The 112,549-nt window shown below is 29.2% G+C and overlaps 8 protein-coding genes and 2 long non-coding RNA genes across 11 annotated transcripts; 4 read left to right on the top strand and 6 right to left on the bottom strand.

The window, feature by feature from the left end:
• The first annotated feature begins 10,747 nt into the window (after positions 1 to 10,747).
• On the top strand, positions 10,748 to 69,082 carry LOC109594204 (orexin receptor type 2-like). Its single transcript, XM_020009410.2, has 7 exons — positions 10,748 to 10,886; positions 22,448 to 22,628; positions 30,428 to 30,570; positions 44,041 to 44,346; positions 44,416 to 44,513; positions 51,743 to 52,039; positions 68,715 to 69,082. Exons 2-7 carry the CDS (start codon positions 22,459 to 22,461, stop codon positions 68,850 to 68,852), a joined length of 1,152 nt encoding a protein of 383 aa, XP_019864969.2. The 5' UTR covers positions 10,748 to 10,886; positions 22,448 to 22,458; the 3' UTR covers positions 68,853 to 69,082.
• LOC109594480 (uncharacterized) lies at positions 23,754 to 24,752 on the bottom strand. The gene is made up of 3 exons (XR_002191218.2): positions 24,630 to 24,752; positions 24,286 to 24,499; positions 23,754 to 23,997 (listed from the first exon to the last, which is right to left on the bottom strand). It is a non-coding gene; the product is annotated as an uncharacterized LOC109594480 (long non-coding RNA).
• Positions 69,083 to 72,912: 3,830 nt separating the features above from the next.
• LOC109594387 (vesicular inhibitory amino acid transporter) lies at positions 72,913 to 77,374 on the bottom strand. The gene is made up of 3 exons (XM_020009613.2): positions 76,713 to 77,374; positions 76,022 to 76,388; positions 72,913 to 75,740 (listed from the first exon to the last, which is right to left on the bottom strand). Exons 1-3 carry the CDS (start codon positions 77,112 to 77,114, stop codon positions 74,923 to 74,925), a joined length of 1,587 nt encoding a protein of 528 aa, XP_019865172.1. The 5' UTR covers positions 77,115 to 77,374; the 3' UTR covers positions 72,913 to 74,922.
• A 2,121-nt stretch (positions 77,375 to 79,495) lies between these two features.
• On the top strand, positions 79,496 to 80,823 carry LOC109594241 (PSME3-interacting protein). Its single transcript, XM_020009451.2, has 3 exons — positions 79,496 to 79,661; positions 79,714 to 79,812; positions 79,867 to 80,823. Exons 1-3 carry the CDS (start codon positions 79,565 to 79,567, stop codon positions 80,421 to 80,423), a joined length of 753 nt encoding a protein of 250 aa, XP_019865010.1. The 5' UTR covers positions 79,496 to 79,564; the 3' UTR covers positions 80,424 to 80,823.
• On the bottom strand, positions 80,813 to 83,027 carry LOC109594251 (probable glucosamine 6-phosphate N-acetyltransferase). Its single transcript, XM_020009462.2, has 4 exons — positions 82,774 to 83,027; positions 82,148 to 82,367; positions 81,569 to 81,758; positions 80,813 to 81,385 (listed from the first exon to the last, which is right to left on the bottom strand). Exons 1-4 carry the CDS (start codon positions 82,789 to 82,791, stop codon positions 81,211 to 81,213), a joined length of 603 nt encoding a protein of 200 aa, XP_019865021.1. The 5' UTR covers positions 82,792 to 83,027; the 3' UTR covers positions 80,813 to 81,210.
• A 177-nt stretch (positions 83,028 to 83,204) lies between these two features.
• Positions 83,205 to 86,775, top strand: LOC109594749 (protein transport protein Sec23A). Of its 2 annotated transcripts, XM_020009993.2 has the most exons (11): positions 83,205 to 83,364; positions 83,445 to 83,723; positions 83,778 to 84,457; positions 84,518 to 84,688; positions 84,741 to 84,883; positions 84,935 to 85,146; positions 85,202 to 85,402; positions 85,461 to 85,787; positions 85,844 to 86,065; positions 86,205 to 86,231; positions 86,581 to 86,775. In XM_020009993.2, the coding sequence occupies exons 2-11, from the start codon at positions 83,445 to 83,447 to the stop codon at positions 86,668 to 86,670; spliced, it is 2,352 nt and encodes a 783-aa protein (XP_019865552.2). In that variant the 5' UTR covers positions 83,205 to 83,364; the 3' UTR covers positions 86,671 to 86,775. The 2 variants fall into 2 exon arrangements, with proteins under 2 accessions (XP_019865552.2, XP_049818088.1); XM_049962131.1 differs by lacking the exon at positions 86,205 to 86,231 and having other exon boundaries at positions 83,206 to 83,364.
• A 168-nt stretch (positions 86,776 to 86,943) lies between these two features.
• LOC109594761 (calcineurin B homologous protein 1) lies at positions 86,944 to 87,875 on the bottom strand. Its single transcript, XM_020010005.2, has 3 exons — positions 87,715 to 87,875; positions 87,397 to 87,663; positions 86,944 to 87,342 (listed from the first exon to the last, which is right to left on the bottom strand). Exons 1-3 carry the CDS (start codon positions 87,779 to 87,781, stop codon positions 87,104 to 87,106), a joined length of 573 nt encoding a protein of 190 aa, XP_019865564.1. The 5' UTR covers positions 87,782 to 87,875; the 3' UTR covers positions 86,944 to 87,103.
• Positions 87,876 to 88,023: 148 nt separating this feature from the next.
• Positions 88,024 to 88,587, top strand: LOC126264388 (uncharacterized). Its single transcript, XR_007547101.1, has 2 exons — positions 88,024 to 88,212; positions 88,384 to 88,587. It is a non-coding gene; the product is annotated as an uncharacterized LOC126264388 (long non-coding RNA).
• Positions 88,588 to 91,271: 2,684 nt separating this feature from the next.
• LOC109594771 (molybdopterin synthase catalytic subunit 1) lies at positions 91,272 to 92,052 on the bottom strand. The gene is made up of 2 exons (XM_020010014.2): positions 91,665 to 92,052; positions 91,272 to 91,580 (listed from the first exon to the last, which is right to left on the bottom strand). Exons 1-2 carry the CDS (start codon positions 91,907 to 91,909, stop codon positions 91,373 to 91,375), a joined length of 453 nt encoding a protein of 150 aa, XP_019865573.1. The 5' UTR covers positions 91,910 to 92,052; the 3' UTR covers positions 91,272 to 91,372.
• LOC109594783 (molybdopterin synthase sulfur carrier subunit) lies at positions 91,926 to 92,898 on the bottom strand. Its single transcript, XM_020010024.2, has one exon. It carries the CDS (start codon positions 92,178 to 92,180, stop codon positions 91,926 to 91,928), a length of 255 nt encoding a protein of 84 aa, XP_019865583.1. The 5' UTR covers positions 92,181 to 92,898.
• Positions 92,899 to 112,549: the final 19,651 nt, after the last annotated feature.

Raw genomic sequence — 112,549 nt, 5'->3', positions numbered from 1 at the left:
TCTCTAATAGTCGCAACAGGTATACATATTAATTATTGACGAATTTAATTATTAATGAAACTTTAATGAGTCGTTACTAAATTACCCCATCAAACTTTGAATTTTAATTTGATTTGTTACGAAATCAATTTGGTTTTTAATCATAGAATAATCCCGCACGAATTAATTTACTTAATAACTTCTCGATGGCATAATTCACAATTTTTTCACATTTACGAAATTAAAATTGATTAATGCCGTCGGAATCTAATTAAGCTTGAATGCGGCACAAACCGGATATTTATTCAGCACCAATTAAAAACTTATCATACGTCACACAATAGATGTAATAACGAGGTACGAAAAAAAAAAATATGAAAACACAATTTATCTAAGCACACAACACATAAATTCGTATTGAGGTGCACATCAACAATCAAAAATGATCGGTTTAATAACGCTCAACTGTTCAAATATACAATCCAAATGATGAAATGTTTAAGAAGGTGACATCGACCATAAAATGTTATTTGTAATAAACATTCCGTATTGTATTACCAAACATATTTCGATCATAATATTTGCCTAACGTTTATTAAAATATTGATTGCTAATATAGTTGCTCAAATACGGTAACAAACTTGCGTCACGTTCTCTTGCAGCTTTGACCGCCTCCTACACATCGACAACATTGTAATAAAAAGCTCTTTAGTTTGATTCGCTTATATAAAATTGTGGTTTGTACGACCCCAATAGTTAAGTGTAATAATGGTATATCTTTTTGATTTATAGCTCGGCTGTAAAATACAATACGTAAACACGAAAGTAAACAGCTGGGACACTGCTATAGAGCGATTTAATAAATACTTCGTGCAAACACACCGTAGTGTTGAACGTGGAAACCCGCCGCAGCGAGTAAATAATACGTGTTCGAATAGTTATTGTTAATATTAATTCTCCGTAGGTCGAAAGTTTAACATTCGAAATTACCTTTCGAGGTTTTATGTCGAAAAAAAAAAATTGTACACCTACATTGTATATAATGGCAAATATTTCCCACAGAAGGTCTGGAACAATTACATCTTAAGGCGCACTCCTGCTGATTAAACACACATTTCGAAATGTATTTAGGCGCATATGCTACATTAATAACAAACACTTTTCTAAAATTACAAACATGTGTGCTTATTAAATCGACAACAGCATCGTATTTTAAGAAGGCTACTTGGTTTATGAAATGGTAGTGACATTCTAATACTTATCGTTAGGCAAGGGATAATTAAATCGAAATTGAACACAAAAGGTGGTAACAATGGTATACTTTCTAAAGAGCAAATTATCAAGTACTCCTGAAAGCAAAATAAGCAGTCTTCATAATTGGACTGTTCATAATGGGATATTATGCTTTTCATGATTTAAAATGGAGAAAGTTTTACAGAATCTATACCTGGATATGGATGGCAAAAATGTACATGAAATCTACTACAATAATATAATTTCAGAACAAACGTTTATAAAGCCGTAAACATTCAATTGTGAATTGAGTATTTGTATGTATTATTTATATTGTTAATTCCAGCACAATTATTTCGTAAATTCAGTAGTATTCTTGACAATTATAAACTTTATCCATGAAGGAATTGTCGTATTCTTTCTTGTTTAGGAAATAGACAATTTCCTAAATGAAAACTTTGGTTATTACTGATTTAAATATTTTATTGTTTAAAATAAATATCTATCAGTATAAACACTTCAAAAAGGATATAATTTCTTGTAAAATAATAATAAAAAAAATATTTAGAAGGATATATGCAACTTAATAAATTTAACAACATCAATTTTTATTTTTTTAATTTAAATTTGAATTTATATATTTTATGGCAGGATTGATGATTCGAAAACCACCATAGCATTTCCCATGTATGGTAAATAGAATTTAGGTCAGGTGACCTCGGGGGAAATTTGGTCATTCAAACATTGGATATTCAACCCAGTATTTCAAGCCGTCCGAGTACAATTCCTAAGCCATTCCATTAACAGTATCACTTGCCCACCTGATCTGGACTTTCATCTGTGAAAAGTACGTTTTCTAGCTGACCAGCCAGTTGAGGACTCTGTTTCTCTGTCCATAGTGGCTCTCAATTGCAAATATCGTCCTTCATTTGTGATAGTTTCCCTTGTCTACCATTAATTGGTTTTTCTGAAGTATGGCCAATTCGATAAGATGGAGTACACAAGTGAGAAAAAACACTTTATGCAATTGAATCTATCTACGATTCTAGATTCCAACATTCCGATTGCTCTATCTTTCTCATCTGTACTTAATTTAGGTCTCGGCATAATTATTTGAACAAATTTCGACAAATACCCGTACAAACACTTCCGCAATAATTTGTAAAGAAAATAAATCTTTTTATGTCGAATTTCACAAAAATTGATAAAATAAACACTCCCCATATATACAATCAAGTACAACTAAAATGGACCCATCTTAATTCATAATGGTTTAATATCTCTAACCTTTGGACATATTTTTACTTTTGTCACACACATTTCAATGTATGTTCTATTGTTGCTTACAAAGGCATTTATTTTTAATATAAATTTTATAGTCTGCCTTCTGTAGTAATCAACTATGGACTTTACTCAAGAATTTTCAGGAGACGGAAACTATTAATCTTTTTCTTATCTCTACGTATTTAACTTGCATAAGTTTAATTAATTTTTCTTCAACTTTTCATAACTTCCACCGGTTATTGGATTTTGCTTTATGTGGTGTAACTGTAGGTCTATTAAACTCAACTGATTACATACAGAGAGCCGGATGGAATGTCTTTTAACTTTCTGTATTAATTACTGGGACGGTGGTTACACAAAATTTTAATAATTTTCGAATTCATAATAAAACGTATCCGACTGAATTTATACCTAGATATTACTATCACATATTACCAGCACAGGCGCTTTTCACCGTGTCTACCGCATGAAGTTACAAATTGAGCCAAACTCGGTAAATGGTAAAATGAGCCAACTAAATCAAAACTTCGCAGACAATAAATCAGTTTGCAAATAAGTTAGATGCTTCATTAGTGTTTGTGTCAGTAGACATTTCCTGTATCTAGTTAACCTTTTAACACTAGATAATGCCGTTAAATATCGACTGAATGAGGTAAATTAATTAAGTCGTTAGTCCGTTCTTTATGATTCTCTCGACAACACATGATATAAGAGTAAGATGTTTGAAGTACCTCGTAATTAAATATATCAGTCAATCTTGTAGGGTCATCGAAACCCATCAGTAATGCGCTGGAATTGAACGAAATCGCAGTGAACACCAGTTTTATTTTAAATTAATGTAAACGCGAAGAAAATTAATCTTATTTTCATTGATACAAATTAATTGACGGGCCGCACAATGAATAGGTAAACAGTTTTTTCCCAATAAATATTTACATAAATATTTTTCAATGCTGCAGATGATAAAAAGCACATGTTCGCCTTTTACACAACATAAACTGTTATTGTTTTAAATGAGCTATTTTAAGAAGCCTTTAACACAATGTATAAAACAAATATACATACGTGTGTGCAACCTTAGTTTTGCCATTATTTTAATTTAAGTGGCTTGTTTGCCGTTCGGGTCAAATTTTATCTGACCCTTGGGCATTTTAAACGTTTAATAATGCATTTCATTTTATCGTAGCCCTCAGTGAAGCACTATATTAAAATTTTTATTAAAATAAGAGCCACAATATATATTTTTTTAAGGGCAATGGGCTTCGGATTGTTTTACAAAGAAAGAGGGAATCGAAACAGGGTGGGCGTACGTGAACTTTCTCAAGTAATAAAACACTACAAAACAAAGGCAAGATTCACTAACAATAAGTGGTTTCGAAAAAGTCAAGTAATAAGATAATGTAAAAATCGATAGAGCAAACGCTTTTTATTTACTAATAATAAAGTTTCAACAAAGGGTGCTTTATTTAATGGAGCTCAAATTACTGGTAAATGATCAAAAGTCTGACAGTGAATCAACAAAATGTTACTTAGTTGTTTTCTTACCTAAACCGATTTATATTATTTATTTTTTCCCTCAAGTTTAATTATGGCTGTCCTTTTGCGATAATACGTAAACGCTTTCGTTCTCACGCAATTTTTTTCCGATATTTAATTCGATTGAGCAAACGTAGAAAAACGCTTACTGTTTGCACTCTTGTTTTGCAGACGCCTATAAATACAACATTTTGTCCGCTCAACATTAATATAAAGACCAAAAATCTGTTGTTAAAAAATTTATTTAACCTCTTTAAAATAATTAAAGCTTAATTCTGAGTGGAATCGAAAGCTCATTAATTCATCGGCAACATTGTCAATTCTGCAACAAGTCTGCGATATTTGAGTATTTCAATTTTAAACGGATAGTGCAGTCAATTGCATCTGAAAGATGATGACTTCGATTTGTGATGAAACCGGATGCTAAGATCAAATTTAGATCAAACTTTACATGTAACTCGCATGGCCCGGTTTCAAGATGCAGTTCCAGTTTTGAATTATGCTATAGAATACAATTACAGGAAATTTGAATGAACGGAATGATTTTAAAAATGGAATATTTGTATAAATTTCTTTAAAGAAATCGTATTTTAATTTTACTTTTGGATTTTATATTGTACACGACAAAAATTTATTGTTGTTGTAATATCATTTTACAGCACAAAAAATTTATTTCTCTTCGTAAAACCAAACAGTTAAGGTGCCCCGTGGAATTAACAGTTTGGTTAAGTCAGTGTGATTGATATTTATAAAAGTGGTGTAAAGAAAATTGATATAACTTGCAGGTTGCCTGTTTCAAAATCTGTTAGATCAAGAACAGTTCAACTGTTTCCAATTCGTTGCAGAGTTGTGAATATCAGACAAGGTGGGTACCATAGAATAACGTCAGACATAATCGATAAAGAATATTTTCCATCAAAATCCAATCCATTTTTGAGTTCTTATACGATATAAGCTGAAATTCTGAAGGTCAGTAAGAACCGTTCGTCGACGTTTGGCTAACCCTTTCGTAAGCACTGAAAGGTATTCTTCCCACATTTTAATTTTTTGTGAGCACCGATCAGAAGTTATCCTCTAACTTTATAGAACGCTAATCTAATCTAAAGTTAAATTTCAAAATAAAATTACAATAAAGTAGGTGACCTAACTCTCACTCCTAAGTCCTGTGCAAATTCCTGCCAGAAAACCTTAAACGTACAATGTAAGAGACCTTGCGCGCAAATAACTTTATTGTTCACCGCAAGATTGAAATCAAATTCTATTTAGATTTAATTCTAATTAATTTAATTTTTCTCTTTAATTATGTGTACACAAAAATTAACTTTAAATTTACTGTCTAATTTCTAAATTGATTAGAATTGTTGACAATCATATGAATCTAACAATTAATTGTCTTTATTTTCAAATATTTATTTATTAACATTAACAATAATTTTCTTTTCTGTGTAGTGAACATTTATCTACAAAATTCTTACCCTTCTTACCTTGTATTTTTCTCTTAAATGGTGAACTGAAAAATTTTATAACATTCTTACTTAAATTTCTATATTATTATGTATTATTGTTATTTTTTATATAAATAAATATGGGACAGTTAATAATAAAATAAAATAAGAACAATTGATTGTCAGAATCATGTTAAAACCAATAAAAATTTTACTAAATTAAACTGATCAAAAATTTTAAAAAGCTTCAAGCTTTTTATAATACTATTAATTTTACTGAATTATTATTTCTATCAAAAAACATCAATGTTTCCAATTCAGTCATGTATAAAAAGAGTTTTTATCAATTTCAAGGGCGAGTGGGAACAAAATAGTTTGTTAGTTTGACACAGTGAAATATGTCTTTAAAAATTTCTTTCTCAACGCGATAATGACCCAAAACACACTGCAAAATTAGTTAAGGAATGGTTAAAAAATACAAAACCCTATCGAAAAGGCCCGTGAAACAGAAGACTCTTGGCAAACAATTCAAAAATCATGATGATCTATTTCATAAGGTTCAAATTGTTTTTTAATTTGTCTTTTTAATTATGTTCACACAAAAATTAACTCTTAACATTAAATTTATTGTCTAAATTAGTTAGAATTGTAAACAATCATATGATTCTAACAATTAATTATTTTTATTTTCAAATATTTATTTTTTAACATTAACAAAAATTCTCTTTTGTGTGACGTGAACATTCATTCATCTGCAAAATTTTTGCCTTTCTTATCGTGTGATTTTCGGTTAAATGGTGAAATTAAAATTACTTACTTAAAAATCTATATTAATAATAAATAAAATAAAAACAATTAATTGTCAGAACCATATAAATATGAAATATTAGAACCAATATAAAAATTTTAAAAATCTCCAAGCTTTTGACAATACGATAGATTTTACCGAATTTTTATTTCCAATTTGTGTATGTAAAAAAAGAATTTTTTGTCAGTTTCAAGAGAATGCAAACAAGTGGGAACAAAATGTTTAAAATCTGTGTACATGCAATAACAGATTTTTTGTTAGTTTTAGCATTAAATTTCATGAATAAACTTTTTATGTAGCTTTCATAATAAACCAGATACAAATTATAAAAAATTTGACACATTTTCAATATTTCCAGTCCAACGGACAAGGCAGATTATATATCTGAACTTGACTTAAATAGAATGTAACCGATCAAAAACACAACAAATCATTTTTCGGAAGAAAAAGTTTCGGAAAGTTTCGTTCCCAACATCTCAGTGACCAAGATATTTCTATGCGTAATAATTAAAATATTGAGATCCTTTTTGATTAAATCCTGTTAGACGACTGCATTAAACAGCACACGATGTAACGTTTCATAATTTCACCCAACGAAACCTGTCTATTTCAGAAACCCCTTTTGTTCCTACATGAACCTTCCAGAAATCATTGCGCCCTTTTGTCCCGTTTTGACTCCTCGCTATTACGATAAGCTTGTGTAAATGAAATTTTACGAAATATTTTCGCACAAAGCCTAATCGATTACAATTTAAATTAAGGAACGAATAAATACATTTGGGGTTGGCAAACAAAATATAATATATTACTTAACCTTTATCAGTATTACACGATTGCAGTTTTTCGCACAACAATAGAATGCGCATTTTGACATGGAAAATTAATGCCAATTTTTATAATCGCATTAAAACATCCGTTCTCGGTTTCCCTTGAAAGAAATGAAAAAATAGAAAAGTAGGGTAAAAGAATAAAACATAAACCGCGTCGCATTGACACTATACTTGGGATTTATATTCATGAATTCCTCCATGCATTCCTGTTGAATTGAATTAATTTGCATGCCGCAAAGCTGCCTAGAAAATTGCTTTATACCTATGGCAGAAATCGGCATGAAAGCTTCACATAAACATCCAATGGAACTTATCGTCTTATCCCGTGATTTGTAAAAAATTGTATTTTTATGCGTCGACGATTGTTTCGTGCCACGCGGTCTGCTTGTTTCGTGTCAATTTTGCACGCATCTTCGCCGACAACAACTTGGTAGTGTGTGTCGAGTGCGTACCTGAAATTAATTAATAGTCGTTGCCTACTATACGGAGTGTTCGTCGATGTGAAGTGTAGCTATAATCATGCCTGTTACACACAAATGCGATATTCACGGATCCCATAGATATTCTGAGCGGCGGCGTTTCGTTAACGTGGCTTCCGCTAATAAAACAAACTTCTGCGGAGATAATCAGGTTTCAGATTGTCGTAATCATCAACACATTAATTTGGCTTTTGACATTGAATTAGATTTGCACGTTGTCCGCGATAAATAAACAGGTTACTCAATTACACATCTATAACTTGAACAACGCAATACACAGGGTGTTCTATAACTAACGTCTTATTTGAATACTAGAATTATGATTAAAAACCATAATCAAAAGATAGCTTTAATTTTATCAAATATCTATCGTTTTTCAGCAAAATTTAATGAGAGCTTTTTTAACACTAGAAATTAATTTTTTGATGGTTATTTTGTGTTAGGTTTAAGGAAATGTTATATAACACTTAGTGCCCTTAAAAATTATTATTAACTAGTGAGCTTTTAGACATATCTTAATTTTTTATAAAATTATTGTTTAATGATTTTCGTGAGACAAAAGTTCACCCGATAAATATCTCTTCGACAGACCGTTTTTGATATGTAAGATTGCAAGTAATATTTCCATTTATTTAGAACTGATGATTAGATATTTAGCAAAAACCGAAACGAAAAATTTTAATCCTAAATTAAATTTAAAACGGGTAAAAATCATAAATTCAAATAAGATTTAAAGATTTATATAAATTACACGTTTTTGGTATGTTAAATGTTTCAAAATTTCCATGTTTAGCTAAAGTTTTCCAGTCGACTTGTTTAAAAAGTTAATTGAGCATTATAATTTTTCAACTTATCTTAAAAATGAACATGAAGTCTTTTTCTGGAATAATTTAATTGCGAACTACAGTAATTCTTTGGAGATTTAAAATAATCTATGCGAAAATGAATATTTTTTATATTTGTCGAAATTGTATAAGCCAATTTATATAATTGTCGTTTTACCTGTCATGGAAAAGAGTTTTTTCGATTTTAAAATTAATTAAAACCTATATTAGAAACAGTATTTTTCATAATCGTGAATTTTAAACGACGAATTCAATTAATGTTTCAAATGTCTAAATGAGTTTCAGGGACATTTTATTTTTCAGATCGTTATTTATTTTCTTTTTATTAGAATATTGTTTTATTTTCAAATTAGATAGATTATAACTTAAATTTTTATCCTATATTTATATACACCTTTAAGGCAATATTTCTCTACAATTAGATGTTGATTCTCATGAGAAATTTATTTAATTGTTTATTATATTTAAATGACTGAGGATAGATTTTCTTTTGCTTCATGTATGCAATTGTCACTTCTAACACTATCAAAAACAACTCTAAATAATCTTCTAGGTAAAGTCAAACTTTTATTTTCAAAGAATTTTTATTTATTTTATAGAATTATTATTTATTTTATATTATATAGTTTTAGTTAGAGTTTATTTTTATATTTTACATTTATTGTAACCATCTAAATATTCCCTGACTGAAAATTTGTATAAATATCTTATATTTAAATAATTAAGTAGATCCTTTGTTTCATTTATACTATTGTCATTTCTTACACTATCAAAAATAATTCTAAATATCTCTTAGGTTAAGTCATTCTATTGTATTAGACTGTTATTTTATTTTCAAAGAATTTTTATTTATAGATTATTTATTTTATATTTGATAGTTTTAGTTAGAGTTAATTTTTATATTTTTATTATTTATTTATTATCCACCTATTAGACGTTGGTTATTATTGGAAATTTGTTCAACTATATTTAAACAACTAAGTAGTAACTAAGTAGAGATTTTTCTTTGCTTCATTTATACTCTCGTCATTTCTAACACTATGAAAAATAACTCTAAATAATCTCTTAGGCTGAGTAATTCTATTGTATTAGACTATTGTTTTATTTTCAAAAAATTTTTATTTTACAGAATTATTATTTATTTTATAGTTGATAGTTTTAGTTAGAGTTTATTTTTATATTTTTATCTTATATTTACATTAGCTACCTTACTATTCCCTGACTAGGTTCCTTCGAAGCAAGAATTCTCTACAATTATAAGTTGGTTCTTAACGGAAATTTGTTTGAATATATTAAGGCGACGATATCAAGAGGTATTATATAAAGGTTAGCTTCCCGCTTATGTTTATACAAAAGTCTTCAAGGCGTCCAAGACTCTCAGCTGCAGTAAGATGACTCTCAACATCGTATTATTCTTGTTTCACTGGGACGTTTAGAACTTGATCATTTTAAGATTTTGCCTTGGCTACCCCACAAGTAGCCTTTTTACTTGTAAAAACTAAAACACAGTTAACATTTTAATTATCTCCAGGTTTTGTTGTTGTAAAAGTTGGAAGGACCAAGCGAAATAACAGAAGGGACGCTTAATGAAACTTTTCAGATTGCTTATCTATATAAAAGTAAATAAACATTAAAAAATCGAATTCAAGGAATTTTATGATAAAGCGGACAATCTGATAAGTGGTGTAAATAATGGATTTAGGTGTGGTAGGCGTTTCTTGCACTGCCGGTTTCTAATTTATGGCGGTTGTTTTTCTACAAAAAATTGCTTTCCCATTATCATAACTTTTCTTGAAAATAAAAAAACTTTGCAAGCTGCCACTGGCTGGTAGTTAACGTCGAAGAAAAATGAAATCCTTTTCGGATTTGAATTTATGATCCGCAGTTAATTACATATAATCATTTTTAGATTTGAGGACGTGTTATAATTTATATTTAATGTAAGTTTTGAAACATTAATTTCGCACTTCGTGTTGACGTTTCATTTCTGTTTTAATTATGATCCTGTCCCTGTGATAGGCACTGTTTTGCTTCATCAATATTTCCATTCCGTATCAAGCTGACTGAAAATTGGTCGATGGTTAAGATATCTTTTTAAAATAATTAAATTTTAATTTAATTTAAAAATATTGAAAAAAACAAGAGGACATACCCAAGTACAGAGAAAATTAACAAATGTGGTGGCGCGAGCGCAAAGCAGCTTTTAACCTGACTGTCAAATTTAACGCATAGATTGGCATTTACTTTCAGTGTTACTGCGTCCTGGCTCGGGGTCTGAAAGCTCGGCCGAATAAACGCGCGAGACTCAGTTCGACGCGCTTTTCCGTGACCGACAATTATTACATTATAACATCGTCATGACTGTGACGAATCGCCTTTAAGCATGTAACGAGTGGCATTTATTAGAAGGAATTGCGATTTGAAGTGTGCACGTCGAAAAGTTACAGGTAAATCGAGTGACATGTTTCCGAAACACGCGTCTCCGCAAATTTAACTGCGTTACGATATTTTTTTCGTTAAATTTGATTTGTTCGGCGTCTCGACGGGGGGAGGCCAGTGATTAATAGAAATACGCAACGTAGTAGATTTTTTGGTTGAAACGTTATTAATACTTTAACAACACGCACGTTCGAGATGATTTTATTCGATAAGACCATAAATGTTATGGCAGTGTACTAAATTACAACAACTTCCATTACATATTTTCACCATAACTTCTTTTCCATTTTTTTTTTTATTTTATTGTTTGTAATACACAATCAGAAGTTATTTTTAAAAATTCGATTCAATTCAACTCCCATTATACACTATCAGCATAAATTATTTTTATTTTTAATTAAAACACACGTTTTTATTGTAATAAAAATCCACAAGATATTTTTAAAAATTCATTAATAAAAAAAAAGAGTGCAGTTTGTATAAATGTTTAAAAATAGCACGGAACCTAAAGAATTCCGTAAATAAGATTTTGGAATAGTTTGAGTGTAAGTCTATTTTTATTTAAAACATTTGATCATGAAATTTATCATTCGGATTTTTTTTTAATAATAAATTAATATTGCTAACACAAGTTACTTCGTGTCTGTTCGTTGCACAATACTAAAAGTTTTTTTTTTTTTAACTTGAGACAAGGAGTGTTTTTTATAAATCCATGACCCAACAATCTTGTAAGGCGTGCAATAAAACAAAAAAAATTCCTTAACACCGACCATGCGTTCCTCAATAACCCTTAAGAAGTTTTCTCTCGAGATTTTCATCAGTATTGAACGTTCATTGTGGACTATGTCGTCTGTGAATCAGTTTCACATCTCGAATTCATTCGGTCGGAAATTGATTTAATAAACTAGAAATATTTCCGACGGACATATTTGTATTTGTTCAATTTTTCATGTACATATCCTGATTAAGTAGTGTTTATTGTTAAAAAGGACAATTTGATACTTTCCCGCGGGGTGATATTCCAATTTTTCACTTCGAAGCGAAGCAATAAGTCTCCAACTTTCTCGTAAAATAACAATATTTCATGGGTTACATGTGTAATGTTTGCTGCAGGATGTAGTTTTTGAATTGTACTTGCAGATTATCACCTTGAACGAAGCAGCGACATGTTAATGGGCATCCTTACATGCTTTTGTGTTGTCTTATGTCGAGAGCAAATATTTGCTAATGATAATAAACTTTCAATCAGCCAGTCTATTGTTAGACTCGCAAATATGTTTGTGTTGTTTCATTAAGCAAATGAAGATACAAAAATTGGACACCGATTAAAAAATAAAATCGACAATTACGCATTCGAGTATGGTGATTATAGTCGCAACTAATGTTCAGAAATTAACTTTGTTAATTATATAATATGTTACGGTAGAAAGGTTTAATCGTTAACATTACAAATTGGATGAACTTTATTTAGATGCACATTTGTAACGTGATTAATTAATTTTAATACTATTATGATGCGATACCAATAAATCACATGGCGAATAAGCTGCATGTAGCATGACAATTTCAATTGCCCCCCGGTCTTTCCAGTTTATTTCATCAATTGACAATAATAATATCATTAAACATGTACTAAATTAGTGTTAATGTCAATTAAAATGCATGTACTTAATTAGCACCCACTTAATTTCGAACGTGTAAATATCTATTTAATAACGTTCAAGCTCATGTTTAAAGGAGCATCGTCGGGCTGGAGTTGAAAAAGTAATTTATGAAAATTGGATCCCGTGTATCATTTATCTATAGTCACTTCAAAGTCCCACAGCATAAACACCCCGCAATTTCATTAGATACTCTCCATCTATACACGAGCATTTGGGAATAGGCTGTGATATAAATAGAATCGGAATTAATTTATCAAATATATATTTTTTTATAGAGGTGTTAGTTACTAAAATTAAACTGCGGACAACTGCACGCGTAAATTATGGCAATCCGACCAATAAATGTTTCATTGTTCACCATTAAAAAGAAAAAAACCTAATTCATATTGGATCACGTACAAAATGTTTAGGCGAATTTTTGCTCGTATATTTTGACTGAACTCATAAATAAACGCAAACATAGCGTTAAGTTATTTTGTTTCGCATTCATCACACCTAAACGTAATTTTAAATTTCGAAGGCACGCAAAATGTGTTTATAAAATCGCATTAGATCATTAACGGGAATGCAATTAGGCGACGAATTACCAAACAAACTCCGGTCGGAGTGAGTGAGGTTTTTGTCGTTTGCAGTACAGGAAACCGGTAAAATTAACTTTCTCATTCGCCGGTTGAAATTCATCTCCCTTTATCTCTGGTTTCTTGGGTTTTGCGTAAATTCGACTTAATTATCTTTTTAAGAGAATTGAAAAAGAACCGTTAACTGGACTAGCTAAAATTAGTCCCGGCGCTGAAATGTTTGCGTTTAATTCGTTATAAGTGGATTTGGCCAATCAAAATAATGCGGTTTCTGGTATTTTAAGAAACGCATTTTTGTATTGGTAATTAGCGGCTTTTAAAATATCGTAAAATAAATTATTTTTTTTTTTTTGACGTAATCAAGATAAAAAATTAAAAATTTTAATCACGTTAAACGTCACAGGTAGTCACAAATTCAAGAGATGGTCAAAGTAGCAAATAGATCATGTCCAACAATGAAAAAATCTAAAGTTTTTCCCAAGAAAATACAGCAATAATTTATCTATTTTAGGATCTGGCGTCGGTTTAAATATTAATATGTGGTAACAAAATATTATCCTTTCTCCTTTAAGGCGCAACATTGATTCAAGGTAATTATTTAGTGATTTTAAATTATTCAGATATTTTGTACTATTTTTAACCACATATTTTAACATTTTTTTTTAATTTTATCAGGTTTTTCGTATTGATTACAATTGTTAAAATTATTATTAACATTTAAATTAGAAAGTTATTGAATAATTAATTGTATAATTAAGTTTAAATAGTTGATTTTCATTTTTTATTTGTTATTTCAGGTGTTTCTAAAACGAATAGTTAAAATTTTGGATCTAGTAACACCCTAAAACATGCCCTCCAAGAGGAAGTCCAATATGATGTGTGTTTTCTTGGGGAGTATTTTGGGCCACAATAAATTTAGCTATAAAATTACCTAAAAAAATGTTAATCTATGTAAATTGAATGTGACTTATTATGAAGTTTTAGTAACGTACCAACAAATGGAGTGATATAAGTAGAAGATATGTAATTAGATCTGAACGCTCTCTCTCAGTCAACATGAATAATATATAATCACCTCGTCGATCATGTTTTTTATGCCATTTTCGTCTGTGATTCTCTATGAATTCGTGTATGATGAATTTTACTGGGTTTATCATATTTAAAGGGCTTTTATAATCTAATTTAACATCAGATAGTTCTTGTAAAAAGTTAAAACGTCATATCCTCCTGATTGACTTCATGTGGTCTTATTTGAAAAGTATGTCCTCCTAATTGTACTAAGTCATCAAATGTTAAATGTTTTATATCGTCCTGATGGCGTAAAATATTAAAAAAGTCGTAGATCTGTTAAGAAATTATATTAAAAATTACCAAATTTTATTATAAGTTATGTTAAAAGACAGACATATTAAAATTCATCGTTTTTAGTAAAGGCAGAATTGATGTAGAACAATTGAGACAATATATAAAACTTTTTAATACCATAATAATACATTTTTGAAATAATTTAGATAATTTATGACAACGAATTAAACTATTTTGTGTAATTTAATTTCTGCGAATTGTTTTGTTTTTATAGTGCATGTTTATAAAATGTAATAAATAATTTAACCTTGTACAAAATCAAAAAGTTTTTGGAATTACAATATAATACGTACAATGTAACTTTTAAAAATCTAAAAGCAGAAGGTGGAACACATCCAACAATAAAGAAAATATAAATAATTTCTTTTTTTTCTTCTGAATTCTGCTGAAAAAATTCAATGAAACAAACTTTTTCCATAATGATGCAGTAGCGTAGATTCTGGGGGTTTTCCCCTTTTTCCCGTCCTATTTTCTACACCACTGAATATTGTTTTATTGCACAATTTAGAAAAAAAAAGTACTACTGATTATTTTTCATTATCACAGTCGTTTTTAAAATATTTCAGATAAAGTTAAAATGATTTTCATATATTCTATTTGCATTAATGCATAAATTTATTCCTTTTGAATCGATAATACCATTTGGTTCAGTGCAATTAACATTCTTCAACATCAAAACTGAAATGTCTCAAAAAGAACTGTGATAACCAAAATGAAGAGTACCTTTTTTCTTCTAAATTTTGAAGAGAAAAGGAGGAAAACACCTCAAGAATCTACGCTACCGTATCATTATGGCAACAGTTTATCACAATGAATTGTGGACATAAGAAAAAAAAAGAAAACAATTTGAAACTTATATTTGGTGGAGTGTGTTGATTCAGGAAACACTTTTTGTAGTATTACAACAGTATTTTATCTGTTCCGAAATTTTGACCACTTATTTTATAAATAATTTGTATATTGTATATGTAATTTAATCTAGTAACACCCTAAAACATGCCCTCCAAGAGGAAGTCCAATATGATGTGTGTTTTCTTGGGGAGTATTTTGGGCCACAATAAATTTAGCTATAAAATTACCTAAAAAAATTATTTTTCATTATCACAGCCGTTTTCAAAATATTTTGTTTTTAATAATTTGTATATTGTATATGTAATTTAATTGTTTAACTAGCATACATTAGATTCTCAATCAATGAACAGAATTAAAATAATGTAAAAATCTAGTTGTGCTTAAAATAGCACAAAAGATCTAAATTAATTTAAATCACTAAATAATTACCTTGAATCAATAATCAAACCATAAAAAACCAAACATCTTGTGTCAGAAAGGAGAAGGGATAATTTTTTGTTACCACGCGTTAATATTTAAACCGTCGATGGATCTCAAAATAGATAAATTATCCGCAATACATAAAACATTCGCCGTATTAATTTCATTAGGACGCTCATCGGTTCTAATTAAAAACATGCAAGCGTAATCACCACTTGCCAAACGACTGGATTTTTTTAAGCAAACATTTAGTCATGTCAAAAAATACACAGAAGAATAAAACATCGGCATTTTTACGACTTATTTGATGTAAATATTTAAAAGGTCTGTGCGGCGAAACAGCTGTAAATCCGATGCGAATTCCTGCTGTTTTGTTATTCCTGCGAATTTTATTCACACTTTCATCATTGATAAGTGTACGGTGTTTACGACATAAACTACGCCAATTATCCATCAAACGTTGTTATTCAAAGGAAGGTGTCCACGTGAATTTCCCAGAATATTTTCCCCCGCTGGAACAGATTTATTGTTGCTTGCGTAATCGGCTTTCGGTTACCGCGAAAACATTCGGAATTAAAATTGTAAAAATTTATGGGTCGCGCCCGCGGGTGATGAAAATAACAATCGCGTTACTGAAAATTATATTGATACATACCTATGTAAGTGTGTCATACATTTTTCAGCCAGTCTAAATGAAAAATCGGACGCGGATTAAATAAGCAAAGCTTTTGCTCGGGACGTGTTGAATAAAGCTTTTGGAGGGATTCGTTTTCTCGAACTAAATGATGAATTGTCGGTAGCCTTGTTTACATTGGGATGTTGGTGCTGTAGGTGCATACGTAAAAGAACGCTTTAAGCATTTGAATTTGCTGACGAACATGTTCCTAGTTGGTCTATTATACTAATTATTTAAATAAAATTTAAATCTCATAAAATAATGAACTTGAATGTCGCTAAAAGTTATCAATCATATTTGAATATGATTATACATAAGCTATTCAAATATTTACTTTTGAAAAAATGAATCAAGCAATGGGACTGGTGGCTTAAGGAAAATTGAGTTCTTGAGGGCTTTAGTGTTTCCTAAAGTATCATTAATAAGTTCTGGAGGCGCTTTAGAGTAACTGGCAGTCCGGATATTTAACTGCTCGACAACTTTTTCTTACAATACCTGGGTCGGACTACTGAAAAAAAAAAACAGATTACATGAAGTCAATCTACATACTAAGACCTAAGACCTCTTATTAGAGGCAATAGTGGGGCAAGATTGGAAATTGGAATGGTATGAAGATTATCAAAACTTATCCCGATTTAGTTTTCAACCATTTCTCTTAAAACAAGTGTTTGGAAAGGAGATTTAGGATGTCTTAGATACGCCCAGAAAGTTTTTACTCATAGAGGTGGCACAATAATGATTTGGGGTTATATTAGTGGTGATAGAACTGATCTTGATTTTTCAAACAAGTTTTAACTAATTGTTTTTCCATTTACAAGAGCTATTGGTTAAAATATATACCTTATGCATGAGAATACTCGCTCACATGTCTCTTGAGTGGTTTCAAATTGGTTGACCAATGAAGGAATTGAGGTTTTACCATAACCTACACAATCACCAGACTTATATCCAATAGGACAGCTGTGGGAGATGCTTCAAAGAATAATTTCTCCACAAATGAGGAATTTTCACCACGTATTTAGATTTAGAGAGGTCTTGCATGCAGAATGGATTCAAACACCGCACCACCTTTTATCAATGCAGATGTAGAGCAATCATGGAAGACATATTCTTCTTAAAATTATTTTTGGATAATTTAAATTATTTCTTGTTATGTTAAAAACTACTGAGATGTGAATTAACTCTTTTATGTTTATACTTTGTATTTAATAAATACACTGCCCCCAAAAATTATGAAATACTTTTAAAAAAGTATGTTACTTTTCTTATATTATTCTTCTAAAATAAATTAAGGATACAGTTTTAAGGAAAATCTATGAATGCATATTGAAAAAGAAATACAATAGAATACTGTCCAGGTCTTCTTTCGTTGGTACCAGTTTTGTAAAATTGTCACCTCACAATTTTCTTTTGAAATGTTACGATTATTTGTACTGTTGTTCATTATAAAGATATTAAAAAGTAATCGTAAACTCTAAAATACTGTTACAATTGCAAAACTAGTTGTCTTAAAATTACAAGAAATGTCGATGTTTAGTTTTTTTCTGTTTAACGGACAAAAATAAATATTTTGGCGAAAATTTTAGGATACCTTATAGCTAAAGTGCCAAAGCTAATAATTTCATATACAGATCGTTTAAAATTTTATGTTAGAAAAAGATACAAAATTAAAGGTTTACAAATATATCCTTAGATTTTTCTTGTATGTATATGTATTTCAAATTTCGTTAATATATTTTATTTTTTTATTTTATTAAAAAAATCGACTTTAGATGTCTGAGCACCACTTAATAATTGTTTACTTAAGACAGTTTTATATTTGCGCAAGGGTCAATTACTTATATAAACAGTTGACAGTGTTCAGGTCTTAGATATGCTTTAATTAAACTCCCGTCTTTTGATCAACCTGCGTTTGTGACAATATCAAATATTGATATTGGAACAATCGACTGCACATCCACGTCAATACTGTCAAATACCTACACCGAGGACGGTTTTGTTTATGTCTTTCAAGTGTAACCACCGCAATTAACACGGGCTGTTTGAGACCGGGACTCGGAAGGAACATTAGTACACTGAACACACATACTATACGTTTCGGGATTATGATGCCGTTTTGGTTTATTTAAATTTCCTCACCGGTCGTTTCGTGAGGCACGTCGGAAATCTTGAAACTGTCGTTTTGTCCGTATCTGAACGGTGGAAACGCCGTTCAAGACAAGCTGCGAATATCCCTAGTCTTCTGACTGAATTAATTAGATAAAACATCCGCAATTCGGTTCACTTTTATTCCCGGTCGGCAATTAAATATTTGATGGTTGTTTTTATTAATGTCTTCGGAGGGAAACCGGATTGGTGCGGAAGCTCTAGAATAAACTGTCATAAAGTGATATGGGATGTTATTAACGTAGTAATTAATAAACCAGTTCATAATTATTGAGGTTAGCCAGGAGGGGCGTTCCACGGTCAAGGGTTAGAAAGTATCTACTTCACCGACAGTGATTGTTCGATTAAAGCAGTTGATACGTACAGGCAATAGGCGGTAAAAGCTTTGTAAATTTAAACAGGTGCCTAAAAGGTTTTACAATATAGAGTAAGTGCTTGTTAGTGATGTTGACATTCTCATATTTCCGAATTTTCATAGATGGGCTGCAATTTCAGCAAAGTTCTTTTTATTAGAGATATTGCTTATTTTTGACAGCGAGTAAACACTTAATAGGAAGTTAAATAAATAGCTCATAAAGATGTATCATTTTACGTAACCATCGATTTTGTAACGTACATATTATAAGTACACACAATATAGAGACGTTCTAAAGCTGTTAATTTATTGACATAGCTTAAAAGTTTTAGTTTAGATTTATAATTTTTTGCCAAATAAATTCAAGTACAAATTAAGGATAGTGAAAAAAGTATTAATTTTAAAATTAGTAGTATTTAATTTTTTTAATTAAAAATAAGTTCTCGTGAAAAATAACTTTATTCAGTAAAAATATACACTACTATGTAATTTTTCTTTTTGTTCAAATTTACGCATGCAATTCTATGGGCATCGATGACTGTTTGACACCTTGGAAGGTCCTCGTCATCTTAGTTTTCCATTTTTTCTTCAGTTACATATGGCAAAATCCATACCTCGTAATTACATCGCACAGAAAATTTCTATTTATATTTCTTATAGGAATCTGAGCGCTCTACAAAAAAAAGTATACTACAATTTTTTCATAACTCTTTTCCTTTAGATGATATCGGAGGTCAAAGAAGAACTTAATTAAAATTATTGTTTTACTTCTAAATTTTATAACTCGTAGACAAATAAATATTATAAAATGTGCAACATATATCTTTGTAGGACATTGAAGGCTCTATAGAAGAGATATCTGTTTTTGTTTTTATAACTCTTATCATTTAAAAGATATCAAGGTTTGCAAATGCAAAACTGAGATAAGGAGGACCTTCCTATTAAAATTATGAGCTCATCTATATATATATATATATATATATATATATATATATATATAAACATAAATGGATTGGAAAAAAATAAAATTTGCATAACAATAAACACCTTTTGTAAATATGCGTGGTCATTTTCATTCCCAAACAATTTTCAAACCCTATTACTATTGTTTCATGTATATCAACGCATTTCCATCCCACAATTTCCTATGTTTCACATTAATATGTAATATTTCGTGTGATTATTTGGCAAATACGGTTTTCGGTGTCACATTAACCCAGGTGAGAACTTTTATCTTAACATTTTGTCAGTGATTGATTATCGTCGACTGTAACCTCAAATTATCTTTCCTGAAACTTTTGTAATTACCTTTTTATTTACTTTGACAACAATCATATTGCAGTCTATTTGTGCTTTACTAAATCATTATACAAATTATTGAACAAAAGTCCTGTCGTTTCAGTAAATGTCATATAAATTATACTATACGATGTGGAAAGTTGTTAAAATTATTGGGTATACTTATAAAAAAAAAATCAGAAACTCAGCAATTTTAGATTGAGTGATGTGATATTCTCCCACGAAAAAAATTTCGTCGCAACATTTTAACCCCCTTCGATATTTCCCACCCCACATTTTCAAATGGGAAACAGGAGTTTGTGATAAATCATTTATAAGTTCCCTTCAAGCTCTCTAAGAGAATGTTATTTTTTTTTTAAATATACTGCAAAAATAAATATATAAATGAAAATAAATAAAGTCACTATCGGTGATTGGGTGTCATTTAAAAATATTGATCATGATTTTATTTCATTTTTATTACTGATTTTTGCTATTAATTTTAAAACAACAACAATTATGATCAGAGAATGAATAGACTGTTTAAATAATGTATCACAAGCTCTTTACAAATTTTCGGAATTACTACCAGAACTAGAAGTGGGTTCAGTGTAGGGGTGAAATTTTAACGATGTACTGTTTGTCCGTTACGATATTTTTTATAAATATGCTCAATAGGTTCCACTGAAAATAATACGAGAATTAAAATAAAATAATGCACTGATACTGGAACTCACAATTAGTTGATAAATAAAATAATCAAGTAGTGTATCTTGCAGAATTAATTATCGTGAACGAGATACAACATGCTAGTCCACCAGGATCACACTGCAGGGAGAGTTTATAATCCGTGTTGAATACTGTTATTCATATTAATTCATAAATTATTCTTAATAAAGCACTTCATGTTAGTGTCTGTTTAATCAGTAATCGTTTAAGGCAACGTGAAAAGTTTGGTAATGGATAATGGAGCTGATATATGAAACAGTTCTCGAATCCTTTCAGCATTTATAGTTCCAGAAAACTTCAAGCTAGCTAAAAGTGTCCGAAACTTGCAGTTTCAAACTAAAAGAATGGCTTTATACAATATTCGCACGTACTGTAGAGCATTTCATTGATATAGTAACAGGTTTTATGATATATCCAAAAAGATTTGATATATCCAAGAATTGCTTAAGTTAACACATAAACAAATATCTGAATAATAACAATCCTGTTGTGGAAGTTGGTTCAAGAATAAAATTTTATTTTATCATTATATTTAATGGGTGGCATGAATAATATATACTTTAACAACGTGAGATATTCGATAATTTACTTACATTAAAGTAAACAATTATTCATGTAAAACGTCGTTATTAGCAACGTTTCCGAATGAATTCGACTTAATATCGTTTAAATGTAATTCTGTTAAAATGGTGCGAATACCAACTTTAATTTCTTAATTAATTAGGTTCTTAATTTCAGTTTGTTTGAACTAAAAGGGAATTGTGATTAAGGCTAATACTTTTTAATTGGAAACGTGATTTGATGTATTTGAACAAGTGAACTATAATCATTATGAAGAAAAAGCATTTTGTATTTGATCTAAATAAGCGTGTCAAAAAAGGGTCTATTTCAATAAATGAAGACACGTGGAGACTCTTAAATGTGGATGCAGTTATGAATATTTGCTAGTCTGTACCTTTCACATTTGTGCTGGATATTTGAATAAAATATTTATTGCGTCTTCCTTTTCATTATGTACGGTCCTTTAATTTTTGACATGTGTAATTTGTATTCCGGTCATCTCTTGGGGAAAAATATCTAAAGGAATTTTCTTCGTCTTATTAGATTAATTGAACATAAAAGCAAACTTCCTGTGACTTCCTGTTCACTATTCATAAGAATCCATTCACGTAACATAAAGATTTATGTGACTGGAAAGTTTCTCCCCACAACTTTTCGTTTTACGTTAATATCTGACCACAGATTCGGTGAGAAGAGACGAAACTGTAATAATTTTAATATAATAGACAAGGGGGAAAGTTCACGAACCTGAAAATATTTATGTTGGCGAGATAAAAGCCAATTAGTTAGTTGCTGTATTAATCTTTTCTTCTGTGACGTTTGTAATTTTATACTTTGCATGTAATTCGGGTGTTGTGTAATAAATATATTTGCGTAATCGGTATTTAGGATTAGAAACTAATTAAAATGTTGTATGTTGTTACAGAAACGGTCAGAATGAATGTAAGTGCAGATTTTGATAATGTGACCGATGTGGAGGATCTTGGAAATAGTATGGTAAAGGTGGATTATCCTCTAACCATACTGTATGTGATTGTGTTTGTATGGGCATTGGTGTCAAACATTTTGGTCATAATAATCGTCTGGAAGTATGAGTATATGAGGAAGTAAGTATTAATTTATCTTTGCTTCTATTTAACTTTAAATTACAATTAATTAATTCTAGTTTTTTAAAGAAATACCTTTAATTATGTTATTTCACACTATTCTGTGAAAACTATTGTGCGGATTTCGAAACTGAAATGTCGGTTACCGAATAAATAAATCATTAACCAAGACTAAAAATGTATACCCTGTTATAACCGATCAAGTAGTAAATCATTTGTATTGCGCCTTTTGAGACAGGAAATATTTATTGACACAATTTTTTTAGAATTGAGATTGATAAGAAGTATACGTTTTACGAAAAATGCAATTTTATTTATGCCCTTTCTTAAAGCCGTGAGAAGTGAAATGTGTTGAGATAAAGCCTGTTGGACCCTTGTGTTTTTTAGAAGCGTGTTCATTCATACTAAGACTAATTGGTTTCCTTTTTCTTTACACCAGTGTTGTCAAACACTCGTTAGATAGACTTCCTTATAAAAATACGTTGAAGTTTTCGTAAATATTTTCGACATAAATAACTACGAAAGTTTGTTCCTCTTATGTATAATAAGATAATTAGACTGTAATGAACAGATTTGCTTTGAAGTTTATATTAGCAAAATTCACGTTCGTTGAATTTATTAATTTAATTTTTAATGAGTATCTCAATTAATTATATAACAAAACTTTTTAATAGGTATTTTAATAAGAGCTGTTTTGTTTTAACAAACATTTTATGAAAATCATAATAAGGTATCAAATTTGATTGAACCTTATATATAAAAATCTGTTCCATTAATACTAGATTTTAGTCAATTAATTAATTATCGAGGAACAAAGGAGCTAAGTGCTAATTTACCGGAAGTTAATTCCCATAGAAAGCTTCCTCTTATTGTCTCACATTGATTCTTTCATCTTTGTTTGTACTGTAGCAAATTCCGGAGGAGGGGAACAATAAATTTCGCTAATTTTCGAGACATACAAGTTGTCACTTAGTTTCTTCGTATCAATTACAATTAATTAACTACATCTTCTATAAGTAATTAAGTCAGAATTCTTTTTCTGAATCAACTTGTTTAAATCAAGTATATTTAATTGTACAATTATATTTTTAACTTTCTAAGCGGTTTTATTAAAAGACATTGTCAAATTCAACCAACCGTCTTTTATTTGTGTTAGATACATTTAAAAATTGACAAGAGTGTTAAACTAAAAGCACACGTTTTAACAAAATTAGTAATATAGTAAGGTCACTGATAATTAACTCCACAAAGTCATCGTTCAAAAATGGAATCAATTTTATAAAAAATCTAACAACAGGAAATGCCGCTACATTAAACCTCTGAATGGTATTTACTAAGATGAGAGCAGCATTAAGAGTGATTGAACCAGCTAAAAAAATAAAAAAATAAATAAAAAAACACATTTTGGTTAGTCGTCTGAACAATTGCTCCACATTTTCGTTCAGTTTCTGTTTAATTAAACATCAAATTAACTTTGTTAACTTAGCAAAACTGTTTTATTTATTCGCCATTGATTTTATAGTAAAAATAAATAAATTACAACTTGAGTTCAGGGAAAATTCCGATTTAATTAATTTACTCGAATTTACAGGTTAAAATGTTGTTGTTACAATTGGAAAACATTGTTTCATTAACTATGTATTTATTACAGTAATACCTATTTATCCGATTTGCTTAACATATTTTTATTTATAACATATTGTATACGGAGATTGCGAGTTGTGATGTAGACAATATTGCTGTTATGAAGTCAGTTATTTGCATTACAAGAACATTAACAATTGGAATTGGCATTGTCAAAAATCTCATAAATGGAAATGTCACTCCATTGAATCTTTGAACTGTAGTTAGAATGCCATTTATTGATGAACCTGAATCATAACATAGTTTACATTAGAAAATATTTTTCACTCAGTGTTCAGTGATCATATTCTAATGAATTTGTAGAAATTTCCACATTTATGAAACAACAGGCAAACAAAGGATAAAAACAATTCTTACCTAAAACGGTACCCATCATTGAAAGGAATAATATAAAAAAAGTGACTGTCTTCATTTTGTAAAACAAAATATGTGTTTATTACTTAAATGAAGTTGTGACTAGTTTCAAATGTTTGAAATAATAACAACTAATTAGCCTAAAGATAGTAATGCTACTAATTACCCAAATGACAATCGATAACTTATAAGTATTCCAACTAACAAATGGTAATGGTAATGCATGATAACCTACAACTTTGAATTTTTTGTATACACATTTCAATTGTCCACTCCGTGAATATTTGTAAACTGGTGTACTTTACACTGAAACTTTTTTTTTACATTAGATATATTGAAATAATTAGTTTCAAAATTTCAAAGTTATTTTTATATATAATTTTAAAAATTTAAATACATATTATAATTTGCAAAAAAAAACATTCGTAATGTTGTAAAAATATTTTTATTCCAAACTATTGATACATAAATCATTAAGCACTCAACGTTAAATGGACATAAAATTCAAAATAAAACATGGTATATTTTATAAAAAACTTATTTTTATAACAATTATATTTTTCCAACGATTTAGAGTGTTCAGATATGTTTTAGCCACATTAAAGGGTGGTGATGGAAAAGAGTTAAAGTAAAGTGGCTTTGTTTTCAAATGAGAAATCGTTGTTCTGTCAACAGAGTTGATGAAAAATACGTTGACAGTTCTACATTCACCTCAAAAAAATCTCCATTTCGATTGATCAACTTTCTCCAGCTCTCCTACTATTGAAGCTACAATTTTTGAAGCTTTACATATACAGTACTGGACAGAATTCGAGGGACATTTTTTTATTTAAATACACATTTAAAACATTCATATATAAATTATGTTATTTATGGACGAAACGTTAATAATGTCATAAAATGAACAATTTTTATCGCGAGAAAACTAGAGCGATTCTTCACAAAAATTAAAAAACTAAATCCAACGTAAATGGCCCAATATTTAATATTTCGTTTAGTATCCCTTATTGACTATAACATCCTCACGTCTTTTTGGCATAAACGAGATTAGATTGGAAATTATATCCTCGTCTATATTCTTCCAAAAATTTTTGATTCGTTCAAGCAAATTTGATTTATTTGTGCTGCAATTTGCTCTGACCTTATTATCCACAAGCTCCCACAAGTTTTCTATTAGATTAAGATCGGGAGATTGAGCTGGCTACTGACATTGATTTTTTGTTGAACAAACCATTCTTTAACAAGCTTCGCAGTGTGTTTGAGATCATTGTCATGCTGAAATATAAATTTTAATGGCATTTCCCATTCACAGTAGGGTAGCATGACATCTAATATGTTACGATACACAAAATGATCCATTTTGTCTTCTATTTTGTGAGTTGCGGACATCCTTGGATTATTTCTAATAAGCATTTTTATACCATGATCTAATGCTTGTGAGATGAGATTTTTCTCATTCGCCCACCTCGAACTCAAAAACTTTATAATTGTTTTTAATATCACTTGTTTTGATACAAGAATCTGTTCTGTATTTATTTTTTAAATCAGCCATCAAATGTTGACCACGAGGCATTGTTTTTAATGTAAATACAATATTCATGTATGAAATATATAAATACGACTAAAAAATACTCGAGTCGCTTTAATTTTGTCGCGTACATTTTACAAAACAGTTTCCTTCTGAACGTGAAAAATATGTAGGACGTAAATGGCCTAAGAGAAATGTTTTATAATTTATCTTAATATATAAGATACCTTAATTTAGTCCGATACTGTATATCTATTTTTGTATCAGGAATATGTCCCTTCAGTGTGGTGAGCGCATATCCGAACACCCTGTACATCATCAATTTTACCATTTTTAAGAAACTTCAGAATTGTTAATTTGAACCCAACAACAGCTATGAACGTCCCACAACGAAAGTAAAAACATTGCTGAAAATATTTTTAAGGACTAATAAAAATCTACTACAATTTTCTTCCTCCTCCATTAAAACCTAATTTTTTATTTAATGAATTTAAAATGAAATGAAAGAACGTACGAAGTCCGGAACAAACATACTCTAACCCTTTATGGGGAACAGGAAACGTGTAAAAAATGATGTGTAAAATCATTTAAAAAGTCTATTACAACGAGGAAATGATTTCTGATGAGTGGAGAACGTTCTAAAGTAAATAGGCATATTGGATTTGTAAAGGGTCGTATGTTCCAGACAGGCATTTTCATGAAAAATGCGGATATAAACGGTATTATGTTTGAATCTTCATTTTACGAAGTGAAGGGTAAGTTTATTAAAAAGATCAACACTACGTTTCTCAGATCATCGATTCATTCAAACAACTTTTTTTTTATATATATATTGGATGTGATATCCTTTTTGCTCCTCGTTTCTCCGTTAATTTAACCATTATTAGTTTCAACGATATACTCGTCGGAATTTTATAATAATCCTTAAACGATTTGTCCGTTCTCTGAAGTTTTTAAAAATAAAAACGTTTACGGGGAAAAATGTTAATTTCTGCGGTCTTAAAAGTTTGACGGATTTATGTTTTGTACTCTCTGAGGTTCTTTTATCTTGACTTGTATTAAATTTCGGGCATCTGAAATATGTACGACAAAAACCGCAAGCAAGTTTTACTACATTATAAAAAGTACATTCAAAAGCTCCTTACAGATTCAACTTTTAACATTTTTCAAGTTTCTTCCATCTAATAAAGAATCGGCAGAATGATTTCTTATTCAGTAATAAATTTACATATATTTACGTGCTTTGTACTAAAATTACATTTGCAACTATTTTAAATGCATATGCAGAATATTTTAATTTAAATTTTTATCATGGTAAACACAAAATTTCATAATTCGGAGTAATATATAATTATCAATTATAATAATAATTGTATAATTATAATAGTAATGATATCTGTAAGTTTAAAAATCTGCCAGAAAATTTAAAATGAAGTATTTTGTGTCCAATAAGTGAAGTATCGGACAAAATTAGAACGACTTTCTTTTTGTTTAAACACTGAACAATATATACTTACGAGACTGATTTTTGTTCCATTAAATAATAATAGACACATATATAAATTATGTTATTTATTGACGAAACATATCACGTTAATCATGACATAAAAAATAAAACAATTTTGCCGCGACAAAATTGGAGCGACTCTTCACAAAAAATAAAAAAATAAAACCAATATTTCTCGATTGTTTTTTTTTTTAAAGAAACGGTTTTTTTGCTGGACGTCTTCCTGGCACTAACCGACGCTGAATTTAAAATTTGAGCGGACATCCTTGGATTATTTCTAATAAGCATTTTTATTGGACGATCTAATGCTCTAGACGTTTTTTTCATTCGCCCACCTCGTTTTCTGTTCTCCGCCCTTCCATGAACTTGAAACCTTTTAATTGTTTTTTATACCACTCGTTTTAACACAAGAAACTCAAATTTTTGCGATCTTCATGAATTATAGGCCACAATAAAAGATATAAATATGACTGAAAAATTCTCGACTCGTTTTAATTTTGTCGTGTACATTTTTTAATTTTTAGAAACAATTGAATAAAATATTGTACTGAACGTGAAAAATGTGTGTGAATATGTGAACTAAAAGAAATAAATTAGCGGACATAATTAAATATTTTATAATTTAATTTTTAAACATTTTATTTAATATTTAAGTAAGTCGCTCTAATTTTATTCGATACTGTATATATTACATATTCTGTGTTTTGTTAAATTAGAAAATGAAACACATAAATCCAGTGGTCCAATTTTAACAAAATTTCGTGTGTACACTTTGCCAATATTGAGAACAAAATATCATTAGAGTTTGAAGGTTGTTCGTCGAAAAGTTTTTATTCTATATTTTTTTTGTACAATTGTGTTTAAATTCCTATATTACAGACATAGTTCAGTATTCATTTCACTTTTGTTGTGTTTAAAGGATTCTTTCATTCATTTAAAATGCCGTTGGAATGAAGCCGTGCAAATTTAAGTGATCTAAGTGAGATTGATAGAGGGAGAATTATTGGCTTAAAAGAGGCAGGAGTTTCGTTTGTGGAAATTGCCAATCGGATGAACCGTAGTCGAAGCACTGTCACGAGTTGTTGGAGAGAGTGTTCCGATATGGCTTTGTGAATGAAATGAGGTCGTCTTCAGTGATGATTTTGTTTCCGATTTTGTTTGACGGTGACGACACCGTTGAGAAAGACTATGGTTTGGGGTGCCATCACGTATGGCAGTTTGTCACTTTAGTTTTCATTAGAGGTAATTTGACCGCTCAGCGCTACATTCGGAAAATTGTGGAACCCCATTTGCAGCGTTGGGGCCCTTCAAAATCCAACGAGACAATGTCCGACTTCATATTGTGGGGGTTACTTTGATTGTGAAGCGTTCCGATGTATATTCGTTGCCATGGTCAGCAAAATCTTGGGACTTATCACCGATTAAAGATGTGTAGAACATCATAGACACGGGCACGAAATTCAGCCCCCACATACTTCGGTTCACCCTCAGCGTCAAGTGGAAGTGGCGGGAAATGAGCTATCTCGGGATGTAATTGACCACCTCATTAGACCAATGTCAAGTCGAGTCAACGAGTGTCTTGGTCATCATGGAAACCTAACTTATTATTTTTTATTTCTCCAAAAATCAATAAAATCTGACCACTGGATCTATGTGTTCTATTTTCTAACATATTTCACTAAGGGTACCTATCATAATTCTAATATTCTCAGATATTTTTTACATTTTATCAGACGATTTAGTTAGTTAGTTAGTTAGTTGATAAGAGAACATTTTTTATTAAATTTATTATTTATTTGTTAGTTTCAATGAAGAATTTAACTATGGGTAATAAAGATAGGATCCAAAGAACTTCCTGGAGTTTCCATCTTGAAGGGCTATTTAAATAATACAAAATACTCCCATACGAAAAAAAATCAGCTGAAGTTGGTAAATTAGATTTTCGTTCCTTCTACATCTGTCTGCATGTCCGCTTCCCAAATAATAACCATTAATCAAAACAATTTAGTGGTGGATTTACAGATAAGCTAAAAAAGCGATTGAAATAAATAATTGGTCTTTGTCTGTTGTGTCTCGTGCCTTTCTAATTGGACACATAATATCTCTTGGCAGGGTCAGATCGAAGCCGTGTCACAAGAAATTGACTGGCTCTAATTAAATCAAAACACTTTAAATCCAAATTCACTGGGTCGACTTATCGCAACTCCACATGATGTCGCGACAAATATGAACAGAAAAAAAAAATATTATTTAACTGGCGATTTCGGGAGACACGTCCGAATTTGGATCGGGTAATTTTCAGCGTTTATATTCCATTTAAATCGACCTCGCATTATTTTTCTATCGGCTTTGATACAATAATATTTATTGTGTGATTTGCAATAATTCACTCGGACCGATCAGAGTCAAGACATTTATTTACATAACATGTGAATGCTGTTTGGTCGTACATCATTTGTAAAATAGATTTCTGTGAAATATTCATGAATAAATGGAAAACATGTTGTAAGTAGTGTATACAAAGACGCCCACACGCTCATAGAAATTTATCTTCGCTGCAATTTAACACCAAGGAAATGAATGTTTTCTTTGACAGTCATTTGTGGATGTTTAAAACAGTAAAAACAACTGAAAAAATACATAATACTAAGCAAACAATTTTTTGTCTCGCACAACTTCCGTTTCATTTCGAAAGGGATAAGACAAATAAAACGGGATACACACAAAATTCGCCTTTTGTTTTAATAAAACTTTTCTCCTTTACAGCGTGACCAACTATTTTCTGGTGAACTTATCGGTGGCTGATCTTCTGGTGACATTGGTATGCATGCCCAACGCGGTGTACAGAGCGTACACGTTTTTGTACAGCTTCGGGAAACTTTGGTGTAAAATATCTGCGTACTTAGAATGTAAGTAGACTTTGTTCTTTTTGTGCTTGCTGTTTATTATTTTATCTGGGTTTAACGCTCCTTTATATTATAATATCTCGGATAAAAATATTTTAGAATTTTAATTAAGTACCTATCTGTATTATAATTCGGTAAGATTATATGTAAAGATTGGTCACGTTCCAATAAAAATATGATTTCTCCACAATGGTTTTATCATTTTTAAAGCTTTCGCATGTTGAGGTCTCATAAATATGTAATTTCGTTGGAACATTATTGTACATTGTAGAATAAATAAAAATAAATTTATGCAACGAACTGCTTCAAAACCTAACAATTAACTGTCAAAAAGTAGCTAAACATATTTCACATCAATCATTTTATAAACTCATGTTTAAAAGTTAGGGATATTGAAAAAAGTTATGAAAATAACGAAGTCATTGACTTTTCATGAAAAAATAAAGAATAAAAATTTATTTAGTTAAAATATACACGACTTAATTAATTTCACATAAATAAATAAATAAATAAATAAAGTAGTTTCTGTTTTTAATATATTCAATACATACATAAAATTTATTACATTTGATATCATCCAACAATATCGATGACTGCTTGACACCCTCTCTGCATGCCTTCTATAAGGTTATTCAAATCTTCTTGGGATAAACTCTAGTATAAAGTTCACGCCACTATAAACTGATTTATTTTAGAACTAAATGATAATTTATTAAAAATTAAAATTGTAATAGTAAAATTTAATAAAAGAAGTAAATATTAATAAAAAATTAAACGCAACTTAAGATTTATTATACAAAATGAATAAACAATTTTGTTCTCACATATGAAATGAAAAATACACAATTTTTTTAATATCGAGTAATTTCGCCTCTGCTTCTTATTACACCTTGTACCTACCCTACGTGACATACTTCTTATCAGGTCATCCAGATGATTTTGATCCAATGCGTCCCATAATCCTGAAAGAAGTTGTCTTAATTCTCTGGCAGCATGAGCACGGGGTTGGTGAACAATTAATGATCTGCCAAGCATATCCCAGGCATGTTCTATGCAATTCACATCAGGCAACAAGGCTGGTCATGGCAGACGCTCAATTTGGGCATTTTCTAAGTGGTTGAGGACAACCCTAGCTTTGCGTTTTTTCTTCTGTATCTTTTTGTGTCGAATTCCATAAAAATTGATAAAGTAATCACTGCTAAGTATACAATCAAATATAATTGATTAAGTACATTTTTATGTATTTATAACTTTAATTTTTTTAGTAGGCGTTTAACAAGAAGAGTAAGATAATATGTAACTTATAACTAAGTAGATCAAAGTGCATCCTCGTGGAACGTAAACTAGATTGTGATAATATTCGAGCACTATAAATCAATAGATAAATTGGAAGTGTCATTTGAAATTCCTTATTAAGCGAATTTGTGAGATTAATGGCGGAAAATTTATAAAAAAACTGACTAATTATATTATTTGGATCTATCAAATGGGAAATTCAATTGGTAATTTCACTAATTGGCAGTGAATTTATTCTTCAGGATTTATTCCTATAATTTCATAATTGAAAATTGTTTCCTTTATTCAACGTTAACAACAAGTAAAGTTTACTTTCAGGTCGCCGGGTCATTTACATTACTTATCGCAAATTTTACACACAATCAATAGAATTTCCATTTAGGCAAATATATAAAGACACTTTAGATTCAGGTAAATATAAAGTAAATAACTGAAAGACCGCAAAGACAAAGGTATCAAATAGATGCGAGCCCGCCGGAAAGTTTTTGCACCCCACAAATATCCCCTTTGAAACATGCCAACAATACACGATTTTAACTCGAATATTACGTATCACAGTTTGTAATGTTTGATTAATTGAGTGTTTTCCGAAGGGATGATGGAAATATGGCTAAAGGTAATTTTGAATTTGGATAATCGAAAATGTTTGCATTCCATTATCTTTCGGGGGCGGATTAACCAACTTCCTTTAAACTTTAAATGGCTTTGTATTGCGTTCAATTTACGAACGCAATTACAAACAAATTAAAAAAGAAACAAAACATTTGACCCAGGCAATAAGGAAATCGAATTACTCTTCGATATTAGACGTAATATGAAATAAGAGTCGGTTATACGACTTCTAAATTTTACACAGCTGCAAAACTCGTGGGATATTGAAAGAAGTAATGGACACTACCAGATCATATACCACTTAAAAAAATATACGTCCTAAATAAAATTAGCCCACATCCATGCTATTTTCGACGATTTTACTGCATCGTTAAAACTCCCTTCTTGGATATTGTTATATTTTCATTAACGGTTTTAATGTACCGGGACAATGCAATGTACGCACATTTTGTTAATTGAGGAAAACTCAATAAGTATAAATCAGTGAATTCCCCAAACATTAATTGGGTCCTTTTTACTTAATTGCTCGACATAGCAACGTGACCTATACAAATGTCGTTTTGGTAAACCTTTAATGGAAAAACAGCTTTTTCGACAGTCATTAAATACATGTAATAACATCTTTAGTTTTGGCTTATTTATTTAATTGAATTGGGAATTATCATTAAAATTAGTCTCTAAGTGTACCAATAATATTCTGATCTCCGTTTTAAATTAGTCTTCTGAAAGTTAATTAGTTTAGAAATATTTTCTTAAACTAGTTTACTACCCAGTTGTGTTATTTATAACGCTAGAAGAAAAATTAAATGTAAGTTACTAAGTTATCTTCTTGTTGAAAACTTCTTACGTCTTTATGGTAACTTAGAATTAATTAATTTGAAAATTTTAATGATACAATAATAAACCGAAATTAATTTCATAAATGCATGCTTCCTTCATATTTTCATTAATGTTGCTACTTGACATTAACATAATAAAATATTGACGGTATCCCTGAAATATTTGTACGGAATTCTATCAGAAATTGTCAAGTGAAAGACTTGTTTAACGTGATTTTGCATAATTAATAAAAATCACATTTTTTTTTTTAATTTTATGTGTCCCTTTAATTGCTTTTTTCTTTCTAGCGACATTAACGAGCCTGTTTCAAACACAACCCGTAGACGAATAAAATATTGCCATTCCCGAACTTGTACAGTGACTGTCAAACAAGTTACGATGGTTTACAAATGCTCTATACATTGTATGTGGTTTCCTTTCCATTATATCATATTTCTTATTTGAATTATTCACCACAAAAAATCCTCGATACCAAGTTTTATAACGTTGACATGTTTCTATCAAATTAAGGGAATTGTAAATAAATTATTAACTTTGAGACCTTGTGTCTCTGTAATTGTCAACTTTTTATGTTAGGATATGGCAACTCGATTTATTTTTACCTCTAAAAGACCTTTCGGGGACCCTGTACAATTGAAAAAAGTAATTTACATTTTCATGTTTAACTTTAAAGTAAAAAACCTTTTTTAAAACAACATTTATTCAACAAAATTATCATTATAATCAACAATTTATTACTCAGATAATACATAATACGAGAAAAAATCTGGGTTCTTGGCACTGAAGAAAATGTCAACTTCACTCTTGATCTCTTCAGAATTAAACCATTTATTACATAAAACACTGAAACATTGATAAATGTAAATAATAGTAACATGGAAAAATATATATATGATGGCTAAAATAGAACTGTCCATTTATTATTCTGACGCTTCATTTGAATGTTCAATGCGACATGTGATCTTGCGTTGTCATGAAGAAATACAACGTCTATTTTTTTGATTAAGGTGGCTCCTTTTAGAGCAGGATTTTCGTGAACGGTAGACAGCTGCACTGATCGTTTGACCTTTTACTTCGTTGGAATTAGCCCTTTTTAGGTAATATTCTACCAGGTTTACCAGCTTCATCCCGTTATCCGGCATTGCCATAATCAACAAATCTTTGGTCGCATGCAATAATACAATCAATAAAAGGCTCATTTTTTATGTGAAATCCATTTGTCCATCTTTTTTGATGATATTCATCGCGTGGAACCCCTTTCAAATGGTTGATACATTTCAGTTCAATGACGGGTCTATTTCCAAACCTGTTGCATGAGTATTTTACATGAATTATTGCTTAATTTTTTCGTTTGGAACGACCGTAACGTTGTCCACCATCAATGTATTCATCACCATTTATAAATCGACGAAACTAAAATTGTGCGACTTCATGAATTACAAAATATTCTCTAAATGCATCACAAATGCGACATACCACTTCTGTCGCTTTAAGCCGAAATTTGGACCAATTATAGCACTAGAATACACTATTTTTAACATCAAAAACGATTTTGTAAAAACATGAATAGCGTTGTTAAAAAGAGCATAAAAAAGCTTTCAAATAATATATACTGTTTAATAAAAAAATGATAAAATATAAGCGACAATTTTATACAAGCAAATCGTGAACCAAAAACGTAAATTACTTTTTCCGGTACATAATATAAACGCTATAAATTTCGTTTCCCCATATAATAAGTTTTTGAAGTTTTTTAATTTTTTAATTGTCGAAACGAATGTAACTTTGTACTAACACGTGTGGTTTACCTTTGATGTTTTAACATTAATGTATCGTGAACTCATGTGTTTAATATAAATTAGTAGAAACTAGAAACTGGAAAGTTTTGCTTGGTGGAAAACTACATTAAATATTTTTATACACAAACCTGAGTGGAAATAAATACAAAGCTACATACGCTACAATATAGTTTACTCTTCGATAAAACAAACAAAGACGATGAATGAAATTGGGTAACTGAGTTTTGCGGGTATAAGGTTGAAATGAATTTCGTCTATGGGTAGTGCCTGATTATTTATATCCCCGGGGAATATTCCGAGTTTATGTATAAATTGGGGTTTAAAGCTTTACTGTCATGTCATTTAAAACGTTGTTTCTCCGGATTGTGTCAATACCTATATAAATGATCGTTTATTGTGAGTTAAAGTTTCGAGGCGTTGATGGAACGAAAGGAGACGTTTTAGCCATAACACAGATGATATTTTAAAATTAAATTAATATTAATATTGAATTATGAAACGACCAAAAGTTGTTGAGCAAAGCAAATTAAAACTTTTATGGGTTAAACGTTCAAACTTGGACGCTTTTTAACTATCAAAAAAATCGATTCAATTATTTTTTAATATTATCGTTAAGCAACAACTTATTTTCATTTTCTTTTCTGAAGTTTGCGGATCAAAGCAGAAATTTGGAGAATTTTAATTTTGCTTTTTTTTGACAAACTGCCTTATTTGTATTTTGTTAACATTTTAATAAGCGACAAAAAATTTAATATATTTTAATTCTTTTGTGAAATTAAAATACTTGGGGATATTGGACACGAAATTTTAAAATACAACTTTATAACTATTTACTCTCACTTTTATTTCTATTACCAGTTTTACGCCACTGCGGACAACATTTTTATTTTTAGATTAAATTATTTTATTATACAAGGTGTTTATGAAATAGGCGGTCGAAATTTGGAAACATATAAAATAGGTGCAATAATGAAGAAAATTTTCTGACGTAGAGTCCCTCAAATTTAAATTTCAATTTTTTTTTCATATTTCCGTAATTTAAAAAAAAATCTAACTACACCACTGGGTTAAGAACCTTCTAAAATAGATACATACCAAATTTCATAAAATAATTATGTATATTCATAATTCTATGGAAAAATTTCTTTTTTTATTTTAGACAGTTTATTCCATATACTACAAGATTAATTTCATGCCCAAAATATTACCCACTTGGTTTTGAATTTGAAATAAAAAATGTGACATTTTTTATATAAATAATAAATTTTACGAGGGTATTATTCCATTTTCAAATAAGCCACACTGTATATAATATGTACAGTATATGTTGAATATTGAAATAGTTTTGGTAGTATATCTAGATATGTGCGAAACTATCGTACCATTTTATTATTTTTGCTTCAATTATTTTTTTATATTATTTTAAAAATATATAGCTGGACAAAATACTTATTTTATATATTATTATTATTTTGTAACAAATAAAATCTTATGTTATTATCATATCATATTAATATTTTGTTTGATGCTTTTATAACTTCTTCACATCTCTCAATCATGGATTCAATCAATTTAACAATTTGCCTCTGTTCTATTGAATTCCAACCCCCACAGAATTTTTCAAGAATTTCCCATAGATTCTCAATAGGGTTAAGGTCGGGATTTCATACCGACCACTTCATTACTTTGACCTTTTCAATTAAAAGTCAATCCTTAACCAACAAATACGGCTCTAAAACATTACTAAGGTTATTCTCTATAAACGAATCGATCCATTATGCCCTTTATACGGTGAATTGGACCAACACCGTACGAAGAAAAACACCCTCGTACAATCACAGATCCCCCTCCATGTTTAACAGTTTGTTTTTTGTATTTTTTATTCAATCGTTCACCTTTCAGACATCGAACGTGAATAATATCATCACCGTTAACAGATTAAATTCGGATTCGTCACTCCAAACAATTCTTTTCCAGTCGTTCACTGTCCACCCAATGTGCTCTTGGGCAAATTTTAGGTTAGGTGCGAAGTGGTTTCTTTGCTGGCCTACAATTTTTTAAGTCAGAATCCAAAACTCTCCGATGTAGAGTCCTAGTAGAAATCCCAGATGGCCGACATTGATCCATAACAGCGAAAATTTAGGCCGATGATAAGAATGGGTCGGCCTTGGCAATACGCATCATTTATTTATCCTGACGTAGTGTGGTTTTTCGTGGACTGTCTGAAGATTTACTAGGTGTTAATATGCCTCTGACTTTATATTTTTGAATTATACGCGAAATAGTGTTAACTCCAAACGCTTCAAAATTTCCACTTGCTTAACACCTCTTTTATAAAAATCTAATATTTTGTTACATAACAAATTTGCCTTTACCCATTTTAATGAGGTAATTAACACTTTCAGGTGTATAAAGGAAAGCTTAAACCACTTACTCCGCTTCGCTTTTGTCCAACCAAAAAATTTAAATTTCATACAATTCTTGGTGTGCTATACAGAGTGGGCAAAATACCTAATCATTATAGTATACAATATATCTATTATATTTTAGAACATTAATAATATTGATTACTGTACAAACTTTCAAAACATAGAAAATTAAGAAATTCCAGGTATTATGACCAAAAGTGTATATGATTGCAAAAAAAATTTGCTTAGAAGTTGACAGTATAATACCAAACGTGACAAGAAAATTGGCAAAAAATAGAGCTTGTTCTATCGACCGTCAATTTATTAACCAATTAAATTGATGAAATTACACGTAGCAATAAATTAAAGGCCTCAAAAATGGCACAATTAATTGATGTGTATAAAACAGCCATTAAATTAATGAAATAAGAAGTTGTTAAATTTGATTAAACAATCATCTTATGAGAATATAAATGTAATTGGAGACAAGAATATGTTTATGCTATTGGCTTTATTGTCTTAGCAAAGCAAAATGATCAACTGGTATTTATTTTCTCGTGTCGAATGGAATTTCGTGAATCACGCAGATGCATAGTCGTATAAAAACATAATCGGTGTTATAAATCCTTGGGGTATATTGGCGAAGGCTAAATAGAGCCGGGGTCGGATTTGCATTTCAATTAATCGTCGGCATGCAAATGTATGCAAATAAATGAAGCCAAGGGATTTTAAAATTAACAAATATTTAATATTAGTTACCGCGAACTTCACCAATAATTGGATGTAGAGAATATGCTCTAAGATATTTTACAATAATTTAATAATCATGATCAAATTTTATTATTCTTTTTCATATCGAGATATGTTTTATAAAAAATATATATATGTATGGCGTATATTAAAGTGGGGAATTCATATTGAACGTTTACAAAAGATATTGCTTATATTTGTGATGCACATGACCTTTTCATTTACAACTTTATAGATGTATAACAAAAAAATATATATTTTCTTCCCTCCGGGAACACATCTATTATAAGATTTTTTATAGTCAAACAATAGGAGAAAATGATAAGGACATGGTTTTTATGAACAAATTAAATATGTCATTGAATTTTGTATTCTTCAAAATTGGTGTAAATCAAATGTCCCTATTGCCCATTAATAAGTATGGGTCAGAATTAAAATGAAAACATTTTTAAATGGATTTAAGATATTTAAGAATATCAGACTCTGAAATAATAAATAATCTCTTCCTTCTTTCTGTTCCTTTGAATTTGTATGTGAAGATTTTTGATTATTCGAATAATAACAATAATAATAATATGAATTTTCATTCAACTTGATATACACTATCGGACAAAATTAAAGTGACTATCTCAAATATTAAATAAAATGTTTAACATTAAATTTTATTGCTTAGTCAATTATTTCTAAACAACCAAAAAATGTGCACGACAAAATTAAAGCCACTCGAGTATTTTCTAGTCGTACTTATATCTTTCATATATGAATATTGTTTTTACATTACATACAATGTCTTATGGTCAACAATTGTCGGTGGAATTAAAAAATAAGTTTATTATGGTCTATAATTCAGTAAACTCGCAAAAAGTTATAAAAGATCAGTTTCTTATACCAAAACAAGTGGTATAAAAAACATTTAAGAGCTATGAAGTTCATTAAACTGTGGAGAATAGAAAACTAGGTGGACAAAACAGAAAAACCTCCAGAGCATTTGATCGTCTCATAAATGCTTATTAGGAATAATCCAAAGATGTCCTCAACTCAAATTTTAAGAGATTAGGAGATAAACCAATTATTTCCAGGACAATTCAGTGTCGGTTAGAGGAGACAGGACTGTCAGGAAGACTTCCATTAAAAAAAAAACTCCGCCTTTTCAAAAAAGAATTTAGAAGCGAGACTTCTTTTCGCTCATAGGCATCGGAACTGGACAGCAAGAGATTTGATAAACTAATATTTTCGGACGAATCAAATTTTAATATTTTAATTTAGTAATGGTGAACAGTTTGTTCATCGCCCTATAAATAGTAGACTTCATCGAAAATATGTTATAACTATTAAATATGAAGGTGCGAGTGTTATGGTTTGAAAATGTGTTGCCGCTTACGGTATGGGCCCGATTCACAAAATAGAAGACAAAATAGATTTTGTGTATCGTAACATATTAGATGTGATGCTATCCTATTGTGAATGAGAAATGCCGTTAAAATTTATATTTCAGCATGAAAATGACCCCAAACACACTGCCGAGCTTATTAAAGAATCAATATCTTAAGTGGCCAGCTCAATCTCCCGATCTTAATCCAGTAGGAAACTTGTGGGAGATTGTGGATAAGAAGAATATTAGAGAAAATTGCATCACAAATAAAGCAAATTTGTTCGAACAAATCAAAAATGCTTGGAACAATAATAACAAAAAGATATGAGGACGCCAATAGGAGATACTGTATGAAATATTGAATATTAGGCAATTTACATAGAATTTATTTATTATTTTTTTAATTTTTATGAAGGGTCGCTCTTATTTTGTTGCGATAAAAATTTTCTGGTTTTATTTTTTTATATCATCGTTAACCTAACATTTTTCGTCAATAAATAACATAATTTATATATGTGTATTTTATTATTTAATGGAACAAAAATCAGTCTGGTAAGTATATGTATATTGTTTAGTATTTAAACTAAAAGAAAGTAGCTAATTTTGTCCGATACTGTAGTTTCATTTTTACCTAGCATTAAAAAATAGCCTAAAATTATAAAACTACAACTTAAAATACACACAAATGGTTTTCTTGTTGAAACCCAAAAGAATTCGCAGTTTTTAAAAATTTTAAATACATTTATTTTAAAGATAAATAACTGAAAACTTTATTAAAAGTCAATTAATTTACACGCCTCTAATTTTCAAAAAAAAAAAAACAAAAAAAATACAAAACTGTATTAGTAATGTAGATCTGTTTGTTTGTACATCTAACAGGAATAAATTCGAAAACCTACTCACCGTACGTATAATTAAAAACCAGCCACTGTAACATATTTGAACTGTGAAATAAATTTTCTGCGGTCCGATGAATTTAACAAAAAAAATTGGAACCACTCTTTTATTGAATCTCTCGAAAGTAAATTAATTTCTTTTAATTAAATAATCAGAATATAATTCATTTTCGGATAGAACCATAGATATACAGGGTGTTCAGATGTTTGAGCCCTAATTTGTTATCATGTTGAAACAAAGCTCTCCAATATATTGGAAGCAAGTTATTGTTTAATATATCTATGTACATAATAAATAAATCGTACCCTGCATCCTAGGGGGCCTACGTCAGAAGTAGGGAAGCATCCACTTACCATAATTGAAGCACCACCGTGTTTCACAGCGGATATAATAAACTTTTTATGTAATCTCGTCCCTGTGAGACATATAACATAAGGAGGGTCCTCATTTTTAATAAAATTAAATCTAGGCTCATCACTAAAGACTATCATCAGTCTCCACTTTCCTGTGGCCTGCTCGACGTGGTCCTGAACAAATCGAAATGTGATATTCACATTCTTAGTAGAAAGCAAAGATTTCTTTGCAGGACTGGGGCCAAACAAACCCCCACGCATTAAGCATTTACTGACAGTCCTTGAGCTAATTTTAGTCCCCCAGGTTGGCTTTAATTTGAGTTAACGATAAGAATTGATTTTTTTGACATTCGAATTATCCAGTTATCAATTTTCTTTGAAGTTTCTCCAATTAGCCTGGTATTTTTCCATCCACCACTTGCTCGGTTTCTTTAAATTTTTTAATAATACGGAAAACGATTGACTTATTTCGCAGTAAACTCTTAGCAATTTCTACTGGTTTGTCTCTGACAACGCATCTAAATATTTCAAATACTACAATTATTTTTTATTATTATTCTAATAATAACCATAACAGGTATTAAATATAAAATACTGTGCTAATAAAAATAATGTTACTTCAATTACAGGCGAGTTAGAGGTAATAATAATCATGACAAGTATTAAATATAATATACTGTGCTAATAAAAAAAGTTACTTCAATTATTGATGAGTTAAAGGTTGTTAAAGTGGTCCAAGAAGAATATTTAGATAATGTCCAATTAAATAAAGTAGGCTAAGTAGAAATTTTAAAAAATGAGAGAGTAACCTTAAAATCTGTCAGTGGGACTAGAAGATCCGAATACGATGTTAAGTGATTTATAAAAAACAATTAAAATAGTAGTAAAATTCGAAAAACTCTAAACAAAAATGTTCCAGAAACATCTTTGCTTGACCGGAATTTACATATTTTCATACACTCGCATCGTGATAGATCTCTGTCTACATATCGCTCGTCAATTCTAATATATCAAACAAAAATATTTCTGCAGCGTGGTCCGACTGTTATAGTGGTTGGCGTTCGGAAAATGGAAATGAAAATTCTCCTTTTAGTAATATTCACGCGTTTGAATATTTCCTGCGGATAATATACGACAGTCGAACGTCACCGGGAGTTTTAGGTCGAGATAAGTTGAAATATACGAAAAAAATATATTTTTTTTTCTTTCTGCGAGAAAGTGTTGGAGAATGCGGTTCTTCTATCGGAGTGTAAGTAATAAAAGTTAATGGTCTCAAATAAACCTCGGCTGGAGTGCGGCTGAAATGGAAAATTGCCGCTGTACCTAATATTCGTACTACGTATACGTGATACAGTTTGGAGTTAACTAGTGCTGAGATGATTCATTTAAGCATGAAATAAATATTTTTAAATCCTTTTTTTTTATTTTTATTGAAATGGCACATGATTTTAAACAATTTTAATTAACGAATTTTTATAAAAACTTTAAATTAATGTTTTCATAAAGCTGTACACAAATATTAATAATTGTTTGTTTCAATTAAAATTTAGGTAATAAATAGACGTTTAATTTGCTTTAAATGACAATAATTATTCGTTACTGTAAATAGTATTATTATGAGTGTATGCTAAAATTAATAAATATATACAATGGAATAAAATAATTGTTTTGTAATTATTTTACTATTGATAAACAAAACAAAATAACAATTAGATTTATCAATTCGATGAAATTAATAATAAACTAATGAATGAATTCTGACTAATAATTACGCAACTTTTAACAGTAATTAACAGTTCTAGGAAAATAAGAGAAATGCCACAAGTTATTTATTGGATGTTATATAATGATTTTCATCAATAATTTTGCAATTTTAACGTAAAAAATTGTATAAAAACCAATTTACACAATTTTTACAAGAAATACTTTTACACATTTTGTTATAATAAACATGATACTGTTCCAAAATTACATGGCAAGTTGTGGATTATTTTACTTTCCTAGATTAAATAGATTTAAAAATATTTTTAATATATATTATTTTAACAGTTTTATTATTTGTATATTTGCAGCTTTCTTTTAATTTTTATATATTTATTGGATACAAAAATAAACAACATACAATTTCTTGTAAAATTTTTATTTCGAAAAAAGGCATTTTGTGGATGTGAATATATTTTATTCGGCACCATAAAATATCTCAATAATATATTTGCAATTTTGGAACATGGCAATCTGAGTCAACATTAAGTAGCCCAAATGTATATGCCTCACAAGATGTAGTAATATGATAAATCGCGTTTGGAATAGTTATAGCCATTACCAGGTAACACCATTTTCTGATTATTTCTACTATATGAAATCACTCATCTTCTACATTCAGGTTTTCATGCAGACGTTAGAATCACTGTAAGTCATCAGAAGAAGGTTGTGTGAACCTCGTCTTAGATTCAGAAGTCGTTTTCGACACTCTTTATTAAACTTGACTCTAACTGTGTGGGGTGAAATTTCTTTAGAGACACCCACGGAGTTGGTAGTTGAATCAATTACTATTTCATTTACCAAAGAATTTGGACCATATTTAGTGTCTGTAGGCGACACATAAATAAAAAAAAAGCAAAATCATGAATTACTTCCTTCATGAATTCAGTAACCTCTTTGTTCATCAAACTGCAATACAATTGAACAAATATGGGACTGTCTTCAAAAACAAATTTACGCTCGAAACCACCAGCCTAAAAATTTAGAGGAGTTTGCTAATGACGAGCTACGGATCAAGAATTTATTCGTTTACTAATTTTGAAGAGAGTGGAACAAGGGACTACCGAGCAAGTACTCATTAGAAAAAAGTAGAGGTTAATTTTCTGCTTTTTGTTCATTTTAATTAATTTTGTTTTATTAATGTTCCCAGAAATTTGGTGATATTAGTTTTATCACTGATGCAACTTTGTTTAATTTATACAGAAGATTACAAAAATTATTTTAATTATATACTTGTTGCAATATAATACTGGTATTCTGGCTTTTGAAATATTTCAAATTATCCACTTCTAAAGAGTATATTTATCCAATATTTGTTTATAGTTTGCTTAAGATACCAAATATAATATTAAATTTTATAAATAAAAATAAACATTCTCTTTCAGGTATATCAGTTGCTTCAAGTATATTCACGATAACAGCGATGGCTATTGATCGTTACCTTGCTATAACAAGACCTTTTGGTTTCTTCCATCGCTCCTTCAACAAAACCACCACCATAGTAGTCATCGTTTTAATATGGTTCTCGTCCATGGCACTATTTTACCCATTCATCGACATGGTTGTTTACGAGTCAATAGAAATACCCAACATCACTTACGTCACTTACACCATTTGCGTCGAAGCTGAGAACAGTCCGCACAAACAAACAATGGGCATCATATGGTTTGTGTTTATGTTTGTCATCCCAGGTAACTAAAAGATTTTTTTTTATTTATTTATTTTTTGGAAATAACACGTTGTTGGGGGTTTTGTTTCAGGTCTTATAATGACTTTCGCATATTCAATGATGGGAAGGACTTTATGCTCAGTCACACCCCTATTCGACAACAATGAAAGCATGTCAAGTACCCAACAGGTAATTACTTTTCAGGAGCCATTATTGCGTACAATGCCGCCGTTTCTTAAGAGCAATATTGTTTTCGGAACGGTTTAATTGTAATTAAAAGACATAAGCTAAACGAAACCCATTCATCAATTTTCCCACAAAAGACCCATTCATTCCAAGACACGGAACAAAATCATAAATCTTCCTAAGATCACACGTAAAAACGGTGAAATAATTTACAAAAAAAAAGTGCCCTGGAATGACAACTGGAGGCAGGGAAAATGATATTTTATATTCGGGATACATTGTCGCATGCGTCTGCCGTTCAACTTTGCGTTTTACAAGTCTGAAATAAATTTGGTATTGACCTAAAAAAGAATCTTTTTTTTTAATTCATAAAAACTCCATATCAATTCAATTGTGAAGAACTTGTAAGCGTTTTGAAGCCGAACGAGATTGAAAGTCGTTCGAAGTCTGTTAGCGCTGCGGAATGTTTAAAACTGTCTCATTTACGTATTGGAAACCGCACTTCGCAAGTATTTGACTGTCGCCGCAGTTTTACGCGAAGCATAAAACTGCTTTTCATGTGTATTGAATTTTTTTTTTTTTTTTTGCTTCGGTGTAGGTAAACTTGATTTCCAGTTTGGTTAACTTTATTTATTTGCAACACAAACATACGACAGTGATTTTTTGCAAGGACATTTTGATTCTTTAAAAATTAATGGGATTTCGCCGATCATTGAATGATCAAACGGTATTTTAATAACATGCGCCTGTTTGTTAAAAGTATTCAAACATCTGTGCAAATCTAATAATTTTCAGTCTACGAATTGACGACAATTTAGATTAAAACCCAGACCAATTTGTACCCCTTTAATCGATTTTCGCTTTGTATAAGAGGTACATAAAAAATGTTATTGCTGGATACGTGTGTATTTGTTTCGTTTTCCGTTGGAAATTTAAAATTTCCGCAGGAGAGCTTTCACGAAAGCGTCGACAATAAAAGTCAATGTGTATTTAGAAATTTTAAAACAGTGGTCTCTTAATTAAATTCATTTTTAGTTTACTTTCATGTGTGCGTGATAATTTTGTTTACGACAATGGGTGAGTAAACATGAAAATATATATCATCAATTCTAAAACGTGCCAACGCGAATATCCATCGACCATGCGTTACAGAATTAATGTACGGTAAAACACTGCTCGATGAATTTAATAGCATGCCGATGTTGCATTTCGTATCAGTAATAAATTATCAGTTTTCGAGTAAAAATAGTATATGGCAGGTACCGATAACACTGATAACTATAAAATATTCCCAAGTAAATAGTGTGAATCGACGTGATAAAATATTTCTTTTAAAGTTCCATAAACCTCCATATTCCTAAAAAGTTTTCTGCCGGGGAATGGTTGTCCGTCGAAGTCTGATTTACATTAAACTTTTAATAGGATCCGTACCGTAAGTTTAGTCCATTAAAACCCATGAAATCATAGACGCCCTTTTATAAACACTGGGGAGATGCCGGGCGAATTTTCACAATATAATTATTTTCGCTTAATTAAGTTTGAGAATTTTTTTTCGCCACAAAACTGTTTACAGTTAGAACGGTTTTTTATGCATCCGAAATAATGAAGACAAAACAAGAGGGATCTTCACGAAAATATTGTTCTGGCTTAATTGAGATTAGCACGGTTCAATTTCAATCGAGTTTCAAATTTAATTTTAGTTCGTCTTCTGGTTTTTATGATGTAAAGTGTTGTAAATTTATTCTCAAGAAACAGGTGCACGTCCTTAATTTTTAATTAAATACATAATTCAATGACAGACAATTCTGTGGCTTAACTTAACCAGCAAATATCGACAAAAAATCTTTACTACAATAATGTTCAAGTAAACACTTCCAAATTTGTTTCGTGTAATGTGAAATGTACACATTTACACCTTCGCATTGGCCATGATTTCGGAATTTTTTGCATACCATCATGAAAATTAAAGTATCACAAATTACGTGAAATTAAAATAGGGACACGTACCATCAAATTTTTATTTAAAATTGAAAAAGCAAAGTCGTGTACTTTTTGTATATATTTTAACTAATAAAATATCTAAATAGTGCTCCCATTTAATCCTGTCGTTAATTGACATTTTCATTTTTTTATACTGCGTCTAAAAATTATTAATAGTCGTAAAAAATATTTTTTGGTATACATACATAAATATTCATACTCATTTTTCTCGTTTAGCCAAACCACAGGAATAATGTTTTTAGGCCTTTTGGTTGGCTGAATGCAATTTATTGTGACATGTATTCATATTATGTCGTATAGTTGGGTATTATATTGTTGAACTATATAGGTTAGGTTAGGTATTCTAATATATCATAATTATTATTATTATTAAATTTAATAAAATAACACATAATATAAGCAAAAAATTTGTAAAAAAAATATAAATTAATCCATGTTAATTGCCGTAAAAAAATAAAATATTTAGTAAAAATATATATTGCGCAATAAATTTAACATAAATCAGCAATTATTATTTTTGATCAAATTTATACATACAGTAATGGCCATAATTATAGCAACTTATTAAAATATATTTAAAAAATGAAATACTACTTGAATTGGATGCCAGTACCAATATTGTTTTTTTGTTTATTATTACTGGTCAATCTAATTACATTCTTTTAAAAATTGCCTAATTTTTAATTTTTCAATGGATAAAAATTATAGCAAATTTTTACTTTATGGTCTTTCATAGATATCTATAAAGTTTAATCGATTATTTATTAGTGATCTTTCAGATCTTATAATTATTTAATCATTGGTCGAAGTGAAACTGTAAGAAACATTACAATCCAGCGTTACCAAAACCGAGAAAAACAGGAATATATGACTAAGAGTTTACGGCCAAATAAGTCAATTGTTTTCTATGCTACGAAAAACCTGGAAAAAATTATCGAATTTTGAATAATTCGAATGTCAAAAAACAATACAATCTTCCAGCCAGCTGAAATTAAAGTCAACTTGGAGGAAATTGAACTTACTGAAGTTAGTTCAAAGACTGTGAGAAGACGGTTAGTGGATGGTTCTGCTTACTCTAAACATCCTACAGGGAAAAAACTACATAAAAAATATTTTATACCCACTGGATCAAAAAAATCGACTATTTTTCTTCCAACACTGAAAAATTGGTTTCTAGGCACCTTTAAAAAATGCTTTCCAAAAATGAGCCCTTAATTTTAATAAGAAGGTTCTCCTCATATCTGTTTTCCATTTTTTCCGTTTAGAAAATATCGGAGGACAAACATTGAAGAATTGAACACTATGATATATGTTGCGTTTATAATATTTAGAAATTTTATAAAATTTAGAAGTGAAAAAGAAATTTTTGTTAAATTCTTAAAACTTTGATCACCGAAATCTTCTAAACTGTAAGAGTTATGAAAAAATTGTAAAAGGTATTTTTGCATAGCGTTCAATTTCCCTCAAAAAATGTAAATGGAAATTTTCTATACAACCAAATAATAGTGAGATATGGATTTTGCCATATGGGACTGAAGAAGAAATGGAACACAGATGAGGAGGACCGTCCTATTAAATTTAAGAGCACATCTTTGGCGAGCATTTTAGATTTTTCAGTGTCGGAAGTTAAAAAAAATAGTCAATTTTTTTAGATGGCCTTTCAATTATGCTACAATTCATCTGACCAATTTATATACAGAGATATGTTATATTTGTTTATATATATATTGAAGAAGTAATACTCTTAAAGATCCCAATTGTAAATAAAAAATTGTGACGTATTGATTAAAAGACCAAAGCATCGATGTTTCATCTTGCCCGTCTCAATGTCTAGATATCAACTGAATAGAAAACAGGAGGATTACGTTTATACCAAATTCGGCATTGTATAGAATAGAAATATTGTTAGTAAATTAGTTTTGTTTTAACAGTTTACATTAGATAAAAGAATTATAGTTAAAATTTTGAAAAAATGTTGAAGCTGCTATAATAATGACCACTATTGTACCAAAAAGTTAGTACATTGTGTGTCCAACTTTTCCTGCATATCTTCTTGTGGTATATTGACCTATAGAGTATTAGAGATTGATTGGTTCAAAGTTGATGTTTCAGCGTATCCTCTGCATGTTCTATCGGAATTATTACTTTTTCCCATAACTAATATATTGTCTGTAAATTTTAGTTCAAAAATGAAATAAATTATATTAAAAATACTTTGTAACAGATTTGAATACTCGACAGTTAAAAAAAAATTGAACGATAAAAATAAATTTAACTGTGAAAAGGCACAGGTAAAATTGAACATCAAAAAAATTAATTGATGAGGTGATTTTTATGAGTTGATATTCTGCATAATGGTGTGTCATAATCAAACCTTTGTTTTTAATCGACGTGGTTGCTAGGATTTACTGCAGAAAAAGTGAACAGTAAACTAATGGTCTGTCCAACCCATTGTTCCGCAAAATGTGTTAGTGCTGTCGCTGACATCCCTAAATTATTTATGTAATAAAATAAATTTCCACTTAATAATTTTCAAATCGTGGCGATTTTTTAAAAATGAAATCTAAAGTCGTTACATCCGAGGCATTTCGTAAACATACATATGCATTTTACGGGAGATCGACGGAAGGGTTTACGCCAATTCGATGAGATTGAATCAGTTAACATGATCCCCGAATTTTTTGTGTCATTTGAGTCGGAAAGCCTGTCATCTAAATGCTTATTGAAAAATATTACGTCGATGGATAACAGGGATTTCAAACCTGTTACAGTAAAAAATGTAATCGATCTTGCAATTAGAATTAATTTTAGCGCCATGCTGAAACGGCACTTTAAAGTAAGGAAGGGTTGATTTCATTTAAAATTATTAATAAACTTAACACTTTTATTAATTAATAATCGATTTAAAACCACATGCAAGACTTAAAATTTTTGTTTGCGTAACTTTTGTGAGAGGAACGTTCGATGGTATTACAAGGAAGGAAGGGATGTTGAGAGTTATAACATAATCCGTTCATTCGTATTAGTATAATCAGTTTATACAAGTTATAATAAATCACTTAGATTAATCCTAATACACGTGAATATTAATGTCTTTCTCAAATCGCATTTAATTCGGACACGAATTTCTTTTTGCAAAACCAAGTAAATCTAAAAAGTTTCTAGATTAGTGTACCATATTAAATAGTTTTCTATCTGAGAGTTTTCGTATATCTCATGGACCCTCATTAATCTTAAGTTGCGGGGCAATGGTGCGAATACAATCAAGTTCTTCACTTGGAAAGGAGTTAACTCAAATAATTAATTTATCTAAAACTAAATACACGGCAAGGGAAAAAAATCTACGTAATTGAAATCAAACGTACATTCTCGTGTCCAAGATTTGAAAATATTTTATTATTTCCTTGTAAATTAGCAAATCAAGAGTACATTTATTTTATGTATTGGCACTTCTAACACAAATAAAACAGTGAAATTTAAACAGCAATACGTGTGCAAATTTCAGATGTAATACAATTTAGTTCATAAAATTCACTTTAAAATTTTTCATATATATATACTTACGTGAATAAAAATTTTTCTTATAAAATACAATACTACTGTGATTTTCCGTATCGAAATGTTGAACTAGTCGTCTCTATTTTGACTTTATTGGTTCCAATTCTAGGAATATATATAGGTATTGTGATGAGGAATAAATTGGAAATTGAATGTTTATAAAGAAAAATGCAATTTTCAAATCTATAGATTATTTTCTCAAACGAATTTATCATTCCAAAAATATTAGTAAAATGTACAATTGAATTCGATGACTCGAAGTTTTGATAACTCGAATGAAATTGGTTGGTCACATTGTTAAGGGTGAGAATTATGTTGAGGCTCTGAACTGATAATTTAGAAAATCTTTGAAAGGACTCTGAAAGATAACAAAATTTGTCAATTTTATAGAGTGCTCAAAAACATAGAAGATAGAACAAAAAAACCTTTTGATGAAGTTTATCGATTTCTGTTAAGCCAAATTGAAGTTAAAGAGTTTTATATTTTACACTTCACCACTTTACTTTCAGAAATACTACAAGAATATGATAAAACATATGGTAAATATTTTCACGAAAAATAATGAAATATCTTAAATGTGTATCTTAGGTAAATTAAAAAGAAAAATTGATTTCTTTGATACATCTTAGAACCTATAAAATATACATAGGGAACACCTAGAAAAATTGAATAAAATTACACCATCTAACTGACAAACAAAAATTAAGATCAATTTGGATGATAGAGGGTGGATCATCACAACGTGAAGTGGTTCGTCAAATGAACACATCTGTGGAGACGTTACAATGAATATAATGACATAAAAGAAAGACATCTAGGCCACAGTAGGATAACTACATCAGTACAAGAGAGCTTTTTGCTTTTGCAAGCTCGGAGACACCCGGAAATAACAGCTTGGACACAAGTACATCTTAATTGGGATCCTGATGATTGGAGCTGCATTCTCTTTTCTGATGAATCAAGACGTTGTTACCACCTAGATTGTGGAAGGATAAGTATCTGGAGAGAACCTGGAAATCAAGGCACGGCTATAACATGCTCGTGGGGTGGTGAATTTTGGATGAGGTTCATTGATGTTTTTGGGATAAATTAATATTGGTGGAAAAACCGAGCACTTTTTAATGGAAACCACTTTGAATGCAGTTCGATATCGTAACAACATAGTCTTACCCATTGTGTATTTTAATTTTTGAAGCGTTTTGTAACATCATTTTACTTTTTTTATTTAATTAGTAAAAAAATATTTGTTTTTATTAATTGATTATATTTTCAGATTGCAATAATTTAACTGTGTTTGTTTCCCACTTTTTTGATATCATTTATTAATAATATTTCTTTCTATTCCTATTCGATTAGTAGTTTGTGAAACTATACGGTCGACCACCAGTATTTGGCCATCCATCATACTTATTTTGAAGTTTATTTGATAATAAGTCATGTTCGAGTTATCGATTGTATTCCGATAATAATAATAATCATAAATAATGGTCATTTCAAATTTGACCAGTTTAGGTGTTAAATAATTAAACTTTTGAACATGAGTTTATTTAATTATTACTTAAAAAGATGTACTAAAAATACTTTTTCATTCACCTTTTAACTAACATGACTGTTACGACCAACCGTCCAAATTAGACGCAACATCTGTTAACAAATTGTGCACATTTTTCCAGAGGAATCGTGTAATAAGAGGACGCAAACGGGTTGCCATAATACTGTTACTGCTCGCCTTCGTTTTTACTTTGTGCTGGCTGCCCATTCACATAATCAACCTGCTGGAGGACATCGGTGAATTGAAACGCAATTCGCTCAGCACGAAGACGGCAAAGAAGTACCTATTGCTGTTGGGACACGCGAACTCGGCCCTAAATCCAGTCATTTACTGCGCGCTGTCCAGAAAATTTAGGGACTCCATCAAAGACCTGTGCCTCGTCAAGATCAACTTCAGGAGGCGGCGGCCGTTGATGCACGTGAGTATTGACGACAACTGTGTCTGATGCTTTTATCAATCGCCAGTTCCACATACACACGTAACAAATTACACCGTTACATTATACTAATTGGAAAAGACATACTTTATTTTCCTATATTTTAAAGTATTTTACGTTTTTTCATTTTATTCGGTCTGCACGGTGACTGTGAACAAGTGAAGTGAAGACGATTTCAATACTTCGTTCGTGTCTGTTTCGCCTTTTAGGTCGATCCTTTTTTGATAATTTCGCATAATAAAAGTCGAACATTTTACACGGATTGATACTTAAGTATTCAATATACAATAGAGAACGATCTGATTTCTGTAGCTTTGAATAATTTGAATAATGCAAAAAATTTTCCCCGAATAGTTTCAATTGTTAATGAATCTATTTTATGAAAATTGTGCGGATGAACGTGTTGAGCAACATTTTGCTTAAACTTATTGGATTTTCGTGACCCCTATTTTCAATGTAACCTCTATTGTTTACAAACATAAAATTAAATTACAAAAATTTGGATTTTATATAACACAATGTGTTTATTAAACGACTTTCTATTTTAAACTTAATACCAAAATGCCATGATAAAATAACTTTAAATATAATAGTTAAGACGTCAAGGATTATTTAACAATGTCCATGGATTTAAAGAGCTATCTTAAGTTTTATCGTAATTAGTTTAGAAGTAGTTGATATTGGTTAAAACATTTTACACGAAATAACTAATGAGGCATGCGTTTGTACGTGATATTTATCTCGTAATTGTGTATGTCTAAACTATTTGAAATCACGTTCTTTAAAACTATGATCACGTTAGGAGTCGCTGACAGTTATATAGTAATTTCAAAAATAGATATATAAAAATAAAATAAAAAATTATAATCTCCTACACCTATCGTTTTGACATTTCTTTTAAATGTGCTGTTCAATAGTCATTGTGACTTAAATTCGAATCCATTTTTAGGAAGCATGTTAAAAGTTTGTATCAAATCCAATAAAATGTTGTCAAATATATATGCATATATTAGAAATTGGCCACCAAAGAATTAATTTTTATATAATGGACATTTTGGTATTAAGATTTAAGATGGTACCAAACTAAATTCATTCAAAATTTCAAATTGATGACACTCGTTTTCATTAAACGATTAAACGTGATTAATATGAAATTTAATATAATTATAATATTTTTTTCGAGAAATTCAAAATCATAAATTTAAAAAGGTCGAACTGAACAGTACCAGCAAAATTAGAGAAACAAATACAAAATATTTAAAATATTATCTGATTTAAAATTTTTAACTGATTAGTAATGTTATTATTTTTACACATAACACGTTTTATTTGTTCATCTGGCTGTATTAATTTACATATATTTGATTTACAAGATGTTTCGTGGTGTTTATTTAAGTGTATAACATAAAATTTGGAGTTTCTAAAACCATCAAACGTTTTCTACAGAGAGAATCTGTAGTTAATTTCCCTAGAGGAGGTAAACATAGAAAAACCTCGAGCAATGACAACAAAGAAATTATACCACTCTCCATGCGGAACCCCCTTAGAGCAGCAGTTGAAATTGTGAAGTAACTAGAAGGCATATCTGTACATACCGCTTGTCATCGACTGAAGCAGAGCAACTTGAGTATTCGAAACCCCTTCATTTTCATGAAGAACGACTGATCAGCCTTGAGTTCTCCCATATGTAAGTAAACTGCACCATTAAGAAGTGGAATAAAGTGCTGTTTCCTTATGAAAGCAAGTTTAACTTACATAATTCAGATGGTATTGGCTGGGTGAGACGTCCAGAGAACAAGAGGTTTGATCCAAAGTACCTACTGGATACAATTAAACATGGTGCTGGAAACGGTTGTGGGTTCTTTAAAAATTAATGGTATAATGGATAGATATCTGGACAACCTCAGCAACACAATGCAGAAGAAAGTAGAAGAAAACAGCCAGTTATAGGGTGCTTTCAGAATAATAATGATTCCAAGCATACAGCAAAAGTTGTAGCAATGGTTTCAAGACGAGTAGGTGACAGTTTTGAAATGTGCAGCGCAGAGTCCAGATCTTAACTCCATTTGGAGATAAGGAAATTCAACACAAAAAAATTTTAAAAATTCTGAAAAATTTTATGGTACTATTGTTGGATCATGGAATTGAGTTCCAAAACAATGTATTTATAATCTTCTATGAGAAATGTCTAGAAGTTATAAAAAACAAGGGATATGCTACAAAATATTAATTTAATTATGCAAAAATATGAAAATAATATGTTTCTTTAATTTTGCTGGCTTTTTTATATGTATTTTCATTAAAATTTATATTAGTTTATTATAAAATAAAATTGGTTTTTTAATTTTGCTCGATACTAAATAAATAAATTAACAAAATTATATTTCTAATTTATTTACAAATCCTGTTTGCCACAAAACAAACAAAATTATTCCTATTTACACAATCGCACGTGTCACGTTTAGTAAAAGTATTACTGTTACAACGCCCCAAATTGGCTTCAAAAGTAATTCTTATAAAATATCACGACTTTAATAAGCTCATTTATAAAATTCTAAAGTTTCAACATCTCCATAAACTGGTACAAGGAATATTTAACCAGGTTGGATGATATCATGTGTCAACTAATTTCAGGCATAATTTCGCACAACTTTAAATTGTTATTGAGTACACAACGAGTCATTTGGGCTTCATAAAATCGACGATTTATAAGCGAAAATGCATTCAGTTTGCCACTGTTTGCTTTTTTTATGACTTTTCATCGCTTTATTAATTTTTTATAGTTAAACACACGGTTTGAATAATCGTTTCCGTAACTGAAAGCTATATAAAAATTGAATAGGCCATCACAATTGTGCGTAACTTGAGCGTCTTTCTGCACGTCCATTCGTAGGATTTTCTCTCATGCCATCATCAGTTGAATAGATTTTCATTTTGAGCATGGAGCATTTTAATTTCTATCTAGGTAAGAAATTCTTTGTTTTGCAGATTAAAATGGCCGTCCCATACCACCCGCCTAGTCAGAATGACCAATACATGATTTAAGACTAGTGAAAGGTAGAATTAATTAAGTATTTCACTGTAAATTTTTAAGATTTCATGCCATTTTTATCTTATTTTATATTATAATTATGCGGAAATAGATACATAACATTGTTTTAAATAAATGCATGTATGAGAAACTAACATTATTATACTATATCAGTTTCAATAAATAACTCAATCACTGCACTGACTTACCTTCTTACTTACTACTAATAGTTTGGTATAATTGTTTAATGTACTAAAGGAAATAGATCTTGTTAAAGAAAAACCTGAAGCTCTACAAATTTGTCAAATTTAAAAAAAAAAAAAATATTAATCCGGAAACTTCACCTTCCTAGGCATGGGTGTCATCCCCCCATTTTTTTCGACTTGTAAGCAATTCAGTTTTCACACGAACCAGTTTACATATATTTTTTAAATTGGGCTTATTTTTTTCACTTTCTACAATGGTGGTCAAAAGAATTGAATAAATTTTATTTTATTTTTCATTTCATTTAATTTAGTTGCATATTTTTTATTAAATAGAAACAACCATAATGGTTGTATTAAGATACATTTGCATAAAAAATGGTTATGGACATACATATGGAATAATACCATATACACGAAATAAATTTGGAAATAGTTTATGTATTTAATATTTGGTAGCATAACCATTTTGTTTAATAACTTCTCGACATCGCCTGTTTAATGAGTGAACCAAGATTGCGATATCTTTATAGACAAAACGACCCATTTTGTCTTCAACTTATACCATAGGACCAGTACTAGATGTCGAAAGACATACCCATACCATAATGTTTCCACCTCCATGTTTAACTGTGGGTTTTTGATATTTAAAATCGGATTTCGTTCCAACTGGTTTCCTTACACATTGCCTACCATCTGATCCAAACAACTTATACTTGGTTTCATCGCTCCATACTATTGCAACTAGTCCATATGATTTCTGGCAAACTCCATTCGGATTTTACAGTTTCTTTGAATATGTAAGGTTTTTTTCACAATTATACGCCCAAATTGTCCCACTTCACATAACCGACATCCCACAGTTCGATTAGAAATATCTGCATCGAAATTTCTCGAGATGTTTCTCGAGTTTAATTTGCCTTCATGATTTTATTGAATTTTGAACCGATATCCGTCTGATGCGTTTATAGACTTTTATTTTTGGAGAACGCCCAATCTTTATACATGTTTTCACATTATCTTGGCGAAATTTTCTCAAAAACTTTTGAGCTCTAATTTGACTAATTCTTAAATTTTGCAATATATGGCGTTGATTCAGTCCATCACTATGAAAATTTACGATTCGTTTTTTTAGTCTTCTGATAATTAGTTGTTTTTACCCATCTTTACACACTGAAGGCTTCAAATTTTAACGAAAACTGAATTCATTTTTTGTAAGCTTAAAAAAAATTATTTGTTCAACGTATAAAATGTGAACGCAAATACATTACCTGATAAAAATATTAACCATTTTCTAAACAACAGATCTATTATGATATATTAAAAGGAGACTGACAAATTAATCAATTTCTTAAAATTATTTCGTACTTTTAACCATCACTCCGAACTTTAAGAATTGGTAATAATTGTAGTAAACAATAGTAAATTTCAACCGTAAACAATAATGATATTTAAATTTTTGCATGTACAAATAAATGGCAAATGGATAAACACTGACCCTGTCCTTTTATATGACCCCAACGAAATTAATCACATTAATGATTGGCGGGGGAAAAGTGCTGAATCACAGCGTCTATACATTGGGATCTTTCACATCCTTCCCAGAAACTAGTTTAATGAAAAGCGTGGCAACACAAGAAATTTGACGTCACTGGGACATTTGTGGGTGCTTTTAACCGGACTAAGAACGATGACATTAAACGCGATAAATTTTATCCAAGTTGTAATTTTAGAACGACATTGACTGACACTTTTAACAAATATAGAACTTATATTTGTAACGACTTGTACTAGTTTGAAGAAAACAAAATATGAAATTGTATTTGTTTTAGTTTTTTGAAATGCTTGTTTCCCTAAATAAACATTCTAAGACGGCCCTAAATAAACTTTTCGAGTATGCTTTGATCAAGGAATAGTGGAGAATTTAGATTTTCTCCATCGAATAAACCGAAGGTAAGCTTAAAATATACGAAATCAACTACCCATGAATATGTCATTATCTATTTTTTATTCGTTGCTCGCGTTTTTCACATAAAACTGTATTTGATATTACAAAAGAATTTTAAAATCAATTTTGATACAGAATAATATTAGCCTTAACTTTATTCTCTTGGCTTTTGTGCAATGGACATATCGTTTTACTGCCTTTGTACACTTATCGGGATATACACAACGCACTATAACATTAAGCAATGGAAATTGAAACCAAATATTAGTAAATACATATTGTTGAAATCAATTTCTAAATTTTATCAAATAACAATAGAAAATATGAAACTGTTAGGAAGTTTCGTTGTTATGAGTTAGTTGATTCTGTTGGTATTTTGTTTATCCAGTTGTTTCAATACCGTGTATGAAAAATAACGGTTTTGATTAAACCGTGACATGTACACATATAAACAAACTCCTTTTGTGAATGTTTTTATTAGGACAAAAATATAATATTTATAATAAATTTTAATAAAAATTTTTATCAACGACCGTTACGAATATTCATTATATGCGTTCATATAATTGAAATTTAAAAATTCACAAGACTGCATTTTTACTGATTATTTCTCTCGGAATTAGTTCTTTATTCTAGAGTGGTAATTTTAGTAACTTTGCATTTGTCGGCTTCCATATATCGGCTAAAAGTCTTATAGTAAATAAAAAACTAAAGTTTATATAAACTTGTATAATTTATTTATTTAACACTGGGCTTCATTCTGTAAAAGTACCTTACTATCTTCACCAAGGCGGCAGTCTTACCAACCAAGCCCAGGAAATTTGGAATAACGGCCAGGAAAGATAAAATTTCGAATTTCGATGAATATTTGATTCCATTTAAGACATCCGCAAACCCAACCATTTGACTGCAGCAAATGGTGTACGTCATAAACATCAACCACGGAATCACCAACCACCTTATTTTCCGTTTAATACCCACCACCAATATATTAGTTGCAAGAACCATTCCAAAGAGATCCATCAAACGACAAGTCAGTGTGATTTTACCATAATTCGTAGCCACACCACTATGGGTGACTGACAAAATACATATTATTAGCCACAAAATGAATGCGGTGCAGAGGCTGTGGTTCTTTTTTATCAATTTCACATTTCCGCTTGACATTTTTCGACTCTTTGAAAGGACAAATAAATTTCTGACTTGATATTCGTTTGACTCGCGTTTTCATAACAACGAGATTACGAGACGTTAGTCGGCTGCATTCAAATTGTTTCCTACTTGATATGGCGAACAAAGCGGATTTATTTAATTGTGAAACTTTTGAGTATTTTTAATGTATGTTCGCACGGTATTGTGCCGTATTGTGGATGTTCGTTAACAACCATTGAACAATAGTCGTACAATGTTCAATGTTCAAAAGTTAGGCACACTGAAACAACCATGTAAAAATCGCATTGTTATTTTATCTTTTATAATTGTTTACCTAAAAGTAGGTTCTCGTGAAAAAATAGTGAATTAAATTTGTTTTGTAAATACAAGACTAGATAAATTTAACATCAATCAGCAATTTTTATTTTTGATCAAATTTATACGTACATAATGTTTAGTACATCTTTTGTCCTTCATGCGCATCGATTACTGCTCGACACCTTCTACGAGGTTATTCAATTCTCCTTGGTCCATATCGGCGAAATTATGGCTCGAAGCTCTGGGGGAGTATTAGGATTGATTTTTCGAAAGCCGCCTCTTTAGCATATATACTGCGTTAAAAAACGCAACATCTACAAATAATTTATTCTAATTTTTTTTTAGTAAAATATTAACCTTTTACAGAATAATAATTGATTAAAAAATTAAACAAAAATCTTAAAGCCAAAATTGTCAGAAGCTAATAATGGATCGGACCCCCTCTTTGATTAAGACAGTCGTTGACGTGACGTGGCATCGATGTAATCAGATTATCGACATTTCCTTGTGGTATCTCATCCCACACAAACTGAATCTGACGTCTTAGTTCATTAAGAGTCCGTGGAGGACACTCCAAATTCCTTAACCGTCGCCTCATCATATCCCACACATGTTCTATTGGGGAAAGGTCTGAAGATCTGGGTGGTCAAAACAGCATATTCACATGGGCGGCTTCTAAGAAGTGTAATATATTTCTGAGAATATGTAGACGGCCGTTGTCTACGTCATATTGCCACTAATGAAAACTGAAGGTGATCTTCTACCATAAGCAAAAGAACCCCAACACAAGACCATCGTACAGGCTCCAACAAAAGCGTGATTTATCACAAAACACAACTCCCCCCATTGTTAATGTTTCATACACCAGACACTACGTTGGCGCCTATGGTTTGCCGGTAGAAGTAAGTCCAAAAAAGGGAGATAAATCCGTAAGCCAAAAGACCTTATGCAGAGATAAACAGATCGAATACCAATTGACCTCGGCAAAAAATTCATCGGCAATCATCCGGTCTTGCGGCTCTGTGGTAGGTCTTGGTCTTCCGGAACTTCCTGCTCTACCTCTTCTGCCCTCTTCACTCCATGAGTACCAACATCATATTACAATTTATCACATTTCTGCTATTTTTCGAAACAAAATTTCTGCTTCATCCAGACCCACTATCCGATCTCTGTCAAACTCGCTTAATTGACTAAAATTATATCTTCTCCGTACTCTCTAAATGTTAAACATTTAGTATAAATTACTAAATAAAACAAATTGTGACAAAACCTAAGTACACGTTTGATTGAAGATATAAAGAAAAAAGAACAAAATCCAACAATAACTTTTTCCGATTGACTTCAAATTTTAATTATTTTTTATTTCAATAGGGACCTAGTTGCAAAGAAAATATCTGAATGCGTTCTGGGTGTTGCGTTTTTTTTTTCTTACAGTTAGTATAGTATGCTTGATAGGACACCAATTAGTACTATACAATTAACAATGTCATCGTGTCTTGATATATATATACAATTCTATTCGGTCATTATAACAAACTCCCCCCATACCATAATGAATTCTTGACCTTTTAGACGATTTGGTGGAATATCTCATCTAAACCAGATGCGAACTTGATGAACGATCATCATTGTACTACTTCAACTTTATTCTGTGAAAAATAAAGGTTTCCGTTATTCCATTAGAATTAGTCCACTCCAATCGTTGTTGTGTATGGTCGTGGGTCAAATCGTATTTAAAATGTGAACACTAGCTCAAAATAACACTCACAAATACCTAAAACGTCAATATGTTATTACCCATTTGCAGACGCATATTATTCTTCTCTTTACTGCCGTGTCAGGCTATGTGAAATCAATCGTCTGGCACAAAAATCTTTAGTATTTTTTATATTATTAAATAAATGTAGCTGTGTAAACCTGTAATTTATCTATTAACGAATGTTTTTGTGATGTATAATGTTTGAAAAACATATCGTGTTCCACTCATTTAATACTTTTTGTTTTTCTTATACAAGTAGACTAGGGTGTCCGTTATTTCCCAAATTGATTTTAAACTCTGCAGCGCCCCCTATATTTTTAGTAAATAGCCTAAAAAAAATTATCCAATCCATATAAGCTCTTAATTTTGATAATAAACCGTGCCACAAAGACGATTTATTTCCCATTTAAATAACATGGGGTTTTTGTACTTTTTGGAATTAATTTTTTCTTTGTGAAGCCAGTTCATACATTGCTGCGGCATCAAATTATTTTTGTATGAAATTGAACGCTCTACAAAAAGTTTCTCTTAACATTTTTCGGAAAAATCACTTGCTTCAAAGTTATTCAAGGTCAAAGTTGAACTCAAAATAATTTTTCATTTCTTTTTCATTTTAAACAACAAATTACTATTATTTATATCAAAATTTATAATTTACTGCTGAAATATCTTATTTCAACTGTTTCATAACAAAAATTAGTGATAAATATCCCGATAACCTGAAAATGTAAATTACGATGCAAGTTAAACTTCAAATATTCAAGTTATTGGTAAAATGGGACTAATTAAATAAATTTTTCAACACATCAATGAACACAATTTATTTTGTTAAACATTCTTTGGTGGCATTTGGAAATTTTTTTGTATATTCACTTACAATTTGAATAACATATTGTTTTTGATCTTCATGCTTAGCTAAAGTATTAATATATTCTTCAGTTAGTTTAACAGCTCGTTCTGCAGAATCATTGACCGCTTTTAGATGCTTAACAATTTCCAAACCTTTTAAATAATCTGGGTGATCTGACCATGTACTATTATCTAATAGAAGAAAGTCTGTGTTGATATCAAATCTTTCAAAAAATTTGACGGAACTAGAATTAATGAAATAATCAACGTTTTTGTCAACAAACCAATCAAACTCTTCTGAATTGAAAATAAAACGTTTAGGAAGGTCAAACTGATCGTCTTCGCTTGATGTCAAAGCCGCTACCATTTTTCGCCTGACGTCAGCAGAAACTGCTTCGGATAATTTTTTATCAATTGATCGATAATTATAAACTACTCTAATAAATTTAAGATCTTGATTTGGAGCGGTTGCTGCTAATGGTGCCGTATACCAAAATGGAACATATACAAACACAATAAATAAACAAATTTCTAGTAAACTCTTTTCGTCTTCCTTCGTTAATTTAAAACAGTTTCGGAAAATATAAATTTTTTAGCAATAAATCGCTTTGGACATCCATCGAGCGTGATGGAATGCTCCAGGTTTATAAAATTTTATATTTTCAGAGTTTATTGAGCCTAGAAAGATTTTACTTAACTCCAATTTTGTGGTATCAATAGAATTCCATTCATTTTGAAATTTTTTAAATAATGGTACATTTGGTCCGGTCGTGCCTGGCATTTTCATCGAGTGTACGCAGGATAATACTAACTCATATATGTGGTGTCTACAGGGGAGAACAAATCTCTCCCAAGTTTGCGTTCCAAAATCACTGCAGCTCCGTTTCTCCAACCAAGATTAGACGCAGTTGTATCACAACAAAGTGCTTTAACGGAAAGATTTAAACCCCACTCACAAATAATATTGAAAATTTCTTCAGCTTGAGTAGACCCACATCCATCAGGTAATGCAGGTACTCCAAGGATTTTCTCTTGTCCATTACAAGTAATCAAAATTGGTAATCTTTCAATACGTTCACAACTTCACTTTCATTGAACAGTAGTTTAATTTTTTCAGCCATTTTTTTTTCGTAAATTAGATCGTATTTCATGAAAAGAAGACTTATTTAAAACAAGATCACATGGGTCAACTCCCATAGCTGGAGCCATAGCTGAGGTAAGACGAACTGATTGTCTGTAAGAAATATTACAGCTGTCAAGCACCGCAACTACGTCTTCTGTGAGGATGTTAATAGTCCCTCTAAGGTGTTTTGATTCATAATTTCCCCCATTGCTTCGAATTCAGATACAGAAGTTGATTGCGAGTTACTAATAGTTTCTCCACTAGATTTTATTTCACTAACAGAACGCGAAGTACTTGGCAGATCCGTATCTGTTGAAACAAAGTATTATTAAAGAACAATAAAATTACGAAAATGTTATAAAATAAAAGCTCTTAATATTACCAGACATTTTTTCTGGACTCGTCATGGTGTGATCGACTACTGTAAGTGATCGAGTCAAAGGCACATTTTTGGGGGACTCGTTGTTTTTTACCTGATTCTCAGAAATGAGTATTTCTGTAATTATATCATTTAGTATTAACAAATTTCAATAAAATATTTACTTGTACTCATTTATTATTTTAACATTACCAGATTTCGGCGACAATTCAATATTTCTTGCGACGCAATTCAAATGTAAAACTCTCAGAGTTCGCTGATCAATCAAAAACTGTTGTGCTTCATTATCTATCATGTCAAAAGTCTTACTATGAGCGATATCGAATAATTTGTCAAGAATATTGGATAGTTCTTGCTCTTTTGTTTTATTTTTCCTATTAGCAATTTTTTGCACGTGTCGGTAGTCTGTATGAAGCTGTTTTAATTTTTCAACACATCGTGCATTATCTTGAGTTGGGATTTCTGCCATATCTGCTATTGACTGTTTTAAATCTCTTGTGTGATGAAACAATAGTTGCAAGGCTTCTTTATTTGTAGCTAATTTTTTATCATTTATAGTATCTATTGTTTTACCAATTAAAAAAATATTTTTTCTCAAATCCATCTGTTGATTGTCACTCATCGTAAATAAAAACAAAATTAAAATTTTAGGTTAAGACTGTTCAGAAAAGTGTAATTAAGATCCGTGATACACTATACAAGCTCTATTTACACGTTTATAATAAAAATCACGTCAGTAATGATGTAGTAATACACCATTAAACCCAAATAATAATATAAGTCACATGTAATAACAAAGTAATAATAATAATAGCAATACCGACAATATTTGACAACATAAAATTTTAGACAACAACTGACAATACCTGACACACGAAGCCGGCTAGTCACGGTTCTACATTTCTCTTCAATGCGCATGCGTCAGTTATGAATATCATTTTTTCATAATAAAGTAATTGTGAATCCCGAATTTTTAATTTATCGTAATATCTTTTCGATAATTTTCGACTCTCCTCTCTTCAATCATTTCAATAGATTCAACAAAATAGCTAAAATAGAATATTTTCAGCAATTAACAATAAATTTTAATATAAATAATAGTAATTTGTTGTTTAAAATGAAAAAAAAAAATGAAAAATTATTTTGAGTTCAACTTTGACCTTGAATAACTTTGAAGCAAGTGATTTTTTCGAAAAATGTTAAGAGAAACTTTTTGTAGAGCGTTCAATTTCCTACAAAAATAATTCAGTGCCGCAGCAATGTATGAACTGGCTTCACAGAGAAAAAATTAATTCCAAAAAGTACAAAAACCCCATGTTATTTAAATGGGAAATAAATCGTCTTTGTGGCACGGTTTATTATCAAAATTAAGAGCTTATATGGATTGGATAATTTTTTTTAGGCCATTTACTAAAAATATAGGGGGCGCTGCAGAGTTTAAAATCAATTTGGGAAATAACGGACACCCTAATGTAGACGAGGGTTGTCAAAAACTACCAATATAAACTATTACTATCCGCCCACTTCTCAAGTGAAAAAATAACCAACACTAAAACTTCAAAAAAGTGATTTATTTAGAGAATAAAATCTTAATAACTTTAAGTGTTCTCATGGCTGTTAGATGAACCAACTATTGTTGTTTTTTAATTTTAAATCAATTTACTACATTTGTATGATTCCTGGTCTAAAGTGTCAAACGTTTCACTTCAAGTTTCATTTCATTTCGTTTCAAATATCAAATACTTATTATTACATACCAAATATCACGAGCTTTATTCATTATTTAAATCGAATTACAAATAAAATAGTTGCGGGGGTGTTTCCAATTTAAATGACTCGTGTCGTACAAATAAATATAATAAATTTTTGTGTTACAGGAAACCTACACAACTACTTTTTATTGATTCTAGACCGATTGCCTTTCAAATTTAACCCATCCGTCTGTTATTTTTAATTTTATGTAAATTCCTCAGTACCTCAGTATACATTGGTGATCACAAGTGTGGAAAAAATTTTAATTTATTTTTTATTTCACTTGATTTATTTGTGTTTTTTCTTATTGTATACGTTTTCTTGTTAAATAGAAACAACTATGGTGGTTATAAATTTGATGATAATTTGCAATAAACAATTTTTCCATTAAAATACATAATAAATAAAAAATAAACTTGGAAATAGTTTATATATTTAATATTTGGTAGCATAACCATTTTGCTTAATAACTTCTCGACATTGTTCATTGGGTAGACAAACTTGCGACACACGTCCACAGAAATGTGTGCCCATTCTTTTTGCCACGAATATTCTTTGTTGGTGATGTTTTTTGTCGGATTTTTAATTCCAGATGCTGCTAAAAAAATCATTTGGATTTAAGTCCGGGCTCTGTCAGTGCTGGTAGAACTGATGACCGAGCTGATCCAAAAATCAATTTTTTACAAGCCTGGATATGTTGTGGATCATTATCTTATTGAAACTTCCAAACTACAGACAGATTATTTTCAGCAAAGGGTGACATATAATTTTCCAAGATATTTTTATATACAAAACGATAAATGATGTTTCCACCTCCATGTTTAACTGTTGGTTTTCGGTACTTAAAATTGTGCCAACTGACCTCCTTACACATTGCCTACCATCTGATCCAAACAACTTATACTTGATTTCATAAATCCGTAATATTAAATTTTACAGTTTCCTTTGAATATATAAGGTTTTTTCTCAGCTATGCGTCTAAGTTACCCCCTTTTCACATAACCGACGTTTAACAATTAGATTAGAAACAGCTGCACCGAAATCTTGGGATATTTCCTGGATAATTTGCCTTGATCATCCGTGTGATGCCTTCATCGATATATGTATAGATTTATTTTCCAAGGATCTTTATACGCGCTTACACATTGCCCTGCATGCGATTTTTGTTTCAAAATATTTGAAACAGTACCTTGACTAATTCTTAAATTTTGCGAAATCCGGCATTGATTCATTCCATCACTATGAAAATCTACAATTCGTTTTTTTCTCTGATAAAAATTTGTTTTTACCCATCTTTACACACTGTTTGACGAAAATATATGTAAATTCTTCAATACCAAAAAGTTAAATTGGTATATAGTGGTGGTCAAAAGTTTGAAATAAATTTGAATTCATTTTTTATTTCATTAAATTTATTTGTATATGTCTTCTTGTTACATAGAAACAAAATAACATATAACGAATTTATAATAAAAGGAGATTAACAAAAATGATTAATTTCTTAAAATTATTCCATACTTTTGACCACTGCTGTACTTACAAGACAAAAAATATGTTGCTATATAATACTATAATGCTCCTAAATACATTGAAAAGAACTATTAACGTAATCTAATTAAATGCGCTTTTTTCCACGTTCCTAATTAAGCGACAAAATTTGGCCTTTTGTCCGACCCGAACGATAAAAACACCACTTGTAACAAGATAAGAACGACAGAAAAAATAAATTTTGCTAAGAAGGACGTAAATAGTATTTATTTCGGTGCGGCACAAAGAAGGAAGATAACGCGAAAGCGGTCTCGGGTGCCCACGACTGCTGACCTAATGAATGTAGACAGAAATTATGTGCACGGAATTGGAAACGCCGCCGTAACCACCTAAACCGTGAACATCGACGTTTGTATCTGTTATGTTGGAGGGGGTGCCGAGGAATAGACGACGGCAGTTTGGATAACGGCACTCGCCCCGGCGGATTAATGCCAGATTAAAATCACACGCACACTTTTTATTCGGATTGAGCTGAGTGATTTTTTGTATTTTTCTGAGGGCCGCAATCCAGAAGTTATAATTAGTATTTGTCTTTTGCATTTACGTGTGCGGCGCCTTTTGTATAATTTAAGCAGAATATGCGGATACGTTGTTTGGGCTCGTTTGTTCAACAACTGCACTGCCGCTTAATTAAATTAAATGTTAAATGCCAGAAACAACGAGAACTTTGTTTAAAGGTCATTTTAATAATTCCTAATTGCCGTGTTTCAGTAATCTATTGAAGCTTTAAAATTTCGGATTGAATTAAAAAAAAAAATTTAATTTAACATGTCAGTGTTCACAGAGAACAATTAAGAGATGCTTTTAACGTAATTGAGTGGCACCCAATGTTCTCCTTGCCAATTATATCTACATTATTGTTATCGTTAAGTGAAATTGGAACAGGGATGTTGTGCTAAATGGTATCTAACAAATACTATCAGTGACTACAGTATTTTTCTTGAAACTGGCATTGTTTAGTATAACTGTACTCGTTTCTTTATTCATTCCAAGCAAGCAACCCCTTTAAAATAATGAGGTCAATATATTATTTCATTCATGTCTAAATAGTTCCTTCGCCCTTCACAAAGTAATTATACTGAAGAATTATTTTAGATGTAGCTGTTCTAGACGACCTATACAGACAGAATAGAAGTTCATTTAATTACTTAAAGTTAAACCGGCGCATTTCGAAACTACCCTTAGACGAGACTCGGTTCTTGGATTAACGAAGTAAGTTAGGTAGTTTAGTAATTCATTTAAATATTTCAGTTTACGTAACTGTGCAAATGTTTCACACGTGTGTGTTTATTGAAAATAATATGACATGTCTGTTTGTTTGCATGATTCTTTTTAGTGTATTTTGTTTAATTCTCAATAATTCGGATTTTAAATGGCACGAACAGTTTATTTTATCAAATCTACTAAAATTATAAAATCCTTGTTAATTTAAACTTAATCTAAAATTTTTATTTGATTTTCACATGTAGGTACAATTTACTAAAAAAAAATATGATGAATCCCTAATGAAATTTAATATTCTAGAAATTATATTTACAAAGAAAACAATTTTTAAAATGAGCTTTTGTAGATTAATGTATGTAAAGAAAATGAAAAAAATTCTAAAATTCTACAAAAACTGTAAAACTGTTCTATATTTTATCAGTTAATCATAATCTAAATTTTTTATTTAGTTTTTTAAATACTGTAAAATAAAAATTGTTACATTTTTTAAAAAATTATACTATTATTTAAAAATTAACAAATATTAAATATATTTTATAAAATTTAAACTTTTTTTTTTAAATCAAAAAGAACCGTAGTAATGTTAAAGCCCTAATGAAATTTAATATTGTAAAAAAATGTATGTACAAAGAAAACAATTATTAAAATTAACTTTTATATATTCATTTATATAAAATAAATAATAAAAATTCTGAAACTACAAGAAATTATAGATAGAGATTTCTAAAAGTATTCCATATTTTATCATTTAATCATCCAAATTTTTATTTAGTTTTTTTTTTTAAATACATATGCTATATATTAATAAATAAAATAGAATAAAAATTATATTAAATTTTTGAAAAAAATATTCTAATATTTAAAAGTCTAAATTTTATAAAATTTAGACTTTTTAAATAAAATTATTATGGTTTTCTATATCATTATATATCATAATAAAACACATACGTAGAAAATAAACATTTATACATTAAATAATCCTCTTTATTTGTATACTATAATAAATTTGAATGTACAATAAAAATTTTGAATGAACTACACTATTAGTAGATCCACTAAAAAATAAATTGTTTTTTCGATTATGAACATGACAAGTTTGTCACGCCAAAACCTCGATTTATTATCAAATGTGGTATATCGATTGTATAAATTAATGGACAATATTCCTTAGATAGTGAAAACTACCCCGAGGCATTTATGAACAACGTGATTGGATTATCATTGACACGTTTGTCAGTTCCCTTAACAAATACACTGCGACATTTTCCGTACGAAACACAGCCATTATATAAAGGGCCCTCATTAAATCAACCGACTTAAGCCGGTCGCCGTGTCCATTTAATTAATCGTTGGCCCCTTCTCTGCGTTTAGGTCGACAGTTCTGGATCGGCCACTCAACTCCACTACTTAACCAGGCTCAAGTCGGTGCCGACAGTGAACAACCAGTTCCACTTTGGGATAACCCGCATGCAGTCCAGCCAGAAGACTACGAAGACGTGTGCCGTCTGAGGACGGCTGACAATGAGACGGGCGGGACCGAGGGGCCGATGTGGCAGATCCCCCGCGGTCGATTTTGCATGGACGCCGACTTGAAAGACACAATCGGATAGTCGGACAAATGATTTGCACTGTCTTGTGGGTAATATCGATATTAAAATTGATTTATAAACATTAAAATAATCTAGTAAGTTTGTGTGGCCAAAATTAGTTTGGCGTTAAATAATCCGGTATACAGGGTGATTTTTTAACAGAAGCATTCAAATAATCCTCGGTTATAGCAATATATAAACTCATGAATTGAACAAAATGTTTAGACGTATTTTTATACTGAAAATCTGAATTATTTGTTCCTATTTTAGGTTTTGAAAGAGTGTTGGCATCGTCCCCACTTGAGGAAATGAGGAGGAATATTAATATTGACAATAGTGTATTCCTCCTAGAATAATTAAATTTTAGATATTTAAATGTAGAGCTTATAACTCGAGATATTTGAAAATTTCAGGTTAAAAAATCACCCAATCAACAAAAATATCTATTATATGTATATAAAAAAATAAGGAGAGATCCGGTGAATGCATCGTTTAAAACTTTGGCGAATGCACAGACATTTTTTTTCCAAACGCTAATAACTTCATCAAATACATATTGCATACGAGATTGCCTAAATTATTTAATTTTTTACTTACAAATATAAATAGTAAAAAAATCATAGTTTAGTTTATGAAAATGTGATTTCTTACTTGTTAAAGAATTGGCGAATGCGAAGTAATACGAGAGTTGTCTCCCTAATTATTTTATTTAAACACTAAATTTAAAAAAAAAAAAACTTACATTTAATGTAATATGCTTCCTTAAAATGTATTCTAAAGTAAGTCAATTAAAAAATCATGACTATAATTTCAAGATATTAAGTTAATGTTTACTGTGTAAATTTAATTACATTTTTTATTTCTTGATAGTACTTTGTGGAGACTCTCGCCTTGAATTAAGATTGAATAATTATTTTAAATTAACTTCACTCATTTAAGATCAGACATTAGGGAAAATGGAACTATAAAGTCGCAGAGATTACTTTTTGTACTGCAGTTACTTTTGCACAACGGGTTTGAATTTCATGAAATTTGACTGCTTTAATTCACAAAGATCTTTATAATTCACATTCAAGCAATAAACATCACATTTAAACGTTTACATTTACATGAAAGTGTATTAGAACTTAGATTTCAATAATGGTTTTGTTTAACCGAAGAATAGGAATCTATATAAACTGTTGAAATGCTCAAATAAATTGAGAAACTATTAAGCCAATTATTTCTCCAATGTCGCCGCTGGGTTAAAGATAATGGAATCATGATTAATTAAAGTTTCCTGACTGTACTTCATTCATTTGTCTCCGAAATCAATATTAATAATAAACGTAGCTCTATATTGAACTTGACATTTCTAAAGAACATTAATTAAATATTAGGTAATTTTTTAAATTATTGTTGTACTTTAACGGATAATAACGACTTAATTAAATTTTAGCGTAACTATTTCTTGAAAACGAATTATGGAAATTGATATAAACAAGCATTTCGATTTAAAAAGACATCAAATTCGATTTTAAAACTACCTTAATGATAACGGTGGCATTAAATTATCCGTGCATGGAGCACTTAAATTTAAATTTTGTGAAATATAAACTACATCGTATCGTTCGTCTAAGGAGCTTAAGATGCATAATTAATTAAGTTTCGCTGAGATTGTTGCCTGTTCATTTATCACTGCTGAAAAAGACGTCCACAAAGTGACGAGCCAAAAACCTTTCCTTTAATATAACTTAGTAGTAGTGCATTTGCACACGGTTTACTGTCATTCATTTTCCAAATTCGGCGAATGCTTCCATAAATCTTGCAAACGTTCTCGACCCACGCGTGGGCGACCACGCTTCCAATTTAATAGATACAACATAGTTTTACGTAATTCGAATCGAATTAAACTCGGTTAATTATTTAATAGATTAAACCGCAAATTTACGCTCATTTGGTCGCCCATTCCATTCATACTGAATTCTCGAAACGTAGTACCTCATCCACTTCACTAAACTAAGATCTTTAATTTCGTGTGATCCCATGGATTTGTGAGAACCAAAGCAAACGGCCCGATCTGACTGTAATTTGCGTCTCTAGTATTGTACCTGAAAGCGAAAGCGTCGTTAGTGTTGTTATCGACATTGAGTGTGTGGAATTTGTTTAGCATTAACATGTGTGTTTATAACTGTATTGATGTTTTTAAGATTCCAGCAACGATTCTTATCTGACTGTTTGTTAAATGTGATCTAGTCAAACATTTCAATAGTGTAAATCGGTTTGAACGATTTAGAAAATATACATACTATATATTTGTCGACCGTTTTTCTAGTTAATTTTGTATATAAATGTGACGCTTCTGCGAACAGATATTTTATAAGATTATAGATTTACTGTACAAGTTTTATTGACAATTTTGTATATAACTGTACTATAGAAAAGCAAAAGGCGCTTTAAAGATATATGTAATCTCGATTCAATCGATGATTAAAATTTAATTATTTATAAATGTACCTACATAATATAGTAGTATATGTATATGTTTGTATCTCCATATTCTATTGTACATTATAATCAATCACATGTATTTTATACTGTATATTTGTTCGATGAGATTGCAACCCTGAATATTATGTTGCAGGATAATTCCTGTTACTTACTAATGTAACAACGGTTCGTCAAATTAAATTTAAGATTAAGGTGTTTAGAAATGTTTAGAAAATGCAATTGTAAAATAGAACACATATTTAGATTATTGTATTTTTAATAAATATAATTTAATAAAGCAATCATTGTTTTATTTGACGTCCAAATACTTCATTACTGACCTTGATATAAATGTCCACAAATATCTATCTAAAAAGTACCACCAGACATTACATGCTGGAAAGAACCCTTCGTAAAATTTGTTTATTTGATGCAAAAAGCATAGAAAAACCTTCAAACCACTAAATGAGGGTGTCGTGCTCCAAATTTGTTCAAATTGGAATGGAGGTCAAATAGTAACTAATTAAAAAAAAATAAAAGTCTTTTAATTCCACTATATATTGCTGCTTTCGTTTTTGGATATGGATCCACTCGTTTAGAAAATTATGGAGCTTTTGAAATACTAACAATACATTTGATAAAAAAATTCAAAAATCAATTTAATTTTACTTAAAAACTTACCGTATTAGTCCAAAAATACTCAAACTGTTGTCTACCAACGTGCATACAGTGACGTAGGTTATATTCATATCGTTGCTGGAGCACTTCTGGTATCACTTCCCACATGCGTTAATGATTCGTCATCCCAAATCTCCCAATTTTTCAGTGGAGTGTTGTAAACTGTAAAAATAATAGACTTAAGTCGAGTGACCAAGGGCGCCATTAAATTTCACTTCCTCGTCCTGGAAACGTGACATTTAAATAATTGTACACATTTTGCGAGTAATGTGAAGAAGTTTCATGTTGTTAGGAAATCAGATGGTGTTCATTCTATACAAAGTCATCCACTATGATATGTTTTAAAGCTGGGTTGATGGCATTTTACCATGGTATAGTAAATTCATATAAAAAAGAACTTTCCATAAATACCAGTCCTCACATATCCCTGGGTCGTGTGTGCCGCGTATCAAATTCTTGAAATGTGTTCAACCTAGTAACGGCAATTGTGACGATTCATTAAACCATTCAGGAACAAAGTACCTTTACCCGAAAAACACGAAAAACAATCAATTTTTGAATTTTTCCTCAAACATATTGTGGGTATGAGTGAGTGGATCGATGAGTGAGTGGATCGATTTTCAAAAACTAAGCAGCATTTTATAGGAAATTAAAAGCCTTTGTTAATCATTGGACATCCTTTCCTACGTTAAAAAATTTGCAGGATGCTACAGTTTCTGTATCAAAAGTTGTTCCTCTGATGAATTTTTGGATTTTGTCGAAAAGTACTTTCCCAGTCTGTAATGACACGCGGTACGTGTTAGATGGGCCACCTCGTATAATAAATACATCAATTATTAAAGTGACTACATTTTATTAATTTTACACATTTTATACAATCTCCAACAACTATGTGTGTTTCACATAACAATTTTACAATTACACTATCATGTTTACAATACAATGATATGTATAAAATTTCTAATGATTTTAAAATATGAGGCCCTACTAACATTCGCTAAACAATCAAACGTGAATTTTTATAATATATAACAATTGGATGTATTTATATTTACTTATGAAATAAAGTCAATTGTAAAATATCACAGTACATAAATTGAATAAACAAATTTTGGTTTTTACTAATCCGTTATATTTATTATACTCTTGGCTGTAAAATATTGTATATATCATATTGTATTATATAAAAATGTACCTATAAACACAGATACATCCAACACAATGTAAAAAAATCACACTTCAATAATGTATAACAGTACTCTAACTATAATATAAATAGCAAAGAATAGAAATAAATTTCACATTTATCTTATAGATTACAGTTACAAACAGCAAATAGTTGGAAGACATTTTACCTCAGACTAAATGGAAGACATCGTTTATTACAAGACTTGAAACAGTACCATCTGGAAAATATTCAAGTATACTTCCATCAATGGTACATCATCAATTTACAACTATAACATTTTTAGGCGCAAGCCAAAACTGTGAAATAATTGGTACACGAAAATAAATTATTTAAAATAATAATTCACATATATTCTGGCTGACGTCCGTTTTAAATTTAGACTTTCCAGAAGTACAATATTATATATATAACTTGTCGAAAAAGGTTTTTTAGTATATACATTATAATTTCTTCTGAAAACAGACCACGAAATATTTTTAATGGTCGGTACCTAATTTGATATTTTATAAACAAGAACTGCCAATAAAAAGAAGAGGCAAATATTTTTATGTGTTTTTTGATATGACATCAAACGCTTGGATTGATATGTGGGGTTGAAAATTCTGCACTTAATGGTTTTCATCAAAAGGGAAAAGAATTTACCAATATGTTTTCTATTGGCAGTGTGTATGAACAAAATTTCAATTTTACTTCTAAAATTTGTACGTATTTTTAACAGTTTATTGCTTGATATAATTATATTGTTATTATTTTGATAGTGATTGGAAAATAGACAGAATTGTGTGTTATTGCCATCAAATTAAATTTAAAACAGTTAATAATTGATTTTGAATTTTTTAAATATAATTGACATATTCGGTTTTTATATTTCATTCTTAAAATTATCTGTATTTAATATTGTATAATCATTATTTCACCAATCATTATCAAAATTCCATACGTACAAAAGTACATGGTGGAAATTTGGAAGCTCTAGATTCACAACGAATTTTAATAAATAATTCAATCTTTATAAAATAGAATAACTACTTTTCTTATCTTTCTAATGTGGAAGACTTAATTCACATTTTCCAGTTTTTGTTCATTTAAAAGGCAAAATTTCAACAATGGGAAGACTTCGTTGACCTTTCCGAATAATATTACACAGTATACAATTTTTCAAATTTTAAGATAAATTGCATCTTATTGTCATTTACACTAACTTACGATGAATCGAATTATTCAGTGGAGATAATTTATTGATAAGTTCGGCGAATATTCTAACCGAATTTTATAAAATATATCGCAGATTTTTATCTGCATCTGTTTATGTTCTATTTTAAACTTGGAACCTACTTGTTTGTTAAATCAATTGAACTTGAAAAGTTCTTTTCAAATGTTGTATAAATATCGTACTATTGTAAAAATTATGAATGCATGTGCATATAAATATATTTTATACACAAATGTATAACAAAATTCAAAAAGTTTGGTTGTAGCACCATTAGGCATTTACTTTTTTTATTTGTTACTTGCAATATTCTCAAATATTTGTTCAAAAATATTTTAATGTATAATTATCTCAACTGAACAAGTCCTAATATAAACACTTAAAATATCTTGAGGGACACTTACATTAAGGATTTGTATATTAACAATATTCGTATTCACATATTTAAAATGGAAGACCGATAGCAAAAGCTTTGGCTAATGCATTACCTGAATCGTAAATTCCGATTATACCAAATAAAAATCCCAAAGATATAATAAAATAGTCGAAAGCTATGCCTCTTGTATCCATCGTTTCTCGCTTCAACTTCAAATGGAAGTAGCAGGGCCATATGAAGCTCAACATGGTACCAGTAAAACTGCCAATAAAACCCATCAGAATTGAAAAGTGGGGAATGAAACAGGCCATGAGTATTGTAAAGACAACAATTCCAACCCGCCAAGCCAAGCCCCAAACTTTCAATTCACCATCCAGGGCCCAAATCGTGGGAAACGGGGTCTTGGGACGTCCACGGAAAAATGATCGTTCCAGTAGTTCACATGCTGCATAATATGGTAGAGGATAACTGAGCAAGGCCTTGACCACCAAACAAACATTGACCAATCCTTTGAATCCCGCAGAAGGTAAATTGTTGGTGATAACTTGTTGAGTGTCATTTTGGAACGTTAAGAAGCAAATGTAGCCGAATAATGCCTTAAAAACGGCCGCCCATACATGTGACCAGTCCAACATCCACTGGAACTTCGACGGGTCCTCCATGTTGCCCTCCAGAGTGGGCAGGAAGATTTGCGACGTGTAGGAGAACACGATGACTCCCAAACTAATAGGGAAGTTTTCTGTGTCAAAAGACCATTTCACTTTCGACCAGCCCCAGTCACCGATGTACAAAACACAGTAACCGATGATAATAGCGTTGATGAAGATGTGAGACATGGTGCACCAGAACGATAATATACTGACACTCTTCAGAGATTTTAGGAAACCTGGAAAATATGCAATGGAAAATATTTAAATTTATGTGTGCAACAGCAAATAAAGCTTCATATTACATGTATATGTATTATACACAATCAAGTTATAAATACATGATTTACTAAAACTTATAACAAACAATACGAAACACAAAATCAATATGTTACAATTTTCAATGTAGATCAAGATATGTTTAGGAAATTTAATTTCCGCTGAGTACAATTTACATATTCATTACAAGGGATTTATTACTGTTATATAAAAAATTAATAATACTTAATTGTTTTCTCACCTAGAGGAATCAAGAGTATTCCAACCAACATCATCCAGGATCTGGTGTCAATAGCTCCTTCGGGAAAAGTTCCAATCATCAAATCGCCGCAGACAACAACATACAAAATGCATGTCATCAAAAGCTCAATGATTTGAGCAACGTTTACTACTTTCGATCCGTACTTTTTTCCAAAACATTCTTTAGCTATGGATACGTAGGAATCTCTGACTCGAACTTGTTTACCAGTTTGAACGTCGAACTCGTACAAACATTCAACAAGGATTTTTCCGGTGTAGCAACAGATGTAGGCAATGCCCACCATTGCAGCTATGGCCCAATATCCTCCTCGTAGCACGGCAAATGGGAGAGACACTATAAACATTCCCTAAAAAATACCAGCATTATTTAACAGCAGGAGCATTTTTAAACAGGAGACTCTTTCAATTTGTATCTTATATATCTATTTACTAGTACAATATTTGATAATTTTATAAATTGAGGTGGCCAATTTGAACTTCTAGAACTCATTTTTACAAAAATAAAATCAATAATCTTATTGGAATCAATAATCTTATTAGAGCCAATAAGTTATTATTTTTTAGGATAAGAATCGTAAAATGTAACGCAGATAAAATGTGTTTTTACTGTTATTCACATGCCAATTATTTATGACGTCTAAAAAATTAATTACAGCTGATGATATATTTACCTGAATGGCATTGGTGACATTCCAAGCAGCCTGATACTCGTTGATCTTGATGTCGCATTTGCCCTCGACGAAATCGGAGCCTTCAGAAAAATCCACTGAGGACATCCTGCTGGGGCCCGTGACCGTCTGATACCCGCCGCCTTCGTTGAAGCTGTCTTCGGCCGGCATACCCTCCTGATTCATACTCAGGAACGGATTCGTGCTCGTTCTCATGTTGCTCATTTCGTGGTGCTCATCGGTTCCCCCATGTGAAGTGTGATTTTGATTTAATTGCGCGAAGTGTACACGTTCCCTGCCTTCTTCTTGCTGTCCCCTGCTGGGTATGATCTGATTCTTCAACTGACTGGCGACGTTCACCGCCGCGGATAATGGGGGTAGTTTGATCTGCCCCAGGCGATTCATTTTGCACCGATCGTAAAACGAAACAAGCACTTGGACCACAACTATCGACTTAAGGAAACCAACCGCACCGCCAAGATGGAATAAGTGAAAGGTCTTATTTTAACACGGGGAAAATCAATATATGGAAATTCTAAGGATTTGCGTAACTTCTAACTCGTCCACGACACCAATAATCCTATCACAACGATTCTCTAATTCATTCGCGGCACACGGCAATCCGATTGAGCATGTTAAATAATGAATGCGACGGAAAAATTAAATCTTCATCGGCTCCATCTTGGCGGCAGCGGACCTTCGGGAAATTGGTACATTCGCAGCATCCCCTGCAGGGCGCATGCCAGAGATGTATTAAAATTATTTCCGCGGAAAATCAATAATTTTATTAGAGGCCGCCTGATCGGTCGCAACAGTTGGTACAGGAGACACGTTCCAGTTCAGATTGCTATTTGATTGATTTCTTGATTTTTTCAAATGTGTACCATAAATAACAATGGGTGTTTTCCTACGAAAGTATAATGAAAATTATAAATAGATTAAAACAATTAATCTAACAGTACGCAATTCTACTAAGTAAAAAATATTTTAACATTTACTCGTGAAATAAATAAAATTAAATTATTATAGTATATAAATATAACACTTTATTGGTTCCTTTGGTAAAATACCACTTATATTCATTTTTATGTTCAAATTTCCCTCGGATTAGTAGCCATCCGGGCCAATAAATATAATCCCTATTTCGAACAGGTTTTTTACAAATTAATTATAATATATCAGTCATAATATATAATATTTTTCATTTCTCTTTAAAATTCATCGATAAAATTACAAAATACGCCACAGCTGGGACAGAATAGATTTTGAAAATCATGTTATTGGTAAACTTATAATTAGTCAATTAGTTTATGAGCATGACGCTGCATTTAAAAGAAAAATAATTAGTAAATACAAGTTTACCTAATTGATTTAGTAAGTCTTGCTCTGACTATCTGAAACATTGAAACGGATAAATTTGAGATCCATGGCTCAAACATTCTTCTCTCAAAATATTAGAAAACTACTCCAAATTTTAAGTCTGGTACTTTAGAGTGAAAATTTTTCCCATTCGTATTAAATTGGAAGTCTGGTAAACGCTGGGAAACTTCAACAAAATAATGTTATAAGTTTGTAACTTAAAATTTATCTCACATAGTAGAGTCGAGCACTGTCATTTTCAAAAACAAAATCTGAAAAAATTTTGAACAAATGATATAGTCGAACATAGTATCCAGGTTTAATATGAACAACTCCGTGCGTGTCTCTAAAGAAATTCTATCCCACACAGTTACAGAACTACAGCAGCAACAGTTGAAGCCATGTTTTGTTCATGATATGTCTCATCACTTTCACACCATGTCTGAATACGGCTATTGGAGTAATAAAATGTGTACATAGACTCATCTGTGAACAAATAATTACACCATTCTACTACAGTCTATAGACGGAGGCTTCTTTGGTCCATGTTTTGAGGGTATTTTGGTGCTTCCTGTTTAACAGAGGGTGTCGAAAACATCTTCTGGCTTCCAGACCAGCTTCATACAATCTTTTTCTGATAACAGAGAGACTTACAGTGATTCTAAAGCCTCCACGAATCTTGAGCGTATAGAATATGCGATTTCGTAACAAAAATAATCATCTTGTTCTGTCTTCTGGTCGTAGCCCTTTGTCCACCATCATATCGTATACTGCCATTATCAATTTGACGATAATGATTCCAAGTGATACACCACATTATGCATTGGGACTATTTATTGTTAACTCATATTGTTATGAACAATTACAATTAAAGCGCCAAAATCTTCAAGAGGAAGTCTTCTTTGAGGCATTCTACAGAAATACAATATTTACAAGAAATGGAATGTTGTGTATTTTAATGTCAAATATATCTCAAGTTAACCAATTTTTTGGTCAACAATAACGAAGAATTTAAATTTTATATATGAATTTGCATTTTAAGATTGTATAATATAACAAAAGTATAAACAATATTTAAAATAATATTATGTTAGAGTACCGATTAAAATTAAAAAATAATTAAATGTAAGCATATATATACATTTTAATATTTCTAATATTCATCCATTGAGGTAAATGAATGGTACATGTTTAGGTATAACTCATTTTATCCATATCAAAACTATTACCTTGCCAACTAGTAATATACAGCATGTTTTTGAATAAACTATTTATCATTAAAACCAGTAATAATTAATTGTAAATTATTTTCTAAAACATTACGACAATAATCCAACAATTCTTTGATGTCAACAAATATTTAATCAATTGCGCCGAATATTTCTAATATTCAGTGCTACCAACATTATTCAAATTAAATCCCCACTCACTTTCACAGACACACTCGATGAAAACATTGACATAAATCTGACAAATTAAATGTTTAATTTTTAATTATGAGTTCCGGGTTTATTACCGAAGCTGAAGCAGCAGAAGTAAGGAAACGGAGGCAGGAAGAATGGGAAAGAGTCCGTAAAGCTGACGATCCTATAGGTAATGAAACGCATACAATTTTTATGACCTATGAACACATTTATTTATATAGAACGACCCGAGGAACCCTACGACAACCGCAGTTTATTTGAGAGATTACAAGAACAGAAACAAAAGAAGGACCTAGAATATGAAGAAGCTCACAAACTAAGTAAGTGTCATTTCTCTGGTTTTCAAACAAAATTATCAACGTTTTAATTTGCAGAAAATATGATAAAAGGTCTGGATGACGACGAAATACAATTTTTGGATTTAGTTGACAGGACAAGAATAGAAGCAGATCGCAAAAAGGAAATCGAGGAGGAACAGGAACTCAATGATTACAGAAATCGTGTAGCAATACTTCAGGAAAAATCAGTTGAAGACAGGCTGCAAGCTGAAATATCTGTGAACAAACCAAAACCAGCAGTCAGAAACCATACATCTCAACAAAAACTTCTGAAAGGTGTGGTAGTCAAAAAGAGGAAGATTAGTGAACCAGACTCCACAAGTGAAGCCAAACAAGTGAAAACTGAAAATGGTAATGGAACAGCGACAGCTCCAGAATCCACTCAAGGAGAAGAGGTACCAAATGTTACTAGTGATAATTCAGAAGTTCCTCAACCTTCTGCCTTAAAAACTGTTGCAATATTGCCTGGTCTGGGGAACTATGATGATTCAACTAGTGATGAAGAAACCAGCTCCGATTCTAGTATTGATTCAGACGCGCAGCCGAAACTGGATCTTTTGGGACGAAAGATATGTAAAAAGGAACAGTCTTAGTCTAATGCTTTTTGATGTTTAAGTACTATTTATTTTATGTATTACATTGCATTTATATTCTAATTTTCACTAAGTGACCGAATTGCTGTGAAAATAATACAAATAAAGGCAATGGAAGCATGTAATGTAGTATTTAATAACGAAACAAGATTGCCTTTCTTCATGCTTTTAGATATACGCATCTATATAATACATGTTGGTTTAATTTTTATAGATTTCTGTTGAGTTTTAAATTAGAGATATAAAATTGTACGGTGTCTTACATTAGTTTAGTTCATTTATGGTTAAGATTTTGAGGCATTGCCAAAGTTTTAACCACACCCTAAAATTTTATATTTGTATATCCATTTATGTTCTCTGGATTTTTTACTTGAAGTAAAAATAAAAAACAATTTTCTAATTTTTATTTTATTTCGATTAAAACAAATGGACGGGTCCGAAGCGTCACCAAACATCAGCCAATACATCAACATAAATCCAAACAACAATAATTTCGCATTTAAACAAACACAAAATTATGATACACCCTTTGAGTCTTATTCAGTATATTCATGTGTACACAAAACAACATAATTTGGTGGCATTTCAGAAAATCTCAAACAAGATGATTAGTTCCAATTATTTTTAATAAAACGCAAAGGGGTGTAAGACTTCTTGACTAATTTGTATTGAACAGGTACTGTAATTTTATAGTCTCAAAAAGCAAAATTTATATGTTCAATACAAATTAATGGGGGAATTAAGAAGCTTACAATTTGGATTTAGTAGATGTATTAGCGGCTAATTGTCAGGATGGATTCTCAGTTTTTGGCGTGTCGTAACGCAACATCATTGAATTTGAGTTGCCAGGTTCCAATTTGTAGCCAATTGATTTATAAAACGGTATTAAGTTGTCTTTACAATCTAACGACATTTTATAGCAAGACAACTTTTTTGCCAGCAGGGTAACAGTCAACACAATCCTAGAAGAAAAAATTACTATAACAAAAAATGGAAGTTGATAATGATATAAGTTATGATGATATGACATGATTAAATTATCAGGAAAATTTACGTCTGTAGTAATTGATTGATTTGATGACAAATTTCAATAAAGGATGATCAATCAAGATTAGAGTTAGACATGTAATTTAAATAATTCTTACAATTTGCCAAGCTGTTTTCCACGGTAGGTGTTGTTGACCACGACATCTTCGAGGCGAGCGCGGAGGGCGCACCCGTGGATAAATTTAAATTCGGTGATCAAGGTCGAGGCGCCGATTACCCTGTTGTTTCTGGTGTCGACGATTACTGTCACGTAGTAGCCTCCGGCCTGGTGCATATTCCAATATTGTTCTGCAAAAAAGAAATATAATTCAAGTATAACCAGAATCTAAAAGTTAAATGTTCAACATGATAAATTTCTTTATTTTTTTATACTTCATTCTAATTATAATAGTTGGCGGTGTGGTAATATTAATTAATAAAAAATAAAATTTGCCCTACAGTAATTTATTCATAAAATTAATCTACCAAATTTTAATTTTAATTGAGCTTCCAGAAATAACAGAAATAGGCGAGATAAAAAAATATATCATAAGAATTTTGTATTTTAAATTTAATTGTCCTTGACAATATCAGGAAGGAACCAAATATTTGCAAGTAAAATTAACATGTTCAAACCAATATCTGTGAAGAGGGATTTCACTTCTAATCAACTATTTAATACAAATAAAAATACTTACTTTCAAATTGGGTTCTAGTAATGTTACCCACAGATGTAAGTTGGGAAAGTAATTCCAAATAACCCTTGTCATAATCCTCAATTTTTAAAGGTCTGACTAATAGCCAAGGCTCACCAGGAGCTTCATTTGTGATAAATGGACTTAAGGCATAACTCACAGATTTCCAATCTAAATTTTTTAGTAGCTCTGGGTCAAACAGGAATTCGCCACTGCCAGGTGCCTAAAATCATATTCAATTTAATGTCATTAAATAAAAGTTATTTTATAAAATTAAAATTTATTCTAAAATTGGTTGGTTGATTTTAAGGAATGAGTTTTATTACCATTATAAAATATTTTGTAACAGATAGGCACCACAGATTGAAAATATTTGTTTAATTAATGAAATACAAGCACATTTTCTATTTTATAGTAGCTTTACTTAAACCCAGCAAAGTATGATTTATATGATAAGATCAGATAAAAATATGGAATTAGGCAATTACCTTACTAAATATTATAATTTTAACATATGTTTCTTATACAAAACGTAAATATTAGAAAAAAAATATTGATTTTAAAATGTATACAATGTAATGAAACAATTTTTGCTAACAAATAAATAAATATTATAATCGAGTACTTACTCTTGCAGTGGCACCCATGATAAACGAAAGGTGATTGATATCTAATTTTTAAAATAGTTGAGAACACGACGCAAAAATTCAAGGATATTTGCTTTCACTGAGAACTGACATTTCTCCACCGCCACTTGCACTATGCAAATACCTGTTACCCCTTTACTGGGTTATATATAGAATAAATCTTTATGGATTATTAATTGCTTGAGTAATTAAATAAATAATTAAAATTGTTCAATTGAAATTTGTCGATTTTAAATTTGAAGGTTATATTTTATTAAAAAAGGACAGCTCATCAACCTTGTAGCTTTCTATAATTGAAAATTAAATAAATAAAACTTTATTATTAAAATCATTTCAATCAGAAATAGTGATTCACAATAATAAGCATATTAATACAAATTTAATATATATTTAATTAGAAAATATACTTCGTACAAAACCATAAACATATTCGTCAATAGATGGCACTCTTCTGACAGCTGACGTGGAGTCCGGTTATGTGTACGAAATACCCCAAATTTTTCTAATAGCTGCTGTATTTTAATTGTGCTTTGAAAATTCAACCGAAAGTATATTAAGAAGTCATCCGTCAAGGTATGTTTTACATTTTTTAATTTAGTGTAAATTGTTTTATCGCTTAAATTCACTAAAACCGAACAAATATGTGGAATTAGATGGCTACTTATGATGAGTACATTCAACAAAATGAGGATAGGGACGGTATTAGATTTACTTGGAACGTATGGCCAAGCAGCAGACTTGAAGCCACCAGATTAGTAGTGCCTGTAGGATGTTTGTATCAGCCCATAAAGGAGCGACCTGATTTGCCACCCATCCAATATGACCCAGTATTATGTACAAGAAACAATTGTCGAGCTATTCTGAACCCTCTGTGTCAAGTAGATTACAGGGCAAAACTGTGGGTGTGCAATTTCTGTTTCCAGAGGAACCCTGTAAGTGCTTAATTATAATTTTTTTTTCAATAATTAATTATCGATTAATTTTAGTTTCCTCCACAATATGCAGCTATTTCTGAGCAACACCAACCAGCAGAAATTATGCCAATGTTCTCAACAATTGAGTATACAATTACAAGAGCTCAATGTTTACCACCAATTTATTTATTGGTTGTTGATACTTGCATGGATGAGGAAGAGCTAGGAGCTCTTAAGGACTCCCTACAAATGTCCTTGAGTTTGTTACCACCTAATGCTTTAATTGGTTTGATTACATTTGGAAAAATGGTGCAAGTTCATGAACTGGGTACCGAGGGCTGCAGCAAATCTTATGTATTCCGTGGAACTAAAGATTTATCATCCAAGCAGGTGCAAGAAATGTTGGGAATTGGAAAAGTGGCTGTTGGTCCTCAACAACAACCACAACAAATGGGGCAACCAATGAGACCGCAGCCGCAACAGCCTCAGTCGCCCGGAAGCAGATTTTTACAGCCAATTTCTAAGTGTGACATGAACTTAACTGATTTGATTGGTGAGCTCCAAAGGGATCCATGGCCTGTACCAACAGGGAAGAGATCTTTGAGGTCAACAGGTACTGCTTTGTCCATTGCTATTGGTCTTCTGGAGTGCACATATCCCAACACTGGCGCTAGAGTAATGCTGTTCTGTGGAGGACCCTGCTCACAAGGACCTGGTCAAGTTGTCAATGATGATTTGAAACAGCCCATTAGGTAAGTTTGTAATTTATTCTCCAAATAGTTCTGTATATTGAGAAAATATTTAATGTTTAGGTCTCATCATGATATCCAAAAGGATAATGCTAAATATATGAAAAAAGCAATAAAACATTATGAAAATTTGGCAATGAGGGCTGCAACCAGTGGCCACAGTGTTGACATTTACTCTTGTGCATTGGATCAAACAGGTTTAATGGAAATGAAACAGTGCTGCAATTCCACAGGGTAGATCAATACAAATATATTTATTATGTAAAACTAATAATTATTTTTACAGTGGACATATGGTAATGGGTGATTCTTTCAATTCTTCATTGTTTAAACAAACATTCCAGAGAGTATTTGCCAAGGATCAAAAGAATGATCTGAAGATGGCATTTAATGGAACACTAGAGGTAAAATGTTCAAGGGAATTAAAGGGTGAGTTTACATTCACATAACATAATCAAGTCTTATGTATACTGCTTACAGTTCAGGGTGGTATTGGTTCATGTGTGTCATTAAATGTGAAAAGTCCTTCTGTATCAGACACAGAAATTGGTATGGGTAATACTGTGCAATGGAAAATGTGTACCTTAACTCCAAGTTCAACAATATCTCTATTCTTTGAGGTTGTTAATCAGCATTCAGCTCCAATTCCTCAAGGTGGTAGAGGTTGTATACAATTTATTACCCAATATCAGGTTAGTTGTTAAAATATTGTAAAGCTAGTTATTTTATAGTAAAGTTCTTATTTAGCATGCAAGTGGTCAAAGAAGAATACGAGTGACGACTGTGGCTAGAAACTGGGCGGACGCCACAGCAAATATCCATCACATAAGTGCTGGATTCGACCAAGAGGCCGCAGCTGTTCTTATGGCAAGAATGGCAGTGTACAGAGCTGAAACTGATGACAGTCCAGATGTTTTAAGATGGGTTGATAGAATGTTAATCAGACTAGTAAGTAGAAAAAAATAATATTTAAATAGCGTATTGCTCATTATTTGTTTGTTCTTAGTGTCAAAAATTCGGGGAATATAACAAAGACGATCCTAACTCTTTCCGGTTGAATGAGAACTTCAGTTTGTATCCGCAATTCATGTATCATCTGCGTCGTTCGCAATTTTTACAAGTGTTTAATAATTCCCCCGACGAGACATCATTCTACAGGCATATGCTAATGAGGGAAGATCTAACCCAATCATTAATCATGATACAGCCAATTCTTTACAGTTATAGCTTCAATGGTCCTCCTGAACCTGTCCTACTGGATACCAGTTCTATTCAGCCAGACAGAATCTTACTCATGGACACGTTTTTCCAAATACTCATTTTCCATGGAGAGGTGAATATATGAGTGCAATTAGATTAATTTGACTGGTTATTTGTTGATCTTTTTAGACTATTGCTCAATGGCGTAATTTGAAATATCAAGACATGCCAGAGTATGAGAATTTCAGACAACTACTGCAAGCTCCTGTGGATGATGCACAAGAAATTCTTCAGACGAGATTCCCCATGCCCAGATACATTGACACAGAACAAGGCGGTTCGCAAGCACGATTCTTGCTTTCAAAAGTAAATCCAAGTCAGACTCACAACAACATGTATGCATATGGCGGGGTAAGTATTTGTTTTATATATTACAGTTAAATTAAATGAGTTGGTATCTGCATGAATAATTTGTTGTACCATTACACGCAAATGATTTTTTGTGACTATAATAGTTTACGTTTTATTTTTTGTGTTCCATGTGGTTCAGGCCATCATGACTGGTGCGGCAAGTCCGGTACAGTAATTTTTACAAAATATTTTGGAGTCGGGTCGGCGCTTTTTTACTAACACGGGTTGCGGTACTACTATTCTTAACACTCATCTTCAGATATTTTTAACACTTCTTTTCCGTTTAAAAATCACGCGACTTTGAATTAATTAACTTTTATATTCGTATGTAATTTTAATCATTGTGTAATCACATGTATATCCACTCCATATTTTTAATTAATTTATAATTTTCCGTCATTCTAGATCAGTTTAATTTAATTTTCATTATATATACTCTTTAATTTTTATTTGTTCTTGATTTATAACTTTTGTAAATATGTCCTTTCTAATTGTTATTACTGATTATTTTTTAGGATGGTGGTGCTCCTGTGCTGACTGATGACGTTTCCCTACAAGTTTTTATGGATCATTTAAAGAAATTGGCGGTTTCCTCCACAGCATAACAAAAATAATAAAGATTTTATTTTTAAAAGTTTTATATAATTTATATTATCCATGTATGTATTTGAATAAAAACGTTATAACTCAATATATCATCTATACATTTACATGTCGTTTTTCTATGCCTTTGGACTTATTATTAAAATAATTAATTTTTTCTGAAAACTAGTTTGACCAAGATTATTCAAAACAAAATTATACAATTTGTTTAAAATGTAGTACAAAATCACCACTTAATTGATAACATAAAATTTAGAATATAAAATTAAACAAGCTTTACTTAATACATACATATTTACTATCTAATTTATATTTCACCTCAGCCATATAATTTTAATTTAATTTAAAAAACTAAAATATCACAATATCTAAACCTATTAGTGGGTATTCACAGTGGAAAACTTGCTAGAATATTTCAATGTTTGAATGAAACAGTTAATTTAAAAAGCGAATGCTCATTTTTTGTTGAACATCTGTTCTTTGTAGAGCTTTACAAAATTCTTCGAATGAAATCATTTGATCACCGTCTTCATCAGCTTCCAAAATTGTCCTTTCTGCTATGCTAGTTAATTGTTCTTCACTAATATGTGTACCAACCATCATGTGCAAAATGGCTAATAATTCATCCTTTGATATTAAATCATCATTGTCCAAATCATACATCTTAAATGCAACTGCAAATACAATAAGTAATTTAAATATACAAGATTTAATTATAAAAAACTTACATCTTAATTTATCTTCCCTGGAGTTCAATTTGTTTTCTTTATTCTTTTTAATAGGCCTGAAGTGTGCCAGAACTTGCATAAACTGTCTAAAGTTCACCCTATCACTAAATTCATCTCCTTGGAAAAATGAATTAACAATTCTCTCTCCCAATGGATTAATGGCTAGTTCTGGGATTCTTAGAAAATCATTTCGGCTTAACGTGCCACAATCGCCCCTGTCTAGGGCGGTAAATCTTGAGTAAAGACGTTCAATTTGGTTCGAAGTAACTAAAACAATAGGAATAAAATTTCTGTGGAAAATTACACTGACCTACTTACATCCTGTTTCTTGTTGTATTTGTGCAATTTCTTCTTGCCTCAAAAGAAGCGATGATCTGTTACCCATTTTACTGAAATTTTGGTATGATAATGAACAAAAAGGACTTTGTGACAAATGTCAGGCCGTAACTGACAGTTCAAGTTTCAAAGGTAACAAATTGATAGTTCGCGTCACGGACACCTATTCCGAGTATTAACATTAGAGCTACGCGTGGTAGGTCCAATGTCTTCGAGAGTTAATAAATTAAAATAATTAACAAAAATTTAGTTTTTTTTTGTTTATTTAGTTTTATTCAACAATTTTTGGGTCCATATCGTTCGCTTAAATCTCGACTTCAAACGAATAAATGCGAAGGCATCCGAAAGCCGACCGCGCCATGCCTCCGGGCGTTCAGCGGCTCGAGGGATTTGGACCGGGGCTGTCGACTAAAAACTGCGTCTCCAGTATAGCAAACCGTAGAATATACAAATTTATCTTGGTAACTCTGGTGGAAATGAGTAGGTATTTTGTAATATGCGAAGTAGATATAAATCTGTTTTGGAGTAGGTGCAGGGTTATTAATTTAGGTAACCTAAAATTAATTTCTAAAATAGATATGATAAACAATTTTATAATCTAATTACATTCATTAAATTATTTGAATGTATATGATTTTACATTTGTTACAGGACTTATAGTCATCTTCGAGTACATAACAAAAATTAAGTATTGTTTATGTCAACAAAGGAAGAATCTTCGTTAAATTGATGACACGGTTTATGAAGTTTTTTAAATAATAATAATAATTTTAATAAAGAGATATTGAACTGGAATACTTTTAAAACATTATCTACAAACTGTGATATTTTATAAATAAATTTGTCTTTATAATAGCAAGTGTTTTATTTTTCAAATTTTGAAACAAATTAGTTAATAACAACACAACGTAACCAAGTAATTTTTTGTCACAATTTCTTTGAATAATTTTATTTATTATATATATATATATATATATATATATATATATATATATATATATATATATATATATATATATATAATTATATTATATATATATAATTATATTATTAATATATAATTATATTATATAATATTGTGAATTTTTCTCTATTATTTTGTTTATATCTTATTTATATCCACATATTATCAATTTTCAAATCTATCAAATTAATCAAAATTAATATTCTGTTTACTATGCAACTATGCAATTATTTATGTCCACATTTTAAATTCGAACATTAAAATATAATATTAAAAATTACACACAGGCCTGTAAATATATGTGATACAAAAAACGTATATAAAATTAAAATATATGACTATTATTATCGTATATTCAGGATATATTAAATTAAAAAGTTAATTGATATTTGTTACCTGTTTTACAATTATCCAAAAATGTGGAACATTTTGGATTATGTTCTTTGTTTTTAACGGAAAATCGGAGCAGTTTAACCTTTTTAATTATGGATAGAAACATTCTTTATATTATGGATTGTACCATTAATCCATTACAATTAGCATTGTAATAAATATTTTATTTTATATACATAAAAAAACTATGTCAACTAATAACTACTAACACAAATCTCAAAAACCTTGCAATCAATCTATTTCACATTTTGGGTGTGCATTAATAAGTGTTTGATCTATGACATGACATAGTTTTGAAGTCATAATATTCTTTAATAACAACAATACTGGTCAAACTTAGGTCATTTTCTACCATGTTTGTACAACAAATTCTAACCTAACCTAACCTAACCTAACCTAACCTAACCTAACCTAACCTAACCTAACCTAACCTAACCTAACCTAACCTAACCTAACCTAACCTAACCTAACACATACATCTGTGACATCGAGATTAATTTCTATTTATATTTGATTATGTACTAATGATTAATCAAAACTACTATTGTGTATCGTATTTATTATATTTGTTTATATGATAAAATGTGATTGGTTAACAATAAACTATATGACATAAATAAAAAGTTTAAACTGTATACATTATTGTATTTTTAATATATATTACTGTATTATACGAATTTTTGGGTGGTATTTAAACTTTTAAACAATATATCAAATATACTATTTGAATTATTTATTACATTAATTAATTTACAATATATTTCATGTATCTTGATGAACAAAAATAAACAATATAAAATAAAGAATATAAAAAAATATTACTAAACCAATGAAAAATCAACATTACTTATTCCAAAATATTTTCAAAACATCTATGGCTTATGAGACTGTAGTTTTTTAATTCAAAATAGTTTATTTTTATTGGAACATTTTATTTAGTGAATCCAACATCCAACCTCACTAAAATGTAAGATTCCTCCTTTTTAATACAATAGCAATTATATTTTATAATTTTGTATTTATATATATTGTTTCATTTTAGTTGTTATTTATAGAATTATTTTGTATTATGTTACATTTAAGTTGTTATTTATATGTATTTTACAATATATTTTGTTCAAAAACACATTTAATATTAATATTTTATTTTGTTTAATATATTATTATTTTTGAATTTATCTGTTTATTTTAATTATACATTTAACTTTTAATACGAATACGATATGGTAAAAACTATCGTATGATAGTGTATAATTCTTAATTACCAACATATAATATGATAATGGAGTAAAATACCTTTAGAATAAATATATTAGAATTAGGACAACAATTATTATACGAATTAAACAATAAGAACTGTAACTATAAAAAAGTTTTTGATATTAATATTCGATTCAAAATACATAACGTGAACAAGCAATATTCTTAATTTGTCAAATTTAATGATGCGAATCTGTTGCAATAACACACTCGCCGCAAGCGAATATAGCCTTTGAAGGATGCAGATCTGACGCCGACCGTATATACATGAGATCTCAAATGCGGTCCGGTTCCATACAAAAAAATTTGCGCACGAACTGAATGTTTATTTGATTTTGTGGCGGAAGCGCACAAAGTGCGATTCCTTTTCTAGTAACTGCCGCTCTTAAAAACATTTTAAGTTGCGCATATAATTCATTGACAACTATTGTCAAACAGTTTGTTCAAAGTAGTACTTACAATCCCTTAAATATATACCGTCAAAATTAATCTCTATTTATATTTGTTTATTAAATTTAGGTCAAGTTGCATTACGAATGATTTCAGAACTACTATTGACTAGAATCCACATGATTAATAGTTGGCAACACTTAATTACTAGCAACCGGGCTCCCGAAATATAAACCTTAAATAACGGGGCGCTCTACCTTTCGCGCGTTAATTTTGAATGGGAACACGAGAACTTCGGGCGCGTACGGGTACACTTCGCCTTTACTCGGATGATACTTTATTCGAATGATATGACACCCAATTTTTTTACACTTAAAGCATAACAAAATTCATTCATAGATTCATACTATAATACAATACAGTTCTGTATCCCATAGCTAGGTAAAATATATTTAATATATTTAAATTTAAAAGAGTAATTAAATTCCTTCTTAATCCAATTGGACAAGGAAAATAGGATTAACAAAAAAAAAAAAAAAAACAAGTTTTAATTTAACAAATGTAGAATATAATCTATTCACTTTCATAATAACAATCAAAATCACAGCTGCACTAAATTCCTTATTTTACATTTTAATGTTCTCTATTATGATTAGACCACATACATTCTTTATTCTCCTTCCATTCTCCTTTTGTGTCCTCATAGATTTCTTTTTTCCAAATAGGTACTAATTTTTTGACACTATTTATGCACCATTCTGTAGCTTTCATTGCATCAAACCGATGAGGTGAAGAAATTGCAATTACAATACTTGCTTCTTTCACAGGCACTAAACCCAATCTAAAAATAATTTTTAATTCATACAATCAACCATAATTATAATATATAAAAAATAAAGCAAATGTATTAGAAGTATTTAATCACCTGTGATAAATAGCAATGTTCTCCACATCCTTCCACTGTTCTCTAATTTGGTCACAAATTTTATTTAAAGATTTTAATGCCATGGATTCATAGGCTTCATATTCCAGTGTAACAACTTTCTTGTCCTCAAAGTTATCCCTTGTTGTCCCAATAAATATGGAAACTGCACCACAAGATGCTGCTGTAACCATTTCACTAATTTTTTCTACAGAGAGCTTTTCTTTGGACAAGCTCAAGAAATTCATTTTTAAATTGTAATTTTTAACCGCCACTTAAAGGAGGAATGACTGCGATTTCGTCGCCAGTTTTCAACGTGTACGTCTTATTTGTATCGCAGTAATCTTCATTGAGAGCTAATATTATGGTGTCCTTTATGTTGTCTAATCCAAATTTCTTAACAATTATGTTAAGAAGAAGTTGGTATGATATATTACAATCGATTTCTAAATTATCGTGCGTCCTACCGGCGATTTCCCTGGCTTTTGCGAAAAATATTATTTTTATGTTTACTGTCATATTACAGTAATACACACATTCTAAATAAAACTGTACATATTAACAGATTACACAGAGCACCATGTTGACCTTTAACTTTAATTTAAAGAATTATGTTGCGCAACATGTTGTTAGTGAGGTTATCAACGATAATAAGTCACGCAATTTTAGTACAAGATCATGTCATTAGTGGGCTTTGAGTGGAACAGATTTAATTATGTGGATTAAACAAACTTGTTATCAAAAACATGTAAATATTAAAATAAAGTAAAAAGCTTTTAAATATTTACCTATTATTATTAGACATCTGTTATGGATTAAATACACTAATAATAACTGATAGAATTCTGTTATCAAGAGTTATAATATAAATAAGTTTAACACGTTAACGGCTTACATTATCGTTTATCTACAAGTTCTGAATAAATATACGTGGTATGTGTACTGCATACATAAGTATCCATCAGGTGTGACCATTTCTCTCCATCAGATTTTTCTATAACAAGAAAAATTCCTAAACCTAAAACAGTTCCTTTGCCACCATCACTTTTTCATTTTCATATTCCTTCCAATTCCAGGGATTTTAATTTTAATGTTTTTGAAAATTCATTGTCTAATTTGAATACTAGTCAATCTATTCCTCCCACTTCCAGAAATCTTAATTTTAATGTTTTTGAAAGTTCATTGTCTAATTTGAATTCTAATTGGAATTATTTATCTTTATGTTGTTTGTTATTGTTGTTGAAGAAATTTATTGTGTTGTATTTGTATTTATTTATTTACTTTTGTTATATATAATATGTAGTATACAGAAGATTGATGTACTTTTTATAATGTACAATAAATAATTTGTAATAAAAATGTTTTCATTCCATAGCTTGTTTTATTTCTCACAATTCACCCTATAATGTACCAATTAATTTGAATTTGAAACTATTCCCGCTAATTTTGTCAAATTTCAAATACAGAAAACTATAAAGGCGGCATCTATTGAATAATTTAAGCACTACAAATTAATTTATCGTCCAATGTTGTTTCTCATTTTTAGTAAGAGGTACTTCTTGGGTGAGATTTTCTATGGTGTGACCAGTGTGGCCATTCAGCAACCAGCAAAGGTTTTCTATGCAGCAAACCTACCTTTTCGAGTCTAAGATGATTTTGGAGTGCTCGTTTTCGTTCATTACGTTCGGCACGTATCGGTTTCCGAATCGAAATGCGACTGCCGTGGATCCGCATGCAGTTTTTAGTACTGGTTTGAACATTTTTGTTTCATTATAATGAAATTAAAATTAAAATAAACAATGATAATAATATAATACATAACAATAAATATGGTGGTTATGGTTAAATTAAATGTAAAAATATATTAAATTTTAAATTATTATTTAAAACAAATGTAGTGCATGCATATGCATATTTCAAATACATAATATATTTAATCTAAAATACTTAAAATAATTATATAGTTACAGAATAAAAAAATGTTAAAATTAACAATATAATTGTAGGAACATTATTGTAGATATCAATTACGCATTTTGGTTAGACAATAAAATAAGAATAAACATTTATTTTATATGTAAAGTGTGGAAAATAATATTCAATTATAAAATTGCTGGTATATGTTAAACGTTAGTACTTTATAGAATAAATTCGTATAGACTCTATTAATTCCACAGCACGACTAGTTCATTATGAATAATAACAATTTAGTTCAGGTCAACAAAAATCAAATTATTTACGGAATTATTAAAAGTTTATTTAATTGAACTGATTTCAAATGTTAAAAATTATATTGATTAAACACAAATGTGTTTAAATTAGATATTAAACGAAAACATTAAGTTAATTTTAATCAAATAATATACCTAAATAAAATTATTTGATTATTTTAATAAAGAAATATTTTATAAATTTACTTTTATTACAATAAAAATGGAATACATGATAAATAAGTGAAAATTTCCAGAATTTTTATTTAATTTATTAATAAAATAGTTCAATGATAATAATAATAAAAATAATAATAATAATTTAGTTCCGATTAATAAAATTTCTGGTAAAGGTTAAACATTTCTTCTTTATAGAATTATTGGATATTAGTTTCTTAAAACATTTAGAATTTGAAAATAGGTCTGATTAATAGAAATGTTGCATTATAAATTTAATTTTAATAACAAAAATATCAACGACTATGAATTTCGCGATTTATATATTTATATATTAATTTCAAATTATATATCAAACAACAATGTTGGGAATTTGCACCGACTTTCATATTTCCAAGTTTATGTAATGCTATAAGAACACTCGTTTACTCGCGCTTGATATATGCGTTCCCATTCTGAAACCGAACTGTGTCGATTCCAAAGGTACCGAACGTGTCTAACGAAAATAACAAGTTCACAGCAAGTTGGTTTGCTGAATGGCCACACTGGACTCCGCGGGGGTGGTGGGAGTGTCACCTCATGCTTGCGATTGGTCAACATACGGGTTTATGTAATTACAAGCACATAGCGAATGTATTCAGCTGAAATGCAATTTTCCACTCAAATTTCTGATTTATTTATTAACAAATCTTACAGATTGTATTATAATAATCGTTTAAACATTGTAATAATTAATGATTATAATTAATTTTACATGTTGATGAAGTGCAGTAAAAATCACGTGGTTCTAATTTATAAATTTTAAATTAAACATATTTGAGATCGAGTTTAAATAATTATAAAAAGTGAAACCACAAAAATTTTAATGTTTAAAAATATTATGATAATGCCTAAAAACATATAATTAATTTTAACAATACGAGAATTTAAAAATTTCTTCTTTCTCCAATTATTTAATACACACACATTATGAAAAATTAACATTGTGAAATTTATAGTTTAATAAGCGTATAAAATATTTTAAAAATAAAATTATTACAATGAAATTATTAATAATTTTAAATTATATTACCATTATCATAACAAAAATAAATGAAATAAATTAAATGAATAATTTAATATAGTAAAATTTATGATATATTAAATATTAAATACAAATACTTTTTTGTTATTGTCACATTTTATAGTGAAAATTTGTTTATAGGTCTGTTTAAGATGAAAGTGCCTCGGTAACTTTTTTTATTAATTAAACGAATATTTGAGTACTATCTTTATATATTTTCATTACTCCGTTTATTCTGAAAAAAAAAACAGTCCTCTAACTATAAAAATATACGATTTTATGAAAATTTGGAATAATTGGAATAGTCGATAGTAAAAAGAAAAAATTAATTTATTTACAATAATGTTTGTTAATTGAAATATTTACATGTAATTATCAGTGGTAAATTTTTAATTAAATTTAAATTATTTAACTTATTATAATAAACGTCTATTAAATAATTAGGGAAAAAAGAAATTTTTAAATTCTCGTATTGTTAAAATTAATTATATGTTTTTATAAATTATCACTTTTTAATTTAAAATTTATCATTTAGAACCACGTGATTTTTACTGTACTTCATCAACATGTAAAATTAATTATAATCATTAATTATTACAATGTTCAAATGAAATAAAATATCTACAAATACAACGAATATTTATATTTATTAAATTTATATTTATTTAACAAATCCTTAATGTTGCTTGTTGCTGTATTCAGAGTTAACATAGAAGTAAGTACATATACACAATATATTCTGTTCTCTTCATAGTAAAAACATCAGCAGAGATATTTCGGATCTTGGATTAGAACTAATAGACAAGGAATGGGTACTTGGCCTATAACCCCGAAAAACCTTACATTACAGAAATTTGTCGGACCAAATAAAAATACTTTCAACAACAAAATTTCAAAAAAGGCTGCACATTACTAAAGTCACTAAAAACTACTCTCGCCTACTGTTCTATGGTCTAGCGAATGTGATTCTAAGCAAGTCAAAATTGGACTTTTTGATTGATTATGACTAATTTCTCGATATTAACAAAAGTGGTATTTTTTTCATTTTATATATGGGAATAAAAAATTTTATTTATTTTGTAAAATAAAGTTGCTTTTGGTTTAATTTCTTATTGATATTTATTTATTACAACTTTAATTTTTAATAAATACTTATTTAGTTCTGAAATAATATTTCATGATATATGATATAATTATTCTGTGATTGACTGGCAGAACATTGGCTCACCACCCTTCCTTTCATCTGGTTCCACACTTTAAACCTACTACTGTAGGTGATAAAAATTGGGGGGGAGGCATTTCATATTATTTGCACAAGAAAAATTTACTCTTAAATAATTTTGATTATTAAATTCGTTTTTGAGGTATTTAAATTTTGATGTTTTGAAAATTAAAAAATGAAAAAACATTTTTAATTAAAATAACTGAAAAAAGTTAAGCATATTAGCATACATTTTTAAACATCCTGTATACGTGGATTATTTGTGAATAAAAACGTAAAAATAAAAACAATAAAACCTCAACGTCAACCAGACATATTACAATATGGTGAGTGGGTTAACAAAATCGAAATGACGTTATGATCAGTCACAATTGTAGCAAACAGATCATCTCTCGAAAATTATTTCCTAAGATTGACGAATGTTGATGTGCAGACGTCTTCTACCATCAGTGTACAAACATCTTCATAACACTCAGCACAAAACCAGTCTTGTCTAGAGTTGCAAGAGATTTACCCGGCAAAAGAAGGGGACAATTAATTTTGCTCAAGCCACTCTAGGCAAGCAAATATTTGCTGGGACTTCAAACAAATTACACCAAACATTTGCCTTCGTTTTATTTTTGGGGAAGCCTTATTGCACTTTAAAAATCATGAATCAAACTATCGCAGCGATTCATCGAATTACTAGACTGAATAGGAACTATCACCGTGAGACTTGATATCAAATATCGAACCTACACGTACGGATCGAGTAGGTCGTCATCGGTGTGTTGGACGCGTTGTTTCTGCGCCAGGTCCTCCAGTTCTTCGCGTGTTCGCTTCTTACGGAACTCGTAGTACGAGTCTCGTACACCAGCGCGAATATGTACTCGATGGCGGCCTGGACATCTGACACGCTCGGCGCTGCAAAATTCAACTCAGTTTTCAATATATCTTTCAAATAATATGGATAATTATAGACAACTTCGAAAGTTGAATAATACTTACCATTAAAACTGCTTTCCAGAGTGAAAAGTTGATAGAGGAGACAATAAGTAATACAATTCATGATAACTTTATTTTAAATCAAAATAAACATTTTTTGTTAACAGATAACAATTTCAGAAAAATCTAAATCAAATAAAACACATTTGTTATACAAAATAAATTATGAGAACATGTGATATACTATAAGACTCGTATTTATTAAAAAAATTTATCAAATTATACACAGGGGGAAATACTGTTTAAAAATTAATTTTCTATTTATTTTGGCTGATAAATTAGAAAATCATATTTAATTTTTTCTGTATATCTACATAAAAATAAATATTATAATTAAATATATTGTATTAATCATATTAGTTATACAAAAAATCTAAGAAACTGTGATTTAACATGTAACATTTTCTTTAAATTTATTATTATTAAATTATGTATTTCAAACTTACAAGAAACAAAATTAGCACAATATTTCATATGAAACATTTAAAAATTTAACCTTTTAGAACTGATTTCTGGAAGAAAGAAGCATTCTTGTATTAGTAGAAAATAAAGTTTCTATATCTAATAAAAATTGATATTTTCAAGTTATATTGAAATATGAAAATAATAAAATTTAAATATATTGTATTATTTATATTAGTAGTATGCAGTTATATATAAAAAAAAAAATAAAAAACTGTGGTATAACATTTTAAATTTAACCTTTAGAAGTGATTTCTGGAGCAAAGAAGCATCTTAGCAGTAATAGAAAATTAGTTTTTTTTCTCTATATCTACTTAAAAATAACTATTTTCAAATTACTTTGAAATATGAATAATACAATATATTTATATTATTTATTACTATCAAAATATGTACTTTTTGTCTGCAATAAACAAAAGTAGCACAATATCTTATAATATTTTCATGTTAAACATTTCAAGATTTAGAACTATTTAGAATTGATATTTGGAGACAAGAAGCAGTTAAGATAACTTTACTTCAATCAAATAAAACACGATTACTCATTGCTAAATATAAATGAAAAATAAAAATACAAATGGTGTATTTTTCACTTTATATGTGGGAACAAAATTTCTTATTTATTTTGTAAAATAAATTTTAAGTTGCATTTGATTTAGTTTATTATTTATTAATATTTATTTCTTTTATTACTTTTCTACTACTACAATTTTAATTTTTAATAAATAGTCATTTAGTTCTAAAATAAGGCAATATACTTAACTTTTTGCGATCAGTTCATTTGATGTAATTATTCTGTCGTTGACTGTAAAAGTGTTGGACCACCACCTTCCCTTTCATCTGGCTCCACACTCCATGCCCAAGAAAAAAGAAAATGTAAATAAAATTTAATTAAGTAAATGTAGCTCCACAAACATTAATTTCAGAACATGTATTTTCTCATATTTCCGTAACCTTCCGTTCAATGTTGTTTAAAATTAGTATGTATTATCTTCCAATTTCATAAACATTTACTATGATGATATAGTAGCGTAAATTCAGGGGAGTTCCCCTCTTTTTCTCGCCCTACTTTCGTCGTCACTAATTAACTTTTAATACTATTAAGGTCTTCATATTCTTTGCATAATTTAGAAGAAAAAATTTACTCTTAAATAATTTTAATTATTAAATTCGTTTTTGATGTTTGAAGAAAGTTAAAATGATTTTAATTTTAATACAACACAAAACTTTGATGTTTTGAAAATTAAAAAATTACAAAAATATTTTTAATTAAATTGATCGAAAAAAGTTAAGCAAGTATTTCGACCAAAATATAAATGTAACCATACATTTTTAAACGGGAATTATTTCTGAATAAAAATGTAAAAATGAAAACTATAAAACCTTTGACAAAAAAGGAGGTCGAAAAAACGCATCAAGGGTTTAAATCGAAATTTAAATATTCAGTTTTATTTTAACTCTATTCTACTGCCTTCTTAATATCATGCTGTATGAATGCTTCAGACTGGCTCAAGACAAGTTGATGTGGTCGCTGCATTTAATGTTGACCAATCGTAGTGTGTAGACTCTATCAACGATTTCTAGAGACTGGACATGAGCGAGATCGGCTTAGAGAAGGTCGAACAAAATTTACATCTCGACCGGGAAGACAGATTATTAATCAGAGGAGAACGAGAGGACACAATAAGAAGTTGCACACTTCTCAGACAAGACCTGATTTTGGCTACTGGAGGTCATATAATCCCAAGAACAGTTTTAAATCAGTTAAATGATGCAGGACTCCGTCACAGGAGACCCATAAGGCGCCTACCCCTTCAACCTGCCCATCGCGCAGTGAGATTAGCTTCGTCTCGGGATCTTTCCTGGCATGAAGAATGCATACCAAGCATAGCGGTATGGGGTGGTATTTTTCTAGGAGATAGAACGGAGAGCTACATCTGCGATCGTAATTTAGGCAACAGATATTATCGATAATATGAATATATGAAGTTTATTAGTATTGAAAAGGACTATATGTTATTTATTTTACAATAAACAGGCCATATTGTTTCATCATTAGTATTCCTATTAAAATTATAATTAATAAATTTATTTGATGCATATTGTTTTATTTATATTTATTAAATGTCACAACATAGCATTATTTTGGTTTTACCGAATATAGTGTGACTCATCTTAGACTGGAACACCCCCGTAACATTTTTATTTATGACTCGTTTGTAATGAATAATAGTTTGAAAGATACAAGATAATACTTTAAGTTATAAATTGCATCTTCTCTTGTATTTATTTCTTTTGTTCAATTGAACCGTAGAATAAATTGTCAAAATATATGTAGGGTTGTAAGTGAGAATATCACTATCACTTAACGTATTACTTTTCATATTAATGCTTGTTAAACGTTTTAATAGTGTACAAATGAGGTCTCATTAGTGTTTATACTATAAAATTGGACTTGAGATTTTGTTGGCACTAAGAATTAAATTGTTTGTGAGAACAAATGTCACTAATTGATATTCTTAAGGTATTTCGATTCTAGTATATATAATAGTTCTTTATGAAATCTAGTATGTATCAATTTTTAAGGAAGACTAATTTTTGTTTCAGTTTATAATTATATTATTTTAATTCAACTAAACCATGGAAACAAGTATCACAAATATCTGAGATTTAGAAATACTGACCATTAATAATTATAGTCAACAATACAAAATTGCATTTGTCGTTTTGTTTGTACTATGAATTAAATTGTTTATGTAGAGAATTAGTGAATTAAGTCACTAATTGATATTCTCAGATATCTTTGACACTTTATTCGGTTGAAATATTTTCATTAAATAATGCGATTTCAACTCTAATCCATGTAGCAGCAATATTTCTTTATGAGAATTAATATGTACCAATTCTGAAAGTTTTTTAAAATTAATGAACAACTTGTTACATTACATTTTTCTAATTCAGATGAAATATAAAATAAAGTGTCAACAATATCTGAGGCTTGTGGTCTCGTTGGTACTAATAATTTAACTGTCTGTGAGGAGAACTAATATGTGTAAAGTGATTAATTGATATTCTTAAGTAATTTTGACACTTTGCTTCATCTATCTGTAACTGAAGAAATAAAATCATAAGAATAATCAGATTTTTAACTCTAGTCCTCTAGTCTAAATAATAACCAATATTTCTTTATAGAAATCGGTATGTACCAATTTTGAAGCTTGTTGAATACAATAAAAAACTTGTTTTTGTTTAAATCGAAACACCCTTCTAATTCAACTAAACTTTAGAATACATTTCAGAAATATCTAAGAATGTTTCTGTTAAAATATCATTAAAAATTTAGAACTGAATAGTTTTATTAGTAAATTAAAATATCAGATAAAATTGGATTTGTGGTCTTGTTGGTTATAAAAATTATACTGATTGTGAGGAAAACTGATATGTTAAATCACTAATTTATATCCTCAGGTAATTTTGTTACTTTATTCCACGTATTGGTTACACAGAAAAATAAATTTAGAAGGATAATGAGATTTTCAACTCTGATTGAAATATTATCAAATATTTCTTTATGAAAATTGGTATGTACCAATTTTCAAGGTTGTTGAATTCAATAAAAAACTTGTTTTTGTTTAAATTCAAAATAACATCCTTCTAATTCAACTAAACTATAGAATAAATTGTCAAAAATATCTGAGAATGTTCCTAATAAAATATCATCAAAAGTGTAGAAATGAATGGTATCATTAGTAATTTAACTTATCAGACAAAATTGGATTTGTAGTTTTGTTGGTTATAAAAATTATACTGATTGTGAGGAAAACTGATATGTTAAATCACTAATTTATATTCTCAGGTAATTTTGTTACTTTATTCCACGTATTGGTTACACAGAAAAATAAATTTAGAAGGATAATGAGATTTTCAACTCTGATTGAAATATTATCAAATATTTCTTTATGAAAATTGGTATGTACCAATTTTCAAGGTTGTTGAATTCAATGTAAAACTTATTTTTGTTTAAATTGAAAATAACATTCTTCTAATTCAACTAAACCATAGAATAACGTGTTAAAAATATCTGAGAATGTTCCTGTTAAAATCTCTTTAAGAGTGTATAAATGAGTGGTATTAATAGTAAATTAACATATCAGATAAAATTGGATTTGTGGTCTTGTTGGTTTTAAAAATTAAGCTGTTTGTGAAGAAAATTGATATGTTAAATCACTAATTGATATTCTCAGTTAATTTTGATACCTTTTTCCATGCATTGGTTACACAGATAAAATAAATTTAGAAGAATAATGAGATTTTCAACTCCGATTCAAATAATATCAAATATTTCTTTATGAAAATTGGTGTGTACCAATTTTAAAGATTGTTGAATACAATAGAAAACTTGTTTTTGCTTAAATTGAAAATAACATCCTTCTAATTCAACTAAACTATAGAATAACTTGTCAAAAATATCTGAGAATGTTCCTGTTAAAATCTCTTTAAGAGTGTATAAATGAGTGGTATTAATAGTAAATTAACATATCAGATAAAATTGGATTTGTGGTCTTGTTGGTTTTAAAATTTAAGCTGTTTGTGAAGAAAATTGATATGTTAAATCACTAATTGATATTCTCAGGTAATTTTGTTACTTTATTCCACGTATTGGTTACACAGATAAAATAAATTTAGAAGAATAATGAGATTTTCAACTCCGATTCAAATAATATCAAATATTTCTTTATGAAAATTGGTGTGTACCAATTTTAAAGATTGTTGAATCCAATAAAAAACTTGTTTTTGTTTAAATTCAAAATAACATCCTTCTAATTCAACTAAACTATAGAATAAATTGTCAAAAATATCTGAGAATGTTCCTAATAAAATATCATCAAAAGTGTAGAAATGAATGGTATCATTAGTAATTTAACTTATCAGACAAAATTGGATTTGTAGTTTTGTTGGTTATAAAAATTATACTGATTGTGAGGAAAACTGATATGTTAAATCACTAATTTATATTCTCAGGTAATTTTGTTACTTTATTCCACGTATTGGTTACACAGAAAAATAAATTTAGAAGGATAATGAGATTTTCAACTCTGATTGAAATATTATCAAATATTTCTTTATGAAAATTGGTATGTACCAATTTTCAAGGTTGTTGAATTCAATGTAAAACTTATTTTTGTTTAAATTGAAAATAACATTCTTCTAATTCAACTAAACCATAGAATAACGTGTTAAAAATATCTGAGAATGTTCCTGTTAAAATCTCTTTAAGAGTGTATAAATGAGTGGTATTAATAGTAAATTAACATATCAGATAAAATTGGATTTGTGGTCTTGTTGGTTTTAAAAATTAAGCTGTTTGTGAAGAAAATTGATATGTTAAATCACTAATTGATATTCTCAGTTAATTTTGATACCTTTTTCCATGCATTGGTTACACAGATAAAATAAATTTAGAAGAATAATGAGATTTTCAACTCCGATTCAAATAATATCAAATATTTCTTTATGAAAATTGGTGTGTACCAATTTTAAAGATTGTTGAATACAATAGAAAACTTGTTTTTGCTTAAATTGAAAATAACATCCTTCTAATTCAACTAAACCATAGAATAAATTGTCAAAAATATCTGAGAATGTTCCTATTAAAATATCATCAAAAGTGTAGAAATGAATGGTATCATTAGTAATTTAACTTATCAGACATAATTGGATTTGTGGTTTTGTTGGTTATAAAAATTATACTGATTGTGAGGAAAACTGATATGTTAAATCACTAATTTATATTCTCAAGTAATTTTGTTACTTTATTCCACGTATTGGTTACACAGAAAAATAAATTTAGAAGAATAATGAGATTTTCAACTCTGATTGAAATATTATCAAATATTTCTTTATGAAAATTGGTATGTACCAATTTTCAAGGTTGATGAATTCAATGTAAAACTTGTTTTTGTTTAAATTGAAAATAACATTCTTCTAATTCAACTAAACCATAGAATAACGTGTCAAAAATATCTGAGAATGTTCCTGTTAAATTCTCTTTAAGAGTGTATAAATGAGTGGTATTAATAGTAAATTAACATATCAGATAAAATTGGATTTGTGGTCTTGTTGGTTTTAAAAATTAAGCTGTCTGTGAAGAAAACTGATATGTTAAATCACTAATTGATATTCTCAGTTAATTTTGATACCTTTTTCCATGCATTGGTTACACAGATAAAATAAATTTAGAAGAATAATGAGATTTTCAACTCCGATTCAAATAATATCAAATATTTCTTTATGAAAATTGGTGTGTACTAATTTTCAAGATTGTTGGATCCAATAAAAAACTTGTTTTTGTTTAAATTGAAAATAACATCCTTCTAATTCAACTAAACTATAGAATAACTTGTCAAAAATATCTGAGAATGTTCCTGTTAAAATCTCTTTAAGAGTGTATAAATGAGTGGTATTAATAGTAAATTAACATATCAGATAAAATTGGATTTGTGGTCTTGTTGGTTTTAAAAATTAAGCTGTTTGTGAAGAAAATTGATATGTTAAATCACTAATTGATATTCTCAGGTAATTTTGTTACTTTATTCCACGTATTGGTTACACAGATAAAATAAATTTAGAAGAATAATGAGATTTTCAACTCCGATTCAAATAATATCAAATATTTCTTTATGAAAATTGGTGTGTACCAATTTTAAAGATTGTTGAATCCAATAAAAAACTTGTTTCTGTTTAAATTGAAAATAACATCCTTCTAATTCAACTAAACCATAGAATAAATTGTCAAAAATGTCTGAGAATGTTCCTATTAAAATATCATCAAAAGTGTAGAAATGAATGGTATCATTAGTAATTTAACTTATCAGACATAATTGGATTTGTGGTTTTGTTGGTTATAAAAATTATACTGATTGTGAGGAAAACTGATATGTTAAATCACTAATTTATATTCTCAAGTAATTTTGTTACTTTATTCCACGTATTGGTTACACAGAAAAATAAATTTAGAAGAATAATGAGATTTTCAACTCTGATTGAAATATTATCAAATATTTCTTTATGAAAATTGGTATGTACCAATTTTCAAGGTTGATGAATTCAATGTAAAACTTGTTTTTGTTTAAATTGAAAATAACATTCTTCTAATTCAACTAAACCATAGAATAACGTGTCAAAAATATCTGAGAATGTTCCTGTTAAATTCTCTTTAAGAGTGTATAAATGAGTGGTATTAATAGTAAATTAACATATCAGATAAAATTGGATTTGTGGTCTTGTTGGTTTTAAAAATTAAGCTGTTTGTGAAGAAAACTGATATGTTAAATCACTAATTGATATTCTCAGTTAATTTTGATACCTTTTTCCATGCATTGGTTACACAGATAAAATAAATTTAGAAGAATAATGAGATTTTCAACTCCGATTCAAATAATATCAAATATTTCTTTATGAAAATTGGTGTGTACTAATTTTCAAGATTGTTGGATCCAATAAAAAACTTGTTTTTGTTTAAATTGAAAATAACATCCTTCTAATTCAACTAAACTATAGAATAACTTGTCAAAAATATCTGAGAATGTTCCTAATAAAATATCATCAAAAGTGTAGAAATGAATGGTATCATTAGTAATTTAACTTATCAGACAATATTGGATTTGTAGTTTTGTTGATTATAAAAATTATACTGATTGTGAGGAAAACTGATATGTTAAATCACTAATTTATATTCTCAGGTAATTTTGTTACTTTATTCCACGTATTGGTTACACAGATAAAATAAATTTAGAAGAATAATGAGATTTTCAACTCCGATTCAAATAATATCAAATATTTCTTTATGAAAATTGGTGTGTACCAATTTTAAAGATTGTTGAATCCAATAAAAAACTTGTTTCTGTTTAAATTGAAAATAACATCCTTCTAATTCAACTAAACTATAGAATAAATTGTCAAAAATGTCTGAGAATGTTCCTAATAAAATATCATCAAAAGTGTAGAAATGAATGGTATCATTAGTAATTTAACTTATCAGACAAAATTGGATTTGTAGTTTTGTTGATTATAAAAATTATACTGATTGTGAGGAAAACTGATATGTTAAATCACTAATTTATATTCTCAGGTAATTTTGTTACTTTATTCCACGTATTGGTTACACAGATAAAATAAATTTAGAAGAATAATGAGATTTTCAACTCCGATTCAAATAATATCAAATATTTCTTTATGAAAATTGGTGTGTACCAATTTTAAAGATTGTTGAATCCAATAAAAAACTTGTTTTTGCTTAAATTGAAAATAACATCCTTCTAATTCAACTAAACTATAGAATAAATTGTCAAAAATGTCTGAGAATGTTCCTAATAAAATATCATCAAAAGTGTAGAAATGAATGGTATCATTAGTAATTTAACTTATCAGACAAAATTGGATTTGTAGTTTTGTTGGTTATAAAAATTATACTGATTGTGAGGAAAACTGATATGTTAAATCACTAATTTATATTCTCAGGTAATTTTGTTACTTTATTCCACGTATTGGTTACACAGAAAAATAAATTTAGAAGAATAATGAGATTTTCAACTCTGATTGAAATATTATCAAATATTTCTTTATGAAAATTGGTATGTACCAATTTTCAAGGTTGATGAATTCAATGTAAAACTTGTTTTTGTTTTAATTGAAAATAACATTCTTCTAATTCAACTAAACCATAGAATAACGTGTCAAAAATATCTGAGAATGTTTCTGTTAAAATCTCTTTAAGAGTGTATAAATGAGTGGTATTAATAGTAAATTAACATATCAGATAAAATTGGATTTGTGGTCTTGTTGGTTTTAAAAATTAAGCTGTTTGTGAAGAAAACTGATATGTTAAATCACTAATTGATATTCTCAGTTAATTTTGATACCTTTTTCCATGCATTGGTTACACAGATAAAATAAATTTAGAAGAATAATGAGATTTTCAACTCCGATTCAAATAATATCAAATATTTCTTTATGAAAATTGGTGTGTACTAATTTTCAAGATTGTTGGATCCAATAAAAAACTTGTTTTTGTTTAAATTGAAAATAACATCCTTCTAATTCAACTAAACTATAGAATAACTTGTCAAAAATATCTGAGAATGTTCCTAATAAAATATCATCAAAAGTGTAGAAATGAATGGTATCATTAGTAATTTAACTTATCAGACAAAATTGGATTTGTAGTTTTGTTGATTATAAAAATTATACTGATTGTGAGGAAAACTGATATGTTAAATCACTAATTTATATTCTCAGGTAATTTTGTTACTTTATTCCACGTATTGGTTACACAGAAAAATAAATTTAGAAGAATAATGAGATTTTCAACTCTGATTGAAATATTATCAAATATTTCTTTATGAAAATTGGTATGTACCAATTTTCAAGGTTGTTGAATTCAATGTAAAACTTGTTTTTGTTTAAATTAAAATAACATCCTTCTAATTCAACTAAACTATAGAATAACGTGTCAAAAATATCTAAGAATATTCCTGTTAAAATCTCTTTAAGAGTGTATAAATGAGTGGTATTAATAGTAAATTAACATATCAGATAAAATTGGATTTATGGTCTTGTTGGTTTTAAAAATTAAGCTGTTTGTGAAGAAAACTGATATGTTAAATCACTAATTGATATTCTCAGGTAATTTTGTTACTCTATTCCACGTATTGGTTACACAGAAAAAATAAATTTAGAAGAATAGTTAGGTTGTCAACTCTAGTTCAAATATTATCAACTATTTTTTTATGAAAATTGGTATGTACTAATTTTGAAGGTTTTTGAATTCAATGAAAAACTTGTTTTTGGTTAAATTGAAAATAACATCCTTCTAATTCATCTAAACTGTATAATAAAGTGTCAAAAATATCTGAGAATGTTCCTATTAAAATCTCTTTAAGAGTGTATAATTGAGTGGTAAATAGTGTAAATTAACGACACAGACAAAATTGAATTTGTGGTCTTGTTGATACTAATAATTTAATTGTTTGTGAGAACTAATGTGTTAAGTCACTAATTGATAAGAATGATGATTGATAAGATATTTTTATGAAGTTTATAAACGTTTTATCCGTATAAAATACCCTAGTCAACTTGCATTAAAATTTGACTTTATTCTTGACCTACAACTCATCAAAACCGAGTCACAAATAAGAAAGTTACGAGGGTATACCCATCATAAACGAACCAACCACGCTCTATTTTCAGATAACACAATTAAACACGCAACCACTATTAAATGCATTTTTTTCTAAATTTCTTACTGAAGAAAATACAGCCCCTTAAATATAAAATTCAATTCAATGTTTAAATTTGGTTAATAAAATACATACATACCTACTATTCATTGTAATAAATTTTTACCATAATGATACAGTAGCATAGATTCAGGGGGGTTCCCATATTTTATCACCTTATTTTCTACGTTACAGAATATTTTTTTAAAACTATTAAGCTTTTCATATTTTTGCATACAATAAATATTTAATTCAAATTAAAAAATAATAAAATATTCACTTTAAAATGAATAAAATTATTTAAACATTTAATTTAAATAAAAAAATAATTAAATTTAAAAAGAATAATTAAACATATTATTAAATTAAAAAAGTTAAAATTTATTTAATAATTTTATTTATTTATTTTAATTTAAAATAAAATATTTAATTTAACCAAAATACAATAAAATATTCAATTTAGAATTAAAAATATAAATTATCAAATATAAATTAAAAAAAAAATGTTTAATTTAAAAATGAGAAAATTAAAATATTTAATTTAAATTTAAATAAATTAAAAAAAGAGTAACATTTAAATTAAATTAAAAGAAAAAAAATAAATTATTTAATTTTAACATAAATAATAAATGAAATAAAATATTCAATTTAAAACTATTATTAAATTTAAATGAATTAAAATATTTAATTTAGTATATTAAATTAAATTGGAATTTTAAAAAATTAAAATATTTAATTTAAAATAAGAAAATTATAAAATACTTTAATTAAATTAAGAAAAATTAAAATATATGTTTTATTTAGATTAAAAAGTACAATATAATAAATTTAAATAAATTAAAAAAATAAAATAATTATTTAAAATTAAAAAATATATATAAAACATATTATTTAAATTAAAAATAAATTAAATATTTTATTTAGATTAAAAAAATAAAATAAATTATCTAATTTAAATTAATAAAATTTAATTCAATAAAGTATATCGGAGAAAATTGTAATTTGTTCTCTCTAGAGCAGATACCTTAAAATCAACTGACTCGGTCAAAAACTGACTGTTGGTTGATTCGTTGTTAAAAGAACCCCAAATAGTGTAATGAAAAACTTACTTTGCGTTGCCATTTGCCAGGTTAACAAGTCTCGTTCTAATAAATAAAATTATTATTTATTACCTTTAATGCCCTTTCCCTGTTGCCTTATCGTCTTTCCAATGTGTGGTTGGGTCGTTACAGTCCAGGTTCAAGGCATTAACAAAAACATTGTTTAACCATTCTATTAACAGGGAAATAAACAACTTGAATGTTTCAACTAAAGAAGGGACAATGGCAGCAATTTAATAATACAACTAAAACATAAAATGTTTTGAAAATACTTTTTATGTAGATTTTTCTTAAAAATATATTAAATGTTGAAATTAAAAGAATAATAAGAAAATTTAATAGAAATAAACCAGAGACACGAATTTTTAATGAAATAGATACTTTATTTTAGTAATTGTAAAGTATTGTTCATTCAATAGTTAAAACAATATGAGTCGATTATTTATCTCAAAAATTATGAAATTAAAATAATAATAAAAAAATAAAAAGAAATAATAATAAATTTATAAAAATAAAGTACTAAACAGTACCACGAAAGTTTAATGGAAGAGATATTTTATTTTAGTAATTTTAAAAAATTGTTCTTTCACTAGTTTAAACAATAAAAGTCTCAAAAGATTTGAAATTAAAAAAATAATAAAAAAATAGAAAGAAATAAAAGTAAATTCATATGTATATGTATAAAATATTATTTAACTGATTTAAAATTTAGATTTACTTTAAAATAAAATTTAAATAAATAAACAAAAAAAGTGAATAAAATATTTCAAAATTAAGTTTAAATAAAGTAATTTAAAAATTAATTAAATATGTAGAAAATTAAAGTAATTTAGATTAATGTTAAAATAAAATTTAATTAAATAAACAAAAATAATGAATTAAATATTTCAACACTAAGTTTAAATAAAATAATTTAAAAAGTAAGAAAACATGTGGAAAATTAAAATAATTTTGACTTCTTTTAAAAAAAAATAAAGAAATAAAAAAAACACTGAATAAAATATTTCCACAACATGTTTAAATAAAATAATTTACACATTAAGTAAACACGTAGAAAATTAAAATAATTAGACCTTTTTTAATACAAAATTTAAATAAACAATAAGAGTGAATAAAATATTTCAACAAGTTAAAAATTAAGAAAAATATATAAAAAAATTAAAATAATTTAGACTTACTTTAAAATAATATTTAAATAAATAAACAAAAACAGTGAATAAAATATTTTTTGGCTTTTTTAAAATAAAATTAAAATAAATAAATAAAAACAATGAATAAAATATTTCAACATTTAGTTTAAATAAGGTAATTTAAAAATTAAGAAAAGATGTAGAAAATTAAAATAATTTAGACTTTCTTTTAAAATAAAATTTAAACAAATAAATATTTGTTGAAATAGTTCAACAATATGTTTAAATAAAGTAATTTAAATATTAATTAAAGATGTAGAAAAATAAAATTTAATTAAATAAACAAAAATAGTGAATAAAATATTTCAACAAAAAGTTTAAATAAAATAATTTACAGAGTAAGAATACATGTGAAAAATTAAAATAAATTAGACTTTTTTTAATATAAAATTTAAATAAAAAATAAAAAAAAAGTTAATAAAATATTTCAACAATAAGTTTAAATAAATTAATTTAAAAATTAAGAAAAGAAAATAAGAAAATTAAAATAATTTTGACTTATTTTAAAATAAAATTTAAACAAGTAAACAAAAACGGCAAACAAAATATTTCAACAATAAGTTTGAATAATTTTAAAAATTAAGTAAAAATGTTGAAAATTAAAATATTTTAACTTCTTTAAAATAAAATTTAAATAAATAAATAAAAACAATGAATAAAATTTTTCCACAATAAGTTTAAAAAAAATAATTTTAAAATTAAGTAAAAACGCAGAAAATGAAAATAATTTAGACTTATTTTAATATAAAATTTAAATAAACAAAAAAAAAACAGTGAATAAAATATTTCAACAATAATTTTAAATAAAATAATTTAAAAATTAAGAACACATGCAAAAAATTAAAATAATTTTGACTTATTTTAAAATAAAATTTAAACCAAACCGATGAATAAAAATTTCAACATAAATAATTTAAAGATTACGTAAACAATTGGTTTTTAATGAAAGTAAACCTACCTTCGAAATCTGTATGTAGAATATCCATTAGGGCATTAAACACAACACGATTAACCATAAGTCACTGCACAAAACAACCAAACCGCACCACCGATTTACTGAGGAGGCGGGAGCGCGCACCACCACCCATCCGATCGATACCAGAGTCGATAATAGACTGATCGGTTATGGTGCGTGACTCCGCGGGGGTGGTGGGAGTGTCACCTCATGCTTGTGATTGGTCAACATACGGGTTTATGTAATTACAAGCACATCGCGAATATGTTCAACTGAAATGCAATTTTTCCACTCAAATTTCTGATTTATTTATTAATAAATCTTACAGATTGTTTTATAATAATTGTTTAAACATTGTAATAATCAATGATTATAAATAATTTTACATGTTGATGAAGTGCAGTAAAAATCACGTGGTTCTAAATTATAAATTTTAAATTAAAATATGATAATTTATAAAAACATAATTAATTTTAACATTACGGGAATTTAAAAATATCTTTTTTCTCTAATAATAAGTTAAATAATTTAAATTTAATTAAAAATTTGCCACTGATAATTACATGTAAATATTTCAATAAACAAAAATTATAGTAAATAAATTAATTTTTGCTTTTTACTATCGACTACTCCAATTATTCCAAATTTTCATAAAATCATATCATATTTTTATTGTTACTGGACTATAAAGATAGTACTCAAATATTCGTTTAATTAATAAAAAAGTTACCGAGGCACTTTCATCTTAAATAGACCTATAAACAGATTTTTACTATAAAGTGACAACAACAAAAAGTATTTGTATTTAATATTTAATATATCATAAATTTTACTATATTAAATTATTCATTTAATTTATTTCATTTATTTATGTTATGATAATGGTAATATAATTTAAAATTATAAATAATTTCATTATAATAATTTTATTTTTAAAATACTTTATACATTTATTAAACTATAAATTTCACAATATTAATTTTTCATAATGTGTGTGTATTAAATAATTGGAGAAAGAAAAAATTTTTTAATTCTCGTCTTGTTAAAATTAATTATATGTTTTTCGGCATTGTCATAATATTTTTAAACATTAAAATTTATGTATTTTCACTTTTTATAATTATTTAACCTCGGTCTTAAATATGTTTAATTTAAAATTTATCAATTAGAACCACGTGATTTTTACTGCACCTCATCAACATGTAAAATTAATTATAATCATTGATTATTACAATGTTTAAACGATTA

Source organism: Aethina tumida, chromosome 1 (genome assembly GCF_024364675.1).
Source record: "Aethina tumida isolate Nest 87 chromosome 1, icAetTumi1.1, whole genome shotgun sequence".
Taxonomy (NCBI): domain Eukaryota; kingdom Metazoa; phylum Arthropoda; class Insecta; order Coleoptera; family Nitidulidae; genus Aethina; species Aethina tumida.
This window is presented reverse-complemented; position numbering and strand designations above follow the sequence as displayed.

Excerpts from the sequence above, each read along its gene's own strand:
- LOC109594783 (XM_020010024.2), bottom strand. The coding sequence starts at position 92,180 with ATGACAGTAAACATAAAAATAATATTTTTCGCAAAAGCCAGGGAAATC.
- LOC109594761 (XM_020010005.2), bottom strand. The coding sequence starts at position 87,781 with ATGGGTAACAGATCATCGCTTCTTTTGAGGCAAGAAGAAATTGCACAA. Across the intron at positions 87,664-87,714 it reads AATACAACAAGAAACAGGAT|TTACTTCGAACCAAATTGAA; the intron begins GTAAGTAGGTCA and ends CTATTGTTTTAG. Across the intron at positions 87,343-87,396 it reads CAGGGAAGATAAATTAAGAT|TTGCATTTAAGATGTATGAT; the intron begins GTAAGTTTTTTA and ends TTGTATTTGCAG.
- LOC109594241 (XM_020009451.2), top strand. The coding sequence starts at position 79,565 with ATGAGTTCCGGGTTTATTACCGAAGCTGAAGCAGCAGAAGTAAGGAAA. Across the intron at positions 79,662-79,713 it reads TAAAGCTGACGATCCTATAG|AACGACCCGAGGAACCCTAC; the intron begins GTAATGAAACGC and ends TTATTTATATAG. Across the intron at positions 79,813-79,866 it reads TGAAGAAGCTCACAAACTAA|AAAATATGATAAAAGGTCTG; the intron begins GTAAGTGTCATT and ends TTTAATTTGCAG.
- LOC109594251 (XM_020009462.2), bottom strand. Across the intron at positions 81,759-82,147 it reads TACTAGAACCCAATTTGAAA|AACAATATTGGAATATGCAC; the intron begins GTAAGTATTTTT and ends TCTTTTTTGCAG. Across the intron at positions 81,386-81,568 it reads GGAAAACAGCTTGGCAAATT|GATTGTGTTGACTGTTACCC; the intron begins GTAAGAATTATT and ends TTTTTCTTCTAG.
- LOC109594204 (XM_020009410.2), top strand. The coding sequence starts at position 22,459 with ATGAATGTAAGTGCAGATTTTGATAATGTGACCGATGTGGAGGATCTT. Across the intron at positions 30,571-44,040 it reads AATATCTGCGTACTTAGAAT|GTATATCAGTTGCTTCAAGT; the intron begins GTAAGTAGACTT and ends ATTCTCTTTCAG. Across the intron at positions 52,040-68,714 it reads GGCGGCGGCCGTTGATGCAC|GTCGACAGTTCTGGATCGGC; the intron begins GTGAGTATTGAC and ends CTCTGCGTTTAG.
- LOC109594749 (XM_020009993.2), top strand. The coding sequence starts at position 83,445 with ATGGCTACTTATGATGAGTACATTCAACAAAATGAGGATAGGGACGGT. Across the intron at positions 83,724-83,777 it reads TCTGTTTCCAGAGGAACCCT|TTTCCTCCACAATATGCAGC; the intron begins GTAAGTGCTTAA and ends GATTAATTTTAG. Across the intron at positions 84,884-84,934 it reads ATGTTCAAGGGAATTAAAGG|TTCAGGGTGGTATTGGTTCA; the intron begins GTGAGTTTACAT and ends TACTGCTTACAG.
- LOC109594387 (XM_020009613.2), bottom strand. The coding sequence starts at position 77,114 with ATGAATCGCCTGGGGCAGATCAAACTACCCCCATTATCCGCGGCGGTG. Across the intron at positions 76,389-76,712 it reads ATGTCACCAATGCCATTCAG|GGAATGTTTATAGTGTCTCT; the intron begins GTAAATATATCA and ends GGTATTTTTTAG. Across the intron at positions 75,741-76,021 it reads AATACTCTTGATTCCTCTAG|GTTTCCTAAAATCTCTGAAG; the intron begins GTGAGAAAACAA and ends CATATTTTCCAG.
- LOC109594771 (XM_020010014.2), bottom strand. The coding sequence starts at position 91,909 with ATGAATTTCTTGAGCTTGTCCAAAGAAAAGCTCTCTGTAGAAAAAATT. Across the intron at positions 91,581-91,664 it reads AACATTGCTATTTATCACAG|ATTGGGTTTAGTGCCTGTGA; the intron begins GTGATTAAATAC and ends AATTATTTTTAG.